The sequence below is a fragment of the Chiroxiphia lanceolata genome, chromosome 24, assembly GCF_009829145.1.
Source record: "Chiroxiphia lanceolata isolate bChiLan1 chromosome 24, bChiLan1.pri, whole genome shotgun sequence".
In the NCBI taxonomy this organism is placed as follows: Eukaryota; Metazoa; Chordata; class Aves; order Passeriformes; family Pipridae; genus Chiroxiphia; species Chiroxiphia lanceolata.
Window position 1 is genome coordinate 6,642,405 of NC_045660.1, and position 141,538 is coordinate 6,783,942.

Sequence of the window (141,538 nt, forward strand, 5' to 3'; positions counted from 1 at the left end):
TGTCCTGGGCTGTTATTTTTCTGGATTGAAATAGATGTCTCCTGGTTTGCAGTAAAGATAAATCAGTAGTTATTATGTGGTTTTTTACAGGAGCTGAGGATTAATTCTGAACTGTTCATAGTGGTCTTAAATATAAAAATATCTTTAATACATTTTGCTGCTAGCATAGGTTGGCAAGAAGGAGTGTGAAGCCAGGCCTGAGTGTGTGTCAGCTCCAAGTGCTCCCAGCACCTTCCTCAGGCCGGGTGTGATGTCCATCAGTCCCCACTGCCCAATGAACACCCAGTATTTGCAGTCAGGGTGTTCGGTAGCTGGGTCAGGTGCACTAATCTTACTGGAAATGTGATTTTTCCCAGAGCTTTCCTCTGACTTCTGGTTTTCCCCTGGAGGGTGTCATGCTGACTGCATACCCACAACTATCATCCAAATCCATCCAAAACAGAGTGAGTGTGCTCTACATTCAGGACTAGGAATAGCGAAAATCCAAATCCAAAATTTTGAGTAGGGGGGTAAAAGTGAGGCAGAGAGTGGGTAAAATTTCATGTTAAGCAGTGGGAGCAGCTCATGAACCAGCCCTGGCAAGAACCGGCTGACTTTGCCAAGTCCCATTTACGTGGCATTAAAAATATCTATTTCCTTAAAAAATAACACAATAAAACATGATGTAATGTTTTGAAGACTGCAGAAAATTTTCATGGGAGAGAAAGAAAGCTCTGTTTGTTTTTTTTCTTAAATTGAATTTATAAATCAATATTTAAGTGAATTTCCTGGTGGTATTTACAACATTGACACTTGAACTCTTGGTTTATTTATAATTCCAAGGATCTTGTAGTGAAATTGGTAATGTAAATATTGCCATCTTGTCCCGCTTCAGAGCTGCAGGCAGCACTCTCCATCCCTAGCAGAATCTCATCTACCAACCCAGCAGCAGGGAAAGAAATTCATTCAGGCTGGAAATAAGACTGAGAAATACCATCACCTTAATTCATTATTATTTTCACTGTGTGAGTTGTAATCCTGTCATTATCCTTTATGCCAGCCTTAAGATCGTTCCGTTCTCCAGGGAGTTCCCACTGTTCCTGGCTGGGTAGCCAGGCTGGGATTGGGGGTAGCCAGGCTGGGACTGGGGGTAACCAGGCTGGGATTGGGGGTAGCCAGGCTAAAATTCCGTGTTCCCAGCTGGCACAGAGCCCTGGGGAGGCTGTGCTTGTTGTGCCCCCTGGCACCTGCTAATGCTGTGTTCCAGGGGGGTGTAAGATCAGACTCTGCCCATTCCATGATATCCCTGCTCATCACAGCCCGGGCACGGGCAGCCCTGGGGACAAGGTCAGGCCATCAGTGGGTCTGAAATGCGCGTCCTTACCGCCGGCTGGGTTTGAAATCTGGAGCTTCTGTGAGTCATTTCCAAAGCCACTGGACCAAGCAGCCCCAGGGCGAGAGCCCGGAGCCTGCAGAGCTGGGGCAGCTCCAGGAACGTGTTGGGAACTTGGGCTCCTTTGGCCCAGCGAAAGCCGCGTGTGTGTCGCTGGGGCCGGGGCAGAGCTGGGGGCTGTTTGTGCCTCTGGCTGGGGCAGGAGTGGGGGCTCTGGGGGAACCTGCCTGCCCTGCCTTCAGCTCCCCTGGCACTTCTGCCCCAGCCCAGTGGTCAGGGTTGTACAGGGCTGCACAGTGGGATGGAGAACAGGCTGATCCATAGGAAGGGTGGCTGCAGCAAAGCTCTGCAAATCGCTGTGGTACAGAGGAAAAACAACCCATGGCCCGGGGAGCTGCGGGTGGGGAGGTGCTCTGGACCACGGGCTGAGACCCTGCAGATGTGGCTCCTGTCACTGCCCTGGGTCCCCACTGACTCCCAGAGCCCTGGTGAGCACGGAACTGCTGCATCCTGCAGGTTGTAAAAATCCATGATGGGAAATATCTGTGAGAGCATCAATCTTCATGAGCGAGGAGAGGATGGAGCAGGGGAGTCACGAGTGAGTTATCCTGTCACTCCAGACAAATGGAGATAAATCGTGTGACACTGGCTATTTATTTATACACTTTGCTGGGTTTGCATATGGGTGTGAGCAGGAGCAACAGCTCCTGTCACACGTGTCACTGCTGCTGCTTAGGGCAGGGCACTTTTGGGTGCTTATTGCTGTGTATGGTCACAGCAGCCAAAGATGGGGCTCCGTGGAGAGAGATCAGAAGAGAGCTTCTCCAGCTGCTGCTGTCTGGGCTGGATCCCTTTGTCTCCTGAAGGCCACAGTGCTGTGAAGATTGAAATCTGTAATTTTGAGAGCTCTGTATTGTTGGAACAAGGCCCTGATGGAGTGTAGTCCCCGATGTTTCGCAGTGCTTGCAGCACAGTCTGACTGGGGGAGTTGGGAAGCTGCGGGATGTGCACCAGGCACTTCGCATTAAGCATCTTTAGAGATGCAGATTTATTTTCAAATTAACCCTCAGCTCAGTGCAACCCCGCTAATCCTTTCACAAAGGCATGAACTGCTAATCCAAGTGCTGCACTGGGCTCACAGTGCTCTGAGCAGCTTCCCAGACCCCTCTCCGTGTTTATAAGGAAGCTTGTATTATTTGGATCAAGAGTGTGTTGAAATTGGGAGTGACTTTTGCTACTCTGGAGAGGTTCCCTGGGAGAGAGCTGGTATGAAACCGTCCTTCCGAGCTGCCTGAAACAGGGAGATGCTGCAGCTGAGTCCTGCAGTTTGCTGGGATGGGGATTCCAGGTGGCTGCTGTGTGTGGAGCAGGAGAAGGAGGTGTGCTAACACAGTACCGGGCTCCTGCTGGGGCAGAGGGTGCAGGTGGGGATCAGGGCAGGGAGAGGCTGGAGTGGAATGGCCTGGAATCACTGTCAGGGGCTGTGCCTGAGGAGCAGCTCACAGGGACACAGCCTGGCTCTGGAATCACTGGCAGGGGCTGTGCCTGAGGAGCAGCTCACAGGGACACAGCCTGGCTCTGGAATCACTGGCAGGGGCTGTGCCTGAGGAGCAGCTCACAGGGACACAGCCTGGCTCTGGAATCACTGTCAGGGGCTGTGTCTGAGGAGCAGCTCACAGGGACACAGCCTGGCTCTGGGGGTTGCTGTTATCTTCCATCAGTGTGTTGATGAACTGTTCTCACTCTGCTCAGGCTGATAAAGCTGCACGTGGGTCAGGTATGAAATCCAGCACTGCCTGTCACAGCCCTTGGCCTGTGGAAGGAGCACTGGTTCCTCCATTGAATTTTGGTTGGATACCTTTATCTGCTTTTCCGGGAACTCCCGATGGAATCGGACTGATACAAAATAACAAAGGATCAGGCGGATTTGCACTGAATTTGGGCTGCTGCAGGAGCCTGCTCTTCCCCTGCTTGGCCTTGTTAAGGAATGGGAAGTCTGAGTTAGTTTAAAGGTTTGTTTGTTCAGTGACTGATCCCATAAGCTGGTTTCTTTTGCTAAAAAAAAAAAAGAAAAAAAAAAGGTAATATTTGTTTTGGAATAAATTCAGTACACAAATGTCATCACAGAAAAATATTTACCATGACCAGCACGATCGCTTCCCTGAGCCCTTTGTCTTTATAAAATCACCCGGCAAGGCTGCTTTCTAATTTACTATTGTTTTATTATTTCTATATCATTGTTTTCGCAGCAATCATTCCTGTCACAGTCAGGGATTTGTGATCCAAGCCAGCCAGCCAAAAACCCAAACCAGTTTGCAAACACCTTACCAGGGGCATTGATAGCCACAGCTCAGTGCTGTACCCCAGCAGAGGGGGGTCCCTGGGTGCTGCTGGGGGTCCTGCAGGGCTGAGTCCCCCCTCAGAGCCCCTGATTTCCTGTGGGTGATGCATCGAGGGTCCCACGAGGAGATGGTTGGGGAATCCTGCCTTTGGGAAGAGCAGGGAAGGATCCCACTGTCTGCAGAACAGAAGTGCTGCCCCTCCTGGTGACCCTCCCCTCGCCCTGTGCATTGAGCATTTCTCTAACGTTTCTGGCTGGGGGGTAGGGGTGTCACAGTTCAGATTTATTTATTTTTTTGTATTCCATGGACACATGGGGTGAGACCAAGCTGTATAATTTTCTTCCTACTCCCTGTGTGCAGCCACTGAATTCATCTCAATTTCCTGCACCAGTGCCCACGGAGGGGGAGCTGGTTTCTGCCCCCCTGAAGTCAGTGATGCTGCTCAGGAGCTCAGGTGATTAAAAGGGGCAGACTCCAGCAAGGCTCAGAAAAGGGCATTTTCTCCCGTGTGTTCTCAGTATAATGCAGCCAAAAGCTGTGGGGTTGTGGATTGATGCAGAGGGCTGGAGGGTGCCTTCACATGCCACCACTGTTCTGGTCTGTCACCACATGGAGCCCTGTGCCTCACCACCCTCACAGGGAGGAATTTTTTCCTAATACCCGATCTGAACCTGCTCTCTGTCAGTTTGAAGCCGTTCCCCCTCGTCCTGGCACTGCACGCTCTTGTAAAAACATTTAATAGAACTAAATAAAGTAAACAAAGAGTGTTTCATGGGCAACTGAAAGGTCAGCACAGATCACACCGTATCACTGCTGCTCCTCAAACGTCCTTTCCCAGGTTCCTGTCACTCTCCAGAGAAGCCCCAAGTGCAGGACCCGTGTCCCTGCAGGCCCCTCCACCCCGGGGCCGTCCCCGCCCCGCGCTCCCGCCCGCCGCAGGGATTAAGTTTTTGTTTATAGAAAAATCCATGGGGTTTGAGTTATCAAAAGCTGTGTGCACCAGTGGGAAGGACACAAAATCAATGCTGAAATATTGCCTGATTTAATGGCTGCTGTAAATAGCTCTGTTATGGTTCTGTGGTGGATCGTGGCAGCGGGATGGGCGGGTTTGCAGAGCCTGGCCAGGGCCCTTCCAACCCAAACCATTCTGGGACTCTGGGACATCTTAGTTCATGGGTTTGTCCTCACCCACAGCCTGCTGTCACCCCACGGGTGACCCCCCCACCAGCTGCTTCACAGGGGTTTCCCTTTCCTAGGGAACAGCACAGCCCTGGGAAGGAATTTCATAGAATCCCAGAATGGTTTGAGTAGGGAGGGACCTTAAAAGCTCATCCTGTTCCACCCCTGCCATGGACAGGGACACCTTCCATTAGCCTACGTTGCTTCAAGCCCTGTCCAACCTGTCCCTGAACAGGGATGAGAAGAGGGAACAGGAATGCCCCAGGGATGGGGCATCCACAGCTTTCCTGGGCAACCTGTGCCAGGGCCTCACGTTTCTTCTCCCTTTCTCCTTTCGTAAGATATGCTTCTAGAAACATCATTGAGACTTACAAATGAGGCTTTAAAAACCATTTAAATACCTATCATTTTTAATGGTTTGTTTCGATGTCATTGAATGCAATTATCTCCAGGAAAAGTTCTTTCTAGAATGTATTCAGGTACTTTGGAAAACACTGAAAAAAACTTTTGGAAAATTGAAAAAAATTTCCCCCCATTTCTGGAAAGCCCTGAGGTCTGGGTTGGGGTTACTGGGGTAACCCAGCTGTGTTTCCATCAGCAACAGTAATTGCTATGGGCAAGAAAAAAAATAGTATTCCAGGATGCCTGGCTTGAAAAGTCAGGAGGAATTAGGAAATCCTGCTCTGCATCACTCCTTGAAGGTCAGGCAGGCATTGCTCAGTCCAGTCACATGAGCAAACTCCGGCGTCTGAGCGCTCACAGAAGCTGATAAAGAGTTTTCCCTGAAGTCCTGCTCAGCCTGGGGATGGTGCAGCATCACCTCCATCAATATTGAGCTCTGGGTCAATACAGCTTGATGTTTGGCTTCACAGAACTCAATATCTGCCCCATGCCAGCAGAGTTCTTGCAGCTGGAGGAGCTGCCTGGTGCTGGGGGAAGGGGTCCTGGGCTGAGGAGCCGCAGGGGTGGGTTCTGCTGCTCCTCAGGTGGGGGAGGCAGCCCCAGCTCTCTGCTCCCAGGTGAGGGCTCCAAAAGGCTGCAAACCAGGATGGGTTACTGGGCTGTGCTGGGAAGTGGGAGCTGAGTGTCAGGGGTGAGCCTGAGTCACAGTGCAGGGCTGCAGCTCAGGGAGCAGCAGCTTTTCCAGTCACCTCATCTGTCCCTGTCTGTGCTGGGGCTCCTGGAGCTGCACCAGGCACAGGATGGGATCATGGAATGGTTTGGGATGGAAGGGGACTCTAAAGCTCATCCGGTTCCAACCATGGGCAGGAACACCTCACACTAGATCTGGTTGCTCTAGGAGGGGCTTTCTGCTCCTGTAAATGTCTGTGAACCTTGGAGGTGCTGCTGGATTTTGTCTGTTTTTCTGTTCTCATGAGGATTCTGCTTGTACCTGCTCAATGCCCTGAGGCTGCTGGCAGCTACAGGAAGGGCATCGCTTCCCCTCTGTCCTCCCCTCAAGCCCAGAGCCATCCCCTCCTCCCCACCCCTCTCTTTGGGCAACAGTTTAGCCAGTGTCAGGGGTTTCTTTTTATTATGGTTTTAATATTCATGAAACATGCAAATTAGGAAAAAAGGTAATTGTCCCAATTAACACTAAATAGGTTTTTCTCACACATCTTGAGTAATTTGATGCTTCTGCTTATCTCATAAAAAGTTTCCTGGTGGAACTGCCTATGACTCGATGCTCATACAAGAGCCTGCTGAGCCTTGGTAATTAAGCTGTGATTAGCCAGCTATAAATACACGGGGTGGAATTCAGCATTGCACTCATAGGGCACCCAGAGATAATAAAGTGATCAGATCAGTGAACACCTCAGGTACATCAGTAGTGCTGAGAAAAAGCTAAAAAGCTTTGGCTGTTGAGGGTGGGTCAGCTCCTGGGGGCTCTCAGCTGAGGTTGAGTGCTCCACTGAGGCTGTTGCTGGTCAATCGATTCCACCAGGCTTGGCTCCCTGTCCCACAAGCATTTCTTCCTGGAAGGGCTGTCAGGCACTGGAAGAGGCTGCCCAGGGAGGTTTGGAGTCCCCAGCCCTGGACCTGTCCCAGGAAGGCCTGGCTGTGGCACTCAGTGCTCTGGGCTGGGGGACAAGGTGGGCATCGGGCACAGTTGGACTCGATGGGCTGGGAGGGCTCTTCCAGCCTCAGTGATTCTGTGATCTCTGTGAATGGGAGAGTGGTGGTGAGTTGGCTTTGTGAGGGGGTGACTCACTGAGCCCCTCTGCCCCCTGGGATTTGGGCTCTGGAGGGGTGTGATGAGGGGTCCAGCAAGGGAGATCCTCCCACCCAGAGCAGAGCTGGGCTTGAAACCAAGGGCTGTGAGGTTGTATTCCTTCAGCCAGAGACACGATGTGATGGGGACTGCTCTCCAGTGAATTACAGCTGATACTTCATCACACACATTACTCGGGTTAAGAATAAACTGGAGGAAGCTGGGACAACTTGGAGAAGCAAGCGAGCTGTCAGTTCCTGAGCAAATGATTCATTATTCACTCAGCTCTGGCTGCTTAGTGCAATTGCCCCGACTCCTGAACAAAAGCTGGCTCGTCTCAAACCCTGCTGCATTCCCATTTCTCTGCTGTGACCTGACCCGCCAGCTGAAATGTTCATGAACACACTTATCTTGTGAATTAGAAGTTCTGTCAAACCTGATTCTGTGAACCACTCACAGGAAATTCATATCAGCTGCTAATTTCCATCCCCTCACGTCTCAAATACCATTTGTGAGCTTTCTAACTCAATGCTATTTCAGATTTAAAAGCACTCCAGGAAAACAACGTGGGATTATTTGGCAGGAGGCAGTTGTCTAAAGCACTGTCAGAACAAGCACTTTCTCTTTAGCAGCCTCTTTCCTCACCATTACAGCTCCTGCTGGGGCTGGTACAGACTCAGCCCCTTTGGGCCTGGCACTAGAGAAACAACGTGCACAAAATGCTGATGATTTTGTAGAGTTTGACATACTGTACTGGAAGTGTTCCAGTGGTGTGGATGGGGAGGCAAACAGGGAAGTCTGAAACTTCAGAACATTGTGCAAGAGCAAGAGTTGGATGCAAGGGAAGTGCAGCACCAGAAAGGGATTGGCAGAGCCCACGTCCGAGTGAGGGGAGAAATGTAATGAACAAGTTTATGTAAGGTCAGAACTGAAAAAAATATCCACAAAGATCCTCAACAAAATTCAGACAAAGGAAAAGAAAGATTCAGAAGGGGCCTGCCCTGTGGACCGTGATGTGTGGGCAGATGTGGCATTTTCCATGCCAGCCCTGGAAAGGAGTGTGAATACCTGTGAGCAGTGAGATCCAGGCTGCCAGCAGGAAACTTCCCGCAGAGGGCTGGGAATGCATCCCACGTCATCCAGCAACTCCTCCAGCAACTCCTCCAGCAACTCCTCCAGCAACTCCTCGCTGCTCCAGCCCGAGGCAGTGTCAGAAGAACCACAGAGAGCACTAGCAGGCGTTAGCTTTGGCTTGGGCTGTTTGGCAGGAAGAGCCGTGTCCCTGTACGTGCCTATTGAGCCTGGGAGGGGAGATGGAAACGTTCCCTTGCAGTGCAGATTCCTCCATCTGTTTTCTGTCTCTCTTTGTTCGCCCACAGCGCTGTGTGGGTGCTTGTCAGAGAAGGGCGTTCCAGAGCCCTTGCACAGTTTTCCTGGTAAACACGGTTTGATAGTCACTTCAAGTGGGGCTTTTGCAGTGTTCTCACATTTCATTCCTTTATGCTCTGCCAATCCAGCCTAGTCCTGCTGCTCCTTTTGTCCTCCTGCTATTCCAGCCCAGCCCTGCCCTTCCCCCATGCCCCCCTCCATGAATGCACCGAGAAGTATTTTTTCCAATTTAAAGCTGCCCATTTTTTGTGTAGCTGTAAGTGGGTCCATTAGTGCTGGTCAGAGGAAAGCTGGAGAACATTTGGCAGATAATTGGGCCTGGGTCCATCAGAAGGTGATGCAGAGCCCGCAGCGCTCTGTGCTGGTGGAACATTTGTGTAAATAGCTCTGCAGCTGAGGCTTTGTTAGAACTGCCCATCACCACAGTCCTCTTAAAGCTCAACGCACCGGGGACTGCTCTGAGTCTACCCAAAATAGCAGCTCTCCACTTGGCCAGCCCTGTGCTGAACCCAGGGTCATCTCATTTAAATGTTCCCGGCTGTAGGACGACCTGAGCCTCTTTGCTGGGCCGTGCTGATCTGCCACAGCCTCCCTCTCCACAGCTCTCCTTAGTCCTGGAAGAGCTGGGGCTGGCACCCAGCTGTGTCTCTGAGCTGAGTGTGTAATTTTTCAGCCACATCTGGAAAGGGGCAGATCTGTAATTGGATGCAAATGGTCATCTGTCACAGTGAGAATGTCTTTTTCAGGAGGATTATCTCTGAAAAGAAGTGTACCTTTGGGTGAGGAGACAGTGTGTGTTTGGGTAGTGTTGGTGGAACTGAGGGACAGTCAGATAAAATCTCTGACTCTTTGCCCAGCTCTGTTCTAACTCTGTTCCTCTGCTCCTTGTCAGCCAGGCACACCCCTACAGCTGTTCTGGGCCCCTCACCACTGTCTCATGCCTGGCCCTGGTTTCTCTGTGAGTGTTCCAGCTGTGCCTGTGCCCAGCTCAGCTGCTGCTCTGTGCTGGACCTGCTGCTGGCTTGGGACACTTCTGCACCCTGACACATGTCCAGGGCCTGACGCTCAGGGCAGCTCAGAATGTGCCTCTAGAACCGATGTGGGGTTTATTTAAGTGACTGTCAGGGGATCACAGCCTTCTCTGAACCAAGAAAATGAACCTTCCATGGGTCCTTAAAGACATTTCACAGTGAGCAGAGATGCAGAACGGAAGAGAGCTGATGGAAGCCCTGAGGCCTCTCTGCCTCTCTTGTATGGGGCACAGTGAGTTCCTCCTGGGTCTCCATCCCTGCTCCATCACAGCCTGGCCATGCCAGACTGTCTTTGATCTTCCCAAGGCATCGGCTCTCACAGTCACCCACCAGCTGGGCTGTTCTGCTGTTGCTCTCTGTCCCCCTGCCCTCTCCACAAGCAGTGAGCTGTGCTGATGGGTCTCCCTTCCTTGTCCATCACCAAACACTGCCCCGTGCTCAGTGCAGCCTGGGCTGTGGGGAGAAGCTGTGGGCTCCCCTCCCTGCTGGGTGATCTGTAAGGGACATTGTTTGAGGCTGTTGTTGCACCACTGGGCTGAAGTCAGAGGATGCTGTTGGCTTGCTGGGATGCTGTGCAGGATGAATGCCCGCTGAGGATGGTGCTGTGCAGGATGAATACCGGAGCAGGGAATTTTCAGACATGCAGATTTGTTTTGTGGATCATCATCTGTTCCTTCTCTGTGCTACTTAAACTGGCTGTTGTTATGCAAATCTCGTAATCTATTTAGGAGTGCTCTCCAGAGATTTCAAATGGCATCTAATCTGGTTAGCAGATCCATTCTGCAAGAGGCTTGGGTAATGTGTTCAGCTAAAGATGAGATATTGGTATTTTATGCATTTGACTAACGACAGAAGCTGTTTTATCCCATTCACAAAAGTATTACAGCACTCTGGCTGACCTGAAACCCGTGTAACTGCCAGGAAGCAGAATAAACACAAATAATGTGAACAAGCCTGTACAACATATTCACAGCTCCTGACAGTGCACTGGAGTCGCTGCAAACTGGGAAACTCGACTGTTCTCCTGCGTTCAGCAGCACTGGGCTGAGTCTGTACCTGGAGGAGAAAGGCAGGAGTGAGCCCTGGTGCTCTTCCCTTCCTGAGCTAATCCATCCTCGATGTCCAGCAGCCTCCATAGCCCAGCTGCAGCACAGCCTGCTCATTCCTGATCCCGACAGCAGTTCCCAAACTTTGGGCTGGGCTTTCTCACCAGGGAGTCGCATCCAGGCTGTGTAGAAGTGCTGGACACTGCTCAGCATCTCAAATCCATTCCTCTCCACCTGCACAGCTGAACGTGCTCAGGTTGTGCCTGTACCTCCTGTTTGGGGTCACTCAGGGCACTCCTGCCCTGCAGTGCTGTTATTCCAGGCCCCACTGCAGCTTCCCTCTGCTCCTGTTTCCCTGGCAGAGCTCCGGGTACCGGCTGCAGGTTCTGCTCTTGGCCCCATCCACTGGCAGCTCTTCCATAAGACACTGGATGTCATTGTGCCTGGTTTGGTTTGCAAACAGGGAGCTTTTCCTGGTGCTCTGCCTATGGATGAGAGCTCCAGGCCTGGGCTCCTCCCTGATGTCCTCCTCATTGTCCACTGCCTCCTTCTTGGGCTGTGGGATGGCCAACAGGAAAAAGATGCCTGTCTCTTCTGTGGCTGATTGCACAATTATTTCCTTGCAAATAAGTACTTCTGTGTTATTGGCTGAACTTAAAAACTACACATATCCACTTGGAATGTTCCACCACAACCTCTCGTTTTTAGCCCAAACAGTACTTTAATTTTTGACCAAACAGTACTTTAATTTCTCTTAGCTGATACAAACATTTCTGATTTTTCTTTTAATGCTGCAGCAGAATTGCGTTGGGGGAAATTAACTCAAGAGTATGTCGTTGAAATAAAAAAAGTTAATTGAAAACGTTTTGGCTCTAAAATGAAATTTAAAAGGCAAATGTCTTCAACAAAGCAGAATGAGCGACTGAATAATTTTGATGTACAGGAAACACTTTGTCAAATTAATCTGTCATTTAAAGACCATACATACAGTAACATTCATAATCCTGTATTCTGGAAATGCAGGGTTTGCTGGAGTTCTGGTTCCTGGTTCTGTGCAGGACAGAAGGAACCTTGTTCCCTTCCCCACCATCTGTTCCGTGTCCCTCCTACCCAGAACTGTCCCACGTGCCCTGTAATGGTCCTTGTCAGATGACAGATTTCGGGGAGCTTTAGTAATTAGGAACTCCACTCTCATCAAGGAAAATAATTAGTGTGAATGCACGTGGTTTACTAAAGCAGCTCAATTAAAGAGAGTAACAGGCTTTTTACAGCAACAAAGGAGGGACTAAGCAGGCCTTGGTGAGTAAATAAAGCTGTAATCAGTGTGATTAATTTAAAGTCTCAGGAAGGCATGAATTGGATTGATATTCCAAAAGTCTCATGTGTCCCATGGGATCTCAAAAGAAATCATTCCACATTTTAGGGAGAACATGAGGCCTCATTAATTGTGAACAAGAAGAAGTAAAACCTGACAAATGTAATTTGCTTTAAATTTCTACTGGAACGCAGATTTTGGCAAGTATTTTCACGGGGCTTCTAAAAAAAATCTGTGCATATTCCTTGGCTAAAACAAATTAAAGAAAGCTTTAGGAATGGACTGGCTGGCATTTTAACCATGTTTCTTAAAAACCTCCTGCATCTGCATTTTTTTACCCTGGCACTGTCATGGGAACCCACCTTTGCTGTTTCTGTTGCTCAAGAAATTGGTGCTACTGATAGTGAAGCTTCTGTACCTGAAATCTGGCTTTCCTCCATAGTTAATTTTGGAATACAGCAAACCCTAAACAGCTGGACGAGAGCTTGGACTGTAAATCACAACCAGCTTTAATTTCATTCATTTTCCACCAGTGACTGATGGTTTTATGGCTCTTTACTGCACTTCATAATAATTTAAAGCAGATATTTAGTATATCTATAAAATCTCTTTCACGAGGTTCTGGGGAAAGGAAACCGTATAAATACTCTTTAGGTTTTTTGTTGAGTTACAAACTGTTGACAAGTCCATCTACAAAATAAGTCATTCCTGGTGGTGGAGGAGTTACTGAACTCCTCTGCTTACAGGGAACCTCTGTTTATAGGGGTTTCCCAGTTTACTCTGATTAAATCCAGACAGGCTTAATGCTGACATCAGGCTTTGAACCTGGGAAACATCCTGATAATGTTTCAGTGTAGAAATGTTGTATCAGTCCTAAACCAGACAATTGTTGGCTCTCCTTTTGCTGCAGAACACAATGATTTAATAAGTGTTGATAAATGTTTTTCATTCTTTCTCATTTTTCTAGTGTTTCCAACATGCTCAACTTTTCTCCTCAGTATATTTCAGTGGAAAAAGGAAAATCATTTGAGTGTGTTATAACTGATGACTTGGGTGACAGTTACCAGTGGATCAGCACTGGAGATTGCTGGGTGCAGACAGGGCAGGGTGTCACAGGGAGGCTCTGAGCTATGCAAATCCCCTCACCCAGCACTGAAACCCTGCTGCAACCAGCCAGGTGAGGAGGGGAAACCTCCTTCTTGAAACCCAGGTTGGGTTCTGCTCATTCAGTTGTTTTTCTCAGGGTTTCCTCTTGCTAAATGTGGTAAAATCGTGTCTGGGCTGATGAAAACAAATCCTCCAGTGCTGTGTCAGGCTGCTGGGGCACCCCGGAGAGAGACGTGGCATTTAGAGCAGACATCTGAGCAGGGAGAAGCAAAACAGACCCTAATTGAAAATGCAGCTGGATAAAGAGAGTCCTGATGTGGTCCTGGCAGCCACCAGAGCCCCGGGAATCCAGAGGGTGCACGAACAGATTGTGGGCAGAGACAGGAGTGATGGTGCGTGGCAGGGCTTGGGTGTCCACTGGAGAGACTCTGGTCACAACAAGGTCAGGCTCCCGTGGGAAACCTGATAAAAACTTGCAGAAGAAGCATACTTCTAAATTCTACCTCTAAAATTGATGAAGTTATTTTGTGGTGTTGGCTGGACTGGAGGTGGCTCTTGAGATCAGCCTGGCTCTGTGGTGCCAGCTCATCCTCTCTGGGATACGGGTACACGGCATCCTCATGCTCCTGAGAACAGCCCCCCAGCTTGAGAGGGAATTTCAGTTTGTAATTCTTCAAGTTTTGGATTATCCCCCCCCCCATTCCCCATAGTATTCTGAATTATTTTAAAATTTGACTATTTCTGTGAACCTTGCCCGAGAACTCTGTAGGAACTTGTATTCTAGTGGGAAAGGCAGCGCAGCATGGGAAGAACCTTTCCATAAATAAATGCTGAATGCTGGGGAGCACCTGCAGCAGGAATGAAAAATCAGAGGTGATGGGGCTATTTCAGCAGGTTCAAATTCCAACCAACCTCTCTGCAGCAGAGGAAAAGGCCATTTCAGTGCCTCCTGTGCTGTTCATTTGCACTGGAGAAGGATCAGCGTTTGCATTTGGTTCTCCAAAGTTTTGATAACCTCATTTCCCCTGAGGGAGTTCTCGGGCAGGATAATGTATAGCCCCGTGTTGTATGTTCCGAATTCCATTTGCGAGAGATCAGGATTTTATTGCCAGAGCAGCATTTAAAAATTGCTCTCTCTTTTTTTTTGGCTTTGTGGGAATTTAAGGCCCCCAGAGCGGAAAGAAAAGGATTTTTTTTTTATAAGATGTAGGCTTGATTTTTATTTATTAGTTTCGATGGGAATCTTTACCCCATGGATGAATCTTGCTGGTTACAAACAGTAGTTACTGAAAGTGTCCAACTCCTTCCTGCAGCAGGGCTGGAGCTCGTGTGGGGCTGTTCCCTGGCACAGCAGGGCTGTGCTGGAGCTGGGGCTGTTCCCTGGCACAGCAGGGCTGTGCTGGAGCTGGTGTGGGGCTGTTCCCTGGCACAGCAGGGCTGTGCTGGAGCTGGTGTGGGGCTGTTCCCTGGCACAGCAGGGCTGTGCTGGAGCTGGGGCTGTTCCCTGGCACAGCAGGGCTGTGCTGGAGCTGCAGCCACACGTCTGCACCAACACCCAAGTGCAGGCCACCAGCATTGCCAGGCAGGCAGCTCCAGAGGCTGCTCCAAAGGCAAGTGCTCCGCTTTGCCTAAAAATAGCATTTCTTTGAGGTGTTTCAAGTCTTTCCCTTTATTCCTGCCTTTGTACTGTGGCTGAGCAGCTGCTGGGGCAGCCGAGTGCTGTGCTCAGGACCTCCCTGCAGCTGCCTTCCCACTGCCAGGGCCGTGCCTGCAGATCCCTGCTGCACCTCCTGCCCATCCTGGTGTCCTGGCAGTCCCCCTTTGGCTCTTCCTGCAGGTGAATGATGTGTCCCAGGAGCTGGAACAACTCCTCCTCCTCCTCCCAAGGCTCCTTGCCCCCAGTGCTCTCTTGGCTGTGCCCTGTTCCCTGGGACACCCGAATTCAAGGAGCAGGGGGTCTCCAGGAGCTGGGAGGTCGGGGAGCCTGGGATTGTGAGCAGACATGGTCCACTGCTCCAGTTGGGTTCCTGCTCCAGGCCAGATCCATGCTGGGCTGTCTGGGTGCTCCCACTGCTGCTGGTCAGCTCCCTGCTGGGCTCTGTCTCCAGCTTGGCAGGTGCATCACCTTGCCTGCTGAGTTTCCACGTGTTCTTTATTTACCCAGGCACCTCCCAGCACGTCTCCTGCTCACTGGTTTCCTGAAGGATTGAGGCATTGATGCAGATTGTGGGAATTATTTCTGGGATAGCGGTTTGGGCTGTTCACTCCAAGCCAGCTGTGGGCTGAGATCCTTTAAATACACACCTTCCTTTCCTGAAGCATTAACAGAGAAATTCGCTAATTGCTGCTAATTAATCCTTTGTATGGTTTCTCATGTTTAGGAGCAGATGAAGTAGAACTTTCCCTCCCTGAGAACATTTAACATTGTGTGGCTTGTTACATCATCCCATTTCAAACTTCCCATTTACCAAAGTCCTCAGAAATTAACTGGTATCCCTGTGGTGTGTGGTAACTGTTGGTTTTCTAGTCCTGCTTTACTCCATATATTTTCATATATTTTCATGTCATATGGCAAATTAACTCCAATTTCCATATTTTTCTCTGAACGTTTTGAGAGTCGTGGTCCCTGTAAGGCTGCTCTCTGAGGTCTCTCTGCCCACATAGGTGATCTTTTAAGAAGTCTTTAGCCCAGCCCTTCTCCCCCCAGAGCTCTGTTCTTCTAACCCAGCCATGGAATAGCAGCACCGGCTCCACAAATATCATCAAACTTGTTGCTTCTTGGTAGCAACACAAGATAAATGGATCTTCCCTCTGGTGGTAATGACAGTTTGAAACGCCCTGTCCTGCCTCCACTTCCTTCATTTGGCAGGTGTTTGGTAATTTATATAATCTGGCAGTGATCCTCTGTCTAAACCATGTCCAGCATTTCATGCAATAAACTTAATGGACTTCTCCATCTTGGAACAGCTGAATTCTTTTGGAGCAGCTGCTCTGGTTTATTGATGGGCTCATTAGAGCTCTGCCACCAGCCCAGGAGGGACTCTGTACATGTCTCAGTGTGTAACACAAACTGGCATTTCCAGATGATCCCGCTTAAAGGCCGGGATGGTTGGGATTGCAGCACTGGGGTCTGGGGAGATGGAAGGGGGGTGCAGGAGAGCCAGAGGGCAGGTCTGACTGGAGGGCAGTGTGCTGAGCCCTGGCTGGCTGGCAGGAGTGCTGCTCCAGAGCTTCCTGTGGGATCTGGTCTGTTTGGGGCAGGGGTTCTGTGGAGGGGCTGAGCTGTGGGTCTGATGGGCCCTGCCAGGGAAAGGGGCATTTCTCTCACTGCTACATTTGGAGGAAATCTAAACAATTTGAGCTTGTTGTTAAATTTTCTTTGGAGGCTTTGTGATGAAAATGATTTCCCCCAAAGCAAGCACATTGCCCTTTCCACCCAGCTCTGTTGTTTATTTCATCCATCATCCTTGCTCGGGAGCTCATTTCACGGGAGTGCCCTGACAGCTTGCTTGGGTGTGAAAATTGAAATTTCGGTTCTTGTCCTTTTCTACAGAAGTCACCTGGACTTTGTCCATCGGTGAGCTGGCCCAGACTGTCTCATCAGGCCTCGATTTTCAAGGCAATAAAAATTCCAGCTTTATTTCTGGGACTGCTCTGCAGCATCCACCTCAGCCACACTGTGATAGAAAACATTCAGGATTGCAATTTGTTTACAGGGCCCTCAAGGGAGTGGGAACAAACTGAAAAGATTTCCAAATCTGGTATTTAACATCCGTGGTCATTTCAAAAGTTCTTTAAGTCCCAGTTGGAGCACTGGGACCCACTGAACAGCCCTGTCTTTGCAGCTGAGCCTGGAGGAGGTGAGAGGGAGAGGAAAAGTCTCCTGCAGCTGGTCTGGAAGGGCCGGGTCCTCTAAGGAGCATTTGGAGCACAGTCTTTGGGATAGTCCTGGAGTTGTGTTTGTTTGAGTAGGTGCCAGAGGCTGCTCTGTCCAAACTGCCTCTAAACCCAATGCACCCACGGTGTGCCCTGAAAATCCTCTTGGAAAGGAACAACTGCACCCACCAACCAACCCGTGGCTCAGCCCTCAGAGTCTCAGACAGTTTTGTTTGCGTTATTTTCATTTGCCTGGGTAATCGAATTTGTTGGAATTAGGGGTTTGTGCAGATAATAACATTTTCTCCCCCTCTGGCAGGGGAGCAGGCTGTGGTGAATGCCGATGTGCTGCATTGATTGGAATAAACTGGCCCTCGATAGCATCAATTACCCACTCCTGATGGATGGCTGTGTGCTGCCTGCCAGCTCTGCACTGCACACCAGCAGCCACCACTTCTCTCTGCTAGAAACGCTCTGAAGAAAATGTGACTCCACTGTTGGTGGGGATCTGTGCCCGTGGAGGGGACCCCACAGCGGTGCTGGGGACCAGGACACCCTGTTGGAGCCCGGGGTCCTTGGGCACCGGCACCTGGCCAACCACCCATCGGTGGGGGACTGGGTTGCAGATCATCAGGGACCAGAATTCCTGCTAAAAGGCAAACTATCCCGATTGTATCCCTTATTGTAGCTGTGTGATCTGCAGGATGGATTGGAATCAGCGTTGTAGGAACAACCTCCTGTGTCACCCCAGCGACTCTGATGCTCTGGGAACTAAAGGAGGGGGGGGGGGTGTCCCCACACTCTGCCCCTGTCTGAGCAGACAAAAGTGGCAAAGCCATTAGCCCGGAGTACATTCCTTAATGTGGCATAAGCAACTAAAGAAGATGTATTTATGCTCCTTCATTTGCAATTGATAATCTCAAGAGTGAGAACTGGTAATAAATTCCCTCTCTGGGGCTCCTTCCCTCCAGCCCCGCCGCAGAGGGGAAGAGCAGCTCATTTGCATGAGATAATGAAACTGCAGTGAAATAGTAAAATTGCAGAGCAACTTTGTTTTAATAATGACAGATGCTTCTTTAACACTTTAATTATGTCTTTCTGAGCTGTTTTAGCAAGGCCACAGAAAGGGAGAGCAGTATTTCTGAAATACTTGTAATAAAACTCCTTCCCTTTCTACAGTGTCTCCAGCCCCAAACTATTCTCTTTTGCTCAAATGAAAGCATTTGGCTTTTTCCTGGCTCAGAAAATGCCTGCTTTGGGTCCTGAGAGAGGACAGGCGAGTGTTTCCAGGGAGTCACCCCCCCAGAGGTGGTGGGGTGGGCTGCAGGCTCTGGGGCCCTGGGAACTGCCATTCCTTGTGCTGTCCTATGGGAATTGTAAAAATGGTGCTGATCCCCAGGGTTACCAACACCCACAGTGACACAGTGTCAGCACCAGCCTCGATTTCCCCGAGCCAAACCTGCTGTGGAGGTGCTGCAGACACTTGGCTGTAAAGAAACAGCAAATGGGGCGTCCAGCAAAGCGTGGGGAGCAGGATAAACACATTAATGGAAAAAAAGCCATTATGTGAGTACACAGCGTGTGTGGAAAACAGGGAGAGAGATTCTGGGCAGCAGGGGAGGATGAAAATAAGCCAACGAGTGCTGAAGGGTAAAACACCTGAGAGGGTGGGATGGTCTGTGCCTGAAATCTTTCTGCAGCACATCTTTGGTCTCCTCTGCAGTGATTCTCTCACTCTGTGCTCTGCCGTGTGCCCCCTTTCCTCCTCTAATGGTGCCCTTTTCCCTCCTGCTGGGGATGGTGCTCTGGTTCCTCCCGCCCCCCTCTCATGCCCACAAAGAGATGCCTCTCCAGTCCTGCTTCCCCTCTCAGCGTGTGCAGTCTCTTGTCTGGGAGGTGTTACCTGTGTCACAGTCCCTTTGCTAATTTATGACAACCATTTCCAGGCACATTATATCCAGGGCCCATATGTTATTTCACCGCTGCCAGAAGAGTTCTTGTTTACTAAACTGATGCTTTCAGTGGCGCTCAAAGTGTGCTAAATAGCACCATCCATACTACTTAAAATAAAAGGTGTCAGCACCCCGGCTGCCCCTGCAAATTGCTTGGTGCTCTCAGCTCTGAAATGTCCCTGTGACGCCTCCAGCTCGCTCTGGTGCTGGGGCCTGATCCTGCTCTGGTCCTTACCCATCTGCTGTGTTCTGAAGACCCTCCCTGAGTGCTCCCTGTCTCCCTCTGAGCCAGTCTCAGGCATCATGGAGGGTGCAACAGGAGAGGGGTTCTTGTTTGAGGCAGGATTATGCACTTTTAATTTTTTAATTCTCTTAAAATCTGGAGATGCTGAGGGAAGCCAGGGCCACTTGCCCACAGCTGCTGGTGCTGGGGGTGTGCAGAGCCCACACAGAGCCTGTCCCTGTCACCCAGTGCACGTCCCCGGGGTGTTCCCAGTGCAGCCTGTGCTGTCCTGGTGCTGCTGTGACCCTTCTGCTGATGGACCAGGCTCCTGCTCTGCTCCCCTTCCCCTCTGTGCAGGACAACAGCTTTCAGTTTTCAGCTCTCCGAGCCACAGCACAACATTAGTGTACAACTCAGTCCTGTGGCTGGTTGGATATTTCAGTTTCTGGCAGAAAATATCAGGTGCAGAAATTCCACTGACATGTGGTTTGGTTTGGGGAGGAGGAAGGAGCTGGCACTGGCGGGGAGCAGCAGTGCACGGAGGGAGCAGGCACAGGGCTGCCTCTGACACCCAGGGTCAGGAAAACACCTGCTCACAGATGTACAATTACTGCTTTGAAATGGGATTTTGCTGGATGAAATCCATGTTAAAAATTGTTCTCTGCTGAGCTGGAAATCTAAAATGTCCGAAGGTGCCTGGATGGAACCAGGAGGTGGGAGAATGGGCAGATGCCTCTCGCCGTTTCCTGACTTTCTCCCTCTTTAGCCCAGAGGGATTAATTGATGCTCAAAGGGAACGGAACTGCTGCTGTTTTGTGAGTGGAATCTGTTGTCTCATTAATTATTCATCCGTAGGTGATTGGCAGCTTCGAGGCGGTGGGTCACAGTCAGTAAAGGGTGAGCTGCTGACTGACAAGGTTAATTGCTGCCTGGCGTTAGTGCTGATAACGATTTATGTTGACAATTCCTGGTGTTCCTGGCGCAGCCGGAGGTTTGTCACGAGGGGTCAGCCCCGTCCTGCCCCTGCTGTCCTGGGCAGCTGGGAGCAGCCGTTCCCTTGGCACGTGGGAAGGGGCTTTGTTCCCAGAGCAGGTCTCTCGTGATAAGTGATGCACAAGAAGCCTTGCAAAGGCATCCGTTGCTTTCCCCTTTTCCCTTCTTCTTTTTGCCGTGTTCCCTGCATATTGATCAGGGTTCAGAGCACAGAAGTGAGGCTGGGCTGGGCTCTGCTGGTCCCCCCTCGGCGGGAGCCTCAAAGCTGCAGTTGTCCGGGGGCTCAAGTGAATAGAGATGAGAAAGATTTTTGAGGGTGACCCTTGAAAATAATGAAGATGGGAAGGAATTGTCTTTCGGTGTGCAGGGTGGGCTGTGCCTCCGAAGCCCAGAGCCGCCCCTGGGCTGTGCCTCTGCCCTGGGTTTGCTCTCCCAACTGGAAGGGCACAGCTCACTGGAAGGGCACAGCTCACTGGAAGGGCAGAGCTCACTGGAAGGGCACAGCTCACTGGAAGGGCAGAGCTCACTGGAAGGGCACAGCTCACTGGAAGGGCAGAGCTCACTGGAAGGGCAGAGCTCACTGGAAGGGCAGAGCTCACTGGAAGGGCAGAGCTCACTGGAAGGGCAGAGCTCACTGGAAGGGCACAGCTCACTGGAAGGGCAGAGCTCACTGGAAGGGCACAGCTCACTGGAAGGGCACAGCTCACTGGAAGGGCACAGCTCACAGCTCACGGTGCTCACACTCCCAGCCCGAAACCACAGGCGTTCCCTCCGTTCCTCGTGGAAGAAAGCAGAGTCATAAAGATTTCAGACTAATAAACACTGGCCTTTAGGGTGCCCTCAGCTTTTATCGGGCTAATAAGATTTTTGACTTACATGGTAGGAAGAGGTAAACAGAGCTTTTATGGACCCGGCATCCCGTCCTGTCGGGGCTCCGGCACCGCTGGTGATGAAAAGCTCAGGCAGCCCCCAGGCAAAGCAAGGGGGGAGGGAGTTCCTGGGTGGCTCTCTATGGAATATCTGGGCTTAATTACCTGTCTGATTATCAAACTGTTGTGGGTGTGTGAGGGCAGGGAGAGCTGTGCCACCTGAGCTTCGGCCTCTCTTCCCTCCCTCACCGTGGGTTGTACCTCAGCCTGTTGTCACCATTCCAACTGTGCCCCAGCCCCCTCGGGGAGCAGCACCAGTAGCAATTCCCGGATGTTGGGGTTCAGTTGGGAATTGCTTTTATCGTCACTGGCTTTTTTATGGCTGATAAAATTGGGGGTGTCATTAAACACCGAGTTTAGGGATGAAATTTGAACAAGAAGGGAGGTGTTGAGTATAAACAGGCATAAGCTTCATTATTTTCTAGAAATTATTTATTTAAAATTTAAAACCATATTACTTCATACAGCAAACTGTGCACTTTGATATATCACAGTGTCTTAAAAAGGAAAATAATCAGAATTTTTTCTTTTTTTTTTTTATTTTTTGGAAATTGTATTTACATCAGCCTAGAATGATCAGCAAGTAACACAGTTACTATGAAACCAAAATTGTTACAAAATGTTTACAAAAAACTATATTCATAGAAATTCTGCATGTCCACAAAGGAAAAATCCCCTGAATGTCACGGAGACCATTTTTTCCTTTTTCCCACTCTTTTCGTTGTTGTTTTTTTTTTTTTTTGTTTTTTTTTTTATTATTATTATTATTATTATTTTTATTTTTTTGTCTTTTTTTGAGAAACATGTCAAAGTCAGGTACAGAGCAGATGCTGATGCCTGGGAATGCTCCTGCCCTGCCAACCCCGAGCACCCCCAGGGACTGTCGTGCCCCACACGCCGTGCTGGGGACCCCGGGGTGAGCACTGGGTGACAGCCACTGAGATCCACAGGGGTGACACTGGGTGACAGCCACTGAGATCCACAGGGGTGACACTGGGTGACAGCCACTGAGATCCACAGGGGTGACACTGGGTGACAGCCACTGAGATCCACAGGGTCCCTTTGCTGTGGCCTCTCGAGAGCCCCCTGTGCTGGCCCCCTGTGCTGGCCCCCAGCCCAATCTGCTCCCAGCAGCCCCTCTCAGGAGGAGCAGTGGGTGCCCAGAGATGGAGCTGGTGTCCCTTTGCATATTCTGTCTCTCTGTGGGCCTGTCCCCTCAGCATCAGACCCAGCACACGCTGTTGGTTGACTCCAACAGAAAATCCACCCAGGAAAGCTGCTGGCTGTCCCTGCTCTGTCTCACGGGAGAGCTGGAGGGAAAAAGCAAGTGATAAGGGGATGGTGAGCCAAGGTGACAACAGTTTAGATACAGTTCAATAGCCCAAACCTGCTTTTTCTGTGTTTCCTCCTGGATTTCTGTATTTTTCTGCATTTCCTTCTCACTTTTCCAGTCCCTCTGCCCAAGTGAAGGAAGGAGCCGAGTTGGAAGTCAGATGAGTTGTAAGATGTGAGTCATCACTAGTCCCAGCCGGGTCACAGACCAGCAGAAGGCTTTGAGGCTTTGTCGTCGGCTCTGTCCCTTCCCAAGTCTCCCAACACATTCTCCTCTGGGATTGACACACATGGCTTTGGGCTCCTGGATGAGGAGCACATGGGGAGCACGGGAGAGGCTCCGGGCTCAGTGACCCCTCCTGGGAGAGCTGCCCCCGGGGCCACAGGAGGGCTGAGGGCTGAGGCCACCCTGTCCCCTCAGGTCACAGTGAGCAGGGTGGGGCCTGGCAGCTCCCCTTGTTCTGGGCGGTGCACAACGTTCCCTTGGCGGTGCTTGTCAAATGCTTTAGTGATCAAAATTTCAACATAAAACTGTAATGTAGATGCAGGAATTAGGCTGCTGTTTGTGGCTGATTTAGGGGTGTAGGGTGGGAAGGAAAAGGCTCATCTGCAGGGTTTGTTCTTGCTGGCAGTGACACCAGTAATTCCAGATGCTCACCTGTCACTGGGATGTCTGTGAGTCAAATCAAATCAGGCTGGTGTCAAAGAGGAATAAATGGGGTTTGTGGTATTAGCAATATTTATTTATTTTTTTAAAAGTCTGCCAAGAAGCAAAATGAATGCTGTTTTACTCTCTGGACATTTAAAGCCAGTTTCAGGCTTTGTTTTAATCTCTCCTTTAATTCTAAAAATCTCTTTCTAAGAGCTTAGGAATCTTCAAGGAAAACATGAAATCTAGTCCTCTGACAAGCCTAGGATTTGCAAAGGAATACAGAAAGTATGTCATTAGCTTTGGGAAGCTGCCCCACACCTCAGTCTGCCCTCCTAATAGCAAACTCTTAGGAATCTGGTGCTCACTGCGTTGGCAGCTTTCTCCCCCAGTTTTTCATGGTTTTTGTGAAAAGGTGAAAATGAACGTTGAATTCTTTGCATATCTTTACTTGAGTCAAAGTATGACAAATCACCTGGGTTTGTTTGGGGTCACTCTGTTGCTTCTTTACATCATGGAAAAAGCAAAACAAGGACAAACTGTGTTCCGTGCTGGGGCAGGGGAGCAGCTCTCCCCCCTCGAGCTAATTTGCTAATTCTGCTCAGCTCAGACAACCTTCCCAACTGAGCACAGGGAGGAACAGGTGGGGAAAAATCCCAAATCAGCTACAAGCAGGTTTGTTCCTCTGGGCGAGGGTAAACTCTCCAGAACAGCAGAGTGGCTCGGGGAGGGCAGACGGGGTCAGTCCGTGGCTGGTTCCCGCGGTGGCCTTGGCACAGAGCTGGGCACTGACTGCTCCATGGCACAGAGCTGGGCACTGGCTGCTCCATGGCACAGAGCTGGGCACTGACTGCTCCATGGCACAGAGCTGGGCACTGGCTGCTCCACCCCTGCCCTGCCTGCCCTCCACAGGGGTGGGGTCCTGCAGGTCGCTGTCCCCCTTGCCTGAGCAGGGGAAGAGGTTCATGTTTTCTACACCAGCAGTGTTTCAATCAGAGCTCTTAAGCACCTTTGCATCACTGGGTGATGTTCTGGGTTACCACGGGCAGAGACATTTCCATTTGTTTAACTTTGAGAGTGAACCCAGAGTGTCCCGGGAGCTGAGGGATGTTCACTTGAGCATTACTTTAGGTCAGCAGAGGGGTCTTTGGTAATTCTGCCTAAATTCATCTGCAGGACCAACCTTCTGGGTTGAGCAACCTGAAAATAAGAAGACAGTTCATGGAAGATTTTCTAAAAACATTTTAGTGTGTGTTTGCTTAAATCCCATGGAGAGGCTGCCCGAGGGGCAGCGGTTTGTGGTCAGAGCAGGAGGACACCATGCTTGGCACTGGCATTGCTGCTCATCCCAGGCCAGCGCTGGCACCGCAGGCTGGGACTCTTCTTTCGGGTCCATGGTGCCATGGAGAGCGTTCAGTCCTAAACCAGCCCCACAGTCCCCTCCTGGGCTGGAGCTGTGGCTCAGCACGGCTGAGTTCCTTGGAAATGGGTGCTTTTGGCTCTCGGAAGCAGCTCTGCTCCCACCACTGCCAGAGCCCGTGGGCTCAGCTGCTTCCTGTGCTCTCTGTGGGACAGACTGAGCTCTGTGGGAAGAGCAAAGGGGGAGCTGGAGGTCACGGTGTCACCCTGGGCTCGGCCTGGAGCTTGGCACGGGGCGTGTGGGTGGTGTCACTCGAAGATGCAGTATTCCCTGGCCAGGAATTCGGCTCTGTTGAGGCTCAGTCACCCCTTCCAGACAGCTCTCCTTCCCCAGCTGACCTGGGGAACGTGTGTTGCCTTCTCCCACCACGCTCCCATGTGGATATCCAGCCCTGGATGGGCACAGCCGCGAAGTGAGGGGCCACCACGAGCTGCTTCAAGAGCAGGCACAGCCTTGACCATCCCAGTGCTTCCCAGATGCCTCTCCCTTTCCCAGACAGTGTATCCAAAATGTGCTGTGAGTGTCGGTGTGGAACAGGTGCTCATTCCTGACCAAGTGTTCCTATTTATTGCCGTGCTGTGGGAGCCGTGCTCGGGGCTCCTCCTCACCCGCTCCGGGGCAGGTTGGCTCAATTCTGCTTCACCTCCTCGTGTTTTCAGTGTGTAAACATCAGACTCCTGGGTGGTGGTTGGATTCCATGAGGCCTGGAGGATTGAAGCTTTAAAAAAAACCAGAAATGAAAAGTAACAAAACCAAAACTAAAAAGCCCCAGGACCCACGTTGCTGTCCGTGCTTGGAAGTTGTGGCTCCTCTGTGGTGATGGATGCAGCTGGGTTGCAAAGGTCTTGTTCTTGAAATGAACAAACCAGGCTTTTTTTTCTTTTTTTTTTTTTTTCTGGTTTTTTAATCCTCTCTTCCCTAGTTAAGAGTGCCTCCAGCCTTGTCTGCCACAGTTCCTTCCCTCCCGCCCCTCCCCGTTCCCGTTCCCTAGGGGAACACGGGTGCCAAGCCGGTGTTGCAGGTCATGTTGTCCTTGCCGGGCAGGCGGCGGTCGTTGAAGGTGTGCATGTTGATCACGGCGTCCGTCTTCACCAGCACGGGGGGCTGGGGCTTGTGCTTGACGCGGCGCTGGCAGGTGAGGGACAGTCGGATCTCGTCGGCCACGGCGCTGCAGAAGGAGCGCTGGGGACAGGGACAAACACTCGTCAGTCCCACGGGCTCTGCTCCCCCTCCCTGGGCGGCTCTGCAGGGCGAGCTCGAGGGCTGGGCTGGTTTGGGACGGGCTGTGCTCGGCAGGGATGTGCGGGCACCGGGCTGAGCCCTCTCCCTTGGCAGGGACGGTCCCTTTGGTGCGTTCAGTCCTGCACAAAGGCAGAGCTGGAGGCTGCTCTGGAGTGCCAGTGCCCTGTGATCCCTGCGGGGGCTGGCAAGGGTCTGGCTCCCTCTGTGCTGGCAGTCAGAGGGCCATCAGATCCTGCTGGGCCTGCCAGTGGGCAGCTTTCCCTCCTCTGTCTAGTTCATCACGAGGGCAGCTCACTTTGATTTCTGGTCATGCACATAAATGCACATTCCCCTTACTGCACCCGAGGAAGAGGGAGGAACATAAAAGCAGTTCTGTTGTTTCCTGAGCACTGATCAGCCACTGTGGGCAGGGGGGCTGGGTCTGTGAGGCTGGTGAAGAGTTGATGAGACAGTGTGAGGCTTCCTGGTGGGCCCTGACTTATTCCTTGGGGCTCTTTGAATGGGAGTGGAGAGAAGACACATGTATGTTATGTCTGGAATGCAACAGGATGGCATGTGATGGTGGTGAGTGGATGTAACACCTCAGAAAGGTCCTTCCCAGAGACCTCTGTTGGTGTTTTCATGACTTAAAAGTCAGCTTGCTCAAAACTACCCTCCCAGGCCCAAACCCAGTGTTTGCTGGCCTGGCTGATGACCGCGTTCAGGGCAGACATGACCATCACAGGGACAGATCAATGAGCCTCAGGGGATGGTGGCTTGGCAGTGCTGGATCTCTGCCCCCTCCCCGCCTTCTCTGGGCTCAGGGTGTGAAGCCCTCCCTGCTGGGCTCAGGGGGTGCAGGAGGGGACAGGCAGTACCTGCTCTCGCTCTGCCGTTTTGCGCAGCTTGTAGATGAACTCCACCATGGCCACGAAGACGGACAGCACCAGGCCTGCTGCCAGCACGATGAAGATCCCCCCGATGTTCTGGATGCCCAGAGCACTGGCCTCCTTGTTCTCATCCTCAGGGCAGCCATTCCCCCGCCACCACTTCTCCTTCATGATGTGGAGCTTGTCCTCCTCCTGGAGCTGGAGGATGGCAATGGTGATCTTGTCCCTGTACGGTGACCCTGGGGAGGGGAACACCATTACACACAGGGGGAAGGTGGGACCAACATTCCACCAGATAGGGAAGGTGTCTGTGTTAAGCAGGGAGCTCAGACCTCTCTTCAGCAGGCAGACAGTGTAAACTTTGGTATTTGGAACTTTGCTGTTGGGAGTGGATCACATTAATCACCTCTGTTGTGTTGGTGGGAACCAGCCCCCCGGGGGTCCCTGCAGACCCCCACTGTCACTTACCCATGGGCGTGCCGATGCCGTAGCCTTTGGTGTCGATGAGCCCCCCGATCTGGGTGAGGTTGCAGTTCCTCTGGGTGATGTACTCGATGGTGGTGGACTCCATCAGCAGGGCGTAATCGGCCGTCAGGGTTCGCTGGATCCCCTCCTCGTTGTTTTTAACCAGCGCCGTGGGTTTGCTGCTCATGAAAGCCCACATTTTTTCAAACGTGGAAATTTTGGATTTCTGGAAAAATTATATCCCCCCCCGCAAAATAAGAATGAATCTTCAATTTGCTGAAACCTGGTATCTTTTCAGTAAATAATAATAACAATAATAATAATAATAATAGCAGTTAAGAACGGGTCACAGAGCGGCGCTATCCCCAATCTGACCTTGTCTTAAATACCTCTGTGCTTTTACTGCCCAACGTTGTTTGGTTTCATGTTGTCATAACAAGAGATAAAGGTCCCAGCACATTTTCTGCTGTGCAGGTGCTTCAGGTCCCTGGGTGGAACTGAACCCTTTCCTGGCTTCAGCCAAGTGCAGCAAGACCCTGCAGACCCTCCTCGTGTCCCTGGCCAGCAGCAGATCTGCTGAAATGGATTAGTGTCCTAAAAAGGATTTGTTTACCCTTTAACGTTTCTGCACACTGAGAGAACAGGGGGGGGTTCAGAGGACATGGTTTTCTCTACCACACACATTCTATGATATTTTTGTCTTTCCTCAAGCATGGCAAGGAAATATGTCTCCTCTGAGATATGTGCAACTGCCAAACAGATTTAATGTAACCACGTAAACAGAGGCACAGAGATACTCAAGATTGTCTTACGGCTAAAAATAAACATGGATATTCTTTCACTATCAGCAGACATTCTGTTGCAAAGATGGGGAATATGTTTTCTATCTTGCTATTCATGTGAATGTTGTTTTTTTCTTCTACAAAATGTGTTGGGTGAGAAGAAATATGGTTATTTTACATCTTGCCATAACATTTGAAATGTACCATTTATCTACGAGCACCTTCTGAGTTGTCTCTGCCACTTGTCACAGAAGTCATAGAATCCCAGAATGGTTTGGGTTGGGAGAAACTCATCCAGTTCCACCCCCATGGGCAGGGACACCTTCCACTAGCCCAGTTGCTGGTCAGAACTGGCTTTAGTTTTGGCAGATTCCCTGGACAGGCAGAGCAGTGCCCTCTTGCTGTGCCCCTTTGCTGTCCCTCAGATCCGCTCTGTTCCTCCAGGAACAGCACCTGGATGTCAAAGCCCGTGTTCCACTGCTGCCTCCTCCTTCAGGCACCGTTCTGCTTTTCTGCCCAGTTCCTTGTTTTTCCTACACCTCTTTTTGCCTTCTCATTTCATCAGAGGCAGCTTAGTCAGCCAGACCTGCTCCTCCACCATGCTCCTGGTCGAGGCTGGAGCTGGCTGGTGAGTTGGAGGGCTGGGAAGTCCCTGTGCTGTGCCCTGGACAAGGGCAGCTGCTCAGCAGCCACAGCGACTCAGACGCTTCAGCCATCGCTGTTCTCCCTGCAGGTCTCTGTCCTTCCGTGAGGAAGCAGGAGATGGAGCCCCAGTCCAGCCCAACTGCTGCTGCCACAGCTCCCCCTCATTTTGTCAGCATCACCCAAAATGTGCCAGCATAGGCTCTTCTGATGAAACCACTATAATTCACAGTGCATTATCTGGAAGTCCCTCGTAATGCTTTGTATTCCAAATGCCTTGCCCAGCCACTTCCCTTTTCCCAGTAAGTTTAGCAAAAGTTAAACAAAAGCTCAGTGCAGTTCAAGCAGAGGCTGTTCCTCTGCCTTTAACCCCGTGGGCCCCTTCTCCTCTCCAAAATGCCCACGGGCTCATTTCTCCTCCATTAAAGCTCGTGCTCGTTATAATCCACTTGATGAATGTGCAGCAGAGGATGTACCAGAGCAAACTTCATTCAAGAGGCAGGATAATCTCCCTCACTTGAAAATCTGGACCAGTGCCTGTAAGGTAGATTTGCGGCATCTATCAAACCTCAAAGAGCAGCAAGAAATGTAGCCTGCAAAAGGATTATTAAATACCTGTGCATTACAATGGGTAATTGAAATGAATCTGGTGCTCGGCTGGCTGATAAGGACTTGTTTAACATTTATATAGTTCAAATCAGAGGCCTCTGGGTTTCCTGGCTCTCCCTTTGCCACCTTCTCCTCCTGTGTTTAATGCTCCTTAGGTGTTGACACAGAGCTCTTAACATCGGTGTTCTCCCAGTTTAGAGCATAGAGCAAAATAAACGGGCAAAAAATCAATAGGCTGCATTTAGTGAAGCAAATGGGACTTACATGAGACACTGGAGTTCTTCAGGCAACTGAAATTCTGTGGAAGAGAAAAACCACTTTTCTCTTCTCCTCTTAAATCACTGCTCCTGACCAGCTTGAAAGGACTTAGTTGTGTTTGGGAATGCCAGGAAGAGCCCGGATTTCTCCAAGAAGAGTCCAGCTCTGAGCATCCCCAGGGCTGAGCACCCCTCCAGCTGGGGCTCCCCTGGGTCAGGGCTGGCCACGAGGATGGAGCTGCTGGTCACTGCTCCCTCCTGCCTGAAGAACAGCTGGGACAGAGCTCCGGACACAGGGCCTGGCTGTGTCTCATCCTGCTCACACCTCTCCCTCCTGCCAGGGGAGCTCTCCTCGATTTGTTGGGGGTAAATAACACCAGGATCTGCTCTGCTGTGCTCTGCATCCCAGTCAGCCAGGGCTGGTGCTAAATGAGCTGTGTGAGAGCCGAGCACCAGCCCCTCCTCACGCAGCGATCGCAGCGGCACCGACGGCGCCTCCGACTTCATTCTTCAGAGTCACAGCTCAGGAGCCCCCCTCAATAACCAGTGCTGCAGGGCCAGTCACCCACATCAATTCATGGAATCGTTTAGAGGAGCCCCCACGAGGCACCTTGCCAAGACACATACGCTTTTTTATCAGCCAAATTGGCAAGAAAGGAACTATCAGGCTTAAGATTTTCAATTCCAGCCTGTATGAAAAAATAAATTGATTTTCACCAACTGAAGATACTCTCACTCTTGAGGATTGAGCACGTACAAGTGAGTCTCTGTGTACACACACTCACACTCGGGTTCCAGACTGCACGTGAGACCCGTCGTTGGTTCGGAGCAGCAGCATCCTCTGTGGGATGGGAAGGATTTCTGGCATGAGTTATAATGAACTCGAGATGCTATTCCTAAATTAATTGATCCATGTTTATTCCTGTAACTCAATCTGCATTGCCAGGGAATAAATAGCTCCTCAAAAGTTCTTTTCATGAAGTCAAAATCTGCCAATACGGTTGGTAAAACTTCTGCTTCCCGTCTGCCGTGGTCAGGTAGCTGGGCTGCCCAGGGAGAACCTTTGTGGGAGCAGGATCCCTCACCACAGAGATGCCTCATGGGTGTCTCTTGGCTCTGTTCCATCAGGACCTTCTGTGATGCCCCTGGTGAGCTCTGCACAAACCCTCAGGCAGCCTGAACACAGACAGAACTGGTCAGTGCTTTGGGAGCCACCTCAGGGAACAGTGTGCAAGGCATCCACCTTCCTCTTCCTCCTGTTCTCCACTGCTCCCCGAGCTCAGCTCCAGGATGGTGCTCTCCTCCTGCAGCCCAGGGGGCTGCAGGGCCCGGCTGTGCTCGGGGTCATGTGGGAGTTTGCAGCTGGTTTAACAGGAGCAGTGCAGGAGTGAGTTCCTGATGTGTGGGAAGGAACCATACAAGGAGCCAGGCAGCAGTTTGTGCCGAGTCCTGGTGATAATCCATGGAGCAGGATTACTGGTGTGCTGCCCTCAGCCTCTGTCCCGGCAGTGCCGGTGTGCTCGGAGCTGCTCCGTCCCCAGGGGCTCTCCAGGAGCCAGGGCTGCACAGGAGCCAGCAGGGCTGTGTCTGGGGTTCCCCCCTTCGGCAGAGGAAGGGCAGGGAAGCCACGAGCCCTTTGCTGTTCCTCCAGTGCCACCCATCCGAGGGAACGCGGGTCCTCAGCCGACTCCTGGTGCTCGTCCCCCGGAGCTTTGTGCTGTGTGACAGGTGTCCCCGAGGGGGTGGCACTGCCACCGTGGCTGTGGGAATTGCCCAGGCACTGACAGAGACCGTCCTGGGGGTGGGAGAAATCCTGGCTCTCCTGTGCCCCTCTGGACATGAAGGACAAGTGAGCAGAGCATCCCACCCGGGTGCTCGCACTGCTCTAGTAATGGAAAGGCTTGTCAGAGGGACATCCCTGAGAATTCATCTCCATACAGCAGTGATAATAAAATACACTGCATCAATAAACCCTGCCAGGGCCGTTAGAAGCCTGAAGTACGATTCTGATGGATAATGATACAAAGCAATAAATATACTATGTCCTGATGATTGTTAAAAGAGACAGTTTCCTTTTATTCCCATATAAAAGTCGTCTTGGAAAGCGCAGTTAAAGCACACAGTTACAGCCTGCCTTTCCCTGCTGGCTCTTCCAGGTTTATGTGGCTCTGGAAGGTACCACTGTGCATCTGGCCCATCCCACAGACAGAAGCCATGGACCAGCTCCATGGCAGGAGGCAAATGGGCCCTCAGTAGCAAGTGGGCATTCCCAGAAATCGTTAAAGGACAAACCAAACTCCCAACCAACCTCTGCTGCTGCCTGTCACAGTAAGGGTGGAGAGTCAGGAAGGGCAGTGGCTCCTCAGCCAGGTCAGAGCCCAGAGAAGTTGTGGGAGAAGGAGGTTCTTTGTTGTTAAAACCCAGCACATTGCCTTCCTCTAATGAGTCTTGGCAATAAAACTGGGGAGGCCTCCTCAAGCTGTGGCACCCTGTGCCTGCTCAAACACTGCAGCCCCGGGTCCAGCCTGCCTGGTGAAGCCTGGACTGTGCTTGTCACATATTCCCTTCTGCATGAGGGGGAAGGAGTGTTTCCCAGTGGAGGTGTGCTGGAGCCAGTCTCATTCCTGAGCCAAGGGCTGGAATCTGCCCATGCTCCTCTTGCCTTGCCAGGGTGATAATTCCTTAATCACCCCTCATTTCTATCCCTTTATTCTCTCTCTTGTTTTAAGTGGGTTTTTACAGGCCAGCAGTGGTTTTAAAGGTCTTTTTACACCTCTCAGTTTCTTTCTGTTTTTGAGGCAACAGTGGAATCTGACTGACTTCTGAATTTAATTAGGCTTTAAATAGAAGAAGTTAATGCAATTTGATTGTGATGTACTGGTGGTGTTACCTTGCCCTGGATCTCAGAGGTTAATAAAACTGGTCTGCATTGATATGAATAACTGAAGGACAAGAAAGATATTTCAGCTGTAAAAAGTACTGGTCAGGGAGGGCACTTTGCAACATCTGTCCAGCTGCAGGTTCCATTTGTGCTCCTCTGTCCCTGAGGGCTGGCTGGGTCAGCCTCAGGGCTCCCTGGGGCTGTGGTGGCAGGCATGGAAGGAGCTGGATGCATCAAATGTGGAGATTGGGAAGATGCTTTAAGGAATGTAAGATTTTTCTGTAGGGCTTTAATACAAGCCACACCTGTCCCGTTGTGCCTGGCACGTGCTTTGTTTGAGGGTGTCTGAGCCAATGTTGGATACAGCCTCCAAAGCTGTAAAATCAGTGTCATTTTCTAACTGTGACTTCAGCTGGCAACAGGGAGGGAGGATTTAGCCTTGGTGGGACTCAGGAAGGCTGCACTGTCAGTCTGCACGAGATGTGAGACTGAAGGAACCCGCCTGCGAGGAGCAGCAGCGGTGGCCTGGGAGGCTTTGTGTCTTTGGATCTTTGTTCTCACTCCCATTGGCCTCAGCGTGTTGCATCTCTGCCTGGAAGGTAGAGATGGTCTCACCTTGAAGAAGGTCATGGTAGCTCCATCCTTCACTGCTCCGTACTCTATTTTTGTCTGCTTTGCCAAGTCATCTGCCGAGTCGATGGGGGACTCCATCCTCTCCACCGTCAGGAAGGCGGCGAGGTTGGCCGTGTAGGACGAGATGATAATTAGGGTGAAGAACCACCATATGCCACCAATGATCCGTGTAGACAGGGCCTTGGGCATCAGCTCCGAGCCTGGGGTGGGAGAGGGGAAGGGCAGGGAGGAAACAGAGGGAAAGGACCCGTTTTATACGCACATATGTACATTATATTTGTACATATATATATATATGTAGGATTAAGTTTCACTGTCAAAACTGTAACAGCTATGCAATTAAAGCCAACTGGTTTTGAGGCAGATTACCCAGACATCTTGCATGCGAGGACATCAGTGGGGTTTTTGTAGCATTTGCAGAAAAACCCTCTCCCTCGATTGCTGACCTTGGGTACAGTGCCCAATTTACAGGAAACATCCAAACTGAAGTAATTAACTGGGCTGCTTTTATGAGATTTAAATAGCAAGCTATTTATGAACTTTTATGAGTGTTTTGTTCTGCCATTTAAAAAGTGCTTTGCTTTTATATGGATTATTTTCAAAGGGCTCACTCTGGGGAGTGTGTTCAAATACACAAGGTTTGAAAAAAAATCAAACAGCCAGAGAAAGGAACTATCAGGGTCCAGGGCTTTGAATGCCAGTTAGAAGTGGGGAAGCAGGAGATGTTACAGCATAAAAGGTGTGGTGGGTCTGGAATGACTTTTATTGAGCAGACACGAAGGGCTAAATGGGTTGTGCTATTTTTGTAATCGCCCCAAACACCTTTTAAAGCCAGGCAAGAGCTTTGGGTTTGAAACAGCTGCGCTCAGAGGATTTATCAGCCTGGAATGTGCAACAAAGATTGGGCTTTGCAAAGCAATTTTAGGCAGTGTGGCATCAAAGCAGAGCTTGGGGTGTAGTTTTGCTCCCATCTGAGTGCAGCAAGGAGGCACCAGGAGGAGGAGGAGCCCTGGATATTGAGGATGCTTTGGTTCTCGAGATCCTGCTCCTTCCCCGTTCCATCTCCTGCTCTTTGATGCATTGGATGCTCTGACATCAGTCCGGCTTTGAAATATTTTTCTTCTTAGATGCAGAATTGAGTTAAAAAGAATACAGCTCTTTTCATTTATCAGCATCTGATAAGGGGATGATTCATCTTGCTAAACCATCTTGCTGGGAACTGTCACAGTCCACGAGGGCAGCCGAGATCCAGGAGGAATCTCTATTACAGGCAGGAGCTCTGTGCCTGCACCGAGCCAGTGCTGTGCTGCTTTTGCTCTCTGGGCATAACTACTGGTACACGGTAAATTAAAGTGTGACAAATGTTTGACATTTCCACTTATTTCTATTCCTGGATTTTCTGCAATTAGATCACAGCTGAATTTCGTTCCTTATTCAGAGCTGCTCCCAAGCTCCCCCCCTGCTGCCTTCTGAACAGATTTACTCTATTCATTCCATCTCTCTGTATTCCCTTTGCTCTATTCCGTGCATGCACACGAGTGTAATCCCATCCATATCCCATTCCCAAGGCCCTGTCATAGGAGTGTCTCACACCAGGGACACTGAAACCAGTCCCCTCACGCAGTGGCTGCCAGGCAGGGGCTCCCAGGGAGCTCCTCACCAGGAGCTTCAGGCCACTTCACACTGCTCAGAATGACCAGGGCAGGGAAAAAATGGGGACAGAGCAGAGGGCAAGACACCCTGTCTGCTGGGAAAGTCAATTTAGAACAGAGCAAGCCAGGGCAGAGATCCTGAAATGGAACAAAGGGTTTGAATGAACAGAAATAGGAATTTACAGGTCTGTGGGATGTGGCTGAGTTGGGTGAATGAGGCAGCTGAGGGACAGGAAGGCAGGGTTCCCCCTCAGGGCGTGGTGGTGGGTGCTCAGCACTGTGGGGCTGAGAGATTGCAAACAACCCAAATTTTAAATTAAAAAAGCCACACTGGCAAGTGGGTGCTGGGCAAGGGGCTGGGGTAGGCAGGGTGTGCTGCCCTACCTTGCTGCATCAGCGCTCCCATCCCAAACCAGAAGCTGTTGAGGAGGGTGAAGTTGTTCTCCACGATGTCCGAGCCCGGGTTGCAGGGATGGGCATCGTACCACTCGTAGGGGCTGAACCTGCAGCACAGGGAGAGGGGGTTAGTCGGGGTGTGGTGGGACAGGATCCTGAAGGAGCAGGAGAAAAAGGGCCTCAGTGCCTCTGGTGCTGCCAGGCTGGGGCTGCTGAGCCCCTGGCAGGAGGTCTGTGAGAGATTCTGACTCTGCAGAGGTGTCTGGGACAAACGGTGGTATTTCAGGGATTCTCCCAGCGGTGCATGTGGGAACTGGAGTGGGACTCAAGTTAGTGAGAAGCAGAACTGTCCACCGTCCTGACAGGCAGGAATTCTGCCCAGTCAGGGCACCAGCAGAACAGTGGAATTTGGTGCAGGTTCCCTGTGGATTGCTGTGACACTTGGCCCTGTAGCAGGTGGTGGGAGAAACTTATTCCCTGCAGGGGGGATGTATTTCCGTGGATGGCCCTGCAGTACTTGAGCAAAAATGAGATAATTTCCTGTGAACATCTCTGCAAATCCTGCCCAGGATTGGCAGGAAAGCACTGCTGGGAACAAGCTCGTTTAGCCAGGATCTGGGGAGGATGCTCAACAGGAGAGACGTTAATATTTTTAGAGCTGTTTATTTACATTTTCTGAGAGTCCCAAATTTTGCAGAGATTAAATTAAAAACATAATTGGTATAATTGCTTTTGAACCAGGCATTAATTATCATCTCCGCTTCCTTCTGGAATCCCTGGAGATTCACAACAGCCCCTTCTCAGAGCCCAGCCCACAGCCTGTGTCAGGAGATGTTTCCCTCTGTAATTCTCCGCCAGATGCGCCACCACCCAAGGAGACAGTTTGTGGCTCACTTCCAGGGGTGCCCTCGCTCACAGAGCTGGATGTGTTTGGAGAGAAGGGCCCCAGCTCTGTGCCAGGTCCCTGCTGGCACTGAAACCTGCCCCTGGCACACGTGGGGGCAGAGCTGGAATCCTGTCCCGTGGCCAGAGCAGGGCCAGGCATGGGAGGGTGTGGGGGATGGACCATCCCGGGGGATGGACCAGGCTCTGCTCGTGCCTTTGGAAAGGGTCACCCTGGGCTCAGCTGTCCCACTTCCTGCTCCTATTTTCCACGTGCAATGTACAGTTCAACAGCCTCTCCTCTGCTCTGAGTTATCTCACCTCCTGCAGCGGGGCCGTTCCCTGCCCTGGGTTGGGGGTGTGGAACCAGAGGTTCTGCTCACCCAGACAGTCCTGCTTGTTCATTCAGGCAGTGGCTGGGCTGTCCTTGCTGCCCACCTCTGCTTTTTAAATCAGAGGAAATCAGCAAGGAAACAAGAACCAGGCTGAACTCAGACCCAGCTTTACATGCTGCTTATTCCTTGTAACTGGTTATAAATCACACCAGAGTTGGATAAAGGATGGCACCTCAACCTTTTCTGCTGGATAAAGCCAGAATTCAGGAATTAGATTAAAACTTTCTTGGGCTGCCAGTGAAACACTATGAAACAGAAAGGGAATGGGTGAGATCAATGAGCCTGGCGAGATGACACGCTGGAGAACTTCAAGGTCTCTGAGCAAAAACCTACTGGTGCTGCTCAAATGACAGAGAAATATTCAGAAATCTGCAGAGCAGCGACAGTCTGAGCAGTGAAACCATTAGTGGAAGCAAGAGGTAACGAAGGAAGGAGGGAGAGGAGCTCACTGACCCCGTGCAGCTGTGGCCACAATCCATGGGGAGCTCAGGATGCTCCATGGATGGATTCCCTCGCCCACAGGTGCCCAATGGGCTCAGAGGAGTGTTCCATCAAAAACTGTGATTGTTTCCTTGTCTCTTTTGGCCTTTTTTGGCCGGGAAATGGAAGCATTTCAAAGAAGTTTTAAAGTCCTAATGCAAAATACTTTTGAGTCTAAATTGCATCTCCAGAGAAATTCCCTGTGGATGACCCAGCCCTCAGTGCAATGAGGAGGGATAATGAACCCACTGCCCCATTGTGCACCCGAGGGGTGGGGGTTGGGAGCAAGGGCTCCATCAATAAAGGACTGAAAGACTGATTAAAGGAGAAATGGATCAAATCCATCCTTTGCCTGCCTCTAAATAGTCCCCGAATCGGTTTTAAGTGGCATTGACCAATGGCTGTGGCAGGAGCAGAGGACTCTGGTGCCTGGTTCCAGAGACTCATGGCTTTGAATTAAGGCTTTGCTCTTTTGACTGCGGTTTCCTTCTGAGAATTGAATTCCAGAGGCCTTGCTGGGGTCAAAGGCAGATATTGTTTCCATTACTTCTGAACGCAGTAAATATTTTCCCTGTGAAATCTCTTGCTTTCCATCTCTATGTGTTAAAAGATCATTCCTGCAGAACCTTAATTACCCTGAATACTTGGTGTTCTTTGAAAGAAAGATGACAGAAGAAATGTCAGGAACAAAACAAGTGAAAAATAAACAGTAATCGCAATATTTTATGTGTTGGATTTCAGCCAAAAATGGCCTGATAGAGAAAAATTGTAGTATTTCATTGCAATTGATGTGATGCAGGGAGATGCTGAGGCTCATTTCAGAACAAAAACAGAGAAAAAACCATAGTTCTCCAGGTTTTTATCCCTCAGCACCGGCAGAGAGCCAAGGCTGGGCAGAGCCACTGTGCTCAGACAGAGCATCTGGATGTCCCTGTTTGTGCAAGGTGATGTCTCATCAGGGCCTGTCCCAGCATTTCCTTCAGCCTTTCCTCAGTATTTGCTGCAGTATTTTATGTGCAGATACAGTTTGCACATTTAACATGCTTTATAAGTGGGGTCTGGACAATTTGGGCTGGATCTGGCCATTATGAGTTGGGAAAAATAAGCTCATGAATATAAAACTGTGTTTGAATTGCCACTGTGGGCTGCACAGGCAGCCTGGTGCTCGGTGGCACTGAAGGCAGCAGTGCTGTGGGAGCAGAGCCCACCCAGCTGTGTCCTGCCCAGGGACAGACAGCCAGGGGCTTTCTGCCACTCATCCCAGGATTTCTCCTGCTCGTAATTGCCTTGGGTCCATTTTGCCAGATGAGAATCTTTTCTTGCTGAGAACATCTGGTTCTCTCTGTCACAAAGCAGAACCACTGAGGGCCTCACCCTGCCCCGCTGGAGCCCCCGCAGTCTTCCCAGGGGTTTCAGCTGGTGGCAGGGAGGGTTCTGAAGGCCCCACTGGTATCAGTTCGATGGGCAGTAGTGAGAGATGAGTGTCTGACTGCAGGCTGGGCTGAGGAATCTTCCCTGGATATGGTGTTTATGCACAATATTCCATGGAGGGCTGTGTGTGGCCGGGGAGGGCGGCTGCCCCGGGGGGGGTGAGTGCCTTGTTCTGGTTTAAAAGGTGGGATCATGGATTGAGAGCATCCCTGGACTGTGTCTCATCAAAGGCTCTGTGGAATTAACAACACATGCAAATATATGCAAATTCTGATTTTAAATATAGAGGATTTAAACATGCTAATTAGATGCATATTAGTGTTGTAAACAGACACATTGTCAGATCTGTGGCGATGGCTTCTCCAGTCTTTTGATATCAGGGAGGGTTTGCAGGAGCTTTGCTGGTGGAGGGATCAGAGCCAGGAGCAGCAAACAGTGTGGGAGATGGAGCTCTGTGTCCAGGAGCCAGCAGGGTGTGGGAGATGGGAGCTGTGTCCAGGATCCAGGAGAGGCTGGGGAGGGGTGTGAGCAGTGATCGAACAGGACGTGAATGGAGAACGACACAGAGCAGGAAAATTATCCTTCACGTACTGGGGAGGGGCTGATGAGATGGAAAGGCAGCAAAATTTCCAAGATCATGAAAGAAAGTGCATTTTAAAATTCTTTCCTACTGGCAGTGTGTGAGAGCAAGCAGCCCCTGAGCAGATCCCAGTGGTGACGCGGGGTTGGTGTGTCCCCTTACCTGGCTATGACAAAGAGCACACAGCTGACCCCCAGGTAGGCGAGGAGGATGTACATCCAGATGTCGGGAGAGAGGGGGTTGAGGAAGGAGAACACGCTGGGGTTGGTCCCGTTGGGTTTCCGGTACAGGATGCTGACCCCCAGCGTCATGAAGGGCTTGGAGAAGTCGATGGCTTTCTCCCGGACGTGGGTGATGGTGAGAGGAGCCACGGCCAGGTCAGCTTTCTGTGAGCAGCACAGAGGGAGGGGACAGGGCGAGAAGGAAAGGAGGAGTTAGAAGCTGAGGTGTTTCCATCTCCTCAGAGACACCTACAGCCCTCACACAGCAGAAATGGGCCAAAAAGTGCCCCAAGTGCAGCCTTGGGGTTCCCCCCTCCTGTTGCACTTGGGGACACGTGCTGTGAAATACAGATGTGGGGTGTATGATTTGTGATGTGAAACTGTGCAGCCAAAGGGAGGTGTGACAGCCTCTGCAGCTCTTCCAAACTGGTCAGAAAAATTTGATTTCGTGGTGTTACAGTGTCAGTGACCCTCACTGTGCCTCCTCACCCTGGGACTCTAAGCAGAGAGCAACTCTGTGTAAACTCACCGTAGCAGGGGTGGGTTGTTGTTGTTGTCCTTCCTTTTGTGCTGTTTTACTGATTTCTGTGCTAATTCATCAAGTGACCACATACACCCTATTGGTTCAGAGCTCAGTTCATTCCTCTCATTAAATATTCACCCAGGTTCTTAAAAAAGCCACAAGAAAATACATCCAAGGCTTTCTCAATGTCACCCGCCTTGCCTGGGCTTTGCAAACCACTCTTTGGGATTGTGGACTTCCGAGGAAATGCAGGCACATAAATTATAGCTCTGAAGTTGAGCAGAGCCTCCCCCCGTGCCAGGAGCTCGTGCAAGATTTATTTAACATCTGGTTCTGAAAATTAAAATTCTGCATTACCCATGAGTGATAATTACCTAGAGATGTAGTGGATTTGTCATTACTCACAAAGTTTAAATCAATATTAGCTGGAACATGCTTTGCTCCAGCAGGAACTGGGGGTTCACTGTAGGAACTGGAGCAGATCCCTGGCCTGTGCTGGGGGGAAGCTCAGGTAAATGGTCTTATTTGGCCTTCCAAATCTGTGATGAAAGTCAGTGGAACATTTTTAAATAGAGGAATCTGGGCCTTTTACTCTAAGAAGAATCTCTACAAGAGCTGTTGTTCATTACCCGTGTGTGTGTGTGAGTGTGAAAGGGATCCCCTCTCCAATGAGTGCAGCCTCAGAGGGCCTGAACAGAAGAGCTTCAGGAATTCTGTAACAAGGGTAAAAGGGATGTATTTTGTTCTAATATGGTTCTCCAGCTGCGCCCTGGTTGGTTCCCTTTCCTTCTCACTTTTCAAATGGAAATAGGTTTTTAAACCAGGTTGGTACAGAAACAGCCCATTTCAGTCACTGGCACTTGTTAAAACTTGGGGAAAATGGGAACAATATTTTCCAGGTGAGCCTGGTGTGCCACCTGTGGTTGTGGTGACATGGATGGAGGCTGAAGGACAGGGGTTTGGAAGTGGACAGGCAGTGGTGGCTGCTCAGCCTGAGGTGGGAATGTCCTGGCAGGTTTGGAGCTCGGCTGCTCCCCCAACCTCACAGCACACCTGGAAGTTTTGGCTTAGTGCTCCCCACAGTCACAAGGCAGAAATGCAAAAGAAATGCAGCGTTTTCCCTCCTCCATCACTTCTGTGTGGGTGTCCTGACTCACCAGGGAAAAGTGAAGGAGATGTTGAAGGATTTGGCTCCGAGTTTTTCTGAAGGAGGGAACAAACGAGCAGTTCTGTGGCCAGAGCTCGCTGGCCAAGGGACGGGCTGAAGGATCCTCAGCCAAATTTGTCACAATGGTACAGTGAGCAAAGGAACAGCCTGGAGTTTGTGCTTTGCCACGGAAAATGAAGAGAGAGAAATCTGCATGGACACCCAGGGATCCAACTGCTTTTAGTGCAGAAATAAAATTTTACTGTGTCATTCCATCGGTTCCTGAGATGTGCTCCCAGCCCGTGTCCTTGCAGGGAATGTCACACGCAGGCAGGACGGAGCATGGATTTGGGAGCCCGGGCTGGGGTGTGTCCTGAGCAATTAGAGGCAGTGCAGGGCTGCAGTTCCATATCCTTTTTATCAATGCAGATCTTTCTGAAGGTGGCCTCTAATTAAAGGTTTGCTGACGGAGAGGATCTAAATCAAACCCACCAAGGATGAAGCTTTGATTTGTCGTGCTCTGACGTTCCAAACTGGGCAGTCAATTACCAGGCTCTGGCTGCTTCCTTCACTCAGCCCTGACTCTTGTGCTGTTGCACAGTCAGGTGGATTTTATTGAAAATGAGGAATTAGAGCAAGTGCCAGTGGCTTAAAGGCCCTTGTCCAGCAAAACCACTTAAGCCCATGCCTCTCTTTTCCTGGAGCTTGCACGCCTTCCAGGCGCTGTACATGTTCTTAAGTGTTCTGCTGAATTGAGGCCAAAAAGATGAGTTTTGCCGAGGCAGCTACACACCAAATGCAGACACTTCTCCAGCACACCTCGAAGGGTTTGGATCTCCTCATTCCCCCAGTTACAGCATTTCCACTTGGCTGGAACGGCTGCGGGTTCACCGGGCGTTCAGCACAGGGACGATCACATTCGCTGCAGAGGTATTTGGCTTTTATCAGAAAGTGCCAAACCTTATCTCCAAGTTCTCAGCTATCAGAGGGATGTGGCCTGTGGGTCAGAAGAGCTCTCACACAGCCGTGGTCACTGTGGGAATCCTGCAGTGCCCGCCCTTGGCCGGAGCGGGGCCGTGGGTGAGGGCTGGTCATGGCAGAGCCCAACAGTGTGAGCACCCAGACAAATATTTATCCAAGAAAATAAGCTGCCTCTGTGCTTATTTTGCCAACCTGCCTTAGGTATTTACATAAACTAATCATGTGTGTGTTGCCTGAGAGACAGAAATAGTGTGTGTTTTACTGCTTTAATTGTTATCCAGGTGTCTGTCTGGCAGCACCAACACTGTCCTCCCTTGGTCTCTCTTGCCACTGCCAGTGCTGGGCCTTCTGTGCTGGGTTCCATCTCTGTCCCCTCCCTGCTCTGCTCGCTTGGCTGCCGTGCCCTGCTCCTGTTCCCTGTGCCCAGATGAGGGGCTGCTGCTGGGGCAGGTGTGGGAGTGCTCTGTGGGAGCCCTGAGCCTGCCCAGGGACAGGGGAACACTCCCTGGGAGCAGGGATGCTCCAGGGAAGCAGGGTTAGTGTTAACTGTCTGACTCCAGCTCTTAATGGCTGCTCTGGCAATCTCAGTCCTCATTTAGACATAATTTTTGTCATTGAATTTATTCAATATCAGTGGTGAATTAAGAACAGATGTCGGCAGGGAAAACCTTGCTGTGAGCTGAAGAGGAGGAATGAGAGCCATGAAGTCCTGTTTGGGCTCTTGTAATCTTCACTTTAAGGAAGTTCTTCAGAGCTGGAGCTGCCATTAATTGTACCTGAGGGATGTGAAGCTGAAAGATCCTGGTGAGAATGGCCATACTGTGAGAGACAAGTCCTATCCTAGGGATTCCTGGCAGATGAACCAGCCAGGGAGGGGCAGGCAGGTCCAGAGACACTTGCAGAGACATGCAGAGAACTCGGGGTCCCAACATCCACCTCAGTGCTTCCATCATCCGATCCCTGAATAGGACCCAGTTATGAATCCACCCATTCAACGATCTCAGCACAAAAGGAAAAGCTGCTCTGGCTCATTTCCATCCCCTCCCCAATGCTGAGGTCCTGCAGTGTCTAAACAAGAGGTGGAGGGCACTTCATCCAGTGAAATTGTTTTTTCCCCTATTTCTGGCTCTGTGGCTTCCAGACAAAGCCTCAGTTCACGACACTTGAGATGAACCTCCACCAGTGCAGGAGCGTTAATGGGGAGCTGGCAGTGTGCTGCAATATGTATTTCTGCCAGAATCTGCTGTCAGTAAATGTCCACTTCTTGTGAAAGTGTTAAATCAACCATCAGGAATTGTCCCTAAGGATGGATATTACATCTCCTCTGCAGTTACCATTGGCAGGGATTTCCATTAGAAACCCTGGTATTTTCCATACCTGTTTTATTCCCACCTGAAGTTTCAGATTGAATGGCAATTTGATGTGCACCGTTTCAGCAGAAGACAAGTTTTATTTGTGAACAAGTTTGTGCAAAATGTCCAGAACAACTCATTCTGCTGGTTTTATGGGATCCTGCCCACAAACAATGGGGAAGATTTGCAGGCGTTGCTTTGCCAGACAACTGGAATTTATAAATCAGAACGGATGGGCCACGGTGTGCAGTGGAGCTTTGCTTGTATCAGTAATAATTTCTATGAATAAACATCAATAGCAGTTCGCTGCTGCTGAAAGGAGGAGGTTTGGCAGTCATCAAGTTCCCTGTTTGTTATGGATAAAGGGCTCGGGAGCTTCTCTGCATCACCTGGGTGCCCCAGACCTCCCTGAATACCCGAGTTCAGCTCTCACAGCCCTTCTGATGAAGGCACCTCTGCAGGAATGGCCAGAGCGGTGACAATAAGCAGTAGACTGGTGAGGGGAGAGGTTAGTTCTCCAGGGAATGGGCTGAACTCCCTCAAAACAGGGATTTTTTTCTGCTGAGGACGAGCAGCAGATGAAAGGCAGCGGGGCAGGGCTGTTGCGTTCAGCTGCACGAGGCACCTGGCAGACAGGGTCGTGCTGTGCCTGCTCTGATTGCTGTTGCTTTTCCTGTTTATGCTTAAGGCCAGACTAGAAACGCAGGGATTTTACAAAGGATCATAGCCCAAGGCATCCCTGCCTGTGGCCAGGCATGTCTGGATCAGAGAGCAGAGGGGATGCGTGACTGCGCCAGCCGAGAGCACTCTGTGTAAACACCTCTCCTGCACGGGCCTCATTTACCCTCTGGGAGCCTGATTTACCCCCGGGTGATGGCACCCACCCCTCAGACACTGCTCTTGTCACCCCCTGGGCTGCCCCTGCCCAGCTCCTCTCGGGTGCCTCTCCCAGCCCAGCCAAGGCCATCCCGAGGCACTGGCTGCCCCTTCCCTGCCCGTCTTCTCCAGGTTTCAGCCTCGGATCAGGCTATTCCTGGCATGCAGAATCTGCCACTCCCAGGGCTCCCAGGCTCTCTGAGCAACAACAATCACCATTTTAGCCTCTCATTTCCTCCCAGGAGGACCCCCTGCTCTGCACAGGCTGTTCTGTGAGCCCACCCCAGCTCAGCCCACCTGCATCCCAGCAGTCCTGGGGGCTCCATCTCCTGAGTTAAGTGGGTCTTTAGCACAGACTTAATCTTGGCCTGGCTGTTTGGAACTCACGACATCCTATCTGCTTTATTTTCCCACCTGAATGATCCCCATTGGTTTATGAGAAGGGGACACTGAACATGGAGGAAAGCCAGCCCAGATAACAAATTCTCAGTGTGGGCAGCCCTGTTTTCATCACCACAGCTCTATCTGAATGCTGTCTGCAACACTTTTCCTCCTGGGTGTGAAATAAACTTGAACTTGCCCGTTGCAGTGTCCATGGGTTGTTCCTTTCCCCACACCATGGGAAGATGCTGCTGAGGAAGGGCCCATCTGGTTGCAATTTCACTTTTTAAAGCTTTACATAAACACTGCTGTAAAAAGCAATGACATGTAGATCAGGGAACTAATAGCTTCATGTGGGGCCTCAGCAGTGTCATCAGCCCCTGCAGACACACTTCAGCCTCACAGGACAGAGTGCAGAGCTCCACCTCTGTCAGAGGACAGCTTACAAGAAGAGGGGATTTGGTCCTTTCTGGCTGCTCCGTGTTAATTTGCTTTTTAAATAGTTATCCAAAAAACACCACAGTGCAGGCTGACCATAAATTTTGTGTTAGTTAATGAGGTTGTTCCCCAAACCTTCTGCTTCATTTAGCTGAGCACAGCTCTGGGAATGGCTGAAGCCCCCAGGGCCCTGTGGCATCTTGCAGGACAGTGGAGGTGGCACAGTTTGGGCTCAGTGACTGCTATTCCCTGTATCTTATTTCCTGCTGTGGAGGGATTTGCTCCTTCCAAGCCCGGTGCTGCAGCCTCTGCAGTGGGAGCCCCATCCCTGCTCTGGCAGCGGGTGTGGGGTGGCAGGAGCCGTGTCCTGGGGGGCTCTGCCAGGGGCACAGCGGGCACTGGGCGTCGTTTGGGATCTGTGTCACACACATCACTGGGAGCGCAAAGCGCCAGCCCTTCCGCTGGGGCACTGTCGGTGTGACAGGCAAGGCTGTTGAGTAAGAGGCTATAAAATCTGTATTTTCAGCTGCATGGAGCTTTCCAGAAGCAGAACCAGCAGGACAGGTTTGCACAGGCAGTGGGATATTCCCCTGTGAGGCAGTGTCCTGCTCCCCAGGGCTGTCCCCACGTGCCCTTGCCGTGCTCCTGCTCCCGGGCAAGCTCTGCAGTGCCTGCTGCAAACTGACTGTCACCGTGTCCCTGTAAGGGACATAATCATTATCATCTGCATTTTACAGATGGAGGAAGCATTGCACAGAAGCAAGTTGTCCAATGTCATTTAGGGCAGATGAGGCAGATCAGAAGCCCAGCCTGGCTCCCGAGCCAGCCCCAGCTCTGCACGCAGTGACTCACCCAGCAAACATGTTCCTCCCCCAGGAACTGTACCCCATGCTACAGATGGGGGATTATTTTTATGCCTTTGCTGCCTAGGCCTTGGGCTCAGAATGTAGCCAGGACCTGGAGAGGTGGTCCCAGGGGTGCCCCAGTGGAGCAGGACATTGCCATTCAGGAGGAGAGCACAGTGTTACAGCTCTTGCCCTGCCTGTACTGGGGAGAGGAGAGAGGAATTTTGTCCTCAGCTTTTCTTCCAGAGACCTTCTCTGGGAATCAGATATTCATAAAAACTCCAGCTTTCCTCACCTCCCTAACTGGTCTCCTGGGATCACAGGATGTGCTGGAGGCAAGATATCTAATTAGGGAACTGAGCAGGCTCTGGCCGCGAGTGGCGGTTTCAGCCTCGGTGACGTTGTGGCGGCTGCGGGAGCGAAGCTGTCCCTGCAGGGTCCCTGGTGTTTAATGGGGTTTTGGAAGTGGCCACAGAAGGAGAAGCACAGCTGCTGTGTGGCAGAGGGAGCTTTGTGTCCCAGGAGACTTCAGAAAATAAGTTGCTTTTATAGAAAATAAAAAATTAAACTGTCCAGTGCACACCTGCTCCTGCAGTCTGGATACCTCCTCTGGACTGGGCTGGCCTGTGTCTGGGACATGCCTGGGGTCCCCAAGCCTCCTTGGTGCTGTGCCCTGGCCCATGTTTGTCCTCGGGAGCCACAGAGCCCATTTCTGTGCAGTGAGAATGGCTGTTTTCAGGAGTTCCAAGGGAATGTTGGGAAGAGCCAGACACAAAGATGCTTTCCTGACAGCTGATGTGACATGGAGCAGGTGGGATCAGGAGCTCGCTGTGGGTGTCCCGAGCCAGCGAGCAGTGGTCTCTGTCCCACCCCAGCCAGCCAGCCCAGGGCCAGCCTGGGGCCAGCCCAGCACAGCCGACCCTGGCACTGCCCTGGGGCCTCACTCACATGGTCGATGAGCTCCTTGATCATGCCATTCCACTGCCCCTTCTCGTCCTGTGCCCCGTACTTCCCGTCCTCCACCAGCCGGATCTCGTAGGAGAAGCCCAGGATGATGGCCAGCTCCTTGAGCAGGTCGATGCAGTAGCCCTCGAAGCGGTCGTTCCCAAACAGGGCCGTGTCGGACTTTCGGAACATGACAAAGGGCTCCTCCTGCACCAGGGGAGGCAGAAAGTCCCCATCAGGGTCAGCTGGAGGCAGGGCCACCCCTGTGGGTCAGCCCGAGCCACCGGGCACCAGCTCTTCAGGCAGGGCTGGCACCGTGACATGTTGAGAATAAATTAACTTTGCACAGCACATCAGCTAATTAGCAACCTTGTTTACCCCACAAAATTTAATTTTGTCTCTCTGAGCAGCCAACTGTTTTCCATTTGGTAGGATTTCAGGGAGAAAAATAACCATTTCATGCTCTGAAAATGAAGTGTTAGAAACAGTAAAAGAGGGGGAGGACAAACTCACCCCTGAGTCCTGCACTCAGGAGCTGCAGCGAGCAGGGGGCTGGTGGGTGAAATTCGGGGTGAGGGAGCTGTGCATGGCTGGGGCCACCCCAAAATGTTTCCCATGCAGCTCGTGTTGCTCTGTGCTGGCACCACCTGATGGACAAGGGGCCCTGCTGCTGCCCGGGGAAGCTCTGTGTGCCTGTGCTGCAGGTACAGCTGCCCTGGCAGGGCTGGGGGTGCAGAACCACGGCAGAGCTGAGCCCCAGCACAGGGGAGACAGAAGTACTCGGTGACCTGTGGGTCTGTCCCCTCCAGCAGGGCATGTGAAGTCACACAGTGAAGTCCAGAGCCCTTTGGTGACTCTCAGGCTTGGGCAGCCACCGAGGACGAGGGACACTGGGGAGCCCGAGGGAAAAACGTGTGGAGGACAGATGGAAATGGGAAAGGATGGTGGGCAGCAGGCAAGGGCTGGAAGGCAAGTGGAGGGTGAAGCATCTACAGCAGCGAGGCTGTGGCTCAGATCAGGGGTGTCTGCAGGGCTCCTGCCCTTGCTGGGGGTGGCCAGCGAGGGGAGGGCTCGTGCTTTGCTCTGGTGACCAGCCCCTGTGGGATTGCTCGGGGATGGGGGGCTTGAGGAGGCGGGAGGGGAGGTCTGGAGCCCTGGTTAGAGCTGGGCTTGGTGGGGGTGGGCACCCTGCCCAGGGTGGGCTCCAAGGAGGGGCTCAGGGCCCAGAGTGGGACTGTGCCAGCCTGGAGGCTGCTGGTTCTGCTCACCTGTAAGCCCCCCTGCCCCGGGACCTGTGTGCCCCTGGAGGGGACAGGGGGCCCGTCTGGCCTGGCAGCAGGGTCAGGGGGGGACGTGGGAGTGCCTGGACCCCACTTGCAGAGTTCTAAAGCCCGACTGATCCCATCCCACCCGTGGAGCTCAGCCTGGCACGCGCAGCTCGGCTCAGTCCCGCTCTCCCCCGCCGCCTCCTCGGCTCTCTGCTCTGGAATTAGTGCTTTGTTTGGGAATCAGCTGAATCCATGGATCCTGATATAAATACACTGCCTCCAGAGCAGCCATAAAGCACTATTAATTTTGGGAAGCGCTGTAGGGATTACATACATATTTAACAGCCGAAGCACTGAACATTAGGACGCCACTCGCTTCAGTAATGTATCTCCAGGTCTCAAACATTTCCTAGGGGGTAATTCTGAACTCTGTGAACCACTTATTCACGGACTATTTCACAATTTATTACTGAAAATGGCCAGACATCCAATTCACAAGCTCTCTCGGTTTGCTAATCGATTTCTCAGTGAAGGTGCCCTCAATTTCATAACTTCACAGTTTCCATATTGCTTGGGGAGAGCAGTGCTGGCTGCTGGGGTAATATTTCTCTTCCAACAAGTCACTGCAATATGAGCAAAAGGGGAAAAAATAACCTTTCATGCTTTTCCTTTTAGAGGCTCCTCCTCTGGCTTTTCTCCCGTCATTTACAGTAGTGCAGAAGTACAAAGGGGTGTTGCAAATGCAAATAACATTTAGGGTTGTACTTTATATTTTAGACTCCAGTATAGGAAATGCAATTCCTGCAGAACTCGGGTCTGAGCACGTTCCCTCCTCCTGCAGGCACAGGGATCACAGGGTGGCTGGGGCTCCAGGGTGGGTACCCCATGGCACGTGCCCAGGCCCACAGAGGGGCACAGTTAATGGGAACTGATATCACCCTGTGCCTTATGTAATTTGTAGACGCTCGCAGAGCACGAGGTGGAAATGCTGCCCGAGAAAAGCCTGTCCAGGGCAGATGGCTGACAGTCCCCTCCTGGCCCCGTCCATGTGCATTATGGTGTGGCCTTTGAGGTGCAGGGAGTACCACAGCCCTGGCCCAGACCTTTCCACAGCCATGGAAATCTTTCATTGGAACAAATGCCATGTGGTGGATGGGAAGTTTGTTAGGAGGAGTGACTGATTTGCAAGGAGAGCTGCAGCAGCATCTGCCTTTGGCTCACATTCTGCTTCCACTCTGCTCACCCTGTGCTGAGGGACACAACACCTCTGGTTCCAGCCCTTCTTCTGCCCTGGACCAGGTGTTCCCTTTCTCTGTTCCCCTCTGGGTACTCTCAGTCCTATTCCTTTCATGATGCAAATCCCCACTTTATCAGGTCACATCCTCTCAGGAAGGGAAGGACGGATCACACTGCTCTGGACTGGGGAATGCATCCTCACTGGCTCTGTTCTGTCTGTACCTTTATGTTCCCTGAAAACATGGAACATAAAAGGGCCAGAAAATTTCCCAAGGCAAGCCCGTAACTCAGCCCCATTTTGGGCAGGTTGGCTGATGTGTTTTGTTGCTTCCCAGTGACAAACCACGAGCCATGTGGGACCCAATGCTACCAGTCATAATTCATTAGCTGGCCAATAAAACCTCATTGTGATCCAATGCCTGCTGTCAGATCCAATAGTGAGCGGGAGAACAGAATGCAGCACGACGGGGGAGAGCGGGGGAGACCCGGCAGTGAGCTGGATATCCCTGATATCCCTGATATCTGGGGACAGGGCACCCCAGAGCAGGGACAGGGCACCCCAGAGCAGGGACAGGGCACCTCAGTGCAAGGACAGGGCACCTCAGTGCAAGGACAGGGCACTCTGGTGCAGGGACAGGGCACTCCAGAGCAGGGACAGGGCACCCCAGAGCAGGGACAGGGCACTCTGGTGCAGGGACAGGGCACTCTGGTGCCCAGCTGAGCCCAGCCCTGTTGGGGCCTCTCCCGCAATCTGTGCTGGGGGCTGTGAGTTTTCAGAGGAGTTTTCAGAGGTATGGGGTGTCCCTGAGGGGGAGGACAAGGACAGGCAGGCCTACCAGGACTGTGGTGACAATCAGAGATCTGTTGCTCAGCGAGTCCGTGACGTTCGGGCCTCGTCCTCTGGAGATTTCCGTGATGTTCAAACCCTCGGAAGGGCTCCAGGCTCCCACCTGAAACAAACCAAACCAATGAGTGAACCCCCTCCTCACGTTCCTCAGTCCCTTTCTTGCATTCCTCGCTTCCTCCCAGCATCCTACTGGCCTGGAAAAGGGAACTTCCTTCTTTCATCTACAGTAAACAGCAGCAAAGCTGGAATTACCATCTCGTCTCACCCAAGAGAACCAGCCCTTCAGCTGCAGGTCACTCCAGTGGCACTGGTTCCACAGTCCCTGTGCTGCTGCCAGCTCAGGGGCATGGGCAGAGACCACAGACTGGAATTCTGGGGCTGAATGAATGAGCAATTTGCAAAGGCACTGCACAGAGCAACAGTCAGACCCCATTAAAGAGTCAAATCTGGGTAAGGATAAAGCACAACAAAAGAAGAATAACCACAAATCTGAGGTCATTTTATTTCTTCTCTGTTACCCCACCACTTTGCTTTGGTGGGGAGGATTAAAAATGACTCAAACAGCTCCACAGATCCCTGGAAGGAGCCATTCCTGCCCTCTGTGCCATCTGTGGGCATTTCTAACACATCCCTTGTCAGGGCCCTGGGCCACCCTTCAGGGGAATGCCTCAGTCCTGGCAGCAAATCCGGAGGAAGGGATGGCAGCAGCCCTACCCAGGCATGGCACAGGCACACCAGCTCCATTTCAGGTGCTCTGTTTCTCTCAAGCTGTCAAATTTAATAAATTATTAGACTTTGAAGAAGTCTATTGATCCAGAAATGCCAAACATGTCTCTATTTACCAGAAGTGATCTGGGCAGTGCTATACCTGTTAACCTGATCTCTGTGGGTACGGGGGAGGCTCTGGGACAAACTTTGAAGGCAGGAGTGGATGAAGGACTGTGACGGGGAGAGAAAATGTCAGGAAGGCTGGAGGGATGTGGGGCTGCTGCCAGCAAACAGAGCAGGGTGGCCACAGAGCCAAACTGACAGTGAGAAAAAACCAAACCCCACCTGGAAATGGGAACAGAACGATCCATCTGTAGGGTCAAACTGCGAGGTGGGACGCGCAGAGAAGCCAAAGGCAGCCAGCTCAAACCACCAGGGAGCCAGCAGCTTCCCATCTTTTATTTATTGCTGTTTTTAAGATTCTTCAGCCTCTTCAGCAGTCCAAGGGGAGAACTTGGTTTTACTGCATCCCCAGAAAGAGACTTTGTAATGAGCAATGCTGCCTGGCAAAAAAAAGTGTCATAAATTCTAGAAGAGTTTCCACGAACTTTGTGAAAGGTTTTAAATATTTCAGGTAAAACTGAAGCAATCCCCCATCTCTGCCTTGGATCACACAACAGCTGCAATGTCAAAAAATTATTATTATTGTGAATGGGAAAGGAGAAGCAAGTCCAAGAGGCCCCAGATTGCTGCACTGCAGCTCCAGACACCTCTGCCTTGCTACGTTTTCTTTAAGACAAATTAAATACATGGCACTTAAGACTGAATTAATCAGTTTAAGATATTAAAAAAGGGAAGAAAAAGGAAAAAAGTGCATTAAGAGAACTGTGCGAGTCAGATAGTCAAACTACACGTAATTAGGTTTCGTTAATACTCCTGTAATCCCTGGAACATCCAGGAGCTATGAGAGAATCAGGGGTTCAGCCCTAAAGCTCAGCAAACATAAGCTGTGATACATAATGCACAATCCGGGTGGGATTTGTTTGTGGGCTGGTGTTTTGTTAGTTCAGATTAACTATTGACAGAATCCCTGCTTCAACAGAGATTTGACATCGATACTTTAAAACCCCTCTGGAGCTGACAGGAAGCTTTCAGAGAAATAATAGTGGGAGCTGTGAAATCTCTGAATTATTGGAGACAAAAGCTGATGGGGTGCGCAGGGGTTTGGCGGCTTCCAGTGGGCTTGATGTGACACAGATCTGCAGTAAATCCAGCTGGTGCCAGCTGGGAGGGGAGGGGGTTTGACAGGTGATGCTGCAGCTCTGCTGAACCTTTGGGTTCCCATGGTGTCAAGCACTGGCACGTTTTCTATTACCCAGCTAACAGAGCTCTCCAGAGCGTCGGTGCTGCTGGACTCGGAAAAGGCCTGGTTTATTTTTGGTTTAGACTCCAGGAACAAGGCTGCAAAGATCAGTTCTTGTGAGACGGTGGCATCTTCCCCCCCCTCCTTCCTTGGAGGTCACTGGGTTGATTTGTAATGTTTTCTTTATTCTGTACTTGACACCAAAAGCTCCCCATGCAGAGAGGGCTGTGGTGACCTTGTACTGAGGCAGGGAGCTGCTACTGTCGGGGAAAGTGTGGCAGCAATTCCTGCCAAAGCCAAGGAAAACAAACTGGGGGCAAGGAGGATGGGGCACAGGCTGGAGGGTCCTCAGGAGCCTCGTGGTGCAGGATCCCTCCCCTCCAAATGGAGGGTTGATCCATGGCTGCCTCCAGCCCCGGGGCTGCCTCCCTGTGCCGAGTGATTAATTCCCTGGAAAGGTCATCTGTGCTCGTGGTCCACGTGCTGCAGAGTTAATTGAAACCCTCCCTGCTCCCAGCCGGGTGTCCCGTGGACACAGAACCTGTCACTGCCCAGAGGTGACAAGCCCAGCACCGTTCTGGCTGCCAGAGGCACCTTGTACCTGTTGGAAAGCAGACTCTGCTCTGGAAGGGGCCTTGCTGCCCTGCCAACTTCCTCCTGTACAGGTGCGAGACACCTGTGGCAGAACGGGGACACAGAGTCATCACAGAGGGGTCAGATCACAGAATTCCTTGGGAATCACAGTCCCGGCTGCTCCAGCCACTCACTGCTCTCTGTCTTCAACCATCTGATCTCACCTTGCAACCCACATTCTAAGGGCTTTAAGGCTTGCATGTTGCCTTTTTTCTTTTCTTTTTTTTTTTAAAGTAATTGAAGGAAAGGAAATTAAATCCTCAGGAACACCCGGGATCAGATTTGTGCATCAGCCTCGTATTTCTGTGCCCAGAGGGGATTTGCACTAATTTGGAGGATCCAAGGCTGCAGCCTTTTTGCCCTTGGCCCTCATGACACCCCCAGCCAGCCAGGCAAAACCAAACTTTGCTGTTTTCCTTATTGTCCCTTAGGTAAAATAAAATACCCAGTGCATCCTCCTGCGAAATCCAGGCTGGAATCAGCCGGTGCCATTCCCAAGCCTTGGGCAGGTTCGTGGTGGGAATTCACACCAGGTGATGCTCCCCAGAGCTGCGGCCTCCTTGGCAAGAGCCAAGGGTTTGTGAGCCAGGCCAGCAAGAGGGAGTGGGACAGGGGATATTCCTGCCTGGCCTGGGCAGGGAAGGGTTACTGGATGCTCAGAAAGTTTCTTCTGCCTCCCTTATCCCAGGAAAGTGCTACAAGCACTTCTGCAATCTGTAATCCCACACTCTGGCTTCAGGGCGAGTGAGTCATGGTTGAGTCGTGGAAAAGGATCTGAGAAATCCCACAAAGTGAATATCCTTTTATATAAACCCCAGAAACCTGGAATCAGTACACCACCAACCATTTCTCTGCTGCTTGAGCACCAGGGTTTAGCCTCAGCCACATGCAGATAAGACAAGCCCTGCCTACCTTTTCGAGTCCGTCTTCTTTGAGGCTGATGATATCCAAATCAAAATCTGTCCGTAAACCACTGGTTTTATTGAAGACGATTCGTCCCGTTAATCCTTCCCACTGGGCCTGTGCAAGAAAAAGTAGTAGGGCTGTTACTTGGTATCATAAATAATCTTTTGCCCTCCACTGTATGTTCTTTTAATTAGTCCTTATGCTGGATCTTTCTCCCTAAAGAGCCTGATTAATTAATAATCCCCCCGTCACTGCTCAGGCTGCAGACGGAGCTGGAGATTTTCTTAACTCTCTTGCAGTCCTTGCTACCATTTCTGTTCGCACCTTTTGTGTTCACCAGCTGTTGCAGGATGTGATGACTCAGTAGAAAACACTCGTGTTTATCAGGGCATCCTTGTGGCTCTGTTTATCCTTGTGGTGCTGATAAAGGCCGGCTACAGGGAGCTCCCCTCGAGTTCAGAAACAACCCCTTTGTGCACGAACCTACTGCTGCTTCCAAGGGGTGTGGAAGCTGAAATGGCCTGAACGGTTCCCTCTGTCCTTCCAGGTGGAAAGTGGAGCAGAAGAGGCCAAGAGCTTGTCTGTGCAAGCAGGCTCTGTGGTTTGGAAACGGGCACAGGAGTCTGGGGGTGGGTGCTGCCCGAGTGCCTGGTTCACTCTTTGGCAGCACAAGGATGAGGCAGGAGCCCAGTGGGGCTGGAGACACCCTGTTCCTGGAGATTTTCAATGCTTGGCTGGCCAAGGTCCTGCACAGCCTGATCTGACTGGGGAGCTCATCCTGTTCAGAGCAGGACCTGGGGGTAAAGATGCCTAAACTCGGTTTAACCAAACTTATTCTGGGATTCTGTTTCTCTCACACTGTAGACTTTGCAGCACCCCCAGAATTAATGTCTCTGATTTAGGAGGTGAGAGAGCCCCAGTGCCAGCTGCTCCCAGTACCAGGAGGTGTGCAGTGCCTGTGCTGCCCCAGACAGTGCTGGCTGTGCTGGAGCACCATCCCGAGGGGATGCTCCCCTGGGAATGCCAGGCTGCTGCCACGGTTTGCTGCTCTGCAGTCACATCCCCAGCTGAGCCTCGGGCTGTCCCCCCTGCACAGCTCTGTGTGCTCCCCTCGCTGGGAAACGTGTTTCCTTTATGGGTGGGGGAGCTTGAAATGTCCCCGTGTGATGGAAGTGGCACAGTGCATTCTCGGGGGAATGACTGGTGTGTCTCCCAGCAGATCCGCTGCTCTGGCTCTCCCTCATTAATTCCTGAGGAGCAGTGACAGCCTGCTCCCAGCCTCGCCCCCCAGGAGTCCTCGTGTTTGCTCACTTGGGCGTGCAGGTGGTTTGCCTGTGGAGCCCCCCGGGAGCCAGGGAAAACACGGAATGTTTGCCGTGCCCGACTGGAGCAAACACAGCTGCGTGTGGAGCCCGGCAGCTCCCGTGGGGCTGCACAGCCCGGCTGAGGGCCCAGCCCGGGGCTGAGGGCCCAGCCCGGGGCCGCTCTGGCCTCAGGAGTTTGGAGGGAGCAGTGCCGGTGTGTTTGGTTGCAGCAGGGACGAGGCTGATCCCTGCAACGGGCTGACACGGTGCCAGAGAGGAAAACAACAGGCAGGCACTGGAGTGTGAGGCGCGGGGTGATTTGCAAAAGGAGCCAACCAAACAAATTATTTACACTCTGTTTTGGCAGCCAGCTGGAGTGATGCTCTGCAGAGGGAACAAAGCATGGAAAAGGAGAGAGAGGCAGGGAGAGGAGAGATTCCATCCTCAGTGCCTGTTAAGGGAAAAGTTCATTCTCTCTCTGCAGTGGGAACTGTTCTCCTGTTCTCCTCCCTTGGCTCTGTGTGCTCCACGTGCAGCTCCAGCAGTGCTGGGGTGGGCACAGTCTCATGGCACCGATGGCTCCACTGGGCTCAGCAGGTGACACAGCAGCACAGACCACAGTAACAACTGACAGTGTCCTCTGCTCTTCTCTCTGAAAACTTCAGAGGGTTTTATACCCAGCCTGTAAGTGTGGCCCAGTCACACACCCGACACAGCAGCCAATCCCTTGGCTCACCATGGGAAGAGCCACAGGTGCAGAAGTTTAAAAAGCACTTGGGGTAAATAAGGGGCTTATCACAAAGAGGGCTCTCACAGGGTGTGCAGTGTCTCCTTCCAGCTCTGCCTTTGTTTTTCCTTAGGTGAGGGCTTGTTTTTGCAGACTGAATGTGCACCTCAGGGCCAGTCTCAGCGACACATGGGAGGTTTCAGCTCCTAGGGGATGTTTTGGTGTGGCTGCATGGGTGTTATTTTGAAGGCAGAGGTTTTTTCTTTCTGGGTGCCCTCGGCAGCCTGGTGTGTGTCTGTGTTTCCACCCAGCTGAACCTGCCCGGGCAGGGGATGTTTCCTAACCCTGGACCCGCCGAGCCTTCTCCCCCCGTCCCCGTGCCGGCACCCCCAGCCAGGGGACAGCCAGGCCCCTCCTGCTGGGGAGGCTCTGCCTTGGTGGGAGCTGCTGTGGTCGCCAGTCACGCTTTTACCTCCTTGATGAAGTTCATGAAGCGGCCGCCGAACCTCCAGGCCTTGTGGCGGTGGCACTGCAGGGAGTTGACCGTCATCTGCGGGGCGCGCTGGTAGCACACGGACACCACGTGCACGGCGTCGTACAGCAGGGCAGCGTCTGTCTAAAGGGAGGGCAGCAGTAGGGTGGCCATAGTGGCCCCCGAGCCAGGGGGCACTCGGGGGGGCCGTGAGGTGTCGTAGGAGAAGGTGGAACCCTCCCTGAGTTACCTCCTGCCAACACCCACAGACCCCAGGGTTCCTCTGTCCGTGTCCCACCGACTATCCCTTGGCTCTTTAGACCAAAAACTTGGAGTTCTGTCTAAAATCAGTAATTTTAGAAGTGTCATTTGTCTGTGAGCAGCTATTCTGGTTGTTTCTTGCACATTTCCTGCTGTGGTGTCAAACAGGGAGGCAGCGATTTCTAAATGTGGAAGATAGTAACAGAGTTTTCCTATTGAGTCTGTTTTGTCTGAGTGCAAAAAAAACCCCTATATGAGAACATATTTTCCACACTATTTTATACATGGGAAAATAAGAAATGGGGATGTTAAATGGCTTGTTTATGGGCACAGAATTTTTCAAAAATGATCCAAACTGTCACCAAAATCAGGACCTTGTGAATTTGTAACATATTTCAGCATTTCAGTGATTTCAACTAGGGGGAACTTTTTTTTTCTTCCATGTAATATGATGGTTTTAGATTCAATTTGAGATGCCCTATCTCACCTCCAAACACTGATCAAGAGAACTGGATTTATTTTTCACTCCAATGTGGTAAGACCTCCTAGTGAAAATGCATTATTTGCTGGCTTCACAGAGCCACAAAACAGATGTGAGTGTAGCAGCATCACAATAAACCACAATAAACCAAAATAACATAGCAAATAACTGGGCAAACATCTAACAGGACGTAGCCATGGAGAATATCCTCCAGTGTTGGCAGCCATCCCCTGACCTTCCCTTCCCTCAGCACCCGAGCATGAAGAGCAGGAGCCTGACCTTCCTCCGTGGGGGGGTGAGGGCCACAGCAGGGACAGGCTTTGTGAATTTAGGGCTGGGGAAGAGCAGGGCAAGGACATGTCCAGGAAATTTCATGGGGAATTACAGACTGCAATGCCCAGCTGAGCCCGAGCCCCCACTGGATGGACACCTGGCAAACACAAATCCCAGGCAGCTCCCTCTGAGGGAGCACACGGGGGCTGGGGAAGGAGGTGGCACTGGGGGCTCAGCTGGGCAGGGGAGCCAGGGGGCTGTGTGGGCTCCTCCAACAACAAAAGGAACAGGAGGGATCCGAGCAGCCATTTCAAGGTGAAAGTCTGGGAGGCTGGTGCTGGCAGAGCTGAAGGGAGGGAAGGAGGGAGCAGTCAGCAGTTGCGGGGTCGGGGACGGCCTCGCAGGGAAGACAGATGGGCGAGCAGGTGCTGTACCTTCCGAGCAGTAACTCAGCGGAGCAGAGCTGCCATCAGATCCTAAAAGGAGTCATCAAACTGCAGCACAGCCCATCTCCGGGCAGTGCTTTGGTGCTTTGTCCCTGCACCAACCTGAGCACTGCCCGGCTCAGCCCAGCCCAGCCAGTGCTCCCAGCACAGAGCCAGTGCTGCTGTCCTGGGGCTGAGGGGGGATGGCAGCTGGAGCCCCGGGACAGGCCTGGCTGCCTCTGCTGGGGGCAGATCTGTTGGGAGCTGGGGCTGAGCAGGAGCATTAACACAGCAGTGGGGTTCGGGCTCCACTGCCAGACTCGCTGCTTGGAGGGGCAGTTATTGCAGAAGGCAAGAAACTACCTCGGGGCAGACACCTGGGGTGAGTTGTTACCGGTGCAAGAGCCAATAAAAGTAACATTTTGGTCTTAACAACTGTTCCTGCCTTTCCTGCCCCCAGCCCCCGTGCCCTGTTCGAACCCCCCGTACCATCATCACTCCATCGAGCAGCCCCAGCTCCGCCTTGGGCGCCGACTGCAGCCGCTCCATGGACCACTTCTCGATGATGGAGGACACGTGGGGGTTCTCCACGTTGAGGATCCGGAAGCCGGTCAGATTCACCCCAGAGTAGCGATATGGTTCTAGGTCTAATGCATAAAGATCCTTAAAAGAGAGAAACCGGTTTAAACATTTTGTTTAGCTTTGTTTTGTTTGAGTTTTTTGCGTCGGTTCGTGTCTGTGTCTGGAGCGAGACAGCGGAGCCCTCAGAAGGTGGGAGGGAGGACACATCCCTCAGGAATTCAGAGGATTGTGCCGTCTGTTGCCATCACTCTCTGCTTGCAGAGGCTTGGAGGTGTTGGTGGAATTTGGGTGCCGTATGTGCAGATTCCCACACACACAGCGTAAGGGAACTCCTACCAAAGAGCCAAAGAACTCACTCTCTGCATGAAAGAGACAAATAAATTGTGGGGAGAAAACCAGAATCACTGCCTGTGACCCTGAAAAAAGAGATTTGCGACCCAGGGAGGGAGGATAAGGCAGAACTCCTGTATCTGAAGCTCCCAGGGGCCTTTCCACGAAGGATTTGCTGGGAGTGCTGAAGCCCACGGGGTGCTGTGGATGACAGAGTCACTCTGAATGCAGAACACCAATTTGCAGACTATCAAAGAGGAACTAAGACGCATTTCTTGACATTCCGACCAGCCTACACAGTCTGCAGATGAATGAGGGTGCCCTTTATAGGATGTAAAGAGCCCAGAGCCAGGCAGTGCTCGGCTCTGCTGGCTGCTGGCCCGTGAGCATCGCTTGGCAGGCACTGAGGGGACACTGGGGGCACTGGGGGGCACTGGGGGCACTGCTCCTGTGCAGCTCTGGGCTCTCCACGTGTCTGAATATCAGCTTCAGTTCAGGGATTAACTGCAGTGCTCAGGAACCAGTCTGAGTAGCCTGGGGTTGGACAGCAGGGCAGGAGCATGTCCAGCTGCTCTGCTCCCCAAATCCAGGCAGCTCCGAGGGGCTGAGCCAGGGAATGAGTGGAGACAGCAGGCAGGAGGTGTGTAATGGCTTTGTTAATGGGAACATATTTAATGGGACATATTTAATCAGGGCTTGCCCTGAACAACTTCTGCAGGCATTTAATGGTAGTAAAAAGGGGGGAGGCAGGAGGGCAACAGCATTGTCCTCTGTGATGGGGTGGGGGGTGAGTATGGGAGAGACATTCACTGCTCTCACAAGGGCCTGGAAAAAGAGGTGAAATACAGCATGAGGTGCTGTGGCTGTGCTCTGGGATGAGCTGTGCTGTGTTGGGGCTGTACTCTGGGATGGGCTGTGCTCTGGGATGGGGGTGTGCTGTGTGTTGGGGCTGTGCTCTGGGATGGGCTGTGCTGTGTTGGGGCTGTGCTCTGGGATGGGCTGTGCTGTGTTGGGGCTGTGCTCTGGGATGGGGCTGTACTCTGGGATGGGTTGTACTCTGGGATGGGCTGTGCTCTGGGATGGGCTGTACTCTGGGATGGGGGTGTGCTCTGGGATGGGGCTGTGCTCTGGGATGGGCTGTGCTGTGTGTTGGGGCTGTGCTCTGGGATGGGCTGTGCTCTGGGATGGGCTGTACTCTGGGATGGGGCTGTGCTCTGGGATGGGCTGTACTCTGGGATGGGCTGTGCTCTGGGATGGGCTGTACTCTGGGATGGGGGTGTGCTCTGGGATGGGGCTGTGCTCTGGGATGGGCTGTGCTGTGTGTTGGGGCTGTGCTCTGGGATGGGCTGTACTCTGGGATGGGGCTGTGCTCTGGGATGGGGCTGTGCTCTGGGATGGGGCTGTGCTCTGGGATGGGCTGTGCTGTGTGTTGGGGCTGTGCTCTGGGATGGGCTGTGCTGTGTGTTGGGGCTGTGCTGGTGGACACAGCCACACTGTGGGACCACCTGGCCATGGCATCCATCAGCAGCGAGCTCTGCTGTGCCCATGGAGGGCTGGACAAGTCCCACACTCTGCCCTAAGCAAAGCAGAACAACAGCAGCACTTGCCAGCAACTAAGACTTCATTCTCCACGGGGGAGTGAGGATTCTTGCGGCTGTTTTGCTTTAATAAGCTTTGGGGGTTTGATCTTTCCTGTAAGCCTGGCCCAGCCTCGCTGCTGATGGATGCAGTGCTTGAGCCTGCAGGTGCAGCAGGGACCGAGTCATTAATCACCCCACAACAGAGGTCAGGGCTTGGGTGTTTGAGGGGTTTTTTTCCCCCTGAAAAATTGCAGTTCAGACCTGCATGTTCTGTTAAAGGGCACTGTGAAAACCAGGCTATGATGGTGACTTTTAAATGACTTAGGGCAGCTAAGGGCCAATACAGTTGTTTGACCTCAGACAAATGCTCATGTCAGCTGGCTGTGAGGGAGGGCAACATTCCTGTGCCTGACCCACTGGAATAAATCTGTTTTTTCAAGGTTCATAACTTTTAATCAGACACTTCAGTTTGTATTCTGGCCATCTCTTAGATCCTGCCAGTATTTTGGGTGCTTTCTCTGCCCTGCTGCTCCCCACTGACCCTTCCTTTCACCAAGTTCCTATAGAAAGCAAGTTCCCATCAGATCACTTCTGGGTTCCAGTTTAAATCTCAGCTGCAGCCTGATTTATCAGCTCCTGGAACCAGAGGATAATTCAGACACCAGCTGAGTGTCAGGGCGTGGGGAGGTGTGGAGGAGAATCACCAGATCAGTTTCTTCTGGATTTTCTGCTCCTGCACAGCCACAAATTGAAACATCTGGTTCTATTTTCCACCTCATCTACATTCCCTTTCACTCATTATTTTCTGTGCTGCAGATTAATTCTCCCCTCCACCCTGTATTTCGTTCTCAGTGTTCCTGTGATGTTCTCCCCCTTCCTGGCACCCGCTCTCCCCCCTCCCCAGTTAACCCATCCCGGGTTCCTCAGGGTGGTGGCAGTGCTGGGGACTGATCCTCACCACCTCCTGCACCCACAGGCAGAGGTGGAAATAGGGGTGTCCAGGAAGGGCATCCCGGTGTGGAGCCCACAGGGGGGTTCCCCCACGGCTGGTTGGGAGCCCTGGGCAGACACAGCTTTGTCCAGGGGGCTGGGAATTGGCCACGTCTGCAAGGACTCACTTCACAGACTGCTGAGACACCCCCAGGATTTGCAGCTTAGGGGTTCTCCCTGCAGGGACCTGGGTGTCAAAGCTATGTGTGCCAGGGATGAGGGCTCAGCAGTCCCAGTTCCTCCTCCTCCCCCTCCTCCTTCTCCTCCTCCTCCTCCTGTGGAAAAGGCTGATGGGGCTGTGCTGGAGTCAGTGAACTGTAGTCGTGCTGCCTAGCAAAGTGTTGAAGCATTTCATGCCAAGTGTTGATACACTGTGCTCAGTATTGACTGGGGACCTTTTAGAAACATTCAGTATAACATAATAGACTAATTCATTAGCACCCCATGGGTCTCGTACTGGGGAAGCTGAAGCACAGGCATTGCAAGCTAGGAAAACATTGCCTTAAGGAATGACAGATTAAAATATCTTTCCCATGATATAACTGTTATTTCAGGAAAGTGGCATTAATTGTGATTGCTTATCTATTAATTTATTATAATTCCTCTTTTCCCACCTCCAGGCTGTACCTACACATGAAATGTACTCCAGGCTCAGCTGGGGCTGATTAATAGGAGGTTATCTGGGAAATGCTTAAAGCTGCCTGGAATAGATAATGGCAGCAGGGGTAATTAAAATGTCTTTTGCATTTGAAAAATAAATTTTGCAGTTTTTAAGGGTTAGTTTAGTCTGTTTCTTTCCTAGAGGCAAAAAGATAAATTGGATTTTCAAAATCACACAAAATTCAACAGTAGACTAGACAATAGCATCTTAAATGGAGACACAAGTGGCCCTGCCAGGAAAGCCAAATGCCTCCAGGAGCCAGAGAGGAACTGGCCCGTGTTTAACAGAGGGGAGTTAATGTCAGGCTGAGTTCATCCTCTGCAAAATAAACCTGCAGGAATGAACTCTGGACCACAGCAGGCTGCTCCTGGCTCTGCAGGGAGATCTGGGAGGGCACACAGTGCTCATCCTCAGCTCCTGCTGAAACAGGGTCTCACCAAACCCCGTGTGGGGGCTGCAGCCTGGCACACTCACTGTGCTCACCCCAGTGCAGCCTGGCACACTCACTGTGCTCACCCCCAGTGCCCAGGGAGCTCAGCCTGGCACACTCACTGTGCTCACCCCAGTGCAGCCTGGCACACTCACTGTGCTCACCCCCAGTGCCCAGGGAGCTGCACCCAAACCAAAGGGACTGGGAGGGGAAATGAAACCAGAACCCACGCCTGTGCCAGCCAGAGCCACTCCATAGGAATGACCTGTCCTGAAGGAGGGTCATCTCTCAGGTGAACCCAGCCCTGCTCTCCCCCTCTGTAGGGTTCCCTTGCATTTCCCACCCCACTGCAGTGCCCACCTGGACTGAACCCCCACCCCACCCAGCAGAGAGGGTACGAGGTGTGTGCACAGACAGATACTTTACCAGAGTGGTGAAGATGAAGTGGTAGTACTCTGTCATCATTCCCATTGCCATGGCCTTGAGGAGAGGAGGGAAAGGAGGTTATTGAAGTAGATACAAGAATATAACATCCCTTCCCCTTCAGTGCCCACCTGTGTCATGACTCTGCCTGTCCCTCCTCCGTGGGCATGACAGTGGGATCCTAACTGAGTGCCTGGTTTAGAAATGGGGCTGTGAAGGCACAAGGATGAGGGGTGGGAACATCCCCCATCCCTCTGAAATCATGTCCCAGACCCGAGGACCCTTGGCCAGCCCAGCTCAAGGCTCCTGCCAGCCCTGCCACAGAGGGTGGCTCGTGCAGATTGCTGGGATCTGCATAGCTGAGCACTGCAGAGAACAGGCTGTCCTGTGAGCTCTGCCAGAGCACAGGCGTGGGCTGAAGGGGCCTTGGCTGGATGACCACGTCCAGACCCTGCACAACACAGGGGAACACATTTGAGGCTGTGAACAAGGTCACCTTGGAGCTGCTGGCTGGTGACTGGAAAGAGATTCCCATGGGTTTGCCTGGGATGCTGACTCTGTGAGTATGTTTTCTGGAGAAAACACATGCAAGAGCACTTTAAAATCCCCACTCATGGGAAAGCGACTTCAAGTCCCCGCCGGTAACATTTGCTTCCCTTGGATTTTGTTAAAATTACTAGGGCGGAATTTAGCTCCGAGGAAGGAAGTGACAGTCTGAGAAGAAGTGAGACATCAAAAAACAGGGGAAAAGGAAGGGCTCTGGATCGCAAGCCTACATATTGTGACTCCAGAGTGTGATTTCACCCAGGTTTCCTGCTCTGGGAGTAGCTTTTAGAAAGTCTGGAGGCTGTTGCTGTGTGGCCACATGCTGTCCTGTCCCGTTCCCCCCATCCCTGCCTGGCTGGTGGATCTGCTGGGCTGCATTGTAGCTCCCTCCCTGCTGCACACCCTGGTGCAAAGAGCTGGAGCAGGGAATGGGACCTCAGTATGGGAAGCATCAGTTAGAGATGGGAAAGCAATCAGGAGCAAATCATGAAATTCCAATTCAGGTCCATTTTGGATCATTTTGGACATAGGTGAGGAGCCCAGAGCTGCTGTAGGAAGGAGGCTCTGGCTTCCCAGCACTGGCAGCCCAGGGCAGGATGCATCTGGGTTTGTGGGGAAATGATCCTGCCGGGGGAGAAGCCACAGGGTGGGAGCAGCAGCTCCTGTAGAGCTGCCAGGCCCAGCTGTGCCCTGCAGGGGCTGCTCAGGACAGAGCTGTGGGGGAGCCTCAGAGTGCATGTGGATGATAACCAGGGACCAAAACCGAGGAAGGCTGGAGAACCTGGGGCAGGATGGGAAGGACTGACTCTCCAGCAGATGGATGGCTTTGGCTTTGCCCAGTTTGTACTTTGGGTGTAGAGGTGCTGTTCCACAAGTGAACGAGGCACCTCGAGGTGTGCATTTCTTGATACAGGTAGGAAGGTGAGGAAAATACGAGGTTTATAAGCTTTCTAATGAGAAAGCAGCTGTGAGTGACCTGCAGATCATGGTGCACTGCTGTGAGCCTGCCTGGTGCTGCACACCAGAGCAGAGACTGCTCGGGCTTGTGGTTTGGGTTTGTGCACCTTCCCAGGCTCTGAAAATGCTTCACAGTATTTCCCTCAGTAAAAATAACCCTGTGTAGTGTTGTTAAGCTGAAATGCATGGCTTCAGGTCCTGACAAAAACCCAACACACACACAAAACCAGCCAGAAGGACTTAGAGAGACTTGTCTCCCCCCAGTCCCCCCTCTCCTCCATCTTCCTCACTCTGCACTCGCAGTGATGAGCAGAGCAGATGGCACAATAAACTATAATAAACTGCATAACAAGTGAGCAGCACCAAACACAGCCAGCACGGGAAAACACAGGCAGGAGACAATGAGCCCCTTCTATTGCTTTCTGTAATAATCCCTCCCAGGCTTTCCAAGTTCTCTGAGCACTTCCCTTCATTTTGCATCAGGCAGGCTGCAGGAGGAGGCACTTGCCTTGTGCTCTCTTTCTCAGCCCTTCAGGGGATTTATTTAATCTGTGTGGTGGTGTCGTGCTGGGCTGAGAGGAGCAGCACTTCCAGTGGCTGGCTTTTAGTATCTTTGTGAGAGTCTTTTCCTCATATTGACCCCAAAATCCAAAGGCACTTGAGAATGAGGAGGAGTTGGGGTGAGCAGCAAGAATGCCAGTGGAGGATCTCGTGGAGAAAGAAAGGAGAGAGCCCAAATGAATGGAAAATCACTGACATCTGGCTTAAAGTCCAAGAATTGCAGACCATGCTGGGGAAGGGCCAGAGGATGCTGCCCTCCCAGCTGAGCCTGGCTGGGGGAGCCACGAGGGCTGCTCTGGATGGAGGCAGAGGGCTGGGGCTGGGGCTGGGGCTGTGCAGCTGCAGAGAGAGTCACAGAATTGTCTGGCACCAGCCTGGGCTCGGCACCGTGTTCAGCACAGCCCTTTCTCCTCCTGCAGCCTGTGTTCATTCTTACCCACAGTCGCTTTTCCGTGCTTCCAGTTTGTCAGTGCAAACTCCCTGTCCTGTGGGAACCCCCCAGTATCCTCGAAGGATGGGCACGGAGCAGCTTTTAGTGTGGCTGTGGATGGGGCCCAGGGGAAGCTGCACCCCAGTGGGGCCACCCCACACCCAGGGGCTCCTCGATGGCCCCTTCTGCTTGTCCCCTCCCTCACCTGCTTGAGGATCTGAGCTGCCATCAGGTGGCTGCAGTCGAAGATGATGCGGAATTCCCGGCCCCGCTTCATCTCCTTGAGCAGCGGCCGCGCGTCGTCCGTGTCCAGCGGGAGCTGCCGGATCTTCAGGCGGATGTTGTAGCGGGACGGGGCCATGATGAGCTCCTGCAGCCGGATGAGGCCTTGGCACCACAGAGACAAACCCACAGCGTTACAGGCCTGCCCTCCCCAGGGGCTGGGCACAGCAGCTCCGTGCTTCCCTGGTCCCTACAGCAGCTCCGTGCTTCCCTGTTCCCTACAGCAGCTCCGTGCTTCCCTGTTCCCTACAGCAGCTCCGTGCTTCCCTGGTCCCTACAGCAGCTCAGTGCTTCCCTGGTCCCTATGGAATGAGCTCAGGACCTGCCTCCCTCCCTTCCTCCAATGGCCTTTGCTGGAGGGTGTCACAGCCAGGGTGTCACGGGTCAATCCTTAACCCCCAGATATCTCCAGAGCAGCTGTTCTACCACTGAACGGCTTCTCCTGCTGGTTCCCTGCTGCCCTGCAGCCAGGAGGGCTGGACAGGGTCCCTGCATTAGGCAGGAAGAGAACAGAATAGCAGGTTGGTCCTAACCTTTGACACCTCTGGGATCATGGCAAATTTTCTTAAGCAAATGTGCCCTTGAGAAAGGACAGGATGTGATAATCAGCTACACAAGAAATTAAAATCTGCATGTTTACCATGCACAGCAGCCAAAGGGAAAAACGGGCATGGGCTTGGATTTATGAGTCGTGTAGATCGTAACGGTCACTTAATCACAACTCGTAACTTCCTACTGCCCTCAGAATTCATTTCTGTTTCCTGCACTAGGCACAAAGTCATACTGGATGCACGAGCAGAGCAGGAATCGTTGGAATCTGGTGTTGCAAGGAGAATTGCAGCAGATGCCTATTGCAAGGGGGGAGAGAGCAGCGTGTCCCTCTGCATAGCACAAGAAACACATTAGAATATGCCACGAAGGGAACATACTGTGACCCACATTTGCAAAACAGGAATGTCAAACTGTGTTCTCATCAGCCCTCCCCTAAAGAAACCATTTGGTTTAGTGGAATTAGGTTGGACAGGCTATCCAATGTGGCTTTTGTTTTTGGGAGTCTATCTCTAGCGCCGGGCAGCGCTTTGCTTTGTTTAACCATCAACAGCTTCCCTTACGTGACGAAACTTTGTCAGCTCTGTGCTACAGAATTAGCCAGAAAACAAAAAGCTTTCCAGAACTGCTTTTGCTTTGCCTGGGAACTGCCCCCTCCATGGCAGCCACGGCTGGGGCTTTGCTGGTGCAGAGGGGAGCTGTGGTGCCCAAGGAGCTGGGCTGAGCTGCCCATGCCAGTGAACCCCCCAGCTCTGGGGCTGGGAGTCCCCCACTCACTGAGAGCTTTGGGAGTTAAATGCTTAGAAAGATCCCAGGGACTCCCACAACTCCTGGGAACCCATCACTGCACGGGGGGTCATTTGGCCCCTGGAAAGGCTCATTGGAAAGGCTCCCAAAGAGACCCACGATGGCAAATCTCCAGGATTCCTCCTTTAGTCCCCTCCTTTCCCTTTCCCTACCTGTGCTGTCGTCGTACACCACCGTGGCTGACCTCCACTTGAGGTACTGCACCAGGTCCAGGATGGCGTGGCTCAGGGAGGCATAGTCGGGGTACAGGTTGACATAGAAAGTGTCCTTGTTATCCAGAGGGTGGTGCTTCCATCGGAGCTGTATGTGGGGCACTTCCAGGGCGTTGCAGATGGACTGGACAGCGTTGGTGCAGGAGCCTTGGGAAGGTCCGAATATCGCGACGACCCCCAGGGCGAGCTGGTCACAGGCTGGTGGAGGGAGGGAGGGATGTCAGAGATGGGGCAGCACTGGGCACAGACAGCTGTGCCTGCCCTGGGCAAGGGACAGTGGGTGAACAGACACTCCTGGGCTTTAACAGCTCTGATATTGGGTAATTACAGCAGTGATGAGTCAGAGAGAGAGAGGAGGGGTTATGGCAGGTGGGGTCTGCACCCGTGGGTAGGGTCGCAGAGCAGTGCCAGGCAGAGCTCTGAGGGAACCTCCATCACAAAACCAACTGAAAAGGGGCTCACTGGGCTGTGTGGGACCATCCTGGTGATGTCCCTCCGACAGCTCAGGCTCATGCAGCAGGTTTCCTTTCTCCAAAACCAGAATCAAACTCCATGAACCCTCAGGTCACCAGCCCCCCAGCCCTTGCTGTGCAGTCCCATTTCTTCCCTCCCCCTCAGTAATTCAAGTGAGCTGTTTTTATCCAGTAATCAAAACTGACTGTTAGTAAGAGAACAGAATATCCACACCATGGATGTGAACACTGCCAGGGATACAGTGGCACAAACACAGGCCTGGCCTCCAGACCTTCGCTCAGGATTAGAGCAAACGCTGTGAAAGGAGTTTTGTGAGCTTTGCAGAGGGAAGAAAAAGTACTTGTTCCCCTTGTATTAAAAGGCCTGTGGAAGGTCAGCTCCGGGAGGAGTTCTCACCCAGATCTCTGGTGAGAGCAAGGCAGAACGAGCTGCTGGGTCTCCGGTGAAACCAGACCTTTCTTGTGCTAAATAAATGGCCACAAAGCTGCTCAGAAGTTTGCTCTGCTCTTACCTTTCTTAGTTGCTTCAAAGCTGTCGTGGAAGTGTATCCTCTGGATGTCATAGGTTAGGGTTGTGTTAGGCAACAAAGTTCTGTTCCTGTTAATAATGTTGGCGGAGAATCGGAAGGCTTGTTCCTCAGCACTCATCACCTGGGTGTTGGGGCCATCTGCGTACTCAAAGATTCCTCCTGCAAGACAAAAACCCCCCCTTTGAGCCATGTAAAGTTTGATTCATAATCTTAAGCAGCAAGGGCGAGAAAACTCTGGGAACATTTGCAGGTGGAGCAGGGGTTGCTCCTCGTCCTGTCCTGGACTGAAATGAAGACATGGAGACACTCGGGTTTTTTGTTATATGCTGCTCCGTGAGAGCGTTCAGGGTGGCAGCTTTGTGGGGCAATAGGAGGCAATTTAGAGTCTTGGAATATTTTTATGAGACAGACAAGTGGCTTCCCATAAAACTTTAGGAGCAGAGTTTGGGAAGTGCAGACAGGCTTATTGCCCAGCTGCAGGGCTGCTCTGGGTCTGTGCTGTGAGGAGTGACTGGGCACAAAGCTGGCACTGCCCTCCCCTCCCACTCCTGCCTCCTCACCCACCTCGTCCTGGCACGGGAGGCAGGCGGGGCAGTGCTGCCCATGGAGATTTTTAGTGCTGTTCTCAGTGCCCTTCTCCTCTTTTACTGCTCCTCATGTTTAGTTCTCCAAGTTCTTAATTCCGACCAGCAGAGATCTGCTGCCCTGCAGCCTCTGCTCAGCCCTGCACGGCCCGGGCGTGGCTCTGCCCTGTTCAGAAGCTGTTAATGCCCCTACACCTGCCCAGGGGCAGCGAGCTCGTGGCACAGCATCGCTGGCTTTCCTGGCTCTGTGAGTCCTGTCCTCAGTCCCCACTGACAGCCCCTCTAATTGCAGTGACTGGTGCAGTGTGGGTTGTGTAACGGCGTGTCCTTGGCTCTGGGACGTGGGATCCGTCCCACACCCCTCGCAGGACCTCAGGAGGACACAAACCCTGTTCTGCCTTACTAAAAAGTAAACCAAAATATTTAATGGATGAACAAGATAAGCAAGTACAATTGGTAACAGATGGTCTCGGGGTTCATTAGCAGAAGGAAAATCTTCCTCTTCAATTTAAGGTAGTCCTCAAATGTTTTGTGGTAGACAGCAGATGTCTGCTCAGCCCTCCTGGCTTTCAGGCAACAGCATTAATCCTTCTTCGGGAGCCGGAGCACGTTCTCTGTGGTTTTGTGGCAGTTTGGTGCTGGCCAGGAGTGCCAGTTTGGCCAGAGCCAAGCTGACATCTCTGCTGCCAGCTGTGCCCTGGGCATCCTCCCGGGAGCCCGAGCGGAGCACGAGACTTTGGTGGAGGTTTCACAGCCAGGGAGCTCCAAAGGCCTCTGACTTTCTGCTCCCCTTGATTGTGACAAGTCCCTTCTCTCCTCTTCCTCTGCAGACTTTGTGTGTCCCTGTCCCCAGGTGTGAAAGGAGTGTGGGCATTAATTTACATTCATAAACGCCCAGAAAAGTTTGAGCTGTTCCCTGCACGTCTCTGCTAGAAAAAAAATACTGAATTCATTGCTAATTTTGGTAATGGGGGAAAGAATAAAGAAAAAGAGGCTGAGTGTTCGTTCTGGAGACTCATTCAGTCCCACATGATTTTCAGCCCATCGCTTATGACCAGGTTTTCATCCAGAATGCCAGGCAGTGTGGGCAAGAGCACAGCAAAATTGTCCAGGTGCCTCATTCTCACTGCATCATGACAAAACATTGGAGTTTTCACTAGAGCAAAGAAAATTATTCATCCACATCAAGGTTTGGACGTGTTGGAAGCTCAGTTTAAGTTTCTTAGCGCAGGGAAAGTTCACACACAGCATTACAACAGAAACAATGACCAAACCTAAAGTGAGTGTGAGATTCATCCCCATCTTTCCGCTCAAAGCTTCACTGTCCAGGCCATTTTAGGAGGGGATTTTTTGTTCTGTAGCGTCGTCCTGAAGTGATAACTGGGTTCATGTTACATTGATTATCCACTAGCTGGCCTTAGGCTTTCTCCCAGCCCAGCACTTTCAGGGTTGCATTGGAGCATGTCTTATTATGAGAGAATATGGAAGGGCTGGGTATGTGGATTATGGGTGTTTGATTCCAAATAAATTCCCGTTCCAGACAGCCAACTGGATATAATAGGCTTTTTGACAGGAAAGAATTTTCTGTGCAGCCACCCAGTACCTTGAATTCAGTGCCAGGCAGGCAGAGAGCACAGGCAGCAGTGATGCATTTTGGGTTCCACTGCTGGCAACACACCGGAATACACTGGGACATTGGGAATGTCCCACAGGTCCTGGGGTGCTGAGCACAGCCTGCTCTTTGCTCAGAGCCTGGGAGGAGTGCCTGCTGTCAGATCCCCATCCCGTGGGATCCTGAGATCCTGCTCAGAGCCTGGGGGACACAGGAGTGCCTGCTGTCAGATCCCCATCCCGTGGGATCCTGAGATCCTGCTCAGAGCCTGGGGGACACAGGAGTGCCTGCTGTCAGATTCCCATCCCATGGGATCCCGAGATCCTGCTCAGAGCCTGGGGGACACAGGAGTGCCTGCTGTCAGATTCCCATCCCATGGGATCCCGAGATCCCACCCTCCCGTCCCTCCTTCAGGGACGTTCATTCCCATCGTTATTTAAAGGGCTTAATAACTGGCTTGAGACAGCTGATTAATGCATAATCTTCATCGTGATTACACAGCATTACTGGCATTAATTTGCAAAGCCAGCTAATTATGAAAATAATGGTTGCAGTTCTTCCATTTGAGCAAAATGGAGACTTTTGGCTCGTGCCAGTGAGAGCACGAGGGGTGTGACATCAGCTGCTGATGGCTGGGCAAGGGGACCCCAGGGGTCCTCTGCAACCCTCAGCAGCAGAGGGGAGCCACATAGGGCTGGGCACTTTGCTGCTTGGGGCTGGACACAGCCGTGGTCAGTCCACAGCGAGGGATCCCAGCAGGTTTGAGCAGGAGCCTCACCCGGCTCCACTCTCATGGATGAGAGTCAGTGGGTGGGAAAAATCCACAACAAAACAGTCTCCACTTCTGTCAACTGCCTAACAACAAATTCCACCTGAGAGAGTAAAACTAAAGGTCCTTTGGTGTTGCTGTCTCTCTCTGAACCATTCCTGCCTCTGCCCTTTTTTTGAAGCTAATTCCAGTGTCTTGGAGATCTCTGGATGCTGCTCCCTGGTGCCGGTGGCCTTTCCCAGTACTGCCTGGCTGTGCAGGTCCCAGCTTCCCATTCCTTCTTTCTTTCCCTCCTGTGGCTTGGCAGAGAGATAAAGGACAGCTGTGATGAGGTCTGTCACGCTTGGTGACATCCTCCTGAGGCTCATGAGAGGATTTGCTGCCTGATTGATCCAGGAAGGGACCGAGCTGTTCCCTGACCAGTCAGTGCAGCCCATGGACTCCCCACTGCAGTGCCATGTGCTGTTCAACACACGCTGAGGTTTCATAATTCAGGTTGGATTTGTTTGCATAGATGTTTTTCCCTGGAAACCTTCTCTTCATGCCTTGTTTGTAGGGCATTTGGTGCAGAGGCATCTGGGACTGGGAATCAGCCTTGTAGAGGTGCCTCACACGAGCTGTTGATGACAAGGCTCAAAGGCTTTCGACCCTTATCACTTACTTTTATATATTTTTTTGATGGAGTCATCCATTATTATATCTGACTTCTTGGATTTTAAAATCAATCCCAGGCAGGTTAAATAATTATTCCGTTGTCTTTTACTCTTAAAGCAGACTAATTGCTCTCCAGAGAGTGTCAGCCAGCGTATGGGAAAACACACTAATTAGAATCAACTTATGTCAGACTGTTTCATGTTCTTTTATTTGATGACCCCACTGTTGCTTCTGAGGTGGGGAGTTTTCAGAGTTGGAAATGAGATTCCAGGGCAAATGCCTGAAGCTCCCCTTTGGGTCTAGAGCAGAGAGCAGGGCTGGGGAAGGAGCCTGGCCTGGTGCAAGGAGAGATTTGGTCACAAAGCACAGAGGGTCTCACTCAGAGTAGCAGAACTCAAGCCTCTCCTCAGGGTAAAATCTGGATCCCAGGGAACACCCAAAATCCCACTGATGCCAGTCAGAACACACCCAAGTCTGCCTGCAGCCAGCAAAGCTGCACCACGCTCCTCCATCCCCAGGGATGGTGCTGGAAGACCTTGGGAAAGGCCCCAGGATGGAGCCTGAAAGAGGGCTGGGAACCCTTTTCCACTACTCCAGCTGATCCTGGGCTGTGGCTGTGCAGGCTCAGTGCCAACATAGTTATTTTTAGCTTTGTCAAGAGCTAAGTCAAGAAAGTCAAAGTATTTTAGGTTTTCACTTTCTCCCCTCTTCCCCTTTTTACCAAAACAAACAGCTTCATTCTCAGAAAGAAAATTCCAACAGCCCTCAGCGTGTGGTGTGATCTCTTATCTTCTACTCCTTATAAAATCACGGAGTTATTTAGCTTTGAAGAACAACTATTTCTGATAACACTTTTCTCTCCCCCGCTGACAGTGTTGTTCACACATTTAGACAGCTCTGACAGCCTCTTTCCTTGTGACATCCGGGAAGAATTACCTGGTTTGAGACAGCTCTTGCTGAGGATGGAGCTCCTCAGAGACACAGGAGCTCCTGCTCCCTCTCACAGCCCTCCTGTGCCCAGAGCTGCATTTTCTGGTGGTTTTTTTTTTCTTTTTTTCTCTGAGGTTATAAAATGTTTTTCCTGTTGAGCATCAGGGTTTGCCAGTTGGGGCATGGATTTGTCCCCTTCTGAGGACAAATTGCTCTGTTTTGGGGACAGTGTCAGCAAACGGGTCAGTCAGGGCAGGTACACAGAATTCAGAGCCTGTTCCTGCAGGATGCCACTTGGCAGGTCCCCGAGGCTGGAGAGTCCTTTCTCACAGACCTGCCCCCCCAGGAACACTTGCAGACCTGACACTGCTGCTTGGCTGAGCAGCCCAGTGAAGAGAATCTCCCTGCCCTGGTCCAGCTTGCCCCAGGGCTGGGGTTAATGCCAACAAAGAGATGAGAGAACTGCTGGGAAGTGAAAGAAGGTTCCCTGGAGCAGGAGGCTGTGGCTGGGAATGGGGCTACACAGGGCCTGCCTGTCCTGTGGGACTCAGGTGCAATAATAAGGATGCAGTGAGAGCAGCAGAATCCAGAAGGCAATAAATATCACAAAAAGAAGGGGGAAAGCGATGACAGATTTATTCACACAGAATCTCCCCTTGCACCTTCCCCCAAGGAGCTGCTGCTGTGAAATGCTCCATGAGCTCCTGCAGCTGGAGGGGAGCCCCCGGGTCTGGTGTCAGCTGGTGCTTCCCAAACAGGAACAAACCCATCCAATAAACTGAGGAGGGAAGAAGGCAGTGCCAGGAATGTGGGGGCTCCCACCCTGTCACTCGTGGGAAGCCCTTGCAGCTGAAGGGGCACAGCAGATCCCCCATCCCAGCTCTCCACAGGCTCCCATGGAGCTGCAGTGTCAGATGGCAGCGTCCCGGGATGTGCCCTGTGGCGGGACCATGGAGCTGCTCCATGCCAAGGCAGAGAGCAGAACTTGCAAACTGATTGAAACAAACCTTCTGGGAAGGAGCTGAAAATAATTCCCGAGGTCTGTCAGCGCGTTCCTGGGTTTGACAGAGCGGCAGGATCTGAGTCCCCGTCCCCTTCAAGTGCTGCTGATCATGCACTGGCCCTGTCACTTCAGCGTGGTGCTGCCTAATGTGATGCAGCACAGCCACGGAGCCAAAGCAATTTCAGGCTTCATCAACACACATCACCAGGAGAGCCCTGGCCCTGCCCACGGGCTGCTCGCTCTGGATGCTGATTGCTAAAACCCCAGGAGCAGGATGTGCCTGGAGCACTGGGAGAGGATTAACCTGGAGCCTGTCTGGGTGTGTCTGGGTCGCTCATGTGCCCGTGCTCACTGCACAGCCTTTTGTAGGAGTTGAAGAGGCTCTGGCTTGTCCCTGAGCACAGGGTGCTGCTCCCACCCTGGCAGTGTCCCTGGCTCTCAGGTCCAAGGCATTTGCAGCTGGTTTTCTGTGCTGCCCCCATGGGCTGACAAAGCCCACGATGTCCCTGCCCACTGAGGAGCTTCCCCCGTGTCCACGATGGAGCCAAGTGGGGACTCAGCACAGCCCTTCTGGGCTCAGGTGCTTGAGGCTCCTGAACTCCCTGGCATTCCTGACTGGACTCACCCTCCAACACCCTTTGGAAGAGGCAGGACGAGGGGCAGGGCAGCTCTTGCCCTGCTTGGATCCCCCAGGAGCTCAGAGGAGGGACAGGCACAGTGGAGTGACCTGTCCCTGAGGTGTCAGGAGTTCCCTGTTCCCCCAACACCCCCAAAGAGGAACAGGAACATTTCAGTGCAGCTGCTGTGAACCTGCAGTACAGGACTGAACAGGAGTGGGGACAGTCCTGCTGTCACCTCCCTGCCCACAGCCCCCCCATTCACTCTGGGGTGTCCTGGGGATCCCCCAGTGGCTGGTGGAGGAGCCAATGGAATGAGCCACATTCCCAGGGCCTCTGATTCCACCACATGGTGCAGCAGGAGGAAGAGCCAGGTACTTGCTGAGTAATGCCAAGAAAATGAATTCAAGCAGAAAATCAGATACACAGAGCGTGAGCGTGTCCCACAGGGAGGGATTTCCCGCCTGCCAGGGCAGAAATCCCATCCCAGCAGGTCCATCCATTCCCAGGAGACGGTGTCTCCCTCTTTTCTCGTTTTGTTATTGAATATGCAAAATCCTATTTCATTTGCTCTGAATTAGGCACTTCATGTCACAGGGGGTGACATCCTTCTCCTATATGTAAGCTGCTTAACAGATGAGTAGTCAAGTGGCAAAGAAATACATTATTAAAGCTTCTGGTTAAATTACTGATTAAAAACACTGGAGCTAAAATGTGTGTATCAGCACTTTACTCGAGCTAAATGAGGAATTAATGGAACATGGCAGGTTGTGTTTTTAATGAACAGCAGATAGGGAAGGTCTGGAAAGGTCTGTCCCTGCTCCCAGGGATGACCCACTGCATCCTCGGCCGTGCCGGTCGCGGCACCGCTCGTCCCCACGGGCAGGGCACGGCCAGGGCACAGCAGAGAGGGCTGTGGCTGCTGGAAACAAACTTCTCCTCACTGCAAACCCTCCCCGTGTGGCCTAATTGGCAGCGTTTCCCCTGCCACGCTTTGAACAAGCTGTTGTGGTGCTGCACGTTTGACATCTGAGGAGCAGCGTAACCCCGGCCACGGGCGCGGATCAGAGCGCTAATCTGAGATCAAAAGCCTTCCGTGGTGCTACAGCAGAAATAAATTAAGTTAGCAACAGATTTCTTAATGATATTTAAATTCGTAATTTGCATAATACATGATTAAAATGAAATGGGCTTGCTTTTTTTTTTTTTTAAGCTGGCTCAATTAATTAAAAAAAAAAAAGAGAGAAAGCGGCATCATAATCTCATGGGAACAGATTCCCATCGGGATAAAGGCAAGGAAAATGCCACGAAACTAAGCAGTAAATGCAGATCTCCCCAAGTGACCCAGGAGTTGCAGCCTGAGAGCTCCCTGAGGGGCTGATCTCCCAGTGACACCCAGTGCCACCATCCCCTCAGCACTGGTGGGAAAGGCTTCCACAGGCTCTGCAGTTTTGCTCCAAGTGCTTTATTTCTCTGCAAAAGGGGGATCTGGCAGCCTGACCAGTTTGGGACTCCCCTGCCCATCCAAGCAGGCGAAAGCTCTTCCCAGTTCTCCCACTGCAAACCGGGTCCAACTGGTTCACTTGTGAAACTCACTGTAAACTGAATACCAGGTGTTGGAAACCAAAACCACTTTTTTGGGGAAAAAGAATTACCTTCCCAGTTACAGTGGAATTTGCAAATCTCTGGGCTCTGCACTGAGGGAGCCCGCTGGCCATGCACAAACCCCCCAAACTGAATTAAAATGCCAATTATTGCATGTTAATTAAATTCTTCTCAAATATTAATTGCTAAGCCCCAGCTAAGAAATGGTAATACCCACCTGGCATGTAGCATATAATATTAGACTTAAGAAATCTACATTAAATCTCATTCTCCATCCACAGTGTAACCAAACACCAGCAGTCAACCACTTGTCTCTCACTCTTGCATTGGTGCCTCCAAAAACCAGGGCCTTGATTAAGATGATGCACTGAATAGCAAACACAGTTCTGCAAATATTATGACATATTGTTTGTCATCTGCCCTAAATATTTAACAGTTCAGTTTCACAAGAGTTTTGTACCACATGCTGAGTATTTGGTCCTGCTAGATGTTGAATTTGACTGATGGGGTGGATTCCATTCAGGAGCTGAGGGTCCCAAAGCCTTGTTAGGGTCTTTGCTGTTGGCATCTTCTGTTTGAAAGAAAGCAGAGAGGGGGGGAAAAAAGCCCACAGAGTGCTCTGGGAAAATTGTTTCTGCTTAATCCCATCCACTCTCCACAGAAAACCCTTTTTGGAGGAAGAGATCAAAGGTCTGTAATAGATTTCAGAAGCTCTCCGGGAGCTGTGGGATGCAGAGGGAGCACAGGGCTCCTGTGGGATTGACCTGCCTGTGCTGCTGGCAACCCAAGGTGCAATTGGGAGATTCAGAGATGCATTTTAGCCTGTTATCTTCCTATTTTAATGTTGTTAAGCAGAGGGAAAAACAGGCTTTGCCAGGATGTGGTGCTTGCTGGGCACAGGAGGTGAAGGGGAGCATGTAAGGGCTGTACTGGGACCTGTGAGGGGAAAAAGAAGCTCAGGATTTTTTAGAAATTCCTTCACAATCTACCTCGACTGCAGTCTTTTGTGGTGGGAAGGGTCTGCCTGGGGTGGGTGTTTTGTAAAACCGTTATGTTCAATATTTTTTATGAATGGTTGTTCCCCTCTTCCCCCCTCCCCATTTCTTAATATTCAGTTCTGAATGCCCAGGGTAATTACACCTGAGAGATTTGCTGGCTTAAAAGTAGCACTTTATTCCAGGGAATGAAAGAAAAAAAGGGAATGACAAAAAGATCTGCCCTGAAAAATGCTTTCATTATTTCCCTGTCATGTGTACTCGGGGTTTACAAACAGCCACACACAGAGCAGGGTGTGCAAAGGGACAGGCAGCACAGCTCCAAGGGGTTCCACACTCCCTCAGGGACCAAAACCAGCTGGGGCTGCTGCTCCAGGGGGGATCCCATTGCCCACAGTGACCCCACTGGCAGAGGATCCACTGCCCAGAGTGACCCCACTGGCACAAGGATCCCCTGCCCAGAGTGACCCCACTGGCACAAGGATCCCCTGCCCAGAGTGACCCCACTGGCACAAGGATCCCCTGCCCAGGGTGACCCCACTGGCAGAGGATCCCCTGCCCACAGTGACCCCACTGGCAGAGGATCCACTGCCACGAGGACAGAGCAGAGTGTCTCGGCAGGAACTGAACCACGTGTGTGCTAATGAAGCTGAATATTCATTATTATGACTGTACACAGTGAATCACAAATTAAAGTGGGGAAATTATTAGTTGGTAGCTCAGAAAAGGGGGAATTTGAAAACCATTTAACTCTAGAGGAGGTGGAAGAGGAAAACTTTATTAATAGATCCAAATTCAATTAAAAGTGCGTGTTAGTCACTGTGCAGTGACTCCCACACAGCTTTGTCCCCCAGGACAGGGGGTGTCACTGTGCCACTGTGGGCTCAGCACTGACCTGTCACTGCTCACACCAACCCCAGAGCTGAGCTGTTCTTTGGTAATTCTGGGATTCATCATCATCATCACTGTTTATTTAACACTAAGGACACTGTTTCCTCTACCCCAGTGTTATGAATTACCAAGGATTATGTGTTCAGTGGCTCCCATTGATTCATGCAGAGCTAATTAATGGGATACATCACCCTCTCATAAACATGAGCAATAACTCATGCCTCGTTAGCAAACTGCTGCAGGGAGCAGGCAGGTCTCTGGAAGGGTTAATGGGAGAGGATCTACTGACTGAAGTGAAACTTCTTTATTTTTCTGCAATAGGGTTTTTTCTGCCATTCCTTACGTTTTAGGTGTGTTGATATCTTCTGTGTGATGGTGGTGTGGTATAAACTGGGAGCTGTAAACTGGGAGCAGTATGAAGTCAATGGTAAAATAATCTGAAGAAGCTTGGGAAAAAGGGATACTGGTGAGTGGGAGATGCAAAAGGAGCTTAACATGTAGCTGAGCTGAATTTGATTTTAATTAAAAAGCATATTGAAGGAAGAGATTTTTGACAGGAAATCTGAGGAATGAAGGGTTTCTATTTCCCACTGTATTTATAAACCAGTGAACACGAGCTGGCACCCTCCTCTCACAAGGGCTCTACAGTAAGCAGATTGTCTGAGGGAAACCACATGAAGTTGGGCAAAACAATCCTCCTCCTCTTCCTCCCGCCATGGGACGAGCAGCCTGGGAGCAGCCCTGGGGTCACTGCTGTGCCTGGGCCACGGGCCAGGGCCCCTGATTGATCCTCTCATTCACGGGAAAGTGGTGCAGAACCCCCCAGTAATATCTGCAGTTCCAGAGTTAAGTGAGAGAAACTGAGGCTAACGAGTAGAACAGTCCCTGGGAACGCAAACGTGGAGAGGATCTGCAGACACCCCCCTGCAGGGCTGAGCTCCTGGTTTGTGCAGCACTTTCTTCTTGAGATGTGTAAGACATTTAAGGGCTGTTTGGAAAAGATGCTTCTGGCATCTCCTGGCCCAGCAGTGAGTGGGACTGTGCTGGGCAGCAGCACGTGAGTTGAGGAGCCAAAGCGTTGGTCACTGCCAGACTCTGCAAACACGTCAGGCCCAGTAACGGCCCAGTAACGGCCCAGTAACGGCCCAGTAACGGCCCAGTAACGTCCCAGGGGGGCTGCACTGGGGGCACTGGGGTTGAGCCTGCCCCGAGCTGGGCTCTCCTGCAGCTGGTGTTGAGTGGGCTGTTCTGCCAGGGTGGGTGTGTGCAGGCCGTGAGCTCTGTGGGATTCCCTTAATTAAGATCAACTGGTCACCACTGGCTCTAATGAGGATACATGAGGCAGCCCTAGAAATCGATGCAGTATTTCTGCTCCTGCTGTGAACCTTGCTGCTGGAATGTAGGAACAATGCAGAGCAGATCTGAAACTACAACATGAAGTGACATAGGGTCTGACCTTGCCCCCTCACTGCTGCCCCAGCAGAGCCTTTGCCTTTGGGGCAGGGAAGTGGCAGCTCTGAGGTGTCCCAGCCGTGGAGGTGACCTTGCCTTCTCCAGAGCAGGGAGCAGTGTGGATGGATGTGCAGGCTTTGCTCAGGTCTCTCTTGGGCAAATCCTTGTGAGAAATGCAGTGTGAATTATTTTACTTCTTAAATACTGTTTATGGAAGTACTTCAAGGCCTGACCTAAGTGACGCCTCACCAGACAATGAGCTGGGATAACCCAACTGCTCCCCTTTGTAGTAGAAAGAGAATCCAACAGCTTTATAGTGCAGAGAGAAAAAACAGACACCAGCAAGAAGGCAAGGGGAGAAGGGACGTGACTTTTAGAGCTTGCAGGTGGTAGGATTAAGGCCCAGGAAAATTATTCCTTGCTCAAGATCTGTAGGGAGTTTGGGTCCTGGGTACCCTGGCTCAGCAAGGATCCTCTCCCTCCTGGCAGGTGGGAAGGAAATGCTAGCTAGAGGTCCAGGCATGATCCTTTCCCATCTTGCAGTAATAAAGTGCTTGCTCCCCAGTAAACAGGAGTTAATTTTGGTGCATTCGAGCTCTGTGTTCAGTTGTGTGGATTTGGGAGTCTTCCTGGAGCATTCATGTTGAACTAACAAATTTTTATTAATGCTTTCAAATGGAGATGAAAATGATGTGTTATCTCAGAGATGTCAGGCTTGATGAAGCCAAAAATCCCCCAGCTTCAACCTTTGCTCCTCCTGCTCTGTGTAGCTGAGCCTTAATGCAGCGATGATCCCTCAGTCCTCTCGGAGACGAGGACAAACCCTGGCTGGATCAGCGTGGAGCTGTTCATTGCAGCTGGGCTTGCTCTGCTCACCAGAGCTGCTCTGAACTTCATTCATTAACGTGCTGCAAAAGCACATGAATGGCTCTGAGATGTGAGCTGCTTCTTTCCCTTCTCCCATCACCTAAGGAAACCCACAGCTATTTACCCCCTCTGGTGAAGTGATCTGGGCACAAATCCCTGGAGCAGCCACACTGATTGATCTCTTTGGCAGCTGAGGCTGGTCAGTGGGTCCATTGGAAGAGTGGGTGTTGGGCTGGGGCAGATACCCCCTTTCTCTCTCTGTGGCACTGGCAGGGTGAGCTCCCTGTGCCACTTTGGGGACAGGTGGCTTTGGGGCTGCAGCTCCCCCATCATTTGTGCGGGTGGGGACCACGAGGACGTGTCCCCAGGGCTGGTGGCCCTGCCCAGGCACAGTGGTGAGGCTGTGGAAGGACCACAGCAATGTGTGCAGCCATGTGTGTGCTCAGGTGTTGCTTTGTCCTTCTCAGCACATTTTACTGTTAATAATGCTATTTTTAGCTCCCCCCCTCCGAACTCATCCAAGCAGGGACTGTCGGTCTCAAGTACATCTTGCTGGCAAATCTGAAACCCGTTCTTACAGGGTATATTGCATGAATATAAGAAACTTATTTTTTCCTTGAGAGTTCTTCAAATAATCCTTGCTTTGAAGTGCTGAAACAAAGATACACAAAGGTCTGGCTCTGCAGGAGGAACGTAAGTGAAAGGTCACAGGGAGAACATGAGGGTTGCCTGTGGAACTAAAGGGATAAACACAAATGCCTTTCTGAACTTCTCTTGCTGCTCACCCACCCCCACTGGAAACACTTTTCTGGAAGGAGGGGAGGAGGCTCTTCACTGTTCTGAATCTTTCTGCAAATTTTCATTTTAAAAGTGGAACCAGACACTAATAACTGTGCCTTTTCCTGGCTTAATAACAAGGAATCTTCCAATGTCGAGGCAGTATTAGAACCAATGGGGCCAATTCACTCCCCAGGTTTCCCTGTGACCTTTCAAGTCTGCACTGAGCTACACTTTGTATAAATAGACTAAAATAATAGTGAAGGATGAGGGTTGGTTCTTTAGTTTAGAAGCAAAAAAGGCTTTGCTTAGACAAACACAGCAAGCACGTGCAGAAAGGTCAGAAACTGAGCCCTGCAGCCAGTGCAGGGGCTGGAATTAAAACCTGAGCTGACCTCTGAGAGTCCCCCCAGCCCACCAGGCCAGCCCTGGGCTGGATTTCAGCCCCCAGCATCTCCTGGGCTTTGCCCTCAGGTTGGGTTTCACCCCAGCCCTCTGGGCCGAGGCAGTTCAGCTCTCCAGGTGAGCAGGGCAGGGTCTCAGGTGTCCCCACACACCCACCCTGTGCTGGGAGGGATTGTCCCAGCCAGGACCTCCCTGTGCCCTGCACAGCTGTGTCCTACTTGTGTCCCACTTGTGTCCCCACTGCCAGTGCTGCCTGTGCAGTTAATGAGGAGGCATTTTAGGGCAGAGCACCAGGGAGCTGGTTTAATTAGCAGGTTACAAGGTATTTGTGCTTAAATTAGCTTTGGCTCCGTTTTCCTTCCATTGCACAAACTCAGTTAAGCTCCAGGTAATGCTGCAGCCTCCTGACCGGCTCTGGGGTGAGAGGCTGTGGCTTCTCCCACAACCAGCCATGGGCTGGTGTGACATTGTCCATGGGTGTGTGAAAATAAACACATCCCGTGTCCAGTCAGTGCTTCTGTGTAGGCTTTGGGCAGGGGGGCAGAGCATTAACATGGCCATAAAATCGTTGTAACATCTCACAGCTCAGTGACAATACGTTGTCTAATTATGGAAAGCTCAGAGACATCCTCCAGAAGATATAAAGTGGAAATGTAGGTCTGGGGATGGATCCAGGATGAATCCTGAGCAGACTGGGTAGAAGAAGTGAGTATTAATGAGTGGCACAGAAATAAGGACTTGAGGAAATTCAGCCATAAAAAGATGGGGAAAAGGGATTGTCTGTATAACTAGGAAAGAGCTAAAACAACAGACCAAAAGGGAGACATAAAGCTGGAAATTGGGTAATAAATCTCTGCCCTCATCAAAGAAGAGACAGTTCTATTGGAAAATAAAAATAACATTCTAGAACACAACAAAGTGGAATTTATAGTCCAATTAAAAATGCACGACTGAAAAAAACCCAAACCTCAAATACTTTTGTTCTTGTTTCAGTAGGATGCAGTGAGAGCACAGCACATGGTGGGGGATATTGGAAAGAAGAGCCTGAATGTATAATTGATTCAGGATTGTGTCTGCCTCTGAGAAGGTTTGCAAAGCCACAGGCTGACCCCGAGCCCAGGGAGGGGATGGACTCGCCTGTTCTTGGCTCAGGTTTGCAGGGGATGCCTCTGCTGAATGGGACAGGACAGTGTGGGAATCCTGTAGGTTTAAACCTGATGCTTTAAAACTCTTGGGAGATGCAGCAGGAGACTGGGCATGGGATGGAGGATTGTACCTGCAGTGGTGCCAGCACAGGAGGCTGTAACAGGGATCAGGAGCAGCCCTAAGACTCTCATCCCCCAAGGAAATGCTGTGCCACAGCATTAATGTGGCTACAAATCCAGCAGAACAGCCCAATGACAACAGATTGTCTCATTATAGAGCCCATGAAGACATCTGTATGCATCATAAAAAGCAGAAGTGCAGATCTGAGGATGAACCTCTAACAAACCCAAGAACATGGAAAAGGGGGAGAACCCTCAATGTGCTGCACTTCCCTCTGCTGGCACTGAGGGGAGAGAATCCCCATGTCCATGGAGGGAGGGAGAGAGGGAAGCAAACCCTGTTACCATCACAAACACTCCTGAAAACTCAGAGCAGCTTTTGCATGAGCAACGAAAGCCACGCTGGCCACACAAACCATCTGGAGCTCCCTGTGGGGATTCAATAAACTCCTGCAAATTGCTTCAGACATTTCCCACTTTCTCCACTCATTTTATGTGCAGAGTTCAGCGAGACACTGTTTCCTATTCAAACACCACTTGTCACTTATATTTGGGTCGTTTTTCTTCTCTCCGCCAGGACTTTGTTTTTCAGGCTCTTGAGTTTTTCTCACGTCCTTCCCCACCAGCCCTGGGTGTGGAGGGGCTGTGAGCCCTGGCACAGCTCAGTGCAGGGCACTGCAGCCCTGTCACAGTGTGGGGGGTACCCAGGGTGAGGTACCCCAGTTGAGATACACCAGTGTGGGGTACCCAGTGTGGGGTACCCAGTGTGAGGCAGACAAACAAGGGGTGCAGCACCACCCGTGTGGTGTCCCGGTGACCAGCACTGTGCTGTGCCCCAGGGCTGTGACTCCCTGCCTGCCCCTTCCCTCCTCTCTCACACAGATACTGTTGTTTTCCCTCCTGTCCTGCTCCGTCCTGCCCAGCTCCAGCCCTGCTGCAGTGCAATGGCCTTGCCAGCAGCACCAGCTGGCCACCACCTCCTGCCTGTCTGCTGCTTATCAGGAGTCCAGCCACAGACACTCACACTCCAGCAGTGAATTATGATATAAAAATAAGCACAGGCCTGATTATTCCCTTTGTTTGCTTTTTGCAAACAGATGCTCTGTTATTTATCGAGCCTGTTCTCTAACTCCACTGACACGTGTGGGGTACGGGGTGTTGTAGATGTGGGTATTTTAGATTTGCAGACACTCTCGTGTTTTAATTTTTAAAGTGCACCCTTTAAAATGCCCAACAGATGCATCTGGGGTGTGCTCTGTTCCCGTGACCTCCTCCCCCAGGACAGTGCCAGCAGAGCTGTGCTTCCCAACCCTGTCGGGGACGTAGATCCCACCCCGACCTTGCTCGAGGCAAAGCATGTCGGGGTTACTGCAGCCTTCCCACCCTGTGCTCAGTGGCTCTTCTCAAGGAAGGAGAAACTTTGCTGTGCTGACCCAGAGCCTGACAGTTTTCTGCAGACAGTGTGAAATGTGCTGCAGGAGTGGTCACTGATCCCTGGTTGTGCCATCCCACAACCTGCAGAAGGCTGAACTCTCAGTAAGTGCCCCCGTGTGCGTTCTGTGCTCTGCTAAATGACCCAATATGTGTCAAACCTGTGTTCATTGCTCAGCTGCAGGTTTTCTGTGACTGGAGGAGTTCACAAATGACAGAATTAGCTCGTGTCAGACATTCTGTCCCTTGTCTCTCTGCAGCCACTGCCTGTGCATGGCAAGCAGGTTCATTAGAAAAGTGAGTTTTACATAGGGAATATTTGGAAATGTTGTGCCTGCTAGGGTTGTTTTGCACACACAGACAGAACAGAGCCCCTGTCTGCTCATCCTGCTGCTTGTGGCATTCTCCAATCTCAGCCCTGTCCTGTCTACCAATACTGCAGGAGTGTGTCCTGAATAAGGGGATTTGGTGAAGTTCTGCAGCATTCAGCAATTCCAGCTCCCGGAGATACAGAGCAGCAATTTCCCTCATGTTCCTTGTCATTTCAGGTTTCATTTCTGAAGAAACTTGAAGGAAAATTTAGCCCAAATTACTCTGTATTTGCTTCCCATCAGAGTGAAATTGTATGATAGCTTCTATTTGATTTCTGCATGCAACTCTGTGTCTTTGTTGAGTACTTTTTGGATGGATCCTATTAAATAGGAAGGAAATGCAGGTGTCTGAAGGGGTAAAATCCAGCTCTGAATCACTCTTGTCAAGGTTGGCTCACTCCAGCTCTCCAGCCAGAGGAGATGGAGGACATGTCCTTTCTGAAGTCCTTCCAGCTCCAGTCAGAGCTTGTCCTGAGCCGAGGGGGCTGTGGTGCCTCTCCAGAGCTGCAGCCCCACAGCACTTGGCCAGGAGATGCCTGTGCAGAGGCCGGGGGAATGGAAAAAGCCCAGGCAAGGAGCACTGACCCAGGACAGGCTCTGTGCTGCTGATGCCAAATCTAAGCTTGTTCTGCTTCTAAAATTATAATAGAACAACTTTTCTAAGGATCTTGGTGCCAGACTTCTCTTCCCCGGGTGCTTCAAAGCAGAAAGTTCCTTTGCTTCAGACCTCACTGGGGTCACTGAGGCTCCGGCACAACAACACTCCCTGGCTTTCAAGAGCATTTTCAATTAACACCAAACTCTAATGAGAGCACGTCATCACAGGTGCTCGACTGCCACGGGACCGCTCGGAGACGCCTTCAAACATCTGCAGCTTCAGAAAACTGGCTAAAAAAGCCTTTTTGTGCACGTTAGTCTGCGATGGGCCTGCCTTGTGCATTCACCAGGGGGACAGTGTCTGGTTAGTTCTGATGGGAGAAGAAACCACTTTGCCCTGTAAGGACTGGGACTGGTCCCAGCCAGCAGGAGTCAGGCACCAGTTGCTGTTCCAGCATTTCCTCGTCCCTTGGAAGGTCAGGCAGCAACCATTGACTTGGTTATTTCCCTTGGCCTGAAAGACTTTGACTTCTGTAAATCAAATTGAAGTCTTCTAAATTGTGTGCAGATCTGCATGGCTGGTGTTTCTTTGGTGTCTGGTTGGGAGGGGATCTCCAGCCTCTCCCACGAGTCACCCGAGCTGGGCCACTTTTGTTGCTTTTGCTAGCCAGGAAAAAAGTCAGTGCAAATTCAATAGTGACCAGAGTTTGATAATCATGTATTAGATTTGTGCCCTAGAAAAGCAAGTAAAAGAGGAGCTTTTATTATTAAGTGTCCCTACAGCACAGAATATCTCAGAGTGAATTCACTGGGCTTATTCAATTGGAAATAATGTTTTCAAAAACAAGATGCATCTGTTCTCACCTCCCCTAATGCAATTATTTAGTGCCCTACTATTATACTGTTGCAAGAAATAAGATTCACTGGATGCTAAAAATGGCACAAAAAATTGATTCAGGCAGAGGAAGTGTGTCTGGAGCACCAGTGGTGACCCGAGCAGCTGTGCCACACTAGCACACTTCATGGGAACTTCTTTTAATAGCAGCAGCAGTAACTGCTCCACAAATGTGCTGCTCCTGTTTTGTTCCCAGGCACTAAAGATGTGCATTGTTTGGAGCTCTTGGTGCAGGACGTGTCAGTTCCCAGTGATGGGAAGGGCTGGGCTGGGGGCAAGAATGATTAAACCAAATAAAGACAAGAAGAAATAGCCCTTGAGTCCCTTTTCTCTCAGAATCCAATGTCTCCTTTTGGTGTCCAGACCCATGGGGGTGCTGACGCTTTCTTTCCACTGTAAAAAACAGACACATCATCCCTTGCTCTCAGAACTGTGTGAACTCTCCACCCGAACCTCCGAGGTGATGTCATTCTAGGCAGGCTTCACAGTTAGTCTTACAGTGAGATCTTTTTTCTCTAAAATTAGACAGGAAAGCAAGAAATGCCAAAGTGCCCCTTTAGACCCCTGGCCTGTGCCATGCAGGCCCCTCCAGAGGCACCTCAGAACCTTCTGTGCCTTTTCCCATCCTCCCAAATGGCTTCTCACACTAATTTATGGCTCATTCTCACCAGTGCTGCACTCTGACTCTGGATAAGAGGTTGTATCACCCGAATCCCAAACCTCATCAGAGAGCAAGGTCAGATTTACCCCGTTTGCCATGGAAATGTGTGGAGCAGCATCACGTTACTGCTCAGCACTTCAGTGATTGACTTTCCTGTCGGCTCTGCCAAACCCACGGGCTCGTCCTGCTCTCCTCTCCTTCACACCTCAGTGTCCCCACTCCTGGCAGTCCCTGGCTCTCACACACTCTGTTGGAATCAGCCCCTGCACCCAGTGCTGCTCCTGGCCATCACCAGACCTTGGGTTTTTAGTCTCTCACTACAACCACAGTCTGGGCTCCCCCTCCAATATCCTTGGGGAGAAATGCACTTCACCATCCCCCAGTGGCACTGAATGTCACTTTTCTTGCCGTGTAAAGGATCAGAAAATCTGTTTGAATCCTTTCTGTGTCCCCTGTGCACTGGTAACAACATCATATTCCTCTAATAATAGATTTAGTAGCATTCCATAGTGTTTCACCTATTCTCCTCTGCCTTGCTGGCTATGGATATTCTACTACGATGCTTTTAGATTTTCTTATGATTTTTTTACTTCTAATTTGTCTTTATTGTCACCAATTTGCTGTTTTTCCTTTTCCTCAACAATGCTTTTTGTGGTTTGTTTCTGCCTTTTAATTTCGTTGCTGGCTCCAGTTCAGCCCTGAGCCAGGGAGGGCTCCCAGCCAAAGCTCTCATCCTCTCTGATTTGCCAGAGAAAATGTATCTCCATATTCTGGTGCATTCTCCAAGGCCGGGGGGCTGCAGTGCCCTGGGTAACACTGCTGGGGAAGAGCTGTTCAGGACCAGACTTAGAAAGATTCACCAACCTGATGTGCTGCATCTCACCCTGGGAGCCTCAGTGGTGGCACAGTGATGTTCAGCTGACAGTCTGAGTGCTGCACTGCAGGGAGGGGGTTCTCCAACCCCCTTCAGGCCAAGTCTTTTCCTGGGGTGCCCATCCCTCACTCCAGAGCCCAAACACAGCTCAGGGGAGGAGAGAGATGCCTTTTGGCTGACACAAAGAAGCAGCTGCCTCTGTGGCTCTGAAGCACCTAATCCAGACAGTTTTGAGCAGGTTCTTCCTTTAGCCAGACAGGAACTGAGCCAAGCCAGCCCCTGTCCACGCTCACAGGAGTCTGACCAGCCCTGTCCACTCTCATGGGTATGTGACCAGCCCTGTCCATGCTCTGCCTGTGCCTGGATGGAGCCCACAGACTGTGTTTGCTGTGTGCCTGTGGATGGGGAGGAGGCAGCTGGCAGAGCTGCTGCCAGATCCTGGCTCAGGGGGCTGCAGGAGCATCCCTGGGCTGGCAGCTCAGCGCTCCCACCTCAGTGTGTGTCCTCCTGCCACTGGCACAGGCCTGGTTTTGCTAATGGGAATTATCAGTCCTTTCATCTGCTCTGCTGGTGGAGCTGCTCAGCAATCCCACTGCTCTGCGTGATGCCCAGCTCTGCACCCTGCAGGGGGACACAGGCCCAGCAGGAGCTGCTGGCACAGCTGGCACTGAGACTCTTCCCTGTGCTTTCTCCAGGGGAGTCCTGTCTCCAGAGTCCTCTCCAGCCCCGGTCCTGGGTTAGTGGAGGGCAGCGAAGCACCTCTGAGAGCCTGCAAAAGCATCTGTTGTGGTCCAATTTCTCCTCTTTTAAACCTCCTCCAGGATGCCTCCAGCATTTCCTGCTGCTTAGTGGGAGCTGCAGAAAGCTTTCAACAACCAGGGTGAATTCAGAGCACTGGGATTTAAAGGCAGCGGTCGGGGGGTCCCAGGGTACCTGGCTGAGAGCAGCTCCATTTGCTTTGCTCTCTGCCAGCCCACTCCAGCAGTGCTGTTCTGAACAACACGCCAGTTCCTGGAATTTCAGACACAGGCTGAGATTGCAGTGTTTTTAAGACATAATGAAAAAGGTAATTTTCCAGCCTCCCTGCAATCTTCATCATTGGGGAGGTATTTTGCGCAATTTTCAGTACTAGCTGTAATCACACTCCCAGATGAGAGCACTGGGGGTTCTTTGAACCCTGCCATGCTTTGGACCCTCAGGAAAAGGAAAGGAAAAGGGAACACAGCCATAGAGGTCCCATCCCCGCTGGGGCTGCCCCTGTACAACCCCCACGCTGAGGGCACAGTGTGTCAACAAGGCAAAGGCTGACACAACACCCAGATGTGAATCTCTGCTCACAAGATGAGAAGTTAAAGAAAGCAGAGATCAAAGGTGAATGGATCCCTCAGAAGTATTGGCACACAGAGCAGACATCCCCTGAAGGGGACACTGACATGTCCCTGGTGACACACCATGGTCTGTTTGCTCCTCTGCTGTGCTGCTGCTTCAGGGGAGAGACCCACAGCTCTGAAAGGATGGCAGTGGTCATCATCATTGTGGCAGGATTAGTTGCTATGCAGTGAAGGGGACACACAGTCCTCTGATGTCCAGCGCCTTTCAACACATCATGGGGCTTGGAAAAGCTTCTGCTTGTGGGATCTCTGTAGCACTGGCTTTGGCTGGGATGGATTTGCTGGAGCTGAGGGCAGAGGGGGAGCAGACCAGGTGTTATGGGGGAGATGAGGGCTGGGATGTGAGGTGCAGCTCTGAAGGCAGCAGAGCTGCCTGGGTGCTGTTTCTCGCCCTGGTTCTGGCAGTCCCTTTGGACACTGTGGGGTCAGGAAGGTGCAGGAGCAGTGCTGTGGCTGCCCCGTGGGTCTCCAGGGGCACGAGGCAGCTCAGCTCTCACCCTGCCACTCTCTGTCCCCCCCAAATGGGTCTGTTACACCTGCAGGCTCAGGCTCAGGCTCGTGGAAGAGGATGTTCCAGACTTGTGGGACAAGATGTGAGAAGAGCTGTGAGGAGCAGGTTGCTAATGTCTGAATATGTATCTGTGTGGGGTATTAATAACAGAACAGTGCTCCAACAGCAGCTCTTTAGTCAGGAGCTCCGAGCAGCCCGGGATGAGCTCCATCTCCTGACACTGCAGTGCTGACTCCATGGGGGCTGCATTTCACTCCCTGACTGCTTGTGCCCGTGAGTGGGATGCTGAGGGGTAACACAGAACAGCACAGGGCCTGTAAAGCACTTGCAGCAGCAGCAGCTGATGGCAGGAAAGTGTAAAGTTGTGTTCCTGGCAGAACAGAGCCCAGGAGTCCAGGCATCAGCCTCATGAAATAAAAACAGGCTCTTGTGCTACATGCCAGGAGCCATTAGCCAGAGAGCAAATGATCCACAGAACGGTCTGTGAGGAGAGCACAGCTCAGAGAGGGGGGTGCAGCAGCTCATCTGCCATCAGTCACTTCACCAGGACGTCTCTCACAGCCTCACCGCCTCACCGCCTCGTGCTTCCAGTGTGAGGGCTTGTGATAGATATTCACAGGCAACGGGACGCAAACAAGCTGTAATGCTCCATCAGATGATGTTAAGGATTTCAAGGAAAACAGAAATGAAAATGTCAAACCCGTTAAGCTGTGGAGTGCTTTCACCAGAACGTGGGCAGAGGGACTCCAGGAGGTTGTTTAAAAATAGGAGCCAGGGGAGATTGCTCTCACAATGGCACCATTCTGGTGCCGATGCCCCGCTGGGGCACGGTGCACTCTGCTTTTTATAGATCTCAAAAGAAAAAATAAATCATGTGATGCTGAATTTATGAACCCACTCAAAAAGCACGGGCTCAAAACTCAGCTCAGTCATCTGAAGTTCAGCCTCGATAGCGTCTGTGTCATTGCTCTGAGAGCCTGAACAAAGAGGCAGACGAGGGGAGGTGAGGCACAGGCAGCCTCATCCAAGGCCTGGGGCCTCTTAACGTTGTTTTTACCCAGGCAAGGACAGCGTAGGACACTTATGCCTTGGAAAGGCGGCATCTTACCCCTGTCTGCATCTCTTGAGTACAGATCTCTACGGCAGCACTCAGGGAACAGCAGCTCGGCTGCCTGTGCTGCCTCTGTGTGTGGCTCAGCTCAGTGGAGCTGTTCAGCTCACTGGGGCTGCTCAGCTCACTGGGGCTGCTCAGTTCAGTGGGGCTGCTCAGCTCGGTGGGGCTGCTCAGTTCAGAGGGGCTGCTCAGTTCAGTGGGGCTGCTCAGTTCAGTGGGGCTGCTCAGCTCGGTGGGACTGCTCAGCTCACGGGGGTTGTTCAGCTCGCTGGGGCTGCTCCTCGGCTGCAGCAGAGCACAGGGGAGAAGCTGCTGGTTGCCCGAAAGCAGGGGAGGAGCAGTGAGTCCTAGGAGAAGTCTCGGGAACCTTACACGTTACAGTACCAGTTGTTTCTCTTCTGTGAGGGCGCTGTGCCCTGCAGAGACCAGCAAAGGTCACTGAGCACGGTTTTAGCCCACCTGTTGCAAACAATCATCCCGAGGCATGGAGCACGGGAACCCTATCCCTCCTCCCTCCCCTTCCCTGCACAGGGATGTCTCCACTCCCCAGTGCCAGGGAGGAGCTTGCCAGGGCTCTGTCTGGAGGCTCTGCCAGGAGCTGTTTGGCAAATAGAGCTGATGGACTGGGAGAGCAGATACAGACACCAGACACCATATGGGACATGGGCAGACAAACCATCGCTGCCCATGTCCTGCCCAGCTGGGGGGTCTCCTCTTTTCTCTCAGCAGCAGTGCCAGTGCCTGGCAGTGGCCTTGGTGCCACGGGAGCCTGTGGCTCCCAGCCAGCCCAGGTCATACCCAGTGTCTGCACTGAGGTGTCACAGGAGCTCAGGGAGGGTTTCCTTTAGCAGCTCTTTCAGGCCACCAGGACTCCCTAATGGTTACAGCTGCTCTGGTAACATAAAAGTGATTTGTTGGAAGCCTACAGATACAGAAACATTTTGCCTACCCCATTTTTCTTCTTGCCTGAGAGAAGGCCAGGCTAATACATCATCACCAGGTCTGCAAAGCAGCATCACCACCTCAACTTATGTGTGAAAATGCTCTGAATCCTCTGTCAGTGGCTTCTACCACAGGCTGGGGACTCCCAGTGTCCCTACCCTGCCTGTTCCCTACCCTGTAACTGTCCGAGGCTCCTGCCACACACAGGGACACTGTGAGCACACCAGGCAGGACCAAGGGCATGGCAGAAATAGTCTGATCTGACATCCAGGTGTGAGATGGCAAAACCACGAGCAGCCCCCAGAGCCCGTGAGTGAACTGTGGTTCAGCAGCACAGTCACCTTCTCCATGGGCTGCTCCATCCCCGAGTGCCTGGAGCACAGGATTTCCATCCTGCCAGCAGGGAAGGGCTTCCCCAGTGGGGCAGGTTGCATCTGCTTGATGCAAAGTCAATATGAACATTAGTATTAATATTGATGGATGCTGAGGTTGGTTTCGTGCTGCCCCATGCAGGAGGGGAGCTCAGTGAGCACCCGACTCTGGCCACCCCGAGGTTATTGTGTGGCTCTGAGCTGGATAAAAAGCACCTCCTTGTGCAGAAGTCCCAAAGGAGCAGAACTCAGCCCTTCTCACTGTGCAGGGAAGTGCAGACTCTGCAGATCCTCAACAGCTGCAAAACCCCCAGGGCTGGGGAGTGGGGATGTGCTCCAGTGCTGGGAAAGGCAGGGAGACAAAAACTTCGGTCCCATAAAAAGTCGTAACATTCACCTTATAAAACACACAAACTCAGTGATTTAAAGGGGGGAAAACTACTATTTGTTTCCAAATTTACAGGCAATAACACTTGATTTAGATCCCTGTCTGCCTCCTGTATAGACTGCAGTATAATTTAAAGGACAATAAAGTCTGAGGCCGTAACACCATCACCGCGATAAATCAGGGCAGCTACCACCACTCAGAACAGAAATTATTAATCTGGGTTCCAAATGATATGCCTGCATATTGCTTATTGGAGCTGTTTATGCAGTGAGCTGAGGTAGCACTTTCCCTTGTTATTATTTTTTACTTTTGCAGTGAAATACCGTCTCCTCCTACCAGTGGGGCATTTATTACCCGGTATGTGTGGGGGCAGCCGAGTGTGTTGTTGGAGCATCCAACACCGACACGACTTCCAGCGCCCATGCTCTGCCTTTCTGGGATGTTCTCAGTGCTGAGGGCACTGACTCATCCCCAGCTGTCCTGTGGCACTGCTGTGTGGCACTGCTGTGTGGCACTGCTGTGCACTGGGCAGACTTGCCAGCTTGACTGGGAACAGTATAATTATTGACGCGCCTCTGGAAATGTTGCCCAAAACCAAACCTGTGCTGAGACTGCACCAGTGGGACCCGCTGTCACCTCCATCCCTCACCAGTCCAGGCACACCAGACCTGCTCCTCTGTCCCACGGGGTTCCTGCCCCGTTTGGTGATTCCAGGGGCTGTGGTGATGACATCTCTGGTGAGAGACCTGCATCCCTCAGCTCCCCAGCCCTGACTGCTGACCCCGTCCTTACACCCCACACTGGTACATTGCTGACCCTGTCCTTACACTGCACACTGGTACATTGCTGACCCTGTCCTTACACTGCACACTGGTACATTGCTGACCCCATCCTTACACCCCACACTGGTACATTGCTGACCCCATCCTTACACCCCACACTGGTACATTGCTGACCCCATCCTTACACCCCACACTGGTACATTGCTGACCCTGTCCTTACACCCCACACTGGTACATTGCTGACCCTGTCCTTACACCCCACACTGGTACATTGCTGACCCCATCCTTACACCCCACACTGGTACATTGCTGACCCCATCCTTACACCCCACACTGGTACATTGCTGACCCCATCCTTACACCCCACACTGGTACATTGCTGACCCCATCCTTACACCCCACACTGGTACATTGCTGACCCCATCCTTACACCCCACACTGGTACATTGGTGACCCCGTCCTTACACCCCACACTGGTACATTTTCTCTCTACTTGCTGGAAGCAAATGTGTCCCTAATAGTGCAAATTGCTACCGGAGTGTTAATGAAACACGTTGCAGCTGTAAAGTCGTAAGAAACTGTTAGTATAAACTGTGTTTCTGTTTCCCTATTTCCAGTCAGACTCAGGGAGTCAAACAGGTCATGTTTGTGTGTGGCTTGTCAGGAAGGAGCTTCACAGTTAAAATACCAAGAGGAAGAGCTGTTTAATTGTTTACTCTGCCTTTGACAAGTGGGAAAGGTCTGGTTGGGATGGAGGTGTCTGTCTGTCTGTGGACTCCTCATCATTGGCTTTCTTTCCCCAAAATCCTAAATATCCCTGTTCTTAAACAGGGAATCTCTTCCAGCAATTAAATATTCTTACCTCTAGGAAGGTTTTCTTAGTTCATAATTTATATCTCATGTGTTTTATGCTTTAGGGTGGATTAAAAAATCTACATTTGTTGATGACAAATGTTGAAGTGAACTATGAATCCTGTTTGCAGCTTCCCTCATTCTGCCATAGGAACTTTCTGGGGAGGAAACGTAAGAGCCACAAATGTTAAGATTAAAAGATCCCTGTAAATGATGTTTGATTCATCCTTCCATCATTCCTGGAAAAAATGTACTGAACTGTACCAGAGTTTGCTGTCCATGAGGCTTTCAGAGGAAATCTTGAAACACTTAAAACCTGTTTTGTTTGTGGTAGAAACTGCAGGTCAGATGGTTGTGTTGACAAAGGTATTTTGTTACCTGGGCAAAAAAGCTCCTTTGATTTTTGGAAAACCCCACGCTCCTGCTGTGGAGATGAACAGTAACTGCATGGTAAAAGAGTTTGGGATCCCTCAGCAGGCAAGGTCTGTGTGTGTGTCTGATCTCCCACCACTTGGTGCCAGTGGAGATGAAAGCTTTGTCTTCTCCCATGCTGGAATATCTCATTCCTCCTCACAGCTGTTTTCCCCAATTTATTCCAAATGACAATGGGATTAACATATATAATGGCAAGTGAAAATCTGATTTAAAATGCTTTCCATAAACTTGCTGTCCAAAAGATTCAGCTCTGTCCCTTCCAATTAGCTTTTTGGTTTTCTCAGAGTTAATTGCAGAGTTGTTACTGTGACAGTCTGTGGTACAACAGGGAGGAGACTGAGGCAGCAGCCAAAGGAAGTGAATTATTCAGAGATGTCGTGTATTTCTCCAGGGGACCCAGGTGATATCTGTTCATGCCCAAGACCTCAGAAGACCCAGAGAAAACTTGGGAGTCAGTGCAAGGCTTTCAAGGTCTCCCAGTCTGAGATGAGGTTTTGTCCATTAGCAGGTCCCTGTTCCCGTGCCCTGATAGGAACAGCCTGGGCACACACAGCACTTCATGTGTGTTTAAAAGCTGCTGCTCTGCACCTCCCATCTTCCCTTAGCCCAAACCCTCCGGGTTCTGCCCCCCTTGCCCTGCTCAGCTCAGTCCTGCTCCTGCCCCACTGCCGGGCTCCACAGCTCAGCTCTGGAGAGCAGAGTGTTGGTGGCTCTGGGGACACGGCACAGGAGCTGTGGTGACACACAGGGATGGGCACCAGGACCATGGATGGAGCACTGAGCACTGCCCAGCCCGCTGCCATGTACCAGGATGGAATCACAGAATCACTGAGGCTGGAAAAGCCCTCCCAGCCCATGGATCCACCCTGGGCCCCATCCCCACCTTGTCCCCCAGCCCAGAGCACTCAGTGCCACGGCCAGGCCTTCCTGGGACACCTCCAGGGCTGGGCACTCCAAACCTCCCTGGGCAGCCCCTGCCAAGGCCTGACCACCCTTTCCAGGCAGAAATTCCTCCTCCTGTCCAACCTGACCCTCCCCTGGCACAGCTGGAGGCCGTTCTCTCTCCTCCTGTCCCTTGTTCCCTGGGAGCAGAGCCCGAACCCCCCTGGCTCCCCCCTCCTGTCAGGGAGTTGCAGAGCCAGAAGGTCCCCCCGAGCCTCCTTTGCTCCAGGCTGAGCCCCCCCAGCTCCCTCAGCTGCTCCTCCTCAGACTTACAAAGGATCCCAAGCTGTCCAAGGCAGAGCAGGCTGTGGGTGAGGAGGAGCAGGGACAGGACAGAGCTGCAGCCACACCCTGCCCGCTCCCGTAGCCGGGTTTGGGAAGAGTCTGAGCCCCATCTCTCACGGGTCACCTGCCAGAGCCCTGCAGGGCAGTGTTCCCCATTCCCTGTTCCCCATTCCCTGCTGGAGCCCTGCAGGGCAGTGTTCCCCATTCCCTGTTCCCCATTCCCTGCTGGTGACCTGCAGGGCAGTGTCCCCCATTACAGGGCAGTGTCCCCCATTGCAGGGCAGTGTTCCCCGTTGCAGGGCAGTGTCCCCCATTGCAGGGCAGTGTTCCCCATTACAGGGCAGTGTCCCCCATTACAGGGCAGTGTTCCCCATTACAGGGCAGTGTTTCCCATTACAGGGCAGTGTCCCCCATTACAGGGCAGTGTTTCCCATTACAGGGCAGTGTCCCCCATTACAGGGCAGTGTTCCCCATTGCAGGGCAGTGTTCCCCATTGCAGGGCAGTGTCCCCCATTACAGGGCAGTGTTCCCCGTTGCAGGGCAGTGTCCCCCATTACAGGGCAGTGTTTCCCATTACAGGGCAGTGTCCCCCATTACAGGGCAGTGTCCCCCATTGCAGGGCAGTGTTCCCCATTGCAGGGCAGTGTTCCCCATTGCAGGGCAGTGTTTCCCATTACAGGGCAGTGTTTCCCATTACAGGGCAGTGTCCCCCATTACAGGGCAGTGTCCCCCATTGCAGGGCAGTGTCCCCCATTGCAGGGCAGTGTTCCCCATTGCAGGGCAGTGTTCCCCATTGCAGGGCAGTGTTCCCCATTGCAGGGCAGTGTCCCCCATTACAGGGCAGTGTTCCCCATTACAGGGCAGTGTTCCCCATTACAGGGCAGTGTCCCCCATTACAGGGCAGTGTTCCCCATTGCAGGGCAGTGTTTCCCATTACAGGGCAGTGTCCCCCATTACAGGGCAGTGTCCCCCATTACAGGGCAGTGTTCCCCATTACAGGGCAGTGTCCCCCATTACAGGGCAGTGTTCCCCATTGCAGGGCAGTGTTTCCCATTACAGGGCAGTGTTCCCCATTACAGGGCAGTGTTTCCCATTACAGGGCAGTGTTCCCCATTACAGGGCAGTGTTCCCCATTGCAGGGCAGTGTTCCCCATTACAGGGCAGTGTTCCCCATTGCAGGGCAGTGTTCCCCATTGCAGGGCAGTGTTCCCCATTGCAGGGCAGTGTTCCCCATTACAGGGCAGTGTTCCCCATTACAGGGCAGTGTTCCCCATTGCAGGGCAGTGTTCCCCATTACCTCACAGACTCGTGCCTCGTGTCTTTGTTATGCAAATGTCCCGGCGCCACACAATTTAAATAGCACTTCCAGAAAAATTAAGTATGTTCATTGACACAGTGAAATGTTTTCACCCTCCATGTAACCTTCACAGTTTCTGTACAAAATCTATCAGTCAGTAAACTATTCATCTGCGAATGCTTACCAATTATTATGCTAATGCATTACAATACATTACAGTGAATTCTTTTTAAATGCCAGGAAATGCAGCTGTCTGGCATCCTACCTCGCCCGTATTATGGAGCTATCAATAAACAGCAGAGCATTTGCAACTGGATTTTGACTGCTTTGTCAGAACTCTGCAAAAAAATTCTTATCATTTAATATTATGAAGAAATTCTGGAATTAAAGTGGTGTAATGTGTTCTCCAGGCAGGGGACTCAGGAATGGCACATCACTCCAAGGCTGTGGCAGGGGTGTGCTCTGAGCCAGCCTGTGCAGGGACAGCAGCTGTGTGGCACAGGGTGTGGGAGCCCAGAGGTGCAGCATGCTCTGGTGTGTCACTGCTCCTGAAGTGTCACTCTTTTTGGAACTGAGTGATCCTAAAACTTCAACCAGCATATGTAGGCTGGATGGAGATACCAGGTTATGGCTGGACTGTGGCATGTTAGTAGTTCACACTGAGATGATTCCTTCTCCAGACCATGGGAGCTGCTTCCAAGTACAAAAAGGAACTATCTCTCTTTTGTTGCCTGACAGAGGAAATATTCAATATTAATATAAATTTGGCTGTACTCTAAATCACCCAGGGATGATATGATAAAAATCCCAATTTATTATCTAGAATTACTCTCTCTTATTGGAAAGATGAAATTGCTTAGTCTGTGTATTTTAGATTTCATTGCATTTTTAGTGCCCTGCCTGTGCTGAGTGTGTGCAGAGCCCTGAGCACCCAAGTTTGCTTTCCCAGCAGCACTTTCTGTTCCCTTCCCTGAGAACATGTACCAGTCCCCACCCAGCCCCTTGCAGGGCTGTGCTGTGTAGGCTCCCAGAAATGTACCTACTTGGTATTTTTAAACGTTTGCAATTGCATAATACTTTAATGAATTCATTTATTCCTCTGTAGCACGACAGAATGTTGCAGGGACTGTGCAAACATCAGTGCTGCACAAACCCTCTGGGCTCCGAGGGGCCCCGACCAGCAGGCTCTGGATCCCTGGAGGACAAGCCAAGCCTGGCTGCACTCAGGGCTCTGTCAGATAGGATAAGCACATCCTGGAGGCAGAGGAAATCTCCATTTTCTCAGAGGAGGTGATGCCCTGGCCCAGGAAATGCTGCCAGAGCCTGGTGTCCCGTGGAGCTGAGCTGGCTGAGCTCGGGTCTCCAGCCGGCCCTGCCGAGCACTTCCCAGCTGGCAGGAGGTGCTGGATGGGAGCAGAGCAGGAGCACTGGCACTGCCACAGAAGCAAACCCCTCTGTGGGTACCAGCTCCACTATTCCAGCAGCACTGCCTCCCCTCCAGGGAGGGCTTTCTGCTCCAGGGGCAGTCAGGGTGGAGCGTGTCCTCATCCCGGGATGTGCAGCTCCTGCAGCACCCAGCAGTCAGGGATGTTCTGCAGGAGCCCCCCCTGCCATCAGCCCCGGGGCTCCTACCCTTCCTCACCCTTTCAGATTAAGGGGAGTTGTCTCAGTGTGGCAGATGTTTGGGAAATTTAAATCAAAAATGGAAAGAAAAAAATTGCAGCTAGAGGCACCCATCAAAACTTCTCTGGTTCCTCTGTTTGTCTTTTCTCAGAAGCTAATATCCATGAATTTGGTTATTAGAGTCATAATGTTATAATTATTTCATTTAATACTCTAATTATCCCTTGTGATTAATCCTGACCATAACAGGAATGTCTGTGAGTCTGGAAGGCATGTTCCAATAGATTCTGCATTATGAATGTTAATTTGAGTTAACAAGTATGAGAGCCAGAGGAAAAGAAACCAAAAGGCACGAGGACTCTTTGCTCCTTAGCCAATGCTGGGTCTTTTCCTGCCTGTTTTTGGTGGTAACTGGGCCAGGAGCCCCAGTTTCTGCTGGCCTGGATTCTGTGACTTTGGTGCAGTGTTGGGAATTGTGTGTCTGGGGGGGGGCTGTGCAGAAGATGTGATGGGGGCAGAGGTGGCACAGGCTGTGACAGCCCTGTGTCCATGTGCTGTGTCCATGTGATGTGTTGCTCCTGCTGTAAATGTCCACAGGAGCAAAGCTAACTCTGCACAGGTTTTTTTCTTACACACACAAACTATGGGGCTGCAGAAAAGAGCCTTTCAAACTGAGGGTTGTCTCCTACCCCCCAGCCTGCTGAGACTCAGGCCCTGCAGGTTGCTGCTCCACCTGGTGCTGAGCTGGACAGGGAATTCTTGCTCTCTGACTTGCTATTTCTTAGAAACTGTTTGCTGCTCAAAGGGAAGGAATTGCTGGTGGTGACTGCCTATGTTTTATCAGCTGCTCAGTTCTCCTGAATCCATTTGCTTTAGTTGTTTCCAAAACGAGCTGCGTTGTTTTGCAATGAAAGTTACCAGGGATAGACAAATTACCAAAATTTACTAAATAGTGTAAACCACCTGCGTACACAAAACTCACTTTTCCTCTAAACAAAGGAACACCTGACAGTGTCTGGCTTTTAATGGTCTGCAAATGCTGTTCTTTAAATATTTCTTCAGGTGCTTGCAGACATTAGCACATCAGGCTCCCTAGAGCTGGGAACTCCGGGAGTACAGGGATAGAGCTCAGTGTCTAATTTTAGGGACTGAAACGTGAAAGATTGAGCCGAATGTGACAAAGTCTCCTGTACAGCCTGTGGTGGGAATTGAGGCTCAGGAGAACCTCCCACGAGGTTCTTGTGTCCCCTAGGTGGCTGAGGGCAAACAGGGAATTGCCTTGGGCTGTATTATAGATACATAAATTAACGTTACCTGATTTCTCCCCTGCTTTAGTCCCTGACCCTCACGTTCACAGTTTAGTTCCCCTTGTAGTGAGCCCTCAGTGACTGGATTTGTCACCTCTGTCCCACTGCACTGAGCCCCAGTTCCTGCCCACTTGCTGCAGCAGGTCTGTGCAGCCCGGGCTCCTGACCTTCCCCTCCCTCCTCCAGCAGCATTTCAGCTCCTTCAGACACAACTGTGTTTCTGCAGGGCCGGGCCTCTCTGGGCAGTCCCTGGAGAAGGTGGAGCCACTCAGGCTTCGGTGCCACCTCCTCCTCAGCACGGACAGAGCCAGAGGGAGATCCAGATGCTGAGCAGCTGCAGAGGGCGCACACAGCTGCTGCAGGGCAGGCTGCTGGGAAGAGACTCTTGTGCAGGGACAGACGGGCAGCTCCTGGTCCCTCCTGAGCTCTGCTCTGTGTTTTCCTGCCCAGGACTGCAGCCCTCAGCTGTCAGAGAGATGATCCCATTTCTGCGGAAAAGTTCACATCTGACAAAATACTTCTGCTGGGCTGTCTCGGGTATCCTTGGGCTGTGGAAGCACTGCAGGAGCAGGGAAGGCTGGTGGAGGCACTTGCTGCACTTCACGTGCTGTGAAGGATGTGCTGGGCAGCACCTCTGAGGGAGGCACTGGCAGATGCTTTTCAGATGGAGCCCCATCAAGTTCCCCAGAAGGAGCAAACCTCCTCCTCTGTGAGCAGCACCATCCCCTGGGCTGCCCATGAGAGCTGGGGGGAGTTCACAGTGAGGAGCCCCAGCGAGGAACAGGCACAGTGGGTGCTGCACCCAGGGCGACCCTCAGCCCACCCCAGTCTCCTCCTGGAGTCTCCCTCCCTGGACACAGGAGCTGAGGGAAGGAACTGCAGCCTGGGCACGTCAGGAGGGAAACGCTCCCAGGGCCTGTTCCCCCTCTCGCTGTGGGCAGGACGGGCAGGTGACACAGAGGCAGCAGGAGCTGCAGGAGCTGCAGGAGCTGCAGGAGCTGCAGGAGCTGCAGCAGTGCCAGGGCTGGCAGTGCCAGGGCTGGCAGTGCCCACGCAGGAGCCGCCCCAGCCCGATGGGCACAGAGGACTTGGCTCCAGCACGAGCCCCCTGCCCAGAGCAGCCACGCTCGGGGCAGCCAAGGCCCCTTTCCCGTGTCTCTGGCAGCCAATTCCTCATTTCCAGTGCGACAGTCTGTTCCTCATTCAGCCGTTCAGGGGTTGTTGAAGGAAATAATGCAGCAATGTCCTCTCAGAGGGAGTCTTGGAAACAATATTCTAAGAGACTGGAGAGAATTAATGCAACAACGTGGTGTTTACCAGCCCCTGTCGCTGCCCATGCCTGAAGGACTGACTATTAACACCTGGTCAATAAGAAGATCTTTCTCTACAGGTTTTTTTAAAAGGCATCAAGGATGATATTGAGGAGCGTGAAAATAATCTGATTAGTATGATGTCTCCTTGAAACATTTCTGAAATGTGTGAAGTGTTACTTTTACTGCAGGGTACTTTTCTGTCACAAAGTGAAAATCGAAGTGCAGAACAACACAAAAACCAGAGATCCCTACGACACGGAATAATGAGGCCATAAAACCAAACAATAAAGTTAAATAATTTACCATAAATATCGAAAACTCTGAAATTATTCTCTACATTAACCGTCTATGTTTAAAATGATCTTTGCATTCACCATGTCACAGATGGCAACATCAGACAAGAGAGTCCTTGACAAAATCTCGCTGTAATTATTCTTTCCACAGCTGCAGTTATTTTAATGCCTTTTCAGTTAAGCTGAAAGAGACGCACACGTTTTATAAATAAGGGCTTTTAACCAGTTTGACAATGAAGCATTTGAAACGTAGTGTGCAAAAAAAGCACCCACCAACCCAAAAACTTTCACTGCATCTTGAAACCTGGGAGAGCAACTGTGAGGACTCAGAGCAGGAAGACAACTGGTCTTTCTATGGCAATATTTAGCAATTAAGGCTAAAATTATATTGATTGTGGTGGCCTGGGATAGCTTTTACTTGCAACTTTTGGAGTTGCTCAGATACAATCCAACAATTTGGTTTATTTTGGCTGGCAGCTCAGAGGAGCACTTCCTCCATTGAGAAACTGCCTCTCAAGGACAGACAGAGACTGACTTCAGGAGGCAAATACAGCTTGGATGAGGTCAAGGTTACACACTGCTCAAGACCAAAGTGCCCACTGCAGTCCAAGTTATGTTGGCTTTTCTTATTCGCTTTGGCTTTTCCCAAAGTGCTTTAAATCCCTGTGGAGGGCCCTTCTCCCCAGGGAACATCCCAGGCACTTGGCCTGTCCTGCCCTGAGGGGCTCTGGCCAGCTGGCTGACCACAGTGGCTTGGCTGTGTCACGATGGCCAAGTCTGGACACTGGAGCTGCCCAAGAGACAAGGGTGAGCTGCCTGGACAAGGATGAGCTGCCCAAGAGACAAGGGTGAGCTGCCTGGACAAGGATGAGCTGCCCAAGAGACAAGGGTGAGCTGCCTGGACAAGGATGAGCTGCCCAAGAGACAAGGGTGAGCTGCCTGGAGAAGGACCGTGTCCCTGGGACAGTCTGCTCTCCTCCAGTCCCACTGCTTGAACACCTCATTCCCCAGCCCCATGGTTACACTCCTCTTGCCCCCCATTCCCTTTCCCTGCAGTGCCCAGCTGGTACCTGCTCAGCCTCGCCCTGCCCTGCCTCTGCTGTGATTCCACTTGGGATGCAGCTTGGAAAGCCCTGGAACGTTTCAATAAATGCAGGCTCACTTTGGAGTTATCCTGCATCTTGTCATTCCCATCTGCTCAGAGGAGTCAGGGAGTTTGGGATGTATCAAACAGCACAGCTGGGGACTCCAAAAGTGATGAAAACTTGAGCAGAAGCACCAACATTTCAGTTCCCGCAGAAGTTTGTGGAAGTGCAGCCAAGGACAGCAGCCAGCAGGGCTCGGGGGGACCTTCACTCCTGCTTCCAGCTCCCTGGGAAGCCTGCAGGACACCTCTCCCCTAAATCCATGTTTCAGGAGCTCGAACAAGTGGCCATATTCTTTAAAGCTCTGAGCACTCCACAGCTCTTGTGGAAAACAAAAGGAGCTGAATCCTCTGGACGTGAAGTTCCCCCGCTCCCAGCGAGTCGCAGCTGCTTTTTTCTCCCACCATAAGCTGTCGGTTAGTTTAAAAGAAACGTATGGAGATGCAGCTAAAGCCGTGGGAGCTGTGCTGGGAGGATGTTTTCCCGTTTAAACCAAATAAAGAAGTAAATGAAAGAGTGGGAGATCGGTGGGAGGTTTCTCACTGTGGAATCCTGGCAGGCTTTGACGTGCGGGGACGTCGCGGTCTCCGGGACTCGCGGGCTGGGGGAGCTGATTAATGCAGGTTATTGTCGGGGAGGCCTGGCTTTTATGCTCAACACTGAAAGGCACCAACCCTCAAAGTATTCAGCATCACACAATAACAGATTGTGTGCAGTTGGCCTCAGAAAACAAATGTGCTCTCTCTTAGATGGGATTATAGAGCATCCATCAGTGGCTGGCGTTAAATACCACCGAGTGTATGTAATTACCGATACACGAAATCTAAACAGCATTCTAAAGGAGCTGCAACAACAAAAACAACCAGGAGCTTCCTGTTTCCCTTTCACTTTGGAGCATCCTCCCTCTCCTAACTGAGGTCCCAAGTAACAGCCTCCTCCAGCCCCTGCCTGGGAGGAAAGGGCCATCCCTGATCCTGGATTTCCCTCCCACAGCTGGGATGAGGCTGCATCAGTCACCACTCCCAGGACCAGGATGGTTCCCTGTCAAAACCTCTGCTGATCCTCTTATTAGATTTAGACTGAAAATGAAATACAACTGCATAGCTGAGAGGGGAAAATGGGATTTTTATGAGACACTGTGCCCTGGGTTCATGGAGAGCTCATAAACCCGGGCTTGCCTTGGAATCCCCTGCAAAAACCCAAGAGCTGCTGCTCACAGATCCCTGTGTGCTTGTTTTATCCATCTACAAAAGGAACCAAGGGTGTCAGTTCTCTCCAGGAGAAGTGTTTGGTTTGCTCTGGGGTTCCTGCACCAGGTGCCACAGTGAGAGCCTGGACAGTGACCCAGGGGAGCAAAAGGATCTCTTATCCTGCCCTTTTTTTTTTGCACTGTACTGCAGGATCAGCCACACAATTAAGAGCTATATTTAAGCTCTTGAATAAACCAACTCTCCTCCTGAAGGAGACAAGCATGCCCCGTGGGGTCCTCATGTTCCTCAGTTTGGAATCTCAGGCTGATAATTAAAAGCAAAAAAATCACTTATAAAAATTAACTTTACATCCCGCCGTGGAGCAAGCACAAAGCTGTTGTCACTTCTGATTTAAAAAAGGCTGGAATTAAAGGGGGCTTGGATTACTATTTTTTATTTGAGAGAGGCAGAGCAGTCACTCTGTGGGACTGCTGGCTGCAGATGGATGTCTGAGGGCTCTTGCACGGAGCCTGCCTGTGACAGCCTGGCACAGGGCAGGGTGATGGCACTGCCATGGCACCACGTGCAGGAGAGACCAGGGCAGGGCAGGGCAGGCCAAGTGCTGCTCAGGCACCCAGCAGGGAGGCAGCAGTGCAGGGTTTCCCAGGTTCCCAGGAACAGCAGGCAGTGTTTTGGCCTTGGTGCACTGTCCAAGGTTGCTTCTCCACACCAGAACTTGTGGCCAAAAGGGGCGGCAGAGCTGGAGGTGGCTCCTGCAGGGAAGGGCCTGGTGCTGGTTCCCGTGGCAGTGTGAAGCCAGAGCTGCTGTGATGGGCAGCTGCTTCCAAAGAGCATCCTTGGCCTGGGAACAGTCCAGTCCTGGAGAGCTCTGGCACCCAGGAGTGTAAAGTATCCGTGGCCCAAGCTCTCTCCAGAGCATCCCGGGGTTGAAGCCATCCCATACGGGGCAGGAGCAACCCCAAGGGGTCGCTGAGAGCCCCGTGGGGTCACCCCTGCCCTGCCTCCCCCCAGCCCCACACGGACCCAGGGTGCCCTTGGCACCCACTGATGCACAGAATCCTCCTTGTGTGGGTCTGGCTGAGGAGCCAAACCATCAGGAGCTTATTACAGCCTCCCTTTTAATTAAGTGTCTCAAATAGGATGTAATTGGGATGTAATAGCACACGCCATTGTACATTAGTTAAATACAAAGGGATTATTAAGAGTATGTTTTAAAAGGCTTTACAGTCCCAGATTGAGTAAACAGTTGTTAAATTTCGATAAATAACTTCTAAAATCTACACTAAACAAGCAGTTAAGTGTATTTAGGATACTCTTTTATCCCCCAGAACTGCTCCAGTCAGAGAGTCCTGGGTTGTAATCTCAGTATTTCACTGGTAATAGGGTTGTGCTTGCTCATATCTATTTCTCTGCCATGGTGCAGCAAGCTCAGCTGTGACATCCAGAGGCTTTAAACCCTCCCCATTCCCACAGCCTGGAGGAGCTGGGAGTGTGCTCAGCCCTATTTTACAAGCACAGAATTAAGGCACAGAAGAGCAAAGTCATTTGTTCAAAGCCACGCTGGGAGTCTGTAACGGAGCAGAACAGGAAGCAACGACAGATCAAAAAGTACTTCTCTAAAAACAAGGCTTTGAAAATCCATGAAGGAAATGCAGCTCTAACAAACTGTTCTGTTACGATCAAAAATGCAATTAGTCATTGCTGACTGTGGTAATGAATGTGCAGGTGTCCCACGGTCTGCAGTACCTGACCAACATCCCCATCCTTTGCTCCTTTAGTCCAGGGGATGCCAGCTGGGCTCTGGGGCTCTGGGGGGGCACAGCAGCGGGTGGGCACCTCTGAGCTGTGATCCCTGGAGGCAGCAGCACCAGGAGGGGCTGTGCAAGGCAGCACATCAGAAACAAGAGGTGTCATCACCCTGGGAACCCTGGCAGGGAACAATCCAGGGCTCCCCCTGGACCTGTGCCAGCCCCGTCGGGGAGACTCAAACGTCACTAAAATCTTGCCCCTGCTCCCACCTGCTCACCCAGAGCTTCACATTCCTGTTCTCCTCCTGGAACACAACCTGAACTAAAATACTCCTTTCTGAATTAAGTCACCTCCACTGCTCTGCACTGTTGAACAGGTAACACTAATGAAGGAGCCAAGGAGTCGGAACTCTCCAACCAAGTGCTCTGAAAAATTAATGAGAAGCTGCAGAAGAACATAAATAATCCGTGCTCCCCATTAGAGGTAGTTAGCACCATTACAGTGATCCAGGGAAAACCTGCCCAGGCACCACCAGCCATTCTTCCTTGGAATCCATCACTGTTCCCTGGGCTTTGTCAGCTGGAATCAAAGGACAGTTAACCCTTTAACACCCGGGCTATTTTGAAATAGTTATTGTTATTATAAATCAAAAGCGACGGTGTAACCAGTCACAGAAATGGATCTATATAAACCAAAACGAAGTCGTGTGGCCTCAGAGGAAAAAATCATTAGCTCCCTGGTGGCTTTACAAGTAATTTGCCAGCAATAAAAATGCAAAAACACATTTTGGTGCGCAATGATCATAAATAATCCTTGGACAAGAATTCTTTCCAGGACTCACAAGTCCACTCCCTTAATGGCAAGTTTTATTACCCTGGTTTCTCTGTGTTCTCTTACAAAATGTTGCTGTCAGAACAATTTACAAATTACAGCCGTGTTGGTATCAACTTCCATAATTCATATGGAAATTGGTTTCCACACAAATACTCACAGAGCACAAAGAGTCGTGTAACCACACAGAATGACCTTAATAATGCAGTCAAAAACCAGAGTCAGGTGCCTGGGCCAGCAGTAAATATCAATGGGCACCAGGCTGGGGGAAACTCCCACGTAAAGTCCTGTGTGTGTAACCAGTGGTGTGGTGGTGAGCTCAGCTGGGTGCCCTGGGTGTCACCTGGGCTGGTGGCACTTCACAGGATCTTTGGGAAACCAGGAACATTCCGAGGGTTTTGTTTCCAAGCACTGCCAATAAGCAAAAGTCCCACCCAGCTGCTGAGGAAATCTCTGAATGCAGCTTTTTCTTAAAATAGCAGGAAGTACAGCTTGTTCAGGATTTCAGCTGCCTTCATCCCTTCCCTCCACCTTCGAGGCCTGAGTGTGCAGAGGGGAGTTACCATCCAAGAGGAGGATCACAGAGGGGAGTGGCCCTGCCAAGGCCCTGGGCCTGGGATTTAGGCTGGACTCAGTGGCAGGTTACACCTGCCAGGTTCAGTCCTAGGATTTGGTTATGGCTCACCCACGAGGATGAGTTGCTGCTTCACTCCAAGTGTTCGTGTGTGATCCTTGGAGTAAGAGAGAGAGGGAGAGGGGGTGACAGTCAGTTAGGTGAGAATTGGCCTCCAAAACATTCTCAAAGTAAATGCAAATCCATGCTGCAAAGAGGAGGATCTGCAGCTCTGCCCTCCCTCCACTGGGAGGAAATGGACCCAGCAACCCAAAGTGCCCCATTTCACAGAGGAAGTTACACTGCAGACAACAAAACATTTCATGTTTTCCTCAAATAATCACCAGTGCATTAATGGATGAGAAAATGAAGTAAATATGGCTCTAACTGTCTTTTTAGTGATCCTTCATAAATAGATGGGCACATGTCCAAATTCAAACTTGGCCATTGGAACACACCACAGGGTTGAAGGTAGCTGCTAGAAGAACTGAGAGTTCCTTGTATTCAACACCGTATTTGTGACTTTAATATCAAGTGAATTTGGTAATTGTGCAGGGACAAGCTCTACATTTTAAAAAACATTATCACCTTCATCTAAGATCTCACAACACCATTTGTGGACAACCCTTTCCCCGTGATATAGATGAATAGGAAAGGAAACTACAGATCCTATTTCCAATCAAATATTATGAGCCAAGCTGAGATGCCACCCTGAAGCAAAACATCCAAGGACTCGTTTTGAATTTTGTCTAAGCAAAGACGACAAAACCTGATTTTGCAGAAATAAAAATTCATAAGAAGAAAAGTGCATAAAATGAGGAAGAAAATGATTTTCTTTCCCTGTAAAGGAAGAGCAGATCTTTAAGGTTTTATAGACCAGAGATTTAAACCAAGAGCCTCCTTTTTACGGGTCCCTGTTTCAGCTTAAAATGGGAATGGTGTTACTGCAAAACCGATGGCACGGTGATGGAGCTGCAGGAGGTGCCGGGCTCTGCATCCCGAGATGGGGGGGACATGGATTTGCAGGATGCTCCTGCAGTGTCCTCTCCCTCCTCCCAGCCCAGAGATGTTGTCCCTGTCCCTGGGTGTGCCAGCCCTGGTGGGAGCTGTGCCTGCAGGCGCTGTGGGAGCAGGACAGGGGCCGTCGGCTCCCAAGAGCTCCACGGGGCTCTGCCACGTCGCCAGGTTTCCAGTCTCCAGTTAAGCTCTGAACTTTTTGTGAGAGGGTTCAAATCAGGAAAATCCTGTCTCTGTGCCAGACAGTTAAAACTGCAAGTAATTAAGGGAAAATCTTCTCCCCCACAGAAAGCACCGAACATGTGGCAATAGCAAAATCATCGGCGCTTCTGCCTCGTAAGCCCACAAAACAAATTGGATTTTGAATGAAGCACATGGAACAGTGACCTCTGGATACAACTTATCTTGACCTCAGAAAGTAATGGCATTTTGTCTCCAATTCTACTGCTAATTGCAAATGCTGAATTCTGCATATTCACGTTTGAGAAGGATTCATGGCTTGACTGTTTCAGAAATCTGACGAGCAAGATGCTGTGAAGTTCCTCTCCTTGTAGGGACAGTGTTTGCTGAAGTTCCCAGACCTGTTCTTGGAGCAGTTTCCTGCCCAGCCCAAACAGAGCTGACGCTGGCTGCAAACACCCAGACTATGGGAGGCTGAACCCAGGCTCCTCTTCCTCAGCTAAACCATCCGTAAGCTTCAGGCTTGACAACTGTGATTCCTCTTACTTCCCACCACGATTCATTCTCACTCAGCCCTTTCCCAGCTCACAGAGGACAGACACACTCTTTTCCACGTACCCAAGTCCTTGAGCTGCACAGGACCAATGTGCCACCCGAGGGAGGGGGAATTACACCAACCCTGGGCTGAGCCCCCTCTGCCGGGCCAGGCACGGCTCCAAACCAGGGCAGAGATCCCAGAGCAGATTAAGAGCAGTTAAAGCAGCCCATAATGCAGAGCAGAGACCAGGGCACAAGTGACCTGGAGCATGATTTGCAGTGAATGTCTTTCTCATAAATAGGAGAGACACAGTGGGACGATTACGCGCCCAGATTTATCTCCCCGGCTCCGTGTATTTCCTCCTGCGCTTAAAAATGTCTCCCTGCCCTTTGCGTTATTGCCTTGCCCTTTACATTCATCGCACATAAACCTCTCAAGTACCGTAAAACTTACAAGGTGCAATAGAACAACGGGGGTTTCTTTTACACACCATAAACAAAAGTCACCGGAAAAGGAGCACAGAAAGGGAGACGTTATTTGGCCCGACAACGACGCGGGAGGAAAATATATATACAAGTGCACATACATACACTTAAAATCCTGAGCTGGATTGATTATCTGGCATTGATGGATCACTTGAATGTATTACATAGATAAGGAAATTGATTATTCAATAAATCACTGTCTGCACTAAGAATCCAGTGCTCAAAAAGAAAGAGAAAATATTATAAAACTGTCTCGTACAGGCAAGGAAAAAGCTCAGGCTTTTAAGGTTAATCATAATGTACCTTTTGCTGCACATCCAATGAAGGAACATCATCTTGGAGTTCTAAGGGCCCGGTGTCCTTCCCAAAGCTCCTGAGGAAGGGAAGCTCCCTGTTCCTGTGGGGCTGTTCCTGCAGAGCTGTGCCAGCAGCGGGCAGGGTGACCCGCAGAGCCTCATCCCTGGAAGTGCTTCAAGGCCAGGTTGGATGGATCTGGGAGCAAACTGGTCTAGTGAAAGGTGTCCTTGCTCATGGCAGGGGGTGAAACAAGATGAGCTTTAATGTCCCTTCCAACTCAAACCGTTCTGGGTTTCTATGACATCCAGTCTCACATCCTCTGCTGAGCAGGTGCTGTGACTGTTTGCTCCATTCAAAACAAAATCCGCCCTGTTCCTAACACGCAACTTCTGCTGCAGCCAGGGAAGAGCCCCCTCAGCCCGTGTGCCCAGGCAGGGAGGTGTCTAACAGGGGGTGGAATTCAAAATCACTGCTGTGACTTCCCTCAGAGTGCTCTGAATTTACTGCAAAACTAACCAACAAGTCTAACACTTCAGTCCCAATAGACAGCCGTAACTCAGCTAAATTTGTGGGTTATACCAGATTTTATTTACTGTTTCATCCTGAGAGAAAAGCAGGAGCTGACAGCCGTCTATTCATTAGAGTGGGGGAGCCGCCCACGGTGGCGCCAGTTCTCTCCCCACACACTTCCAGGGCTCTGATCGGGTTTGGGGTTTGCAGTCCCAGCTTTGTAATTTTAAGAATGACGTAGGTTCCTACTCACCTGGGGGCTGGTGAGTTCAGAGAGCTGGTCTGTTCACCTCCCAGTCCCCAGTGTGAACAGAGGACATGCTGCAGCAATCAGATGTCATTACACTAATGAGTGTCCAGTGGCCTCTGCCAGAGGAGTCAGTGGCCTCATCCCACTCCATACTGGACATAGGAACCACTGTTTCCACCAAACTGCTGCAGGGCCGCCCCTGATGCTCCTGAAGCTGCTGCTTGCAGGTGTCAGGGGTGGAAGGCAGATTGAAATCAGTCTGGCTCGAAAGGCTTCGTAACACGCTGAGTGCTCCGGTCACAGGGGAGCTCAGGGGGGGTTCCCAGGTGCCCAGGTTCCAGAGCAATGTGCTAATTGCAAGGCCCAAAATCAGGAATTCATCTGAACACTTGCATAATTTTAAGTCTTTGTTTTATGTCTTTTATATTAGCTGGTTTGTCTGTCTGCTAAAGTCTTCCCCGAAGGCACCCACACAGTCCGTGTCTTTGAAGGTCAGTCCTTCCTGCTGCTTTCCAGGTCATGCTGCTGTCCTGAGTGTCCCAGGCACAAGGAGCTGACATGGAATGTGCTGGTTCCTCCCTTACCACTTCCCAGTTCTGATTTTTATTCTGTGAATCTGTCCCCATGCAGGAGGGCGCCGGTTGTTGGCTGGGGCACAGCAACAAAACCCAAAGTCTGGGGTTTGGGTCCCTGGGCTAAAGTATGAAGTGATACAGACACTGTGGTGACCTCTCCTGCCGAGGGTCGGTGTTTGCTTCCCTCTCTTCCTGCCGGTGCTGCAGGGGCTGATCAGGGTGGGGGAAGCTCAGAGCTGGGGTTGATCTGATTTTTTTGATGCTCTTCCCTCCCAGCAATAACTGAGCCGTGTTTGTGTATTCCTGCACAATGTTTGTGTATTCCTGCACAATGTTTGTGTATTCCTGCACAGTGTTTGTGTATTCCTGCACAATGGTTGTGGATTCCTGCACAATGTTTGTGTTTTCCTGCACAGTGTTTGTGTATTCCTGCACAATGTATCTCTGCAGATTTAAAACACAAGGACCCGACACCACAAAAGTCTCATAGCAAAAGTCTGGTGGTGCAAACCTGAGCAGTGAAGCTGTGGGTTCCCTGGGGCAGCACAGTGAGGGGGGCAGGAGGAGGCAGAAGGGATTAACAGAGGCAGCCACGAAGAAAAGCTGGTGCAGGAGCAAAGACAAAGCCAGGAGCTGTGCCCTCCACCTGCTTTAAGAGCTCTGGCTTGTGCTAAGGACCTGCCTCTATTTTAGTCTTTATTACGAGTGTTAAATACCGGCATGGTACTCCTGTTTTCACGGTTAATGAATACCAGTATCATTGCACAAATTCCCATCCCATCTGAATCCCCTTTGCATCAGCCCAAACCACAACAATCCCTGCCTGGTAAAGCAAGCTGGAGCCTCTCAGGGGCACAGCTCTCCTGCTCCACATCCATTCCCCCTGGCAGCAGCGCCGTATCGCAGTTCTTATCCTCACATTCAGCTCCTCTCAACATTTGCCTCTCTTCCCCCTCGCCCACGGTTCTGGTGCTTTCAACTCACTATCTGCCTTTCCCAGAGACTTCCACCGCCCATCTTCTGATGTGCAAAGGGAAAAGGCGTCTCGACAGCACCGCGTTAGAGCTGCAGCCAAAAGGAGGTGAAGGAGGTGGCACAGCGGGGCTGGAGGAGACGCAGTGAGCTGGGTTAGGGGGGCTGCAAACACGGGCTGGGCCGGGGGATTTGATGTCGTGTCTCCATGAGAGACTCCAGCAGCTCAGCTCTTCTGGCACGGGAACTCCGAGCTGGGAAATCCGGGAGGATGATGCTGGCTGGTCAGGGATGATGCTGGCTGGTTGGGGATGATGCTGGCTGGTGGAGGATGATGCTGGCTGGTCAGGGATGATGCTGGCTGGTTGGGGATGATGCTGGCTGGTGGAGGATGATGCTGGCTGGTCGGGGATGATGCTGGCTGGTCAGGGATGATGCTGGCTGGTCAGGGATGATGCTGGCTGGTCAGGGATGATGCTGGCTGGTCAGGGATGATGCTGGCTGGTCGGGGATGATGCTGGCTGGTTGAGGATGATGCTGGCTGGTTGAGGATGATGCTGGCTGGTCAGGGATGATGCTGGCTGGTCGTGAGGATGATGCTGGCTGGTCAGGGATGATGCTGGCTGGTCGTGAGGATGATGCTGGCTGGTCAGGGATGATGCTGGCTGGTGGAGGATGATGCTGGCTGGTCAGGGATGATGCTGGCTGGTGGAGGATGATGCTGGCTGGTCGGGGATGATGCTGGCAGGTCGGGAGGGCGGGAGCTGCAGCGGGGCAGTGCCCTCTGCCGATGCGGGCTCGGCTCGGTGCCAGCCCTGCCAGCCCTGCCAGCCACCCATATCTCGACAGGCGACAGGGCTGGATTTCGCTTAGGAATGCTAATTCAGTGAAACTGCTGCTCTGTAGCCAAGGAGTACTTCATTTCCCAGGGCAGGAGGGACCCAGCTTTGCTGGAGACTGAATGACTTTAGTGTTGCTCTGTGCCTGGCTTTACAGGAACCTTTTCATAACATCAACCTCTGCTTAGTGTCCTCAATAAAAACACCCAGAGTTGGAGAAATTAACTTGATAGAGGTGGATTTCCACATGCTGGTGAGAAAAGCAGATGTGACACTGCAGCACAAGAGGCAGCTCCCACACCAAAGGCACGTGTGTGTGTCAGCATGTCCCGGAGTGTGTCAGTGTGTCCTCAAGTGTGTCAGTGTGTTCTGGTGTCAGGCAGGTGCACCTGAAGCCCACACAAGGCTCCTTCACCCCTCAGGCTGTGCACACCCCACAGCACAAGGACTGTCCCTGTGCTGGGCAGTCCCTGGGGGTTGTGCCCCCCTGAGGCAGCAGCCCAGCACTGAGCAGGTCTGTCTGGTTTGGCGTCTCTCCTGCCCTGTGATGAATGAGAACCTATTCTCTTCTTGTTTGTGGTTTGATCTTAATTTCCTGTATGAAGTTCTCAAGAGGATGCCAAGATCAAATAATCAGACTATTCTGCGATAAAGAGTTAACATTGTTATTCAAATGTATTCAGAATTAATTTACCACCAAACAATTTACACTGCGCCCTCCTATCCTGCTGAAATTACCAGAACGTGTTATCTGACACACAAAGTATCTCATGACCTGAAATAACTTCATCAACCATTAAATGCTTAAGCAGTGGATGTGTGGCCACAGAAATGCCCACGGGAGTGCAGGAAAGCTACAAAGGCAATAGAGGGATTTAAAAACACCCTGGTGCCGTCCAGCTCTGGGCCATCCTGCCACCCTCTCCTCACTCTGATCACCAGGTACAAGCTGAGCAGAAAAGCCCTCAAGCTGCCTTTCCAAGGATTCCCACTTCAGCACCCACATTCCCTGTGGCCATGCAGCTCCCAGCCCTTGGGCACTGCCTTTCCAGCCTGGAAAAGCCTGCTTTTGCCTTTATTTTTAAAAATACAACTTTGTTTGCAAAGTGTGGGAAGGTGGTTTCAAAATAAAATTTCTGACAGGCATAATCAGCCTCAGAAAAACCAATCACACAGAGCAGGATAATTATCCACAGAATTTGTTTTCTATGTATTTATATAAAAAAATAATCAATGATATTTTTCCCACACAGACTCCAATTTGATTGTATTTTCTGTGTTACTTGCAAATTGTACAAACAATCAATGCCCTGACCCCTTCTTTATGCAAACAGAGCTTAGATAGACACTCCAAGAAATAAAATCCGATAAATTCCTCATGCAGGGCTATTTGTTTAAAAGCTTTGCTGGAGACTGATCCTGCTCACAGCGACTTCAGCAATACAAGTGTGAGACTGACAGACATGCCCGAGGTGGGATTATTGCCACAAATATCAGCAGAAATAGTAAAAAACCCGGTACAAAAGCACAGATCCGGAGGTGAAGGTGATTCCTTTTCAAATGTAGAAAGGAAAATGGCCCCACTCCCTGGCCCAGCACACTCCTCCTGCAGAGGGGCAAGGACAGCCCACGGCTGGGTCGGGGTGACCCAGGGGCAGGGTGGGCTGGGACCCTGCCTGTCCCCTGCCCACACAGGGGTGGCAGAGGGGGTGGCAGGTCCCACGTCAGCAGGAGCAGGGTGGCCAAGGGCAGTGTGGCTCTGAAGGTGCCTCCTCAGCAGCACCTGAGCACAGCCCCACCCACAGTCCCAAATCCCACAGTCCCAAATCCCTCAGTCCCAAATCCCACTGTCCTGCCGGGGCCAGGGCTTTGCTCCTCACAATGTACTGATCCCAGTCCACCAGCTCTGATCTGCTCTGTGTGTCTCACTAACACATCATCCATCAAAATAATCACTCCCAGTAATTTCTGATGATGCTTCAGCAGAGCAGGTGGCTGGAATGGGTCTGCTGGAGCCGCCAGTCCTTCAGGCTCCACCTGCGCCACCCATTCCAGTCATCCCGCCCTGCTTTGTCAGGGACGGTGCCATCAGCTCCACAAAATGGCACCAGGCTCTCTGTGTGCGTTGAAGGGTGTTACTGTTGCCTTTTAATCCGAGTGAAAGGTGAGATAAATGGGCTCACTACAGCACTAAATACGAGGGGCAGGATGTTGCACATCCTCGGCTGTCCCTGCAGCCCTTCAGGCCAGGGGAGCTCCCGGAGCTCAGCCGCAGGGAGGGCTCCCTCCCACACCCCCACAGTTATCCATCTCCCTTCCAGAGTAACTCCGAGCTGAATTGAGCACTTGGAGCAGCTCTGGATGGTGTTTTCTGATACGGCATTTTCAAATATTTAACAGATTGCGTAATAACCGAGCAGCTGTTGAATAAGCTTCAGATACAAACTCCCGCTTAAAAAGAAGCCATCCAGCATCGAGGCACAGATTTTCTTTGTAGGGGTACATGTATAGATTATGTTTAGATGTGTATATTAAATATTTATATTTTACTCATGAGAGAAAGAGCGCTTTTGGCTTTTCCTTCCCTTTCTTAGATATCTCTCCCTGTATTTATTTTAACAGTCAGCTTCACAGGGAAAAAAGAGAGCTTTGAGAAGTTACCTGCTTTCTCCCTGGTTTGATTTTCAGTGCTAAAACAATAGTTACTTAAGTGTTCTCCACGTCTTGGCATAACCTAATAATTAAAATAATTACTTGAAAGCCAGAGTAGCTTTGCACAAATTAATGCAGGGGAAGGAGCTGCGGTTTTCCAGTGGGCTGAAAAAGAGGTCAAAATGATGCCAGTTTTAGCTGAGAGAGAAGGTAAACACTGATCTCCCTGCAGCCCCGATTAAAGCCTTTTTCTGATCTTTTACATTTCTTATTTTACTGATCAAGGAGGTGTCTTGATGAGGGGCTGACTGTTGGGGGATTTCTCAGCAGGTGAAGCCAGGCTGTTCCTGCGGAAGGCGCAGTGGTGCTGGCAGTGGCACAGTGCTACTCCTGCACCAGGCAGCCCTGCCTGCCTCCCTGCCTCCATCCGTACCCGCCTGGCTCCATCCCTGCCTCCCTGCCCGTCTGCATCCCTGCCTTCCTCCCTGCCCGCCTCCATCCCTCCCTGCCTGCCTGTCTCCCTGCCTGCCCACCTCCCTGCTTGCCTGCCTCCATCCCTGCCTGCCTTCCTGCCCACCTCCCTCCATCCCTGCCCACTCTCCTGCCCGGTGAAGGGGAGCAGAGCTGCAGCAGACCCAGGTGTTTTTGTGGAGGGCTGGCAGCACTCTGCACTGAAAGCTCCTCTGTCCTTTTGTGCAGTTGCTTTGAGCCTCGTCTAGAAAACCCATTTTCAGGACAACCGAGGCACTGAGACTTGAGACTAAACATCTCCACAGAGCCCCAGGGATACTCCTGGGCCTGAGTATCCCCCATGAGCCCTGTGTGTATTCCTGGGAGTCTCAGCATCGCCTGCCCTGGCAGCCTCAGCCCGTTCCCCGCGAGCATCTGCCACAGCTGCCACAGCCCCTCGCCCTCCTCCCCGGAGCCTCAGCCTGGCAGCAGTCGGCTCTGGCCACCAGGAATCAGGTCTGGTGCTGCCAAGCTGAAAGCAGGAGGAGCTGCCAGCCCAGAGCTGCGACAGCCCCCCTGGCACAGGGCTCAGGGTGCCCGTGGGGATCCGTGCCCTGGGACCCGCTGGGAAGGGAAACACTCGGTGCTCCCGCTGGGGACAGGCTGGGGACACACGAGGGGGGTCACACAGCAGGACACCTCCTCCCTGCTCCTGCCCCTGCGCTGGGGCTGGCAAAGCCCAGCGTACCCTGTCAGCAGCAGCAGAGCCTTCCTGGGAGCGGGTTTCTATAGCACAAAACATTTCCAGCTGTTCCAGGCGGAGGCTGAGCACGCCAAGCAGCTTGGCTCTAGTGAAAGTTCATCAGCCACCAGGGCCCAGGCCCCAGAGGCAGGTCCATTAACCTCTTCCACCAGTATTTCTGGCACAATAATGTGCACAGGACCACATCTGCCTGGAGCACCCTGTTCACAGAAGTCGAGGGCAGAGCAGATGTTCACCCTGCAGGTATCAAGCCCTTGTCCATGAGACGATCTGGGCCATGCAGTGGCTCCAAACCATGCTGGAGGTGACAGTGTTTCACTTCAGAAAGCACCTGTCCCTCAGGACCAGCATTTTTCTCTTTCTGGCTTTCACATTGCTGCTGTGCAGTTGCACTGGGATAAGTGCAACTTATCCATTTTTTCTACCTTAAGACCCATTTTTTCTACCTTAAAATATTCACAATCTATTTCGTTTTCACTGGCTTCTTTGGGTTAGAATTTGAACCCTGAAAAGGCAGGTAAACCCGTCCTTGTAATTTTACTGGGCACACAGCAAATCCCTGGGAATATGTACCGATGGCAGAGTGTATGGGATGTAACAGAAAATCAGCACGGTTCTTTACATGACATGCTTAAAACAAGTATCTCGTTTAATTAGAAAAAGAAAGATCACAGACTCGTTCCCAGGCTGTTATCTGTGCAATTATTTTATGTAACATTATTAAAAATTAATTTTCCCCAGAACCTCAGCAATTTAATGAAACATGCCTGGTCCTCAGCAGCAGCCGCGGTGTAACCAGCCCACCGGCATCCTCCAGGCAGCGCGGCTTGGCGCCGCGGGACCGACCCCGCGCTGTCTGTCCCTTGTTGTGGGCACATCCAGCCCTGGCTCAGATCAGCTCTGCACAGCACCCCTACTGCAGCGGGCTCAACACCCCTCCTCGCACCGAGTACCGCAGCCCTCCTCGCCGAGGCTCAGCATCCCCCCTCTCCAGGGGCAAAGCATTCCCCTTCTCCGGGGAATCAGCGACCCCCCTCTCCGGGGGCACCGCATCCCCCTCTCCTCCTCACACGGTGCCCGGCACCCCCATCGCTCCATGCCCCGGGCGGGCTCCCCCCTCCGTGCCCGGACACAGCCCCGGCCTCTCCGCGCCGCCGGCACCGCCCGCCCCGGCCCCGGGACCCTCCGACCCTGCCCCGGACAGCGCGTCCCGCACCCCGGGACCGCATCCCCGAAGTTGTGCCGCGGCCGCCGGCCCTTACCGATCCGGATGACATGCGGCATCCCGTGCGAGCTCTGTCCCCAGAAGCCGCCGACCAGGAGCGCTGCCCAGTATTCCCAGAGGACGCGGCGGAGCGCCGGCCAGAGATGGGGCATCGTTGGGTTGGGCGCGGGCCGGGGCGGCCCTACGGCCCCAGGGGCAGCGGGGACTCGGGCGGCGGCTGCTGCCCCGGGCTCAGGCGGAGCTCATGGTACATCTTAGAGCGGCCGCGCCAGCCCGTCCCGCGCCGAGCCCGCGGCTCCGGCCGTCCCCTCCCGCGCCGGGCCGAGCCGAGCCGGGCCGGTTCCGCTCCGGGCCGAGCCGCGCGGTGCCGGTGCCGGTGCCGGTCGGGCGGCACCTGCGGAGCCGGGGCTGCCGGTGCGCCCCAGGAGCGGCTCTGTCCCCTCCTACCGCTGATGCGCGGCTCGCGCAAAGCCCCGGAGTGGAGCGTGCACACACCGACACACTCACACCCCCTGACACACACACCCCCGACACACTGACACACCACTGACACCCCGACACACAGCCCGGCACCGACACGCGCCGGCACCCGCCCGCTCCCCCGGGGCGAGGGCAGCGCCGGCGGCGGGCGCGAGGCGGGAGGCGGTGGGGACCCTCGGAGGGGACCCTCGGAGGGGACCCTCAGTGGGGACCCTCGGCGGGGACCGCGGGGAGGGGGCACGAGGGTTCCGGGGGTCCTGGCAGCCCAGGGGATCCCGGTTCCCTTTGCCCCCTGTCCCGCAGATCGCGGGGTGCCCGGTGTCCCCTGAGCTCTCGGGGGTCCCTTATGACCCCGGGTGTCTCTGCGTCCCTGCCGGCGGGCGCTGGGCGAGGCGGGGCAGCAAGGCTGGGGCTGGGGCCGGGGCTGGGGCTGGGGCTGGGGCTGGGGCTGGGGCTGGGGCCGGGGCCGGGGCTGGGGCTGGGGCCCCGGTGACGGTCGGGGCCGGGGCCACCGGAGCGATGGTACTGGTGGGCGCCCGGCCCGGGCTCAGCAGCGGGGAGTTTAATGACCTCGGTGACAGAGACAAAGGGCTGCCCATGCCACGAACCGGGAGCTGCTCCGTCAACGTGCTAGGCTAGGGCGAATTTCTTTTTTTCTCATTTAAATAATTTGATCTATTCCATCATTTCCAATCGCTCCCATTTGCCAGCTGTCTGCTAACTCCAGCCTGGAACAGCTGAAGAGCAAATCTTTAATTTTCTTACAAACATACTATCACTCCGTATCGGCTCATCTTTTTCATTTTCCTTGCCCGTCGCTCTCCCCGGCAGCAGGCTCGGCGTGCTCCGTGCTGGCACAGACACCAGTCGCCGTCCTGCGCTCCACAAACCCATCCCGGAGCAGCCTCTGCGAGCCGGATGTGGGGACTGGAGGAGGGGACACTGCAAATCATTATTGGTCTAAAACTCAAAGAGAAGTTCCCGGGGGTTGCCTCTGCCAGCGGGCAGCACGCACAGCGACTGCTGCAGGGAGGCAGCCGGGGGATCCCCCGCGTGCCCATGGCAGGGGTGTGTGGTGTCTGGTGCCCGTGGCAGGGGTGTGTGGTGGCTGGTGCCCGTGGCAGGGGTGTGTGGTGTCTGGTCTCTGTGCAGTGGGGGATTGGCCAGGGTGTCTGACAGCCGTCACCAGCACGGAATCCTAAGGAAAAGCCGGAGGAGTCTCTGGGGGATCTGCACGCCCAGAGCAGGACCAGCCCCTCCCGGAGGTGCTGCTGTGCCTTCCCCGTGGTGTAACTGGTTTCACCCGCCGTGGTGTAACTGGTGCCTCTCCTGAGGCGATGGGCAGGTGCCCCTGAGCCCTGGGGTCTCAGCACTGTGCCACGGTGGAGGGGACTTCTTACTCCTACCTAAGTATCGAGCCAGAGGTGCTGCTCAGCCTCCTCCAGCACCAGGCACAAGCTCAGTCTCAGAGATGCTTGTTGGTGTTGATTGAGGGCAGGGCTGAAGCTCCAGCCTCCAGCAGGAACCTTCCTGCCAGTGCCAAAGATGGATACAGAAAAGGGTGGCTTGTGTTAAGGGTATTTTTATCCCTCCTGACACCAAAATGGATAAGATTTAACAAAAGGGCATAGAAGAAAATTTCTTTACTTACTGCTTAGGCAAAGGACAGCTGTTTCTGTGAACTTGTTATAAAATTAAATGTCACAACCTGGTGAGTCTTTGCACCTGGAGATAAAAAAAGTCCCACAAACCTATGGGTAGGGAGCAGGTAGAAAGGGCTGTTTCACCTGTGGCTGTCCTTTGCAGACTCCAGTACACAGAGAAGAGGTTTGATTTTGTGGAGTGTTTAAATTGAACTGTAGCTGGGATGAAATATTCTGTACTTTGCATGCTGCTGCTTACCTTTCTGCTGGCACCAGGCACTGATAAGGCTTCAACCTGTACTTCAGCCACTGGATCCTTCTGCAGGGCCAGCACAAATAGTTTGTTTTGTATTATCTCATTTGATTAATGTCTGATGGGTTTACGGAGGTCATGGATAACTCTAATCTCGTGCGTGTAGGTCAGAGAGAGCAGGACAGGAGCAGTCCTGTCCCAGGAGTTACCAAAGCAGGTGGCAAAGGAGCACTCTGTGGCTGCACATCCCCTCACTCGGCCTTTCCTTCCCAAAGCAATCCGAGGGCATCCAGCAGGACAGCCCATCCTGGCTGTGTCTCCCTTCCTTTGTGTTCCACAGTCCCCACACTGTCACCCAGCCTGTCCCTCGCGTGTGATGCTGATGTTCCTCTCTCTCTTACAGCAGCATCCTGGGGATCCAAGGCTGTTCCGTGGTGGGATTGCAAAGAGGGCATTTTTGAAACTGCTGTAAGGTGTTGCACCACAGTGCCTTAGGTTTTTTCTCCCCACACAAAGACTGTTTGACTTCACCTGTCGCTCGTGGACGCAGCTCCGGGCCCACACCTGTGAGCAATGACCATCAGCCCCAGCCCAGGCTCCCAGCTGGAGCCAGAGCCAGGTCCTTACTGGAGATTACAGCACAGACAAGATGGCTGGGCAGGAGAAGGACGTGCCTGGGATGGCTGGGCAGGAGAAGGACGTGCCTGAGAGGCTGCCAGAGCTCTGGCTCAGCACTGCTGCATGGGTGAGTGCTGCCCACCCTGCTCAGGGCTGAGCGTGGGGGCCTGGGGGGTGGGCTCAGCTGGGACTTTGTTCAGGAACCTGTGGATGTGCCTTGCTGAAGGAGGATCAAAGGTCGTGGAAGGGCTTTGGCATTGGACAACTTGTTACAGTGATGCTAAAAATACAAGATATTTGCCCAGTTCATAAGTGTTGTGAAAATAGCTTTAATGTGGTAATTCATCATTTCAGAGTGTATCAATTAGTGCAAGCTCTCTGCTGTATTTATAACTTGTGAACATGGTGTACCAGTGAGGAGAAGTCAATTGGTTATTCTGAGTTTGTTGTGAGGATATTTGGATGTGTTAGTTTTACGTGCTGCCTTTTTACAGTGAATACAAGTGGTATTTGGAGCTCCAGGTATTAGACAGGTCAGACTGGTAATTGTGTGCATCTTAAGGGTTTTTTTATGTACATAAAAACCTCAGTCCCCTCATCTGCAAATAAAGCTGTAGATTCATGGCTGTTCTGAAGACTTGGGATGTAAGAATTCTTATTTTTGAGTATGAGAGGGAACCAAATTGCAAAAATTGAAAAAATGTTGAGATTATTAATATCTAGAGGAAAACACAGATTGACGAAAGACATTTTCAAATCAGACTAATGCTTTAGAACATCAGCAGAAGCATGAACTGGCAGAAAGAAACACGAGCATTTCTACAGCTATGGCATTTTTCAATACTAATGAAGAAAAAGAGGCTTCTCTTTATTTTTTTTAATGGTATCTAAACTGGCTCGTTTGGAATTAGCTCCATCCACATGTGTTTTGTTTAGATTTATATGCATCAGGTGTAATAGAACCACAATCAATGTGAGTTATGAGGCTCAGTGCTCGCATTACCGAGATTCATGTGCTGAAGTCGTCTCCTAAAATACCAGAGTGAATATACCTGGTAAATGCAGATTTCTGGGGCTTGAGTGCCCTCTACTGAAACCGTCCCGGCTCCGGCTCTTTGCTGCGACACCCACAGCTTGATTGATGGGTTGCTAAATTAAATTGAAGCCTGTGGTTCACAGATCCATTATGAAGGATCCCTCTTTTCTTTCCTCCCCAGTCTGATCCCTCACTTGCTTCTGCCTCTCCAGCACTGTGGTTAATTCTGGCTCCTCCTGCAGCTCTGCCACAGCAGATTTTCTGGTTTAAATGGCAAGTTTAAGTGCTGTAAGGAAGATTCCTTTGGCCATAATCATATGGGAGCTGTAATGGCACCGATGAGTGCCCAGGGCTGCATTGGGCTGGGCGTGACAGTGCTGCAGAGAGAAGCTGGCTTTGCCCAAGGAGCTTGGGTCTGCTCAGTGCCTTTTCCTGGGAGAGGCACCAAGTCCATGCCAGCAGCCGGGATGAGGTGACGCTGCCACCCACACTCCAGCGCTCCAGCTCTTGCAAGAAACCACGTTTGCCCCCGCAAACTCACTGTAATTTGTGTTACATTTTGCTTGTTGTGGGGAGAAAGAGGAAAAATTTCCACTTCCTACTCAGCATTCCATCTGGATGGGGTTAGTGCTGTGTTTCCCTGTGCTCCCCCTGCAGCCTGGGCAGGGTGTCTGTGTGCAGCAGGACATGTGGGGCTCTGCTGGGGTGTGGGTGGCGATGGGGGCACCGCAGTTCTGCCGGGGCTGAGGAAAGCGCCAGGAACTGCCCGTTTGTTTTGGTGCTGGGCAGGTGATTGGAACGTGTGGGGGTTTCCCACTTAAATTTTTATCAGGTTTATTCTCTCTGAGTAATTCCTGCTGCTGGTGCTGCTACTCTGGCCGGGGCAGGTGGGGCGGGCAGGGAGCCGTGGGGTTCCTGCAATCTGCGTGATGCTCACAGAAGAGTTGTTGCTGCACTACGCTGCATATATTTGTGTTGGAACATACTGTGGTGTAATAGCTGGTTTGAAACGTATCCAGTTCTGCTGAATATATTATTGTGAAAGTCAGGCAAACGCACGGGGAGAACACGAGCTCCTGTCAAAGCGAGAGCGGCGACGCCCCGCAGGAACTGCGAGAGTGGGAACGGGGCCGGGACCAACTGCTGCTCTGCCTCCTTGGCTGGGGGGGCTGGGGCTGCAGGGAGGCTGGGACGGGAGCCCTGCGTGGGCCCTGTGTCTGAGCAGATCCAAAGGCACTGTCGCTGCTCTCGGGAGCAGTTGGCATCGCCCACCCCGTGCAGACCCCCCCGGCAGCGGGGGCAGGAGCCGGGGCTGGGACCTGGCAGGTCCCCCTGTCGCCTGGTCGCTGCCAACAGAGCTGGTGGGAGCAGGTACAGGGTCTTGTCCCAGTGTCCCCAGGCTGGCAGGAGATGGGAATTGGCTCTTCCTGCCCCAGGTGGTACTTGCATCACCAATTTCTTCCACTGCCCCCTTTCCACACCAGCAGAGTCACCCCAGGCAGCAGGAACTTGGGAGAACGTGGAGACCTGCAAGGCCTTTTTGGGTGTGATGTGGTGGCAGTGACCAGGGATAGAGCTGTCCTGGCACCTGGAGGGTGACAGCATCCCCGGGGGTGGCAGATTGCGTGGGATGTGTGGAGCAGAACCCCGTGTGCTCCTGCTGCTCGTCAGCCTCGTACAACAGCAAATTTGTACAATTGCGACGTGTCATGTGGGCTGAAAAGGGCAACAGGGAGCAAATGACTAAGTAAGACCATTTAAAATTATTACCTTTATCACCTCCTGTGTTCATCCCTGACAGGAGAAGCTGTTTTGGCCAGTTGGCTCCACCAAGGTCTCCCGTTTCTGGGCTGCGAAATGATCTCTCTGAACTAGGCTGAGTGAAAAACACATATCTGTGTCAGACAGCCATTGCATGTGTTTTTCATCCTCTTTCTGCAGTGGTAGGAAATCATGTGTTTTCTCTTTTTTTTTTTTTTTTTTTTCCCCTTTAAAAAAGAAGCCCTCTATCTTTAGGATTGGTGGGAGAAGCCATTTGCAACTGATGGGTGTAAATTATGCCTGCTTAGTCAGACAAGAAAATTAGAGACTGCAGAATTAGTCTCTGCTTGCTATTATCTTTACATGGAACCAGTTTACAAAGAAACTTGGTTTGCTCCGTGGTAATTCTGCTCAGTCCTCACGTGACGTGTCTGTGACCTGTCAGCCCCAGCACGTGGCCCATTGTGTGGACCCAGCCAGGGCAGCTCCTTTTTCTGCTGCACAAAGGTACCAACTGGCCGAGCAGAAGGTTGGGCACTTGCCAGCCCGGGAGTGCAGAGTGCTCTTTGCTCCCCACATGGCTAATTACCCATGCGAAGATTGGGAATGAGTTGTTAATACCTTTTTTTTTTTTCTTTTCCTCTACGCATGCAAAGGGCAGGAAAAGAGCACATTATTTCCAGTGCCTGTTAAAATCAGACTTCAGTGGAATTACGCTGGGAATTAATTTGGCCAGCTGCAGCCAGTTGTTCTGCCCAATCCCTGCAAACTCCGACCTGATTCCAATTCACAGCAAATGTCTCAGTTGTTCCAGCATGTTCAGCTCCAGTGTTGGGTGGGAGGCTGTGGGTGGGTGGGCTGTACCTACTTGGAACAGAATCAGACCTGACTGGGCCCCTGGCAGTTCCTGCTCTGACTGTGTCCCTGGCAGTGGGGCAGGGGCAGTGCAGCAGGTGAGGAACCACATGCAGATATCCCTGTCTGGTTTTTCCAGGCTGGCATTTGTGGCCAGACCGTGGCCAGTGGAGCCACAGTGCCTGTCTGCCCACGGGGCTGCAGGACACAGGGAGAGGGGAAACCTCTCCCTGGCAGCTCTTCCCTCCCAGCTCACGAGGTGGGATGTGAGGAGCCTCTGGAGCAGGGATTTCCAGTGGCCTTGTTCTGAGCTGATGTGAGACTTCTCCTAAAGCAGACGGTTGCACAGTTAAATTCTCGTTGCTCCCAGCTGCCTGTCTGAGCACCAGGTTAATTTTGGCGCTTTTCAGCTTAGCAAGCAATGAACAGGTTCATGTTCTGTGCTGTGGGAAGGGCATTGTGCAGCATGTGGGATTTGTGGATTGAAAGGGGAGTGTGGGAGTCTTCCTGTGTGTGTTTCTATTCACAGGAAGAGAGAAATGCTGCTTTTTATTATATTTTTTTAAAATCTGATGTTTATTTGGCATTTTAATGGTGTTAGGAAAACAGAGAAAATGAATTTCTAGCGATGGAAAACGAAGTGGTTTTAAAAAACTGTGATTTGTGAGCTGCTTCCTGGTTTTCCTGGTTCTCCCAAGTCACCCCAGGACAGTGGGGATGGACAAGCTGCTGGGGACACACCTTTCCCTGCAGCAGTGGCTGTGCCACCGAGCACCTGGGGCAGCTGCTGATGTCCCCGTGGAGGAGAGGCTGGAAGCTGATGTGCCTCAGGCCACGCTGAGAGTGGCTTTTTTTGGAAACCGTTTCCAGAGGCTTCCTTATGGCCCTGCAGCAGATGCAGGGCTCAAAGGTCCCCCAGCAGAGGCTCTGGAGGTGCCTCATACAGGACAATTTCTTGTCGTGGCTCTAAATTGGAATCTAAATACCTTCATTCACCTTTGCTGCTGTTTCTATGTATTGTTTCTTTTCGGTGATGAGGCAGAAGAATAATACTTTTAAGCAGCTCTTAGCACAAGGCAAACGAGGCTTTGTTTTACACAGTGTATGGAAAGTCTTCACTAGATTGTATCTGTGCACAGCCCTCCATGGTGGGAACATGACTTGCATATTGAAGCCTGGTGTGAAAATCCCTCGGAAAAATAACGAGCCTCTCTTCCTAGTTTATTTCCATAATTTCCATGGGAGGCATTTGCTTTTTTTCAAATATAAAGGAAAAGCCAGAACTGTGTCCAGTGAACATCCGATATTTAAAGTGTTTATACACAGAGAAGCACTTTGTGTTGGCTCTTTACAGTATAAAAGCAAAAAAGTGAATAATTTTGCATAACTATTTTTTGTTTTACGAGCATTCCCTGGGGGAAGGGAGAGCAAGGTCTTGCCAAAATTATCTGTATTCTGCACAATTTTTATTTTTATTTTTTTTTTATCCCTGAGGCATTTCAATGCAGCTGCAGCTTGGCTGGGGGTGGTGATGCCTGCTCTGTCCCAGGCCCTGGGGAGGCTGGGTCAGGGCTGGACTGAGTGGCTGTTTTTAATAAATGAAGGGCAAAATCACACGTAATCGATCCATTAGCACTTGTCTCCACATCACACCTGAGGGACCAGGGGAGTCAGGTGCCTTTATGCTTTGATTGGAATTGAAGATATATCTTTCCAGGAAAACCATCACAGTTCTCATGTAACATTTCAGTGAGATACAGCCTGAAAGGGGGGGCAGGTGGAGCATCCCAGCTGTGCCCTCCCGGGGCTCGGCTGCTGCCTGGGGGGGACGTGGCCTGGAGAGAGGCAATTACACACCCTCAAGTGGCAGTTTAGAGATCAAGCACAGAGTGGTTTGACTAGAGATTAAATATAAAGATACCCATTTATGAATTGGGAGAAGAGAAGAAAAAGCCCTCCAAGTAGATTAAAGTCTTGCAGAACTGACTAATAAATCAGCAGCTGGCGGAGCGTGGCAGCCTCGTCTGCCACTCCGAGTGGCTGAGGACAAGTTTAATAACTCTTTACACTTCAGAGGCTAAATGAAGAGCGAGCAAAGAAGGAGCAGCACTCCCACTGGCTGAACACAAGGGAAAGGGACTCGGGAATGGGTGGGAGCCTTGGCTGGGGGTGGGCAATGTGACCCCCAGGCTGCTCCCCCTTCCCCTCTGTCCTTCCAGCCGGAGGGAGAGCAGCGAGGGGAGCACCCTGTCCTGCAGGCTCTGGGTTTTGGCTGGGCCTCCTGGGTGAAGGAGAGGGATGCTGTAGGCATCTGGGATTAAAGGGAAAAGCCTGGAGCTTTGCTGGCTGGTGTGGCTCGTTAACTGTGTTGTGGTAATGAGCAGGACATGGAGAGCTCAGAGCCTCCCCCAGCAAGGGAGACAGTGCACGTGGAGTGTTCTTGGGATACTTGGGATTGCTGGTGCAGACTGAGGACTTGACTAAGGCACAGTCAGCCTTTTAGTGCTGGGCTTCCAAACAGGGTGAAGGGACATTCCTCTCCCTAGGCAAAGGCACAGTGTGCTCTGCACTGGGGCTGGGCTTGGAAATAAAGATCACCCTGGTGGGAAATGGGCCTTACAGAGCAGGTGCAGTACCACGAGGTGAGACAGGTCATTCACTCTAGCAGCAACCTATTGGTTTTACTGGGTGTACACTTCTAACAACCGAGCCTTAGGGGCCAGGAGCCCGTGGGATTGATTGCTGGCTCGGGGAGTGAGTAGCTCTAGGTGAAGTCAAGGGTGATCAGCTTCAGCCAGACAGTCAGTTCCCAGGAGATGCTGTGTGCCAAGGGTACCTCTGGCTATAAATTGCTTTGGATGTTTGAATATAGACCTCTTGTAAACCCAGGCACTGCACAGGACACTTGTGTCCTCGCTCTGCCATCACACCCTCAATCACTGTCACTTGTTCAAGGTCATAAGAAGAGTCTGTGGTGATCCAGAATTAAACGCAGTTTGTTCGACTGCCCTATTTTTGTCTTGTCTTTGCTCAGAGTTTTCCCAGTTTCCAGGATGTTTTCCTGTTGTGTCCTGGGGGGAGCTCCTGGGTCCGACCCTGTGCTGACGCATCAGGGGCCTCCTGAGCAGCCAGTGCTGGTTATCCCTGCAGGGTGCTCTTGGAAGCTGCTCTGAGAGGGAGCACGGCGCTGGGAGCCGCTGGCAAGCAAAGCACTCAGGCCCCCATTAAAAACAGCAGAACAAGTTTAATCTCTGGGTGGCAGGGAAGTTTGCATCGTCAGCAGCGTTTGATCCAAGTTTTCAAGGCAAAATTGAAATCATTCTTCACCAGGCTCAACACATTGATCTCTAGAAAAGAGTACTTGTAAATAAGCTCCTTGAGAATGTGTCACCCTCTTTCTCCTCCATGAGGAGGGCAATCCCCGAGGATGCTCTGAAAGCAAGAAGGAGGATAAGCAGAAATGGCTTCAGGGAATTTCTCTCTCCTGTTCCTCCTCAGTCCACCATGGCATGCACACATCACATGCTCCAGATCACAAGCCATTAAAAATTTTATTTTTGGATTAGCTCCTGGTAAACTTTGAGATGGTTTGTTGAGATAGCTGGGAGAGCATTGACCCCCCTCCCGCACGGTGTGGCCGTGCCGGTGTGGCCGTGCCGGTGTGGCCGTGCCGGTGTGGCCGTGCCGGTGTGGCCGTGCCGGTGTGGCTGCCATTAACATCTGTTGGAGCTGCTGCCATGAACGTGGCCTCTCTTGGGGTGTGGTGGTGCAGGATGCTGAGCACTTCAGAGCTGATCTTCAAGTATCTTTGACTGCAATGAGCTGATTCATTAGCATCAAGTTGAGAACATGTTTAAGTGATTTGCGGAATTGAACCCAGCCAGTATGATTTTCAAATTAGATACATTTCCGTGGGTCTTTTTCCTTGGGTTTATTGGATTTTAAACGGGTTTGAAGGGATTCTGTGGCAGTTGTTGTGACCTACTTCAGAGCAGGGGCTGGTGAGTCCCGTGGCTCTGCACTAGCAGTGTCTTTCTAAATGTGGACTCAGCCACTTGAATGTGATTTTCCTGAGGGTGTGGGGAGGAAATCAGTGTTGTGTAAGTGGGGCAAACTCACAGGAAAAGCAGTGGCAGACATCAAATTCCTGCTCTCCCCTGAATGAGGAGGTTTCCTCCCTTGCCCTCACCTGATACAGACAAATCTGCCTGAGCAGGGACAGAGCCAGGACTGTGTTCACTGTGTGGTGCCACACAGCTCTGGGACAGGAGAACCCCTGGCTGTTCTCAAACCTTGTGGAGAAAGGAGCTGGGGAAGCACAGGCAGGGGAGGAGGGAGAAGAATGAACTGTTTGGAAAGGAAATAAAGTCATCTTTAATGAGGCACTTCAGAAACAGCTTTGTCACTTCTGCTCACAAAGGAAGTTATTGTGGTGAAGTTACCTGAGCAGCCCGAGCTGGTTCCACCATCTGCCCCCTGTGGGAAGGGACGGGAGAGGCTCCGGGGCCGTGGGGGGTGGGTTTGTGACCCAGGGGGGCTCATAACTAATGGATCCGAGAAGTTTAGAAGCCAGCAACAAACTGAAGGCATTAACAAGTGCTGCTTTCCAGTCAATGGGATTGATCAGCAAATTCCCTCTATTTCTGAATGATCATTGCAGGGAAGTGGAAAGCAGAGCTCGGTGAGGGACGTACCTGCAGCAATGACACATGATTGCAGGCTGGGCCGCAGAGCCCGGGCTGGTGACACAACAGATCATTCATAATTGTCAGCCAAATTGCACAGCTGGTATTGAGTTCTAAAAAATGAGCCATAAGAAGCATTTTTACATCGATTTTGGTTTCGTTAGAAACAATGGAAGGCTGCCTTGAAGAACCAAGAACAGGCTGCAATTGATTCTCTTTCCTTTTGAGCAAATTCTTGTAGAATTTGATATTGGATATTAATGGAGGATTTATTAATGCTGTTTCTCTTCCACTTCTCTGTTGTTGTAGGAGAGGTTGGGAGGCACAGGAGCTGAACTAGAACTTGGGGAAAGTTGATGCCAAAGGGCACAAAGTCCATTGAAACTGGATATTCCACACATCCTCCAGGCAAGGGGGAAAACTTAAATCCAGAGTCCAACATGAAGCTTGCAGGCCAGAGACTGCTGATTTCTGGCAGGCAGGCAGGGTGTGCTGCCACCAGCTCCCCCATTCACTTCTGCTTCTCTCCCAGATATTGAGATTATTGCCAGTTCCTCCTCACTGTCTTCCTCTGCAGTGAAGATACTGTGATTAAACCTTTGGTTTGTGACATATTAGACCTGTATTTGCAAATGGAGAGCTCAGATGGCTTTGAGGTGAAGCTGCCCTTACTGTGGCTGGAGCTGTTTATCAGGTGTTGGCTCCACGGGGGTTTCCTGAGGAGTCCAGTGGCAGACAGAGGCTCTCCCTCCCCAGTGCCACGTAAGTGTCCCTGCATCCATGTGTGGAACTCAGCTCACCTGCTGTCTTCTGAACAGACCTACTTGCTCTTCCATTCCCCCACTGTGGGATAATAAACACCAGCCCCCCATCCATGAAGGTTACACATCCATCCTTCCTCCTTGGAGCCACAAGTTGAAGCCTGTAAGATCTAATGTTATTTAAGGTCCTTCTTACATGAAAATGAGATGTAATCACCCTTCACAGGTGAGATATTCCAAGGGGATTCATTTCCCATTATTCCACATTAAGCTGTATCTAATCACTGCAGGTTTTCTGTGCTGGCTGTGAGGGGTGAGCCAGGTGTGCTGTCCTGGTACCTGGGGGTGTGCACTGCTCCTTTTCTGGCCTCCTGCAAAGGGTCAGAGAGGCTGCAGAGATGTTTGCAGCACTGGTCTTTGAGGTAAACTAAACCAAAGCAATGGGTTAGAGTAAGTCTGAAAGACTTTTTCCTTGTAAAATACTTCCCTGCTGCCAGTAGCAATACAATATGAAACCAGATATTTGTTTTCCTCTCCTGGTATCACTTGCAGGGTGATGTGGCCCTGTTTGAGGGGAGCCAATTGCATCTGCCACTGTGCTGGTTATCAGAGAGTTTATGTTGGGGCCAGTGGTTGTTACCTGGTGCCAGGGCCAGTCCTCGGGGTCTGACTGTGGGTATCAAGTTCCAAAACTAAACAATGTCTGTGTGCTTGATTTCTTGGAATATCAGATGTGCTTCAGCTCAGCCCTCGGAGCAGCAGCTCCTCTGAGAGCACTGCTTTGTAGGGGTTGGTTATTCACACCCTCCTGTTAACAGCAAAGATTTAAAACTGCCAAAATAATCACTGGATCAAAGTTACTCACAAACACATCAAGGCCTGAAGCTGCTCAAGCTGGTCAGATTTACATAGATCATATGGCTAAATAATTGGAGCTAAGCAGATTAGCATGTTATGCCTCTGATGAAATGATCCCTGAATCTGCCATAGCCTCATGCCAGGGCATTATGAGAGGGGGGAAAATCCTTGTTTACTGCCAGTGACATTCAAGTGACAATGAAAGCCAAAAAAACACCTGGAGCTGTTGCTTTTATAGATGCTAAAAAATAAAAATTAAAAATGTAAGAGTCTTATCAGGAGCCCAGGAAGAAAAGACAAATCTCTGGTTTTTATGCACTGAGGTGATGTTTGTGGCTCTGGGGAGGACATGTGGGAGCTGGAGCTCTCGGAGAGGGGGCAGGACTCGGGTCCAGCAGAGCCCCAGACTCCAAGTGGTGACTCAGGGGCTGTCTCAGATGTGCTGATGTTCCCGTGGTTATTGTGGCTCTGGCATCTCCACAGATCCAGAGATACACACAGCATCAGCACAGAAATCTATTTGCATAAATTACTGATGAATTCACCTCAAAAGCCAAGCCCCAGCTCCACGATTAAAAATAGTGACAGAACTTCAAAGGGGCAATAGGCATGATTTATTTTTAAGATAATGTGGATAATTTCAAGTACCAAAGGAAATGCTTATGCTGCTTTCTGTGGTGTTCTGCATAATCTGCTGTGTCCAGCTAAGATTAGATAAAAGCCAACACAGGATCTTTTTTCCCTTCCAGCTTTAACTATTTGACTTCTCTTTATCCAGAGATGAGGTCTCAGAGCTTAATGTGCAGCATGCTCCTCTGGGCTCCAGACCCTGCTTCCAGATCAGACTTTTGGGGGTTTTGTTTGAGTGTCTTCCTGCTTGTGCTGCTCATGGTTCTCCCTGTGTGAGTGCTGGGGGCATTGCCCGGGGCTGGGAAGGTGTCTCAGCAGAGTCCCAGGATGGTTTGGGTTGGAAGGGACCTTAAGGATCATCCAGTTCAACCCCAGCCATGTCCATGGAAAACAGTGTGTGTGGTCACACTCCTGCTACCTGTGCCAGCCATTCCTTGGATCAGAGCTGCTGGCCAGGGGCCTTCCAGCTTCACACTGCCTGCTGGTTTTCATCTGAAAATGACCCTTCCACACAGACATCACCAAAGCTCATTTGTGTGCCAGGTGTCTTTAAAAGTCCATTTGTTTCATCGGGCTTCTAATTCTTTGCAAATTGTTATTACTCAGGCTCAAAAGGGAGTAACTGCTTCTGTAAAACTGGTGTGATCTGGTGTCACTCTTCTACACTCCCGTGCTTCACTTACCTTTGTTCCTAATATCCCAGCAATCTTTCTTGCCTTGGGAGCTCCCAGAACACACTCATGGTGCTGGTGAGTGAATTCCCACACCAGGAACCTGCTCCAGGCCACAGAGTGAGCCAGGGTGACCCTGCAGGTCCTGGTGGAGCATCAGGGCACTGCTGATGCGTTCCCAAGTTTCTGCAGGATGGGATCCAGTGACAACGAGCTGGGCTTTCCTGCACAACTGTTTTTGTTATCCCATTTGTATGGTAGAATTCTTCAAAGTGAAGCAAAAAGAACTCTCAGGGACAATGAAAGTGTTCCCTGGTGCCTCTGTGGGCACAGCTCACCCCTCCCAGAGCCAGCCCCTGCTCATCCTCCCGCTCCTTCCCTTCTCGGTTGTTCGTGGCAGCAGAGGGAGGATCAATGCCTTTGGTGTCAGGGCAAGACAATGTCTGTGCGTCCTGGCCATGATATTGACAGCCTGGCTGCTTTTCTTGTGCCTTCTACACTTCATTTGTAAGAAGCACCGCAATTATCCCCTGGTAGTCATTTCAGGAATGGCAACAACTTGAAAAGAAAGCAAAATGGGTACACCCGACTGAAAGAAAACACTTTAAATATTGAACCATTTTTCTAAATGGTTCAATATTTTCAATTTTGTTCAATTTTCTATCTGCCTCCGCACTTAGCATCTGCACAGCCACTTTGTCTGAGCCTTAACAATGGACATTTTACGTAGAGGGTGTTCAGAGCAGCAAAAATAAAGAAGGATTCATCCCCCATACCCTTTGCATCTCTCCTTCCATGTGCTCCCAGGCAATTTCTAAACCCTTAAATCAGTCTTCCCCCCCCCCCCCCCCAATCCATGCAGTCCTGCCCAGCCTAATTGTCAGTCTGTCTTTCATTAAGCCAACTGCAGACTTTTGATCTACTTCTTTGGAAGAGCTTTTGTGCTCAGCATTCGAACGAACCAGTCCCCTGTTTACAAGATTTACATCAAAATAAGGTTTCTGGAAAAGAAAATGCAGCTTAGCAAAATAAAAAAAAATTGTGCAAAGCCCCGAGAGAACTAATTCATCTGCATCTCAGCAATAATAGTAATAATAATAATAAAAAATAGCGTGAGCCAGGCTGGCTCAGTGCAGAGCTGCAGCAGTGGTGGGGTGTTCTCTGTTCTCCCCCTCCCGGGCTCCTGTTGACAGATGCACCAGGCTGGGAACAGCTGCAGTTCTGTGGGATGAGGTGCTGCACCCCTGTGCCTCCTTGGTTTTTGGAAGATTTGTCGACCTGACACCAGCTCTTTGGGTTTTGTGTTCAGGGAACCCCCGACAGCCCCAAGCTGGAGGAGGGACCGTGGGCAGGGGGTTCCCTGCTCTGTGGTGACACTGGGCTGTGGGGATCTGTTCAGCTCTGGGGTGAGAGGAGCGTTCCCTGTGCTCTTGTTCTAGACAGGCACCCTGTCACTTAGGAAAAAATCAATTTAGGAGCTGACAAAAGCTGGAGAAAACTGCAGCAGTTAATTAATAGCCCCGTGTCTCGCACAGTTGGCTCCAACAGCAGACTCCAGTGTCGGAGCTAATTGGGAAGTCAGGCCAGATCGTCTTCTACAGAACAAGTTCATGTTAATAAGTGATTTCTGTATTCAAGGATAGTTTTTGTTCAATTTCTAGTACTTTATTTTGACTAGCGAGTCAAATATTCTTGAAGTATCAAAACAATCTTTGTAGCTGTGTAAGAGGAGCATGAGGATGTCATTAAAACTGAGCCCAGCTTGATCTGGATGCTGGCAAAACAACTTCAAAAGTATCCCAGTTATTCTGGGGGAAAGGAGCCGTGTTCTCTCGGGATGAAAGGATCCGTTGGAGGCTGGTTTAAAGGCAGACCTGGTCCCCAGCACAGGGGAGGCTGTCTGGGGATCCTGCCTGGAACCAGCCTGAAAATCTGAGTGTGGGTTTTAGAGAGCCTGTAAATAAGTGCTGGCTGCAGCCCCTGAGCTCACACAGACACGAGTGTTGTCTTCAGGAAGGAGAGGGGGAGCAGCACTGCCCTGTGCAGAGGATTTGAAGCTGGTGCTGTCCCTCGAGGAGGGACTGTGGGTATCACCAGGCAGCTGGGGTAGAGCAGAGGGAAATGCTTGTTCTCAGAGCATGGAGGTCTTTGCTGCTGGATGCTGTGGAGTGAGGAGCAGGAATGGGAAGGAAAGGAGACGGAAGGAATGGAGCATGGTCCTTGGGCAGCAGATAACCCAACTGACCAGGAAATTCCTGACCCTCTGCCAGAGCTGGGAGCAGAGAGAGTGGGAAATGTCACTCTGCACGTGACATCTCTTACTCTCCCAACACATCCTTGTCTGCTGCTGTTGCAAACAGCAGTGCCAGGACTCTGATTTGGCTCAATTTTTGGCTCAGTATTTTTGTTGAAGTTGTGGAAATGGTACTAATGATGAAAGACAGGGAAATCCTGGAGGGATCTGTGGAAAGTCCATGTTACATCATTCAAAGCTGTGTCGCTTTGGGTTTGACAGAGAAGCTGATGAGTAGAACAAAAGAATTAATTTTTTATTGGGTTATGGATTCTCTGCATTCCTTCCATGTTTTGGGGCTTAGGCTTGGTTTTCTTTCTGGAGTGTCCTTGGATTTAAGCAAGAGCAGGGCAGGTATGTAGTGGCTTTTCTTGCCCCAGCAGAGAGGAGCAATGTCAGGCAGGTTAATTCAGCAGACTTGTGGGTGAGACATTTCACTGGAAAATGGTTAAGGAATTTGGACTTAAATTTCCTCATTCTGAAATGCTTGTCTGGCAGCATCCCTGTATCCTTGTAGACCTCAGCAGGTAACTCTGGGATCCCTCTGCCCCACCAACTGCAGATAAACATGTCTTTAATTTTGGGGTTGAGGCAGCAAAAGCAGGTCAGGATGAAGTGCATTATAGGTTAACAGCACCTTCATTTACGAGGCAGTGGAGTGAAACTCCAGAGGTGCGAGAAGTTGACACAGAATCTTCATTTCCCCCAGTATTTATCTCACCACTGTAAAACCTCGTTTGCATCAGCCTGAACAGTCGTGCAGTTCTCCCAGAAGGTCAGTGTGCAGTGAACGTGCAACACAAACTATTTCTGCATATTAAACAACAAAAAAAAAAAAAAAGAAAGAAATGGAGATATTTTTCTCTTTGCATGCAATTTTTAAGAAGCTGAAAGCAAAGAGCCATAAAGTTTCCTTTTATAGATGGAGGAGACAGCAGCAGAGTGCGCTATAGCGAGCGAGGAAAACCCAAGGTGACATTTAATTTTAGTGATAATAAGCAATGGCAAAACTCCTCTTTTTAAAGACCTGAGGCAAAACTCTTCAGTGCGTGAGTTCTGGAGCTGAGACACCGCAGGGAGCAAAGGGAGATGGGGTGAGACACCTTGAGCAGGATTCAAAGAGCCAGGCTTTCATTTTAGGGATGGAGAATTTGAGCATCTCTGTTAAGCAATGAATGAATAATGCTTGTTACAGTGGGGTGAGCTGTTCTGCCTCACACAGTAGGAATTCTCCCCTGGATAAGGGGAGGCTGCTGCTGAGGCTGGGCTGGAACAGCCTTCTCCAGCTCCTGGCTCCCTGAGTGTCCCTCTCACAGCGTGTGTGAGCCATCTGAGGGGATTTCTAGCTCTGGGAGGGCTGGGAGAGAGCTGCAGGCTGTGAGTGCAGCACTGAAGGGCCAGATTCCTGCTTGGGTGCTGCTCTCTGGGTCCAGAGACAGGTCTTGAGGGGCCAGTCCTGCCAAATTATCTTCTGTGCTCCTGGAGACAGAATCTGCCACCTCTCATCCAAAAACCTTGTAGCTTGTGGATGGGGGAAAAGCTGGCTCAGAATTGGAGCTGACAGGTAGACAGCATCCAGGGTGAAGTGTTTGCTTTAGCAGCTGACCAGCCAGCAGGCCCGTGTCCCATCTCAGCCTTGCTTTGCAGAAATGCCCAGTGAAACCTCAACTGCAAAGTAGGAAGAGACACTAAGTTTGCTTTTACAGGTTTGGGGTGAAGCACCGTAATTCCCACCTTGTGTTCTGCTCCAGTGCACAGGGGTGCAGTTACTGGGGGCTGTTGATGGAGGGGGGAGTCATGAAACCCCCTCCCTGCTCCAGATAAGCCAGTTTGCTGTGAGCACAGAGCCCTGGCTCTGCCCCTCCTGCTGCAGTCCTCACCAGTTTCCCTTCATTTGCTCTAAGTTCTCCTGACTGAACATTCCCAGAGGGAGGAGGGATCCTTCGATAGGTCTTTCTGCAGATGTTGATTCCTGGTGGCAGCTCTGTCTGCAGGTAATTGCCCAACACCTATTTTGGCAGCACTTTCTAGAAAAGAATTAATAAAACCTAATAAGGCACTTAGTGGTGCAGCTGCACTGGCTGGCTGCACACCGAGGGTGAGACAGCAGCACATCCAGTCCCTGCTCCTCCAAGGGCTCCCAGCTCAGAGCTGGAGCTGCTCCTCTGGCCATGGCACTTCTGGAGCCGTGCTGGGAGCAGGGCTGGTGCAGGAGTGGCCACAGCAGCATTTGCTGGTGAGCCCCAGGTGTGTTTGTTAATGGAATTAGACCTAAACACCCTGTGTGGCTGCTGCATGGGAAGGATTTTGCAGTTTTTCCATCCCTGTGCCTGTTCCCCTGTTCAGTGATCCTGTGACAGTGCTGAATGTTGTGCTGAGGCTTTTGGTCATGGTTCCAGAACTGGCTCACTTCTGCTTTGTCTCTGTGGTGCATTAGTGCTGTAGGATCTTGCAGTGCCCTTCAGCAGAGGCAGGAAGACACTGCTGGCACCTGTAATAATTTACCTGTGTGGTAACTGTGATCTCTGATGGGCCAGACAGGCACTTGAGCAGGGAACAGCTGCTCCCAGGCAGTGCCTGTGCTGTGCTTTCCTCCCCAGAGGTCTGTGTGCTGTGTGGGGGCTGCTCGGGGAGCCCAGGAGGGAGAGGGGCCATGCACAGCCCTCAGTCCCCAAGACTGATCCTCTGCTCGCAGCAGGGTCTGCAGGTGTGACCCTCACACTGACCTCAGATCTGTCTGTGCCCAGGAACATGTTGGATTTGCTCACAGCCCTGTGAGGTTGCATTTGCTGGGGCAGGACCCGGCTTCCTTCTGGGGGCAGAAATGGATGGGGCAGCAGGGCATGACCTGGGACTTCCCAATGGGAAGCATCTCCTTCCTGTTTCCAGCTGGCAGGGGGAGGAGATGGGCTGGCTGGACCGACAGCTCCTGCCTGGCTGCCCTCGGAGCTGCACTGCAGGGGGGAACAGCATGGTGAGATCAAGCACTTCCAAATCCATCCCTGAATCTCTGTCTCATCTGGCTGGATCAAAGCAAAGCTGCCTGGCCCAGACCATCCTCTGGATCTCTGACATAGCAAGTCTATGAAAGTTAGAAGGCAGCAGCAAGGGGCATCCTGCTGACCAGCAGCTGCTGGGCCCTCGGCTGGCTGCAGAGCCAGCTCTCCCTGCCTGTGCGAGCGTGGGTATAAATAGCTGCAGGGCTGGGAGGGTGAGTGGGTTATACAATGAACCTCCGCGGCCTGAGAGCCAGAAATACCTGCAGAAATGATGGGCAGTTTGAATGACATTTGCAGAAAGCTGCTAATGGCAAAAAATTGCTGCCACGTTGAGCAGAGTCCCCGTCACAGAGTGACTCTGTGACTCATCCCGTCCTGCCCCGTGACTCTCACACCCGGACCCGCACTGCCCGTTCCCTGCATTCCCTGTGCATTCCCTGCTCCCCAGCGGGACTCTGCTGCAGGAGGGATGGGATTGGCACACAAAAGGGTTCCAGCCTTTCATGGCACCCTCGGCCTCGCAGCTCAGGTTTCAGGTCAATGTTATTTTCCTTTTCCATTCCGCAGAATGACAGGAGGACTGATCGAGCTCACCTTGGCGAGGCAGCGAATCCTCCCTTTGTTGCTGGATAATGAGGGACAATAATTCTCAGAGAGGGAGCGGGAGACAGAGTTTTTGTGAAATGCTTCCATTCTGTATATAAACCTGTCTCTATTTTTCAATCCTAAATGGCCCTTGAATTGAAATCCCAGTGTCTGAGCTGTCTCCATTCAGTGTGAAAACTGCAAAGAAATGGAAACTGTCCTGAACTGCTCAGCTTCTGGAGAGGGGATGTGTTTCTCCGTGGGTGTCTGTAACTATGTCTTGCCACGGAGCTTTGATGATTTTATGGTTGTGAGGTTGGGATGAAGGGTATTGAGCCTGTCCTGGCCCCTTCACTGACTCTCTGTGGCCTTGGGCACTGTCTGTGTGACCTGCAGCCCCGGCAGGGTCGGTGTCTGCTCCCCTGGGTGCACACCAGGGACCTGCCTGTGGGTGGGCAAGCACAGCCCCTGCAGCTGCTCAGCACCAGGCAAAAAACAGGCTGTTCCTCCTCTCTCCTCTCTTGGATCCGGGAGCTGAGAAGATTAAAGCACCACTCAGGGAATGAGTTGTTAAAATTGCTGTCCTGGGGTGTGTGCAGTGTGTTCCCCTGGCTCTGGCAGTGGCCACAGGGAGGGTCAGGGGGTAGGGGTGACCAGGCACCACGGAGCTGAACTGTGCTAAAAACAAACAGCAAAGTCCCACACTCATTCCAAAGCTGACTCTGAGTGTTCTCCAAAAATTCTAAAGTAAAAGTGAGGATGGAAATTTCCACCCGTCTTTCAAGGAGGAAGCACCCAATGAGAACTGCCTCCTTAAACTCCACCCTGTGCAACTCCAATATCCTGTTTATTTGCCTCCATTTAGGGTACTGAAATGCTAGTGGGATCCCTTGGTTGTGCCCATTCCTTTGCCTGAGCTCCTTCAGAGAGCAAAACCAGCACCGTGTCCCTGCCTGCTCCCAACCCTCGGCTCCTCTAGACATATATTAGTAGTTGCATGACTCAATTGTATGAGTTGTTGCATTAAATTACATGGTGCTACTCAAAAAGAATGTTAATTTAGTTTTCATACAACTGTGTTCAGCTTAATTTTTAATCAGATCTGACAGCAAAAATTTAAATCAAGTGCTGCATCTTGGCTCCGAGAGGAGCGAGTACATGGTGAACGTAGGAAAGGATCAGGACAGTTTGCAACACTGATACTCCCTACACGTGGGCTGGCTGCTGGGGAGGAGGCAGAAATTATCCCTTCTCTCCCACCCAGCAGCAAGAGCTGCTCCAAGCTCTCGGGTTGGGGTCTGGAGTCAGAAGCAGGGCTGTTCAGGGCTGAGGCGCCGTGTCCAGGCACAGCACCTGTAGCAGGGGCTGGTGCTGGGATCCCACAGCAAACATAAAGCAAAAGTAGTTAAGAAATGAGGCTTCAGTTCTGGTAGTTTTCTTTGTCACTTGGACAGGAGGGAGGGAGGAACCAAAGGCAGTTTGCAGCCAGAGTGAGGGTGGAACTGGAGGTGACAGGAGAGTTTTCTGGGCAGCTGCAGCATCACTGAGCTTCTGCAGTGAAAGAGCAGCTCCCAAATGGGGCCAGAGAGCAGCACAGCCTCTGTGCACTTCCTGCTCTGCATTCAGGAGATCAGGTCCTGGAGATAAAGGACAGCTAATTAGGAGAGGTTGGCTAATTAAAGAAAAAATAAACCACTAAACTCCTGGCAAGCCAGCAGTCTGTTAATCACAGTAATATTCTGGGGGGAATTCAGGGAGCCGTGCAGGTCCTTAAAAATCCCAATAGGAGCACTTCACTGCTCCTGCTCTCCTTCTTTGTTGAGATCATGGCATTTAAAGTGTGTTAATCTGCTAAAAATACAAACGGCCACTGGTCCAACTGCACGGGAAGGGGCAAACATGGGCTTGTACTCTGGGTTTCTCTCCTCATTCCATCAGCAGGCAGGAAAGGGTTCTCACTTTTTGGAAGCAGGCTGCATCACTGTGTGTCTTCTAATAGGAAAAGCGGGATCTGTATAAATTCATAATGGCTGCAGTAATCTTTCTTCTCTGTGAGAAGCTGGTATTAATCAGGAGTGTCACAAACTATGAATTTTATTGTGGTGATATTCATTATATGTGATATACAGAGGGAAAACGTGATGCAGCAAGTGCAATGAATTGCATTTGTTGCAATGACTAGAGCTAAGTGGAAATAAATTAAGCGTGATGTGTTTTAGGAGGTTCTGTATTCTGTAGCAGGTATAAAAAAATTGCCCAAAAATGTTGATATAGAAAAGATTTCTAAGGTGTAAACAGAGCTACAAACACAGCAATGGAAAAATAAATTTTTTGATGCACAGAGACACATCCTTTGCTGTGCACTTAGCAGTGGGCTGCAGAAAGCAAGTATTCCTTCTATTCTAGAAATTTCCAGAACCAGGATAATTGCTACCTGTGGTTGCTGTGGGAACCAGAACTTTTCAATTCCAGATTTTAAGAGCATGAATTCTCAGCCAAATATGCCACATCAGTGTGAGTGCTGCCACACTGCAGGAAATGGGCCAGTGCGTGGTTGACACAAACACGTTGGGAGGGGAGGATTTTGTCACGGTAGAGACTCAGTCGGTGGTTTTTTCGTTGGGGAAAGCCTGGGATTTGGCAGCTGGATGGAGCCACGGGCTATATTCAAAGGCAGAGCTGTTTGGCCCCAGGCTGCCTTTCCTGCTCCGGGAGGAGGGAGAAGAGCTATTGGCAGCACATCAGCAGAGCCACCACAAACACACCTCCACCGTCCGTGCCCAGGCAGGTTTGGTTGTTAAGGGACACTGAAAAGAGCCCGTGTAAAACCCACCCCAAAACCCACCCCAAGGCAGAGTGAGCGTGGGAGGATCGGGGCAGCAGCTGGGATCCAGCTGGGACCCACAGCACAGGACCCTGGTGACAGCCTCTCCAGGAAATGTCACCTGAACTCGGAGCTGAGGAAAGGAGGCTCCGGCTCGGATCCATCTGCAGTGATATTTTATTGATTGCATGAGACCCTTCAGGCAATGCTGCACTGGTAAAGGAGGGTTTGGGTTTGTTCCCTGGGATGTCACTGTTCCCTGGCTGCCAACACTACCTGGAATAGTCCTCCTGATTTCTTTTGTGCAGGGCTACAGGCTGCTGGAATCATCGCTTTTAAATGTGGGTCTCTAGGAGCAGCCAGGAGGAACAGAGCTGTCCAGCTACACCCAGAGTTCCTGCAGCAACGTGGCATTTCCCACTGCTGGGAGCACTGCCCAGGAGCTGCTGGGGTGGCACATTTGGGCTGGGTTTTACCAACTGGCACTTCCAGAGACCCAAATATTCCTGTGTAAAAACTCACTCCGGAGAGCACACAGCAGTTTGTGCTTCCTCATTCTCTTATTCCTACTTTTGGAACAGGAATTGTTGTGCTTCAAACTTCAACACAGAAAATAAGGAAAATAAGTGACATTTAAAGTAGAAGTAAAGAGGGTCCTGTGTCAGCACAGGGACAATCTTGGTGTTCAGGAGTAAAATTGGAGGTAATAAATAGTGTGTGTTCTTTCCTGTTCTGTGTAAGCAAGAGTTAAAAACTGCAGCACGTCTCTTAAATTTGGGTTTTATTGTTTGCAGAGCTTTGATAGAGATGGTTTATAGAGACAATGGAACTAAAACTGATGGAGTATTTGATACTTTTTCTATTCTTTTCAAGTCTCTCAAGGGCAAGTGTGGCAAATCGCTTTGTTACAGCCAGAGGCTTCCCAGGGAACATGGGATTGCTGCTTGGGGTGCCTGGTGTGTGCACAGCTGGGGCCAGGGGCTGGTGTGTGCACTTCTGGGGCCAGGGGCTGGTGTGTGCACATCTGGGGCCAGGGGCTGGTGTGTGCACATCTGGGGCCAGGGGCTGCTGTGTGCACAGCTGGCATCGAGGGCTGAGCTGTGCAGTGCCCAGTGATGGCTCAAATTCCTTCTCTGAGCTGCTGTTTCAGTAACTGGTTAATGCAGTTCCCACCCTTAGGGCAATGCCTAGGACTGGGTTGAACGGGAAGACTTTGGGCTTGTGAGGTCACAGACAGTGGAAATTCCAGTGCCTCAGCCATAAATCAGTGTTTGCATTAAGAGCAGGAGTTTCTCTCCCCCTGCCAGGCAAAGGGGGCTTTTATCTACGCTGAATAACTGTTCTCATTTTAAAAGGAAATAAATTTGGGAATTTTTATAGTTACTTAGGAAGGATCTTATAGCACAATTAAAATATTGGCTTTTGCTTAATCTGACTGAGAAACAACGGACTGTTTATGCAGTAATGTTGTCATCTGGGGATTCTCTTTTCCGAGGAAGGAACAAACCTGCCCCTGCACTGGAAATGGAAAGTAAAGGTTTATCCCAAGACCATTGAGACTGGAAGTCAGACAACTTGCTTCAAAATGGCTTTTTCATTTCAAACATCTTTACTGCAGAATTTTAAGAAACTCAGACTCGATGTTTCCTTTAACACTTTCATTA

General features: G+C 51.4%; 1 protein-coding gene across 1 annotated transcript; it reads right to left on the minus strand.

The window, feature by feature from the left end:
* Nucleotides 1–23,808: 23,808 nt before the first annotated feature.
* GRIK3 (glutamate ionotropic receptor kainate type subunit 3) lies at nucleotides 23,809–117,074 on the minus strand. Its single transcript, XM_032709890.1, has 16 exons — nucleotides 116,960–117,074; nucleotides 67,502–67,678; nucleotides 66,457–66,714; nucleotides 64,872–65,053; nucleotides 62,176–62,229; nucleotides 57,666–57,839; nucleotides 55,737–55,880; nucleotides 53,240–53,347; nucleotides 49,613–49,726; nucleotides 46,276–46,479; nucleotides 38,726–38,949; nucleotides 34,784–34,902; nucleotides 32,730–32,947; nucleotides 26,947–27,169; nucleotides 26,467–26,717; nucleotides 23,809–25,549 (listed from the first exon to the last, which is right to left on the minus strand). The coding sequence occupies exons 1-16, from the start codon at nucleotides 117,072–117,074 to the stop codon at nucleotides 25,355–25,357; spliced, it is 2,760 nt and encodes a 919-aa protein (XP_032565781.1). The 3' UTR covers nucleotides 23,809–25,354.
* Between the last annotated feature and the right edge of the window lie 24,464 nt (nucleotides 117,075–141,538).

What these genes read in the sequence shown, in the direction of transcription:
- GRIK3 (XM_032709890.1), bottom strand. Translation starts at nt 117,074, where the DNA reads ATGCCCCATCTCTGGCCGGCGCTCCGCCGCGTCCTCTGGGAATACTGG. An exon ending in CTTTGAAGCAACTAAGAAAG is followed by an intron (nt 66,715 to 67,501) that starts GTAAGAGCAGAG and finishes TCCCTCCACCAG; the next exon opens with CCTGTGACCAGCTCGCCCTG. An exon ending in GTGCTCTTTGTCATAGCCAG is followed by an intron (nt 34,903 to 38,725) that starts GTAAGGGGACAC and finishes CCTGTGCTGCAG; the next exon opens with GTTCAGCCCCTACGAGTGGT.